We start from the raw sequence: 122,922 nt of genomic DNA, 5'->3' as shown, positions 1-122,922 counted from the left end.
CAGGCATCTGACGAAGAGAACTTGATTCTCGAAAGCTTATGCTAAAATAAAATTGGTTAGTCTTAAAGGTGCTACTGGACTCTTTTTGATGTAGCATAGTATTTAATTAATGCTAACTGGCATCAGCTCTCACACCCAGTTCCTAATGTTTTTGGGCAGAGAGAGATCTTTGCCAGTTGAGGCAATTGAATATGAGCTTCATATCTACAAAATGTGCACTTATTACTTGATTAAAGTCCTTCCTGGAACCATGATAAGTACATTAATTGTTCTGCCACCAAATTAGGGCTTCATTAAAACTTCATTTTCTAAGGGGTATAGACTACATTTTTCAATGTTCCATTTTGTTTCAAGAGGGGGGAAAAACATGTTAACTTGCATCTGAGGGTCACTATACACGTTACTACATTTACGAGTTCAACACAGAGCCAACCTATGCTCCGCACAGTCACACAGCAGCTCTGGGGATTGCCTTCTATAAAAAAAGAGAGTGCAGATGGGCTCAGAAAGCTGCCACTGAGGGAGGGAGAGCTCCTGCCTTTCTTCCAAACTTTTTTCCCCATGCAAAAACAGTGTGGGAGGGAGAGTTTTCCTTTTTTGCTTGATAAATAATTATGTAGGCCCCAGAAACCTAATTAAAGGATTCCATGTTTGGGCCGTTAGCAGAGTCTATCATGTGGCATAGGAAGTGTGATTATAGGTGGTTGTGAGCTTGTTCTGCTGGCTGGTGTGTGTGCAGGAGTGAAAATAACAAAAAGCATACACTTGGTTTATATTTAGAAAAGAAATAAGAATTCGTTATTGCAGGAACTCAATACTCTGATAGGAAAGGAGAGATAGATCCTAACTACCCATCTAGTCTAAGGATGGACATGGATGGCAGGGCAAGGCCTGCATCCATGCTGACAAGATGGAGGGAGGAGAAGGAGAAAGGCGTTGCCTGGAACAAAGCCAGGAAGAGAAAAAGGGAGAGGAAGGAAGTCAGGAGGAGGAAATCCTGAGAATAGCAACCTGCATATTAAAGGACAGTCAGAAGAATAAACAATAGTAAACAGTAAACAGAGTGCCCTGACCTCTCTATCTTTCTAACTCTTTGGTTTGTCCCCCTCTGAAACCTGAGGAGAGCGAGCGAGCGCTGGATCCTCCTCTTCCAACACTGCTGCCATACATGCACACAATACTTCCATGTGGAGCAGCAGAAAATGTCTCCTCTCTGCACTGTTTTTACAGCTTAGGAGAAGAGCAGGAACTCTCCCTCCCCCAGCAACAGTTTTCCAAGCCCATTTGCACTCTCCTTTTTTTATAGAAGCCATTCCCTGGAACTGCCATGTGACTGCATAGAGAACGAGTTGGCTCTGTAGAGAACTTGTAAAAGAAGTAATGTGTAGAGTGACCCTCAGCCAGCTATATGTTAAGTCATAGCTGAATTTGAGATAAGGCTACAAGTCTTTTCAAAGAGGATGAATTGTGTCCTGGACTGAATTTGATCTATTCACTATAAGCTAACATTATGCACACAAGACACAGGGCAAGCAAGTGAGGCAATATTATAAACAATGCATTAAAAGTGTAACATTGAACAAAGCCATACTAAATTATTTTAATAGATCTAACATCATTTACTGCTGAAATGTGTCAACCCTTAAGGGCAGAATATATCTGAGGAGGTCACAGAAATAGTGATGCAGATGGAATGAGGGGACCCTTTCACCCCTGAAAAGGGTTTGCTGGTTATCAGGGAGGCAGGACAGAGCTGCAGCAAGGAGTGGAACCCAGAGAGACTCCCCATTCCCCATCTTCCCTCTTGCACCAGTGAGAAAGCTGGTAAGATCGAACCCAATTGTTTTCAGCAAAGGAGAATGGGAAATGCACACATGACATAATTACACCAGAACTGAAGCAAGAGAGCTCTACTCTTCCTGGTTTCATTTCAGTAGTATAGGAGACCGGGAGTGCATTCTGTTCATTTCTATCAGAGCTATGGAGGGTGGTTGAGCCAAGATTCCCTCAGTTATCAGTCTATCAAGTACACTCTTCTTTAATAGCATTTCAGCACCATATTGTAATACTGGCTTGATGATCTCAGAAGACTGAGTGTCATCAATAATCCCTTAACATACCACCTCCTGAAAAATTTGAGTTCCTTGACTTCTCCGCTGGATGCATACCCGAAGTGAGAGGATTACAAAAAATATCCATAAATAAGCATTATGAAAGCCATTATCTCACGTTGGCAGGATGGTCATAAAAATAGTATGACACAACAATGACTTCTTCATATCATCTCATCCCAGGAGTCAATCAGGCTCTAGACTGACCTATCAAGCCAAACACTTCGTCTCTTCAGAATTGCCTTCTCGATGCCCTGCAGGATCAGGTCTTTGCTACAGAGGGCGTTATAAGTAGCTAAGTTTATCAGCTTGTCAAAATCTTCTGCACAGTAAGTTATGTGCGTTGTTGCATAAGGTGAACCGTCCTTGCTCATCTTTAATTCACCTTCATTCATTTCTGCAGGAGTGCGTTTCTCTCCTGAAAAGGAAGAAAAGAAACAACTGAGGAGCAGGGCTTAACTTGAGCTTCTAGAGAGCCAACAGATACTTGGTTTAGATGGGTGGCCATGTTGGCCTGCAGTAGAATTGCAGGATTTGAGTCCAGTGACGCTTTAGTTACTAACAAGATTTTCAGAGAGTCAGAGCTCTCCTTGTGTCTGAAGAAGACAACTCTGACTCTCAAAAGCGTACACTCTGAAAACCTTGTTGGTATCTAAAGTGTCACTGGATTCAAATTGTGCGGTCCAACAGAAATTGGTTCCACACAGGGGTCATTTCGTAGAAAAAGAGCGGGAGGAACTCATTAGCATCACAAATTAGCATAACTCATTAGCACATGCCACACCTCTTGACATCACCGGAAATGTGTCATTAGCATAACTGATTTGCATGTGCCACACCCCCTGACATCACCTATCCTGGCTGTTTTGGACCCAATCCTGGCCATTCAGGGCCAAAATTGGGCCCAAAATGGCAAAAGGGGGGTGAAAATGGCCGAAAAGGGGCTGAAAATGGTCAGGACTGAGCCGCTGCTGAACAGGAGCGTGATCCACCACCCGTCAGAGGCCCAATCCAGGCCATTTCAGCCCCAATCCAGGACAAAATGGGCCCACAGTGGCCGAGAATCAGGTGGGTGGGGCCACCTGACATGTGACCTCTTTGGGGAACTGCTGGAACTGTGTACCTGCACGTTCCCCCTCGAAATGAGCCCTGGGTCCACAGAAGATTTCCTCCTTCTTATTCTGTGCCCTCTTTCCCTGGGACCAACAAATGCATTGTTAATATACTCGGTGGGCTGGATCCAGCAAGTTTTTTCAATCAATCTTGCCTCTTTCCCCTCTTGCTATAATTTCCATCCCACGTGGCCTTTGTCTATGCAGGTCTCATGATCTCCAACATAGCTTTTTTGGTAGTCAAAGGGATCCCTCTCATCCCTTTTTCAGTAATGGAAAAACTCTGCTTTCATGAACGACAAGTGTCATGGGCCATATTACAGAGTTAAGATTTGTTTTGTATGGGGCACAATGGTGAATTTTTTTCTGTTTAGGAGGGATATTCATTCATTTGCTTAGCACAGATGGGCAGATTGGCACCCAAACAGAAAGTGCTCATCCTTAGAGCTAATCCCTAAAGCAAAACGAAGCAGCTTCTATGCAATCTCCCCCAAGGCTGCTGCTTCTAGACAGCTGCAAAACTCAGATGTGTTTGTATCTCTGCAAACAGTTTACTTTGCCACACATACTTAGTGTACAACTTAGCCATTGAAGAAAGCCGTCTTCCAGTCACTGAGGAACACTGCTGAAGCATCAGCTGATCATTCTTCACTAACTGTAAGCATGCAAGCAACTATGCAAAAGTTGGTCACTTTACAGCCATTGCAATATGCTCTAGAATAAACCTTAAAAACTACATAAATTTCCCTCATTTTACAAAACACTTTATAGTAACAAGGAATGAATTTAGAAAGATTCAGAGCTACCCATAACTTTGTTTGAGGGAGTAATTTTTAAAACAACATCTAAAGGCAATATTCTTCAGACCTCTAGTTTAGAGCATGTCTTTGGAAACATTGTGCATCAGTTGTTTCTTTTGTGTTCTATATCTGAATGGATCTCAAATATCTTGTGAGATCTAGAGGTACCTCATCCTATGACCTTCGGCATCCAGTGGCCCCATTTGCACATCTGGTTCTGGACCCAGTCCAGAAACCCATTTGTGAAGCAACAGAGTAGGTGGCTGTTGCTGTGCCCATGAAATTTCCTCACCTTTCCCTGATATAAGAGTAAATAATTCAGCACAAACATACCTTCTAGTGCCCATCACCTTTTGGAGGGGGAAGGACTCCCCCCCGCCACACACACACTCTGCAACTATGTGAAAACATTTATATTAAAAAAAATTGTGTGTTTTTTCAAAGGATTCTCCAAGGAATTTACCTCAGGAATTATACTTCTGGAATCTCACTAAGCCAAGAACAATTGTTGCTTACTTCTGAAGGAAGGTTTTAAGGTAATGCAAAGTATTTTCAAATATAGTCTAAAATTTGGTGTGGTATGAAAGCTTGTTAGAGTTTCGGGTTGGCTAACCTCCTGCTTGTAGACTTTTACAGCTGCCGTGTGAGTCTGTAGCTCAGAAACCTAAATGTGTTTCTGTCTGAGACTCGTATTTGCTTCTCTCCAATTAACAGTTTGAGGCCTATAGGGGAAATGAGAATCTTGGCCCCTAAATTCTTTCCACATACTCTCATAGGGAGCAAAGTACAATCTTATGGTGCGTCGTTGTGTGCAGATGGCTCTCATTTTTTGCACACATTTATATTATAGGGGCCTGGATTAATTCCAGTCATTACATATAAGTCAGAGTTATGCATGTTTTCAAACAAACTACATTTTTTGCAGCAGATAATATTATTTAACTAGTGAAAAGACATAGGCAATGTTGACTACATGGAGGCTTTAGCTGGTGTAGCATTATAGTAACTTTGCAAAACTGCTTTAAAACCTCTAGGACACTTCCTGCTTCATAGGCGACCATAAATTGATCAGGTGGTTCAGATATAACCATTATGTGTCTTACCTGCCTAACTGGAATCAACCATAATCCACCTGGTAAGCTGTACCCACAGGGCTGTAGCATTCACACACACACACACACACACACACACACACACACACACTGTTCATGGGCTCAGGAAGTGTGTGACAGTTGCTTGGACATGCAGAACCATCACAGAAGTTAGGGATACAAGCATTCCTGAAGATCGTACATAGTCTAAAATTGGGGATTACTTCTACCCCACTGCTTCCCAGCCATTTAAGTATTAAGACAAAATGTTTTGGCTTGACACATACCTTACAGTTCATTACTATGAAAACCTGTATCACCATAAAATGACATCTTTAAAACAGTCTGTTAGTATCTAAACAGAAGCCTTTTAGTACCTTAAAGATAACAGAGCTGCACTAACCTGTAATTGTTGTTCATCAACTTGTCTTTTGTGCAGGAGCATATGGGATTTGCATATGCACAGGCCGGCCATGGATGTCCCCAAACTCCTAGAAGCACAGACACTCACCTAGCCTTTTTGTGGGCTTTCCCCCCAGGTGTGGCTATAAAAGGCAGGGTGAGCAGCTCCCTCTCTCAGTTCTCTAAGTCACCAGTGCAGAAAGAAGGTAAGAAAAAAGAGTTCGCAGCAGAGAAGGAGGGAGGGATGTGTGCCTGCACAGAAGACCATTTAATGAACAGTTACAGGTAAGTGCAACCCTGTTTTCATCATGGTGTCTTCTGTGCAGTCCCACATTAGTAAGCTAACTTACCCAGAAGGTGGCCGTGAAGCTCATTATTAGAAAGACTCTTCTGGACTGTTTTGCCACCAGCTGCATCCCATGTAGAATCCATGTCAATGGCATAATGCTTGGTGAACGCTGATAGCATTTTCTAGGTGGCTGCCTTGCACAAGTCGACGAGAAGGATGTCTAATTTGAAGGCTGATGGTGGCCTGAGTCCTTGTGGAATGAGCTCTTATATGTAATGGATATAGTTCTTTGGACTGCTTATAATAAGTCTTAATGAGCCACACTATCCATTTTGAAATTGCCTGTGCAGAGATTTTCTGGTGCTTTGTGCTCCATTTAAACAACATAAAGAGATTAGGAGCCTTCTGAAAAGAAGTTTGTCCTGTCCAGATAGAAGCACAAGGCATGTTTAACATCCAGAGTGTGCAAAAGTCTCTCTGCATCCTGAAGTGTTGGAAAGAAGACAGATAGGTCAATGTCTTGGTTCATGTGAAAAGCTGAGATGACCTTTGGAAGAAAGGGGAGGCTGGGACAGAGAACGTCCTTATCTGAGATCATCTTAAAGAAAGTTGGGTCAGATCTCAGGGTTTGCAATTCACTCACCCTTCTAGCCAAGGTTATAGCAACCAAAAAGGTTCTTTTAGCTGCCAGCATCTTGAGGGGGCAGGAAGCCAGAGGCTTGAATGGTTTATGCATGATCGAGGTGAGAACTAAGGAAAGACTCCACTGGGGAACAGTCTGGACACTGGAGGATATAGGTTTGCTAGTTCTCTAAGGAAGGACTTGCACTCTGGCTGGCAAAGAGGGATTATGTTCTTATGGCAGGTAGAAATGGCCACCAAATGGAGGAATTAGCTAATCCTCAGTCCTTTAACTGGACCAAACAGTGCATAACAGAAGGTTATGAGGCAGAGACAGGATTCAAATTGTTGTCTTTGGCCCAAAGAGAGAATCTTTTCCATTTAGCTCTCTGTTCATCCACACTTCTTTTAGGAGAGCCCACCCTTCACTCATTCCTTTCCCTTCCAGTATTTTTGTCTATGGAATAGTTCTCATCATATCTTTAACTTTATTAAAGTTTGCCCTATTAAAATCTAACCTGAGCATTTGGCTACAAACTCTGTTTGTGCCCCACAGCAAAAGGAATTCTAGGAGGATGTGATCACTCCTCCCTAAGGTTCCCACCACCTTTACCCCATCAACCAACTCTTTCTCGTTGGTTAATATCAAGTCCAGTATGGCTGAGTCCTTTGTTGCTTCCTTCACTGTTTGATGATGAGCCAGTTCCAATTGATTGTTATTGTCAGACAGAACCAAGGAATCTCTATGCCTTTCAGCAGGCCGTACCAGAGACAGTGGCAGCAGGGAGAGAGCTGTAGATGGTTCAATGACGTCAGGAATCTCATCCTCTGAGATAGACCCAAAGCACAGCAACATCTGGGAGTTGGTGACAGAGTTCTTGGAATGCTGGATGGACTTGATGGAATCGAGGCATTCAGACCTGAAGAAGAGGATTTCTTTCTTTTATGTACCTTCTGTGTTGAGGGTTTATCAATATGCTTTGACTTGAGTTTAGCCTTTTTAGCAGGTGGAACCGATAAGGATACGACTGGAATGGACTGGTCCTTCTGAGCTGTGTCAGGTGCCAAACATCCTGGTGGAAATGAGGAGGCCCACTCTGGGTGCTGCCGTTCTTTATCTGTGGCATTGTGACCGGAGTTGGTGGAGCCCTTCAGGGCTAACTCCCAAAGAACCACTTTAAGCCACAAAATAGTAAAGAGTCCAGTAGCACCTTTAAGACTAACCAACTTAACTGTGGCATAAGCTTTTGAGAACCACAGTTCTCTTCGTCAGATGCAGTTTTGAGAACTGTGGTTCTCAAAAGCTTATGCTATAGTTAAGTTGGTTAGTCTTAAAGGCGCAACTGGACTCTTTACTATTTTGCTACTACAGACTAACATGGCTAACTTCTCTGGAAGTTTAAGCCACAACATCCTTTCATAGCGTGCTTTGGGCATGGATTGATTGCATACTGCACACCTCAAGATGTCATGGCCTTCACCCAGACAGAAGAGGCATTTTTGTGCCCATCCAATTGGGTCATCTTCATCCACAACAGGAACACTTCTTCAAGAGGACATTTGATGCCATGGATCTCATGACATGGATCTTGATGCCATACAACTCGATATATCTGAGGAGGGGAGAAAGGAGAAGTCCTTCTTCGGCTACAGCAAAAGAACTGAGGAAGGGAGCCACTCGCCCTACCTTTTATAGCCATACTTGGGGGGAAAGTGCACAAAACGGCTAGCTGAGTGTCTCACACCTCTAGGAGCTTTGGAACATCCACAGCTGGCTTGCGCATGCACAGATCCCATATGAGACTGCACAGAAGACATAACATGGGTTGTTTTAGCATAATTTTGCACAGACTACAGTCCACTTCATTGTGACAGTTTATGCTAAAATAAAAATGCATCATCCCTTGAAGTGTCACAAAGCTCCTATTTTTGCTCCAACACCTACCCCTCTAGCTACCTACACCTGTGGAACTCTTTGTATACTTGTATTCATTTGAAATATTTCAATTTCCCTGCCCACACCCGTGCTCCTCCCTTAGTAGATGCATCACAGTGTTTGTTCACACTACTCCAAACTAGCACATATTGCAGATATAAAATCCCCTCCGTTTTCTTATGGAGACATGTTATTTAAATACCTCAAATGTGCATGTAAAGATTTAACCATAGTGTGTATAGGTATAGTTGTAACCATAGAGTTTTGGGCAAATGCTAGAGTGTTGCCTAATGTAATGACCATCACCTCCAGGTCATCATGCCATTGGTGCAGCACTGATCACATAGGCTCATTTCCCCCAGCATTTTCCCCCTGGTCCCAGTTGAGTGGTGGCAGGAAAAGCTGGCAGGGTGTGGGAGGTCTCCCGCCAAAGCAAGAGACCTGGTATGCATACATTTCTCAAAGAAACATATTTACAACCAAAATGATTTCACTTACATCATTTATGAAATGAAGGTTTTCATTATTTCTTTGAGGTTACATGTAGGGTGGGGTGAATAGACTCCATACAAGCAAAAAGAGCCACAGGGTTGGGAGTTCAGTGCAGCCAGCCTTCACATCCTGCTCTAAAGATAGCACACACAGCAGGTTTCTCACCACCACCTAACTTTGCTAGACATCTATCTGTCATGACAATGAATAACCTGCTTTCCGGATATCCCAGCAGGTAGTCCTTTGCTCAGGCCAGTCCTTAACTACTAATAAGGCCATCAAGCCTCCTGCAACTCACACCTAGAGACTCAGGGGATGGAGCCTGGTAGCTCAGAGATGCTGCCTTGTCCTTGTGTAGGCATGGGCAGAGACTGCAGACACTTGGTAACTTGATTAATTTACATTCCCACTGGGATACAAAGCAGCTTACAACATCGTTATCTGCTGCTCCATTTTAAAAAAAGAAAACATGTGACTCTCTTTCCACCTGAGATCTAGTCCTGACTTTTAAAATACTTCCTATTTGTCTTTAAACTATTACCACCAACCTGGAAGAGTCCTTATAAACTATCCAATCCAGCCTCCTGCTCAAACCCAAAGCTAGAGCATCCATGGTAGATGGCTCTCCAACCATGGCTTGAAGACCTCCACCCACCCACCCCCGGTCATTGTTTCCATTGTCAAACTACTGTTTCCGTTTCTTCTAATGTTCAATTTAAACCTATCCTGTTGCTTAAGTTCATAATATCGAGTCTTGACCTCTGGAGAAGCACAAAACAAGTCTTTGCTTGCATAGACATATTATACTGTTAACTGTCTCTCCGTCACTCACCCCTAGAAAGAGAGACATGGACAGTGGAACGTGATACAGGAAAATGGGAGCAGTAGTTCAGATTTTAAAATAGAGAAGCAATGCTTATTCTGTGAACCTAGGCAGATCATGAGAGGGAGGGTAGGAAGGGTTACATCAGTGCTTAGTTCTCGTGGACCCTTCTTACTCACCTAGGGTAATGCCAATCACCACTTTGGAGTCAAGAAGCAGTTTTACCCAGGCCAGTTTGGCTGGGGATCCTGGAGGTGTGTTGCCATCTTCTGGGCATGGAGCAGATGTCATGGGGTGGGGGAGGTAGTTATGAATTTCCTGTAGGGGGTTGGACCAAATGACCCTGGAGTTATCTTCCAACCCTATGATTCTAAGGCTAGGGTTAGGCATCTTAGAAAATAGCTTGCCCTCATCTTCTGACTCCTCAGCTTAACACTGAACTTCTGCCCCTAGACACAGCAAGTCAAACTCTTGATGTATTGTCGAAGGCTTTCACGGCCGGAGAACGATGGTTGTTGGGGGTTTTCCGGGCTGTATTGCCGTGGTCTTGGCATTGTAGTTCCTGACGTTTCGCCAGCAGCTGTGGCTAGCATCTTCAGAGGTGTAGCACCAAAAGACAGAGATCTCTCAGTGTCGATACTGAGAGATCTCTGTCTTTTGGTGCTACACCTCTGAAGATGCCAGCCACAGCTGCTGGCGAAACGTCAGGAACTACAATGCCAAGACCACGGCAATACAGCCCGGAAAACCCCCAACAACCATCAAACTCTTGAGTTCTGTCAACTTTATACACAAGTGCAGGTGGTGCAGAGTACTGAGATTAGAAGAACGTTAGTAGATCAGCTCCTTCTCTCCTAGTTATTATGGTCAGGACCTTAAAGCTGAAAATTAGTTCACTGGCATTCCATTTTCTAGCCTGTGAGATGACTGAGTAAGGGCAGTATCACACACATACATACAATCACTGGTTGCCCTCATCCACCACCAGTTGCTGTCACCAGTGGAAGAGCAGGCTGATATTTGGGCCTCGAGGCAAAAAAAAAACACCCTCTTAAGTGTACTCCAGGCCTAGCAGTCTCCATCTCTGCCGGCTAATAATACTGAACTGTCAACATATAGATATGGCCTACAAGTTTTTTCTTTTACTCACTCATAAAGCATTTATGAAATGATCTTAGTTGGAACAGCAAATAAGTTTGGATTAAATAAAAACAGAGAAAACAACTCTGGGAACATTCAACATAGAGAATGCTGTAAAAAGCATACAGGATGAGGAACACTGAACTTACCAGGTGCCTTGTATTCTTTGAAGCTGCAGTTTATCAGTGGGAAATAAATCACAACTGGAGCTTTGGGATTATCTTCATCTGAGAACACGTAGCACTCCTTGGGGTTCTTTCGGTCTTCCTCAGTCAGGTTTATTTTGGGGAAAGGGATTCCTTGCACTTCGCAATATTTTGCCATCATCTCCGTTTGCTGTATTAGATATCCAATATACAAAGTTGAAACTGACACAGATGACACACAGGTCATCTGAGCTCTACTCCGTTGCCAGTAATTTCAGCCAGTCTCTTGCTAGTAAGGTTGCCATATGCCTCCTGGCAATGGGAGAACTTCATGCCCCCCGCTAAACTGAGCAGCAAGAGAAAATAGGGGGAAATGGGGGGACACTAGCAACTCGACCTGCTGACATCACCTCCATCACAACCAGAAGTGAAGTCAGCACACTGACACTCTAGCAATTAGTTAAAACCCTATGGTTTAACCACAGACAGAGGTGAGTCTCCCACTGGTTGCCATCCCCATGCTGCAACCCTACTTGCTAAGATCTTCAGGGGTCCACTGCACATTAGACTTGCGTAGGATGATCTGAGGGCCACAGCCAGGACGGCACTACCCTTAGGGGTATTCCATCATATCCATGCATAGAAAAAATATTTTTCCTCACCTTAAAGATATTGAAAAAATCATAATCCAGTGCGACAATGACATCTACATTCCTTTCAGGTCTGAGAAGTGGTAAGCCGCTGTTGTTAAGAAAATAGCCTACGTCTATTAAACAGAGGGATTTTTCACTTGGCGTCAGCTTGCCTGGAGCACCATCTAAAATGGTATCTGAAAAAGCATTTTCAATCTTATTAGCACATTGTTGGAACAGAGGACTGGTGATCATTTACTTCTAAAAATACATAACAAGACTCTAGGCAATTAATTTTTGCCACCCATATGTTTCTTCATGCTACATACAGCACCTCTGGAAAATCACCCGATTAATTTGTATTGGCTACAATCCACAAAAATTTTTCCTGCACAAGCCCCAGTAGAATAAGTGGGACTTGTACTAGACAAAAATGTTAAATATGCTTTAAATTATATCAGTTGTATGGGAACAGTTTTTGAAAAAAACCACACTTAATAAAAATAAAAACAACAACAACTTCTAAGATGCTTAAAATCTTACATGTATTTACTATTAGAGATAAGGCCGAGAGAATACAATCTTTTAGCTCCAGAGGAGTTAGCCGTGTTAGTCTGTAGTGGCAAAATCAAAAAGAGTCCAGTAGCACCTTTAAGACTAACCAATTTTATTGTAGCATAAGCTTTCGAGAATCACAGTTCTCTTCATCAGATGCACGGAGGGAAAGAAGAAACTGGTCATATATAGAGGAGGGGAGGGAGGAGTAGATGCAAACAGCTCTCAAACAGCTCCTTCTGATATGGAGATCAGTTTGCTTCTGTAAAGGTTCAGAGGAGTTAGAAGTGCTAGTCTGTAGTAGCAAAATCAAAAAGAGTCCAGTAGCACCTCCAAGACCAACCAATTCCACTGCAGCACAAGCCTTTGAGAATCACAGCTCTCCCCGCCAGATGCATCTGACAAAGAGAACTGCAATCCTCGAAAGCCCACGCCAGGTGCCACTGGCCTCCCCCTGACCCTGCTTCTGTAAAGGAAATCAGTTTCCTGTGATAATGAGAATCATTCATAGTCCCTATTCAGTCCCAGCTTGACAGAGTCAAATTTACATATGAATTCCAATTCAGCAGCTTCCCGTTGGATTTTGTTTTTGAAAGGTTTCTGTTGAACTACAGAGACCTTTAAGTCCTTGATGGAATGTCCTGGTAGATTGAAGTGTTCTCCCACTGGTTTCTGGACGCTGCCATTTCTAATGTGAGATTTGTGTTCATTTATTCTTTTGCGTAGAGGTTGGCTGGTTTGTCCAATGTACAGAGCAGAAGGACATTGTTGGCACATGAGGGCATATATCAGATTGGAGGATGAGCAGCTGTAAGAGCCAGAGACAGTGTAGTTGATGCCATTGGGTCCTGTAATTGTATTCCCTGGGTAGATATAAGGGCAGAGCTGGCATCTGGGTCTGTTGCAGGGCCTGGTACCTGTGCTGGTGACTCTGCTAGCCGATTCATGATTGTAAGTGAGAAGTTGTTTAAGGTTGGGGGGCTGTCTGTAGGCAAGGAAAGGTCTTCCACCCAGGGCTTCTGAGAGAGAGGTATTATTTTCCAGGATGGGTTGTAGCTCACTGATGATATGTTGGATGGGTTTGAGCTGGGAACTATAGGTGACAACCAGTGGTGTTCTGTTGTTAGTTCCTTTAGGTTTGTCCTGGAGCAGGCTGTTTCTGGGTACTAGTCTGGCCCTGTTGATTTGTTTCCTCACTTCATTTGATGGGTACTGTAGCCCCAAAAACGCTTGTTGTAAATCTCTTAAGTGGGAGTCATGATCAAGAGCATTGGAGCAGATACGGTTGTAACGTAAGGCTTCCAACGGGAAGCTGCTGAATTGGAATTCATATGTAAATTTGACTCTGTCAAGCTGGGACTGAATAGGGACTATGAATGGTTATCTCATTATCACAGGTAACTGATTTCCTTTACAGAAGCGGGGTCAGGGGGAGGCCAGTGGCACCTGGCGTGGGCTTTCGAGGATTCTCTTTGTCAGATGCATCTGGCGGGGAGAGCTGTGATTCTCAAAGGCTTGTGCTGCAGTGGAATTGGTTGGTCTTGGAGGTGCTACTGGACTCTTTTTGATTTTGCTACTACAGACTAACACTTCTAACTCCTCTGAACCTTTACAGAAGCAAACTGATCATATCAGAAGGAGCTGTTTGCATCTACATATCAATAGGAGCTGTTTGCATCTAACCCGCCCTTCCCTCTCCTCCTCTATATCTGACCAGTTTCTTTTGGCCCTCCATGCATCTGACGAAGAGAACTGTGATTCTCGAAAGCTTATGCTACAATAAAATTGGTTAGTCTTAAAGGTGCTACTGGAATCTTTTAGCTGTTTTCCATCTGACTGATGATTTGTGACTTGCTCTTCCCCATAGAAACACAGGGCAGCATACATGTTCTCCCCTGCTGCATTTGATCCTCCCAACAGCCTGTAAGGTAGATCAAGCTGAGAGAGGAAGCACACAGTCACCCATTGAACTTCTTGGCTGAGTGGGAATTTGAACCTGGGAAACCCCACCCAATATTTGTTAAATATTTGTTTAACTTGTGACCTGGTGCTTACCTTTAAAATAATTGAGGGGGGAGACAAAACAGCTTCCCAGTGTGCATGGAAACAGGAAGACTTATCATTCCCTCAGTTGGTGGTGGGTGAGTAGCGGGAATGGGGGGAACATCATCATAGAGTTTTTCCTAAATGCTAGCATCCCCTGGCAACATGCTGATGTCATTTCCAGGAGTAACATCAGTGTGTCAGGATGCTAACATCCTCCCCTTCTTACATTTTTTTCTCTCTGCCAGCCAGCTGAACCATTCCACAACCTAGTAAGTCTCCCCCACTCTCCACCAGTTGCCAAGGGGACCTCACAGCCCTAAAGGCAGGAGTACCATCAGCAGTCCTTTCCTTCCACCTCACAGGCTCTCACTAGCAGAAAAGGGCATGGGCAGGAGGACTGCTTGTCTTACTGCTGGTTCCACATTTCTTCAGAACAAAGAGGTGTAAAAAGCCCAATGTCTTCCAATAAACACCTTTTTCAGAGGCAATGAAGTCCAATCTCCTTTCCCTACCCAGAGTGTTCTTTCTTGTGGTTCTTCATCCAGAAGACAAAGCTTTTTCCCCCTTTCCAAGGTTAAATCATTTTATTGAGAATAAGCTCGATGATCACTTTTCTTATTTGTGTCCCTCTATCTCCTGGGCTACCACTTCTGAATCTATACAAAACTACAAATCTTTCACAGAAAAATCTATGCTGCTATGCTGGACTCCTCAGACGTCCACAGTCCGAAAATGGGAGTACAGCCTTTCAACTGATTCAATTTTGAAAGTCTAAAATCTTCAGGAAGCAGTAGTTACTAAGTTACCTTTCCATTCCACAAAGTTTTTCTGTTGCAAATAGTCAGCATCAAATTCAAAGCCTTTCAGGAAATTATAAGCTGCCCCTTTTAAAGGGCGATCAGTCAAAATATCATTAAAAATTTCACAAAGTTTCCCAGAACTAGAGCATGGAGGCTTATAGACAGTTGTGTATCCATCTCTGAAGGTATTTTCTTCATCTGAAAAATAAAGAAAATAAATCTGAAATTTTTCCCTTTACTTTTATAACATTTTTAAGATTGTTTAGGTATTCTTCCACTGTCCCGTTTTTCCACTGCAAAACTGAGACGCTCCCTGGAAATACAAAAATATAAGCAAAAGTTTTTTGTTTTTGTTTTTAAACGTCCTTGAATTATGGAGTTGAAAGGCCAAAAAACCACTACATTCAACCCACATCCCCTCTACTGCAAATCAAGACCATGTGCATATTGGACTCTGAAGGCTCAACATTTGCAATCCAGACTGCATTGTTCTTCAAGCATACTGCAGGAAGTTATTTGCAGAGCACGCAGCTTCAGATGATCTGAGATGGCAAAAAGACACAAGAATTTAAGAGCAGCCCTACTACATCAAATCAAGACCCATCTAGTCCACCATTCCATTTCCAAAAATGGCTGGCTTGATTCCTCTAGGCATGAAGGTGACAGTTGTCTCCTGCGGTTTTCTCCAGCACCTGGTATACAGTTCTGAAGATGGAGATGCCTTTTAGCTATCAGAGCCAAACCTGTCTCCTGTGGATTAGTATAATCAAATTAAGCTTACGGACTAAAAAAAACGCAAAGAAATGTCTTGGATCCATCAAAACTTTCCCACTGACAGAATGAATTTATGTCAGCTGAGCATGACTTACACACATAGGCCACTACTGTAGCAGCCCCCACCCCCCAACAGCAGGGGGGTCACAGCACTGCAGGGGGAGAAGGAATCAGCAAAAATCAGCTTTGATACAAAATGTCTAGAATTATTCCATCCTTCTTGAACCAGATTAGGAACTAAGGGGCCTGGGGAACAAGAGTGATTTTCTAATGCAGCCCTTCAATGGAAAATTCTAATGAGCTCTACATAAAACATGGGGCCACAAACATGGAACATTCCAAGTAGATATTCAGCATTTTATAAGTTTCTTATTATGTTAGTTTTGACAATAAATTGAGCTCTGTAGTCAAGATTAGTTGTAATATCTGGGCAATCTCCAGGCTACACCTGGAGGTTGGCAACCCTTGTTTGACTACATGTTAGACAGTCCTTGGATTATTTCTGGGGCTCTCATTAAGACTTTCAGTCATACATGAGTTGTATGTTCTCTCCTGGAACTCAGAGTGTCTCTACACTTAAGTGACTTACTTTCTGTGTGGTCAAGTGTACTCTGTCTTCCTAACAATGCACAATGGGAGAACAAGTGTAAGATCTTTCACTTGAGCTTCCCTGTGTAAGATGTCTTGTGTAGAGAGACTCTCAGTTCTCAGAAGCATGGGGATACAGTTCAGATTGGGACTGGCACACTGGGGGAGGGTGTTTATGCCCTTTCCTGCACCATTTTCCTGACTTGAAATGGCCCCATGGGAGCTATATTCCCTAATGGGGCACTGTGTGTACTGATGGAATAAAGACAGGTTCCCCAGTGGAGCAAACAGCACCCCTTGGGAGTCATTTCAGGTCAGGAAAGTACACGGAGGAAGACAGAAACTCATTATCTCCTTGTGCCATGGTCCTGATCCCATATTAACTGTCTGCACCCCCAATCCCCTTCCAATGGTCTACTTTGTTATTCCAGTGCAAGCTAAGGAAGATAGAGTAGGATTCCACATGTAAATACAATAGCACAATAATTTATTTGGAAGACCACCATTTTACTTTTTTAATTTGCCTTTTTAAAACACAGAACAGTTGTATAACCAATAAAGAATAAAGTGGTTGCTATCGAAGTTCTTACACTTTTCTGCCATGTCTCTGACCCATCGTTCCCAAAATTCTTCTGGCGACGAGGACCAGTACAAACCATCCAGCAAGTTCCGTGAGAAAATATTAGTCCAGATACCTATAAAGTCAATAGCATAGGAAGACAACTGTATTAGGTCATATTAACCAATTAACATCTCACCAGAATCAATAAACATGAGCTCACTGAAACAGCAAACTACTTTTGATCATGGCTGATAGCATGATTTCACTTAAGAAGCATGGTTTAGAGAGCAATATTCCAAACCATTGGTCAAGATATTATGATTTGCCAAAAAGAGATGAGATGACATGGACTGGATTTAGAGGACTGTTATATCTCCTTCACATTACAACTTTTGCAGGCACCATGTGGCAGAATTCACATGGAAGCAGCCTGTCCGAAGAAAGTTTAATATATGATGGTGTAATGCAATACAGCCCTGTTTGATCTAAAGGTTAATTTGGAAACTAGGTGTTCAGTTCTCCTAATGAAATGCACCTGGTCTGAGATGTTCTTGTTCCCTGTTATCTCCTCAAGGGCATCCAGCTAGGGAAAAGGCACTAATTAATTTTAGAGCTGGGTGTGGGAAGGCAGGAGAAGTGATGACAATTCTGGAAGATTCCCTAAAGCAAGGTATTCCATTGGTTAACACCAGTCATATGACAGAGCAGCTACAAGTCTACAACTTGGCAGGAGTCAGTTTGTACTTTTTCGGCCTACGGATCTTTTTTTATGAGGCACCCTGCATCTCTACCAAGGGTTATGTATTATTGGCCAGAATGCTTTGCTACTGCTCAACCAATTGCTGTACACTGTGGAGCAGAGATGGGCACAAAACAGAACATGAACCAAAAAGAACCACGAACCGGCCTGTTTCATGGTTCACGAACCAGCAGTTCATGGAAGCTCCTTTCCACGAACTTCCAAACTGGTATGCCAGTTGATTTGGTTGGTTTGTTTAAAAAAGCAATGCTCCTTTCTTTGCCACTGCAAAGCAGCGGGGAAAGGGGCATTTAAACCCACGGATCAGCTGCTTGTCAGGGAGAGCCCCAACAAGCAGCTGATCATTTAAACAGTGGGACTTGGCTGCCTGGCTGGCTAGCCAAGCCCCACCTGCAGTTTAAATGGCCATTTCCCCGACAAGCACTTGATCTGCAGGTTTAAATGCTGCTGCTAAGCAGCACGGAAAGGGGCTTTTAAACCCCAGGAACTACTAACCGGTTCGCAAACTTGCCCCAGTTCGGGGAAGTTCCTGGTTCCTGGTTTGTGAAAATGCATGAACCACGAACCACACGGTTCGTTTTTTCACGGTTTATGCCCACCCCTACTGTGAAGTAGAGTTGCCAGGTCCCCTGGAGCTCAACCAAGGGAACAGGATGGGGGGGTCATGGAGGGCGTGAGGGGCATATGGGAGGCCTTCTCTTCCTTGTTGCTCTCACACGGTCCAAAGCTCCTGGGCCCATTCCTGGCACTCCCCTCCCCCCAGCCAGGTGAGTGGTGGCAGGGAGCAGGGGAATGATAACCCTACTGTGGAGTAAATTACCAACTGAGCTTCAGGTAACAACTGTATTATTTAGGACAGCTAGCTTAATTTGTTATTGTTGTTGTCGTTGCTTAATGATCTGCTGGAACTGTGCTTTTTAAAATTGCTTTTGCTTAATTGTTAATTAATAAAAATGTTCTATTTACTAAGCAATAGTTTTTATTTATGAGTAAGACCACAGCAAAGGTTTTTTCTGGTAGCTTTGCCAGGTTTAAAGGCTCCTCTGGGTTCCAGACTTTGGATCCAAATAAAAGATGACCATCTTGCCCCTCTGGAGAGTTCAGGCTCAGCAAGAGGGGACAAGGGAACGTCACAGATAATCTAAATTTCAAATATTATTTGACAAAATGAAAAATATTAATGGATGAAAAAGGGCAGTTGAAGTCATTGTGCACACTGCCCTTTCATGCAAGCAAGTTGCATATGGATGCCACCTTCATATGATAACAAATAGGTATGACATTTATGAGAATGTCTTCCTTCTATTAGCACATGAAATTACTAGCAACATGGTTGTCTGGTTCCTCCCATGCACACCCTTTTTAACCCTTCCAGGGTTGAGGACTACTACACATTCCCCTCTGGCATTTGAAAATTTCAGTTTTGAAGTGGTTTTGCCAAGGATCATATCTCTTTTTTCCTATTCTCTAGCTGCAATTCTATGAATAATTGCCTGGGAGTAAGACCAATTGAATTAAATGTGGTTTACTTTTGAGTATATCTGCTTAAGATTGTATCCGGTATTCATCTTTTCCAGATGCTACATTTGTGATACTTTTTTCCCATTCAAAACTTTTATCTTTCAGACAGAAACTTGTAACCAAGAAAAAAAGCAGAAGGAATTTTATACTGGGTGAACTAGAATAAAAATATTTTGAAAGAGCCATAACTAAAAACTGAAGGTGAAAGGATTGCAGAGGCTGTGTATATTGAGTTTGATACACACATTCATACACAGTGTAGTCCTATACAGACTTGAAAGTCAATGGCCTTAGATTAGAGTTACTTTGCATAGAATTGCACTGATGAATACAACATTATAAATTGTTGTTAACTTAATGAATCCATTTGTTCCCCAGTATGATTTCACTGAGGTGGACGGTGCTTGTTTTCTTCAAAGCTAACAGATTTGACAGCACAGGTTTGCCAGAAACAGGAATGAGCTTCCCGATACCACTGATGTTGCCTGCTGCATTTTTCAGTTTATAATGCGTAATAGGTTACCTTCCAGATAACAAATCCGGGACTCTGGAAACTTCTTTACCAGCTTTCCCATGAAGAACTCACTATCAAAATCTTCAGTACGAACGTAGGTACCATATTTCTGAAACCCCACTTCATAAGGATTGAACTCTATCCATTCTGCAAATACAGAAGATTTAATGGCCCTCTTCTAAGTCAATGACACAAACCTTAAAACAAAAAGGCCATTCCTGGTGGATGTTCCTGATGAAAGACGTAACAATCAGAATATGAAAAATTATAGGGCCCAATTAAATAACATTTTTTTATCTGTGCAAAATTAAGGCTAGCCTAGAAGAGGGCCCTCTAGATTGATACAGCTAATCTGGCCACCCAGATTCACATCACAGTAACTCTACTGTAATGCAATTTACATAGGTCTCCCCTCAAAGTCAACTTGAAGACTCCAGCTGGTGCAGAATGCCATTGCTCATTAATTATCGGGATCTAAGCAAAGTATGCATATTACTCCCATTCTGCAGTCACTCCATTGACTACCCATCAAGCTCAGCTCAAGGTTTTGGTCATCACATACAAAGCCCTTCATGGCCTTTGTCTCTCATATATATGCCTCTGTATTCCTGTATTAAAATTTTATGCTTCGTTTCAAATTTCTGCCATGCTTACCCTATTGTATTGATTATTGAATGTCCCAGCTGTTGATCGCATGGACTTTCACTGTGTAATCCGCCTTGAGTATCAGTGAGAAAGGCGGACTATAATTAACATAAATAAATAAATAAAAATAAGAAAATTTCTGACTACATTAAAATTGAATAGCTCTGGGTATAAAGAACAGCATCTACAAAAACAACTGAATAATATTATTTTCCCTTAATACATTTGTACGTAATTTTTTTATTTAAACCATTTTTAACTTGCCTTTCAAGCTAATTAGGACCTCAAGGCAGCAAACAGTTAAAAACATTAAAAATAAATTTTTATGACACATAACAGCATTTAAAACATACAGCGGAAGAAGGGTCAGTAACAGAATGTCAAATGAAACAAACAAACAAACAAACAAAAGTCTTTACCTGCTGACCAAAGAGGATGATAGAGGGGGAGAAATAAATCTCCCTGGGAAGGGAATTCTACAATTTTGATGCCATGACCAAGAAAGCCCTTTCTAGGGTTGCCACTTGCCTCCTATCTCAGCTCATATACCACAGGCACCCAAATCAGAGCCCACAAAGATGATCCTATGATATACTGGCCTCAAATAGTATAGAGCTTTAAAGACACTAGCACCTTTAACTGGGCCCAGAAGAAAACTGGAAGCCAATTTAGAACAACCAAGACTGGAGTGATATGGTCCCTATGATGACCCACTTCAGTTGGCATTCTTGCTACAGCATTCTGCACTAATTTTAGTTTCCAGACCCTATTCAAGAGCAGCCTCAAATACAGCACATTGCTGTAATCTAATCTAGATGTTACCAGGGCATGTACCGTAATTACAAGATTTTTTTAATCCAGGAAATGCCACAGCCAGCTCACCAGCTGAAGCTATTGGACGGCACCCCAAGTCCTGCTCCCACCTGCTTATCCAGTAGTAGCCCTGGATCCAGCAGCACCTCCAAGCTGCAAGCCTGCTCCTTCACAGGTGTGGACCTAGCAAGTCAGTCCTTTCAATCATCAATAGCACTTCTGTCTTGTCAGAATTAAGTTTATTATTTATTATTATTATACATCCCATAACTGCTTTAAGCCATTGGTTCAGGGTTTCCACAGCCTCCCTGCAATCTGCTGGAAGCACAAGATAACACTGACTATCACCTGCATATCTCTGGATGACCTCACCTACCTTTCCTTTTCTTTGAACCTCCTTTGATCCAATGATCTTGAGCAGCGGATATGTAGTCTTTATTTCTTTAAGGAAAATATGGTGGAGAGATACTTGGCCAAAGCCAGCATAGTCCTTGGATCTCTATCCACCAGAAGATAAGGGACTATATTATCCTTCAATACAGTGGGAAGTAGTTGAGTAAAAATAGGGTCAATCAACAAGTTGTGATAAAAGTTATAATAAGGACATTCCAATATTATTTGGGACAGGGAATCAACTTTTTCAGGTCATGATGGCAAAGTATGAATAAGACCTCACCAACATAGAGCCGGGGGACAAGATGGAACCTTGAGGAACCTAGGGTTGCCAACTTAGAGTTGGGAAATTTGTGAAGATTTGGGGGTGGAGCCTGAAGATGGTGGGGTTTGGGGGAAGGATATTAATCAGGATATTAATCAGTTGGGAAGGGGCAATTTTTTTTAATGGTAACCATTTTTACTGGTAGGTAAACAAGGAACGCTAGTTTATTTTGAGGTTATTGAATTCAAGTATAAAACAGAATGAAAACAGAGAAGAGGACTACTCTCTATTTTAAAAAGCGGTAGCGTTCACTCAATATCAAAAAGCAAACTGCTACCCTCTATGATCTAACAAACATTTAATGCCACCAGAGTTCCATATAGTGTGCCTATCAGAAGTCTTCTGTCCATGCATATGCACTTCTTCTATCTGCCCTGAGCCTGCAAAAGCAGGGAGGGCGGAATATAAATATAATAAATTAAATTAAATTAAATTCTGTGATATGTCCACACAGTCTCTATTGGCCTGGAGTACTAAACATTCAGCACAGAATAAGTCATAAGAACAAACAGGCTGTAGTATGCCATCTTGAAAACCATTTGTGTTAGTAATAAGTATTTGTATTAGTGCTGTAAAGAGGTTTGGCAAATCTTGCACAACCAATTCCCATAGACACACCCATTCCAGGAAATGATTTGTGCTACAAAACAGAATGGAACCCAGATCTTTTCAGTCCAATGTCAATGATCTGTCTGTACGCCCACCTTTACTTCAGTCTTTAAATGATCCAAGAATTCAGTAGTTAAAGAAGCTCACTCAACCAGAGATTGGCACCTACCTCTGAAGTCAAAGGTGCTGATATTTTTGTCTTTGACGTTTATGGCTGTGTAGATAGGCAAAGGGTTCTGCCCTTCATTCAAAGCTATGCGTTGTTCTGTAAGTTTGCTGTTCTTTGGCTAATAGCAAAATAAATATGGAGAAATGTAAATACACATTAAAATGCAGTAAGAAAAACAAATCTTGGCTTTAATATCAGAGAAACAAGTATCTCCTGAGTCCTGAATAGAGATGGGCACGAACCGCATTACGAACTTCAAAAACCCACGAAATTGGCGATCGCACAATCGTGAACCTGTGATAGGTGATTGTCCATGGCCAACGAACCAGCGTTCGGGAGAGGCCTGGTTTGGTGCATTCAGACGCGGTTCGGGAAGCCAGACACTCAGGCACCAGCAATCAATTCCCCTGGCAATGGAGCCGGGGGAATGCCTGAACTCTGTCTGCACTCCTTCTGTCGTCCTGGAAACCCAAATGGAAGCCCAGCTTACCTTGATCGGCAGGTCTTCCTTCCAACCACGGAGCTGCAAAGCGGTTACAAGTTTGGAGAAGACACCCAGGGGAGGGAGGGGAAAGGGGGTGTTCTGTAGCCCTGGGCCCTCCAACTTCATCCCTGCAAACCCTGATAGGCAGCTCTGATGGCCAAACACAGACCTCCTGCGTTGCTCAATGGGACCTGTGCTTATAAATAGCCGTGGGCTCCCAGGCTAGGTTTCACTTTCAGCGAGCAGTGGAGTGGGACAGAGCTCTTGCTTGCCACTTGCTAGCCTTTGGGGAGAGAGACAGAGTATAATTCAGCTTGAATTTTTGTGAGAGTTTCCTGGGGGCCTTGGATTGGAGAGGGTATAACTCCAAGATCCCTTTTGCAATCTTGTCCAAACTTGGTTGATGGCTGTAGGAGAGCTTGCAAAACACTACCCGGGAATATGGGCTCTCTAAGTGCCACGGGGGCCATTCCGTGCCCCATGAACCATGAACCGCAAACCAGTTCGGCAACGGAAAATGTTCGTTGCGGTTCGCGATCTTGGGATCGTCATTGGCACCGAACCGTGAACCACTGGTTCGTTAACACACTCCTTACTAGCTTTTCAGCACTGCTGGATATCTTCTTAGCTGCTTGGACATTCTTTGCTCCCAACTACTGAGTTGCAAGCTGGTACTAGAAGCTGTCCCTTACATACCACTGCCCTAGAATGCAGCCTCAAATTTAGCAGTGGTAGGACTGGCCAATTGTGTTAATTCTTTTACAACCACACTTCCAGTTCTCACTGAGTTGATAGGGAAACCTCCAATTCTGTCAAGGAATATGACCTTTCCCCTTTTCCTTCACTGCACATAGCAGTGAATGTAGTTGGTTAGTCCATTGCCTTAGTCAATAGGAAAGTTGCCAAAGATTGGCTGGGAGAATCTCCTAAAATAATAACACCTTGTTTAACTTGGTATTGTGCAGCACTGAGTTAGTTTTGCAACATCTTATTGAGTTGTTGGCACTTTGAGTGTTGTTGTTGAGTGTTGGAACTTTTGGAATTTTGAGAACAGAAAGCGGGCATTGTAAGGATGCCAGGCAACTCTCAAGAGACTTCACTTCATGAGTAAAAGTTCTTTCTTGATAAGATGCCAGTATCATACACTTATGCCATCTTTGCTAGGACTGGTGACTGACTACAGACAAGTATCACACAGATATAGGTTCCCCAAGGCTACTCCTAAATCTACACCCCCCTTTCTCCTAACAGTTCTCTAACTCTGCATTCAGGAAAACAGGATGTGTGATTCATGGACTGCTCAAGGTCAAGCAGGCTCCTGGGCTCCCAAACTCAAGAGAGATTACAGGCTCGAGAGAGATTACAACAGGAACAAACACCTTCCATTCCCAGTTTCCCACCCCAGGTTCAAATAACAGAAACACCCCAGAAACACTCCAACAGCATCAGCTTCAGCTGCAGGGGGTATTGAATATGACAGGTGATCCTGAGCACCTGACATTCTGCCCCCCCCCCCGAAGATCAATTCCCCGCCCCCCAGCTTCCCCAGGTATTTATTATGGAAAGCTCAAATCAGTTTCTTGGCTCTCACATTAGTAGACAACCCATTCAGCCTGGCTTTTTGGAAAATGTTTCCATTGAATTAGATAGTATAGCGCCCCCCTCTTCCACTTGGAGTCCAGAATGAGCTCAACCTCCTGATGGGGCTGTCCACCTATAAGGATTGGAAGTTGGGCCATGGGATCAGAGTGCCACTTGTCCGGTCCAGGGCCCTTTTTGAGGAGGCTGAAATGGAAAATGGGGTGCACATTTCTCAAGTTTTTGGTAATTCTAGTTCCACAGTAACATCGGATTACTTTGAAAGGACCCAGATTACTTTGAAAGGACCTAGATTACTTTGAAAGGACCCAAATACTTCTATTCTAATTTCTTGCTGCGTTGTGCTCCTTTTAGATTCGTTGTGGATATATAAACACAGTCTCTCACCTTCAAGTCCCAAGGGAGTGAACGCTTCTTATCAGCCTGGAATTTATAGGCATGTTTAGCCCTCCTTAATGTCTGTTTCACTACATCCCACTGCGATACAATTTTAGTCCACCAGGCACTCAAACCACTACCACCCCTTTACGTCTGGGTCTGAGCCTAGCATTGGTAGAGGCTTTCCTTCAAAATCTTGAGTCACTTGGAAGAGTGTTTTTCCTGTGAAGCAGGCTATTATTGTAGCAGTATTCTGCATAAGGCAAGAATTCCACCCAGTCATCTTGTTCATAGTTGACATAACATCTCAGGAACTGTTCCAGTATCTGATTAGTACGTTCTGATTGTCCATCCGTCTCTGGATGATAACTGGAGCTTAACCCTGGCTCGATTCCTGTTACCTTCATAAGCTCCTGTCAAAAGTTGGCAACAAATTGACCCCCCCATCAGAAATTATCTTGTTTGGGATAGAGTGTAAACGGACCACGTTTTGCATGAATGAGGTGGCTAGTTTCTTTGTTGTGGGAAGTTTGGAGCAGGGAATGAAATGTGCTTGTTTGAAAAACAGATCAACCACTACCAGGATTACAGTTTTTCCCTTAGAGGCGGGGAAGGTCAGTGATGAAGTCCATGGAGATAGTAGACCGAGGTCGCCAGGGGTGGTCTCTAGCAGTTGTAAGAGTCCTCCCCGTCTTTTCCCCATCAAACAAATGGGGCAACTGGACAGATATTGAAAAATGTCCTTCCTCATTCCTGGCCACTAGAATTGTCTCTGTGTTAAATGCAACATTTTTACCACCCCAAGTGCCCTGCTGTTTTGTCATCATGGAATTTTTTCAGCACCTCCCCCTCAGGGCTGCTGGTATATACAATTTGCCCTGTCAGTACCAGCATTCATCCTCCCCCTTCTCCAGAGGATCTTGCAAACCCTCCCCCCTCCTTTTCCTGCTCTGTTTTGACTGTCTCCAGCCAGGAGTTCAATGGGGGACCAAGGAGATTTTGTGCTTGCCTGCACATTAGCACTGCCCCTCCCAACTGTGTGGGTGTGAAAATACTATCAACAATTTCGTCTCTAACTTTCGTGTTGAGGGAGGCAAGACAGAGCATCTGCTAAGAAATTGGATTTCCCTGGGAGATGCTTGAGTGTGAATTGAAACTTGGAGAAGAACTCTGCCCACCAGAGCTGCTTTGCCCCCAATCTGCAGGGTGATCTAAGTGCTTCTAGATTTTTATGATAAGTCCAAATCTCGAAGGGTATGTCGCCAAGTAGATAGGGCTCACTTGATAGCTGCAGCTTCCTTGTCCCAAACCGACCAGTGTCTTTCTGTCTCTGAAAACTTTTGGGACACATAAGTGCAGGGGTGTAGATCTCCATTAGAGCCCTCTTGTAAAATCATGCCCCTCCCATCGCCACATCACTTGCGTCTACTTGCACAATGAATTACTTGTTTTCATCTGGGTGGCATAACACAGGTTCAGAGGTGAACAGGGTTTTTAACCTCTCAAATGCCTCCTGGCATTCATTTGTCCACTCCGGCTAAGCACATGATTTCAGCCCTTCTGATCCTTTTCCTTTCACTTTTAACAAATCTATTAAAGGTAGTACAGTTTGGGCAAAGTTTTTAATGAATGGTCTGTAGAAATTTGCAAAGCCCAGGAAGGAGTGTAATTGCCGTCTTGTTTTAGGAGCCTCCCATACCAACACATCTCTAGCAGGGTCCATCCCAAGTCCTTCCTTGGACACTCTGTAGCCCAGGAAGACCACCTCAGTTCTATGAAACTCATACCTTGACAAGTTTGCATACATTTTGTTCTTACAAAGGGTACTTAAAACCTCCCTTACCAACTTCACTTGTGGGTCATAATCATCCGAATAGATCAGAACATCATCAAGATAAACAACCGCTCCTTTGTACAGGTATTTATGCAATACTTCATTAAATCAGATTCATGAAGAATCCAGATCCAGAGGGCTGCTCTTGAGGAGGAGCATTTGGCTTTTCCTGTTGCACAGGTGCCTGTGGAGTATGCCATTATTTTTATGGATCCAGAGGAGTTAGCCGTGTTAGTCTGTAGTCGCAAAATAGAAAGAGTCCAGTAGCATCTTTAAGACTAACCAACTTTATGGTAACATTAGCTTTCAAGAACCACAGATGTCCCTTGAAGTCCAATCAAAAAGAGTCCAGTAGCACCTTTTTGATTTTGCTACTACAGACTAACACGGCTAACTCCTCTGCACCTTGAAGTCCAGACAGCATTACTAGGTACTCAAACAGTCCCAAGGGGGTGTTAAAGGGACTCCAGATGTCCCTTGAAGTCCAAACAGCATGACAAGGTACTCAAACTGTCCCAAGCGGGTGTTAAAGGCCGTTTCCCACTCGTCCCCCTTCTAGGGTGTACTATTGTAATGGGGAGGGAAAATACGGTTCCCTTTTCTCTCACCATGCTTGGCACCTGCTCTTCTTTGACCTGCTGATGGGTGCCTGTCACAGCAGGTCTGGGTAGTTTCCCACTAGCTCTTCCTCCTCAATGCTGGAAGGAGATCCCTCTCCCAGTCTCTCAGGTGCTTCTCCCATCCTGGTTCCTGCTGCTGCCTTCTCGCACTCTTGGGATGCTGCTGCTCATCTCAGGCGAGTTGGGGCTGCTGCTCCTCCCTTTCTCAGCCTCCCAGCCAGGCTGCTCTGGGGCCCCTTCTTTCTCTTGCGGAGACTTTTCCTCAACCCCTGGCATTTTGTGGCAAAGTGGCCTGCCCTTGATTCCTCCTCTTCTCCATCTTGCCTGACGGGATTGGTCCTCTCATGCAAGGCTTTCTCCTCTTTCTCTCTTGGTGGCTCTCTGATGTTGGCCAGCTTGGTGTTGCAAGCGAAGTAGCTCTACGACCTCCTCTCTGTTTTCAATCTCACATGCCAGTTGTATCCACCCCAGCAGGGTATGTGGGTCATCTTGCACCATGGCTTTGGTCACTAAGTCTGGATTCAAGCTGGCATGGAAAAACTCCACCTTCACCAATTCAGTCCAATCTTGAACTTTAGCAGTACACACTCTAAACTAGGCTATAAACTCGCGCACCAGGCAGTTCCCCTGCCGCATGCACTTCAGTTTGGTTCTTGCTCTCTCGTCATCGAGGGGATCTTTGTTCTGCGCCCACATTACATGCATAAAGGCTCTCACACTCTGAAGCCCTAGGGCCCAAGCTGTGTAGAGAGTTACATACCATTTAGCTACTTCTCCCCCCCAAACAGGAGCCCAAGAAGCGTACCTGGCTGGCTTCAACAGGGAAGGTGTGGCCTCATTCTCTCAAGAATTCTGCTGCTTGCACTAAGAAGTACCCCAACTCCTCTGGGTCCCCCTCAAAGTGGGCTTCTAGTTTCTGTAGCCCCCACAGCAGCTGCGGTGGAGGTCCAGGGATCGGCCCAGTGGGGGCTCCCACTGGGTGTACTGGTTGGGCCAGTGGGCCAGCTGGCACCGGGGCTCCTTGTGGTGCCAGTGCTTCTTGCCCATCTGGGGGAGGGGCGAACAGCTGGTCTTGTGGCCCTTGGGCAGCTTGACCCAGCTAGTCACCTTGGCCTCCGGGCGGACTGGGTTGGAAGTCTGTCAGCATCATCTCTTGAATATTCTCCATGAAAGCACTGAATTCACACCTCATCTCCCCAACTAGGCTCAGATTTCTTGCACTTCTTCAGCAGAGGGTGCTTCCAGCATTCCCCTCCCTCCTAATTCCTCATCACCTCCCCCCCCTTTCCTCAGGGAAATCATCCCATTGGATCAGGGATAGTCTGTGGAGCTGGGCTCTCTGACAATCTCTCGGGCCCAGCTCCCTCCTGGCCAACACCACTTGCGGGGTCCCCTTCATCCAAGCTCTGTAATCAATAAACTTCCAGGAAACACCTGTGCAGAGTCTTGCACTAGCTCTGGCTCAGCCAATGTTACTGTGCTGGGCCCACGCTCCTTGGTGGGGTCTTTAAGAATTCCCATGGTGAGCTCTGCTGCACTGGTCCCCTTGCTTCCCTCAGCTGCCATGGCTCGGAGTTAGGAGTCTACAGTGAGTTCGATCTGAAGGTTAAAGAATGGCAGTCCTAGCAATCTGTAAGGATGCCAGGCAATTCTCAAGAGACTTCACTTCATGAGTAAAAGTTTTTTGTTGATGACTGTATCATACATTTAAGCCATCTTTGCTAGGACTGATGACTGCAGACAAGTATCACACAGATATAAGTTCCCCAAGGCTACTCCTAATTCTACACCCCCCTTTCTCCTAACAGTTCTCTAACTCTGCATTCAGGAAAACAGGATGTGTGATTCATGGACTGCTCAAGGTCAAGCAGGCTCCCAAGCTCAGGAGAGATTACAGGCTCGGGAGAGATTACAACAGGAACAAACACCTTCCGTTCCCAGTTTCTCACTCCAGGTTCAAATAACAGAAACACCCCAGAAACACTCCAACAACATCAGCTTCAGCTGCAGGGGATATTGAATATGACAGGTGATCCTGAACACCTGACAGGCATGACCATAAAATGGGTGTCATGGCAGGCAATCACTAAATAGCTGTAACATAGCATTGGGGCCAATCACAAAATATTGGGAGATTGCAATTCAAATTTCTTCATATGAAGGAGGCCACTGTTTCTGAACAGGTGTTCCCTGCAGATACAAAGGTGATGCCTCCTCTGTTGATCTAAAGTACCTCCTGCTCCTCTGGAGTTTGGAGAAGAAATGCTTTGTCAAAGATGTTCCACCAGGCCTCTGAAAATGGTTGAGGAGCTGCCTGGTCTGCTCCACTTCCAAAGCCTAACTGAGATCTGTTGTGCCTACCCATGGTGATATGTACTGAAGTTACCACCCTGCCACATCTTAGGGGCCCTTGTTGGACTATGTTTTATTGTTTAATATTGTTTTAAGTTATATTTTATATATATGGTGTATTTTATGGTGTGTGTGTGTGTATATTGTATATTGTATATATTGTTGTAATTGTTATAATATGATGTTGTGACCCACCCTGAGCCTGCCTGGGGGGAGGGAGGGATATAAATCCAATATATAAACAAACAAACAAAAGAAATGGTTGTTGTGGGTTTTCCGGGCTGTATTGCCGTGGTCTTGGCATTGTAGTTCCTGACGTTTCGCCAGCAGCTGTGGCTGGCATCTTCAGAGGTGTAGCACCAAAAGACAGAGATCTCTCAGTGTCACAGTGTGGAAAAGATGTAGGTCATTTGTATCTACTCAGGAGGGGTGGGGTTGAGCTGAGTCATCCTGTAAGAGTTTCCCAGGGTGTGGAATGCTAATGGAGGGAGGCTTCACTGTATCCTGAGGAGGTTCTTTTGCATATGGATTGGTACTTGATGTGCTAATCTTCTCTGCAGGGCTATTGTCGGGGATAGAATGTTTTGTTAGCCTGGTGTTTTTCAGAACTGGAAACCATGCTCTGTTCATTCTTAAGGTTTCTTCTTTCCTGTTGAAGTTTTGCTTATGCTTGTGAATTTCAATGGCTTCCCTGTGCAGTCTGACAAAGTAGTTGGAAGTGTTGTCCAGTATTTTGGTGTCCTGGAATAAGATACTGTGCCCTGTTTGCGTTAGGCTATGTTCAGCCACTGCTGATTTTTCAGGTTGTCCAAGCCTGCAGTGTCTTTCATGTTCTTTTATTCTTGTCTGGATGCTACGCTTTGTGGTCCCGATGTAAACTTGTCCACAGCTGCAGGGTATACGGTATACTCCTGCAGAGGTGAGGGGGTCTCTACTGTCTTTTGCTGATCGTAGCATCTGTTGTATTTTTCGGGTGGGTCTGAATACTGCTTGAAGGTTATGCTTTTTCATAAGCTTTCCCATCTGATCAGTAATTCCTTTGATATATGGCAAAAACACTTTTCCTGTAGGAGACTGTTTTTCCTTGGTTGTCCCACCATTAGCATTCCACACCCTGGGAAACTCTTACAGGATGACTCAGCTCAACCCCACCCCTCCTGAGTAGATACAAATGACCTACATCTTTTCCACACTGTGACACTGAGAGATCTCTGTCTTTTGGTGCTACACCTCTGAAGATGCCAGCCACAGCTGCTGGCGAAACGTCAGGAACTACAATGCCAAAACCACGGCAATACAGCCCGGAAAACCCACAACAACCATCGTTCTCCGGCCGTGAAAGCCTTCGACAATACATCAAACAAAAGAAACAAACAGGCATCAGGAAACCCACCAATGGGCACCATGGCACCCACAGGCACTATGTTGGGGATCACTAGGCTAAAGAAAAGTGCTATGAGAAGCAATTTAATTGCTATATCTATGCTATGCTATGCTATATAGCCAAGTGGCCCTGATATGAGGATATTTAAATCCAGAGATTAGAGCCATGAACAGACAAGACAGATCTTCCTACATATTTAAAAAATGCTCTAGGGTTGCAGAAAAATCTGGAATCTAAAAAAAATATCTAGGGGGAGTGTTAAAAAAAACCCAAAATGATAAAAGGAGGTCCTGTAGCTGTAAGAATCAGATGTTCTCAGTGGCTGCTGCAAGGTAAACTATAACTGTTATTCAGGCTTGGCTTCTGTCAGGAAAAGGCAAACCGAGAGGCAGGGCTCTTTCCAGACAACTTGATACCACATGACTTGCATGATTCACCCAGGCCCAGCTGCTTGCTACAGTTCAACAGCAACCCCCTCCCAAAAGCCAGTATAGTGTACTGGTTAGAGTTTCAGAGCAGGATGTAAGAGACTCGCCACTCTGCTGTGGAAGTTCACTGGGTGACTGGTCCAATCACATACTCCCAGCCTAACCTACCTCTCAGGGTTGTTGTGAGGTTAATACGGAGGCAAGAAGAATGATGTTTGAGGTCCCCATTATAGAGAAAGGCCGTATGTGAATGAAGTAACTAATAAATACAGATGGAGATGGGGGACAGGTAAAAGATAAGTTGTTTGGTGTGAAAAGAAGGGTGTAGGAAATGATGAACATCTGGAGGCTGCCAGGAGAAGGGAAAGGGGGATATAGGGGAAAGTATGGGGACAGAGATAACAGAGAGAAGTGAAGAACCCCCCACAAGTCCTTGCAGATTCTCCACCATGCAACTGGGTCATAGGGGAGAGGCTGCTAGGGGAGGGGGTGAAGATGGGGGGAGACAAAAGTGAAAGGAAGCAGGGAAAAGGGAGAGGCTATGGAGGGCAGAGAAGGGAAAGAAGGCATGGTGGGGGTGATGCCTCCCACAAATCCTTGCTGGTCCCTCACTTATACTATACTATACTATACTATACTATACTATACTATACTATACTATACTATACTATACTATACTATACTATACTATACTATACTAAGTACGGTGTACTGTCTGTTGCTGTAAGTATGCTCCTACTGGATAGTTCTACATCATGTAATATGTCATGTCAACTAGCTTTTGTTTTTGTTTTCATCCTTGTATCAGATTTTTGCTTGTTTTCAAAGTTCTGCTACCCTTACAGTGTAGTATTCTTTATCAAATGTTTATTTAGAGTAAGTCCACCAACCTCACCCAGATGATGTCTATTGTGACAATAGTACAAGAAAGAAAATTGATTATATGACTTATGAGTATATGATGGATAAATATGGGAAAATAAAATCCTGGCAAGCAGAAAGAAAATGACTTTTGAACAATTAATCACTGGACATTTAAGACATCTATTAGGAAAAAATTATAAAATGTTACTGCAATAAAAGTAAAGTTAAAAAGCTGTATAATAATATGGATGCAAAATTGATAGAAGGAAAGAGTTAGGCAATATATGATTACAACAAAAATGTTATTAGATATGAAGATAGGTGGGAAATATTAAAAGTAAAATTTAAGTAAGTTCTATATAAATATATGATTATGGTTTTTGAAAAAAAAATTATAGTTTATACTTTGTATATTTGTATAATAAAATGTTTGTATAATAAAAAAAACTTATTGATTGTCCCTGCTGTTGTTTGTGTTGACCTACATTGTGTAATCCACCTTGAGTCTCAGTGAGAGATTAGAAATAAATAAATAAATAAATAAATACTTTTTAATTTTAGAGCAAAACAAAAACAATTAATCATAATATATTTTCTATTATACTAACCCCACCCCTCTTTTCTTGATAGTGTTTTTGAAAGTTTTGTCATGTTCTTTTCTTCTAGAAAATTTTTAAAAATGCTTTTAGTTTTATGTGATGGTGGAGTGATATTATATGCTACTGCTTCTGAGCAAAGTAGTTTCTCCCTTATATAACATGAATTGTTTACAAAATATATTTTTATGTTTTCAAATTATATGTCAAGCTGTCACAATAAATAGATAAAATTATTCTACCCTGCTCACAGCCAAGAGAGGATGGAGCAGAAATCCAAATTAGAAGACAGCCATTTTGGCACCAATATTTTATGGCTACAATATGAACGCTCTTATTTCTCTGTTATGATTAAATTGCTCAAACCACTTACACAGAAGTAATTGTCATCTAAAGAGTTACTCTGTGGTATGTGACATCAACAGCATTCAGAAAGCACAAATTGCCAGAATAAGGAAGATAGCTGTTATATATAGACAGCATAATTAAGTACCTGCCAAGGCTCACACATTAAGACAGATTCCCTTCCTTATAAGAAAGCCCATCATGTCCCTGCACCACCCACTATTGTAGGCTACTGTAAATAATAAGAATAATGTTTTCATATTACATGTCTTAAACTTACTTTATCATTTAAGCAAGCTGCTTGAACAAGGCCCCAGAGAGCTGTAAAAGATACGAGGTGTCCATTCTTACAATGCTCAGTCAGCATCTTGTGATAATATTTCAGCTGGTTGATGGAAATAACATCCCATTTGCTCCTCAAGACCTTGTTTTTAGCTTCTTTGATGGACAGTTCTAAAGATCTACGTGACCAGTCAGAATGTTTATACAAGTCCGTTAAGGTCCTGAAGGGGGAGAGGGGGGAATAGGAACCACTAGTTACAAAAGAAGCCCTAGTGCAAAAAGCATCAATGTACATAAAGATTAGAGATATTTGTGGGAAAGGTACAGAATCAATGCTAACATTGATTCTATCTTGCAAGTGAAAAGTCGAGGTCATTTGAAGCATATCTTGGAGCCAAGAGCATGCTGAAAATTCTGCCCTCCTCTGCACACACAAGCCTCACAACTAGATGCAAACATAACTGACATGGCCATCCTTAATTCTGTTTGGAGGTCCCCAGTGGAGGAAAACAAATGAAGCCACTACTAGGCAAGGAGCAATGTGCTTGAGATCCATGATATGTATTACCCTGGCGATGCTGCTCAACACTGTAAACTGCATGGATGCTGTTCTGCATGAATATTGTTCTTCTAAGTGCTGCCCATGTACTTGTGACAATCCTGCAAAAATGTTAACCACTCTGGCTAACCCTCTCCCTTCAAAAGAGGGGATGAGCTGAGTGATTAAAACAAACACTGATATACCCAGTCACACATGGGGCTCACATATCAGCAAGGCATGAGATGGGAGGGGACTAGTATTCAGCTGCCTCTTCTGCTGGTTCATGTCTTCCTCTGGTAACACCATAAGGCTCTCTTCCCCTCCTCTTAGCAATCTCAGGGGCTGAATAATGCCTCTTGGCCTATGCCTTATTTTAGGATTAAAGGCAAAACTGCCCTCTGGGTTGCCACTCTGGCAAACTTGAACCAGATGACTACAGTGCTGTGCAAACAGCTAATCCCACAAAGGAGAGCCAAGAAGGCATTCATTCCAGGCTGCAGCCTCACCATCAGAACATTAAGTGAAACAAGCTTCTGGAAGCAAATAAAGCCAAATAGGTTCTTTTCTAGGCCGGCCGGCCTTCTCATTAGCCCCCAACTCTTACTTTTCTTCATGAATGATCTCATCGGAAAATATTTAAAAGAACCTGAACATCCATTCTTTTAAACATATTGACATATGATCTGAAAACTTTATTATTCTAACTAATTCTAGTAATAGACACATAATATACAGTATGGCTCAAGGAAATTATCTTATTTGATAACTCTAAATCTTGCTTTACTAATAGCAGAACTGAGGCTGAAGAACAGGAGCCACATGACTCGAGCCCCTTTTACACTTAAAGAGCCATTTCTGAGCAGTCAGGACGATCACAGTGGCTTCGGCTTGGCACCCACTCCTTTCACACTGTTCCCAGCAGTTTCGATTTGGCCTCTTGTGATTCCTTTCAGACCTTCCTTGGTGCCTCTGTTCAGTTTCGGGCTTTCCGGGCATTGCAGTGCATGTCACCATTGTTGCTGTTGTTTTTTACTTTGAGCATGTGTAGTAACATTTCTACGTTACTACATCTTCTGACTGACAAGGCACCCCCCATGCCCCCCCTTCAACCACCCACCCCACCCCACTCTTCCCAGGGGTAAGGCAGGATTTCCTTCCCCAGGGGTAAGGCACGGGGGGGGGGGGAGCAGATTCATACCTACCCCCTAGCTCAGATGAGACTTGCCGAGCCACAGCTTGGCGGGGACGCCCGCTCTCCTGCTCCACAGCGAGGCTGCAGTAAGAGAGGGCACCACAGTCAAGCTGCGGCTCAATGCATCTCATCTGAGCTAGGGGTGGATATGAGTCTGCTCCCCCTCCACACACCATGCATTACTCCTGGAAAGGGAAGTCTTGCCTTACCCCTGGGAAGAGTGGGGTGGGTGGTTGAAGGGGGTCATGGGGGAACCTTGTTGGTCAGAAGATGTAGTAATATAGAAACATTACTACACATGATCAAAGTTTTTTAAAAGGTGCGGTACAAATTGAAGTCCTGTCTTACCACTGGGAAAAGTGGGGTAGGTGGGTGGTTGACAGGAGGGCTGCAGAGGAGAGCAGCCACTCCAGCTGAGCTGCTGTGGGCCTGCTCTGCTTGCATGGGAGGGCTGCAGAGAGGCCAAAAAAATGGTGGAAAAGGAGTTCAGATAGCTGACTTTGGTGGGTGTGGTTAATTCCACACAAACCAATCAGCTCCCAGGGAAAAGGAGGGGGGAAGCGCTGCAAAGTGTTCACACTGGCATTAATCGGGTCAGCCCCAACTGGGCAGCTGATTAAAAATTAACATCGCCATATGTTCACAGGGAGAAAAATCGGGGTAATGGGGAAAAAGAGCGGCACCACATCCCATGACTAGCTTGCAAGTGTGAAACCCCTGCAAACATGGAACAGAACAGCTTGCAAGTGTGAATCCCCTGCAAACATGGAACAGAACAGGTACAGACACGCCTTAAAACCTGAGTGCGAAAAGTACCTCAGCAGCTGAGGCAGAATTAGACACAGTTTTCTCAACTTCCTATGCAGAACTGGACTAACTTGGCAATTTCTAGTGACTTCCCCTTCCTGCTGCAGACCCCGTCAGGGTCCCCTATCCCTGCAGATCAGTGGGCTGCTGTTGGGGGTGGGTGGGCACAAAAGTTCCATTCCAGTGATGGAAAATTTAGTCTGGATTGGCTCACATACTAAGATATCAGCAAGTGTGGGCTAGAGAGTCTCCTAGATGTGATACGTTATACTGAAGTCAAGTGTTAATATGTTAGCTTAAGTTCCATTACATTGAACTAGTCTTCATAATGTATGACTTCCTCCGGCTTACAACCAGTGTAACAGAGATTCTAATCAAATATAACAAACTTTATGAACTTACCATGTTGATCCAGAAGCAGAGGTGATATAGGTAACACAATCCAAAATCTTTAATTTCTGGAGTGCTAACAGATGACCATAAAATGCTACCATCGCTCTGACTCCACCTCCTGTTGCCATAAGAGCTACCACAGGGACCTGTTAAAAATGTAACAAATCAACTAAATATTTGTGAATTCTAAAAAAGAACTTGAAAATACCACAGATTCACCCTTTGATAAGTCCTGGTTGCCAGTCCCAAGGCTGATCTTATGATACATAAAACTGAGTGTATTATGGTGATTCAATGCCTAATGGGTAAATAAATTCAATCAAGAATTATCTGCAAAGACTTTAATCACCTATTTGCTGTTCAGTTGCCATGGTTATTACGTCCATGATCCACAAGCCTGGATTAAAGCCAATTTGGGACAAATTTGCAGGAATCTAAAACTGAGAAAGGAACTAAGACTCAGAGTAGTCAGGGTCACTCCATGCATATCTTGGAGCCCAGAACTGATTTTTAAAATTCTGCATTTTTCCCTATAAGCCTCAGTTCTAGACACGCTCACACATCCCTTCCTTGTTGATGTACTTGCTGATATAACTTCTCATTCCAGCATCTCCTTAACAAAACCAAACAAGAGTAAATGCTGCTGCTTTCAACTGGTTGAAAAAATATTGCTTACTGAAGTCATTGGATTTAGTTGGTAGGAAATTTTATGCCAATTTAGAACCAGCTTCCTGCAGTGAGCAAATAAATGAATTGCTAAATCAACTGGGCAAAACATCCAACATCAATACCCAGAACCAATTCCTTAATTGGTATAACATCACATGCATGGCAGAGAGAGTCTCAGGAGATAAAAAGGCAAAAATTATCCAAGGCTACATTATACAAATTTACCTAGAAATAAACCCCAAAGAACTCAGTGCATCAGGAGAGCTGGGGAGGGGATTATGAATCATGATCTGCTATAGCAGAGCAACCCACATAATGCACAGAAGCCAAATGGAAAATTCATGATCACAGCTGTTTGGATCCTATTTCTAGACTCGTGCCATTCAAGTTACATTCTTTTATGTCACCAGTGAAAGGTCAGTACTTGATGCTTAAAATGAGAGGCATCTGGATTTAAATCCACCCAGAAATTTTCTCTCCTGCTTTGGACAGCCTTTACCTCTAAATCTATTTGCACTTGAAGGCAGAAAATAAAATAACAGTATCTCCCAATTCTGGACTGGAACTCATTTCTAATGGCACACAGAAATGAAGACTGTAGACAGAAAAACAGCACTCCTTCTGGAATCTACTGTCTCATGGCACCACCAAATCTGCTCCTAATTTTGAGTTTGGGGTGATCTGTCTGGTTATTCAGTGGCGAGGGAGAGGTGGTCTATATGTGCTCAGGGCCACACCCTTGTTTGCTTTACATGATCATGGTAGATTAAAACTTGTAAATTAGCATGGTTGTTTAATGCAGCAGCTGCTTAGACAACATGCTGATTTTCCAGGTTGCTCTCTCACACACATATACAAAAACACCTACTGATCTGAAAATGAATTGCTATTAATTCACAGATAGTTTGTGGACTTGGAGTGAGTATATTAAAACCATCAAATCCACCATGTATGTCTGCAGTTTGAACCCATAATCATGTATTTGCAATCTGTGAATTAAAGCCATTTTACTTTATGTCCACTTTATTTACATTCTAGAATGCAGAACAATCTTTATCACACTCTTTCTGAATGGAAGATCAGCATTATCCAAGCATTACTGATGGGGAAATTAGATCAGCCCAACCAAGGACTAAAGTGGTATTCAGACCCAAATCTCTCTGATCACAAACCAGCACTCCAGTTACTATGCTATACTGATTCTCATCTCACATGTACAAAGCTGCTTTACCAATGAAAAGCGCAGAGGTTCTCTGTTCTAGAATAGAGCACCACTGTTATGTCAACTTAATTAGGCACAATAAAGTTCACAGGACTCTGTGCAGGCTTGAACATGATAAATGTGAATGACAATAAAATTGCCATTCCAGAACCTCACGTGTATGAAACTTCAGCAAGTTCACAGATAGCCAGTGCAGATCTGTGTAAAAAAATTCAAACTATCCAGACATCTGAGTCACCACATTTTTAGGACATCCTTCGGATCATCATAGGATGGTAGCACACACCTCATGCTCGAGTAGATTTCTTCTTAGGTTAAAAAGCTTATTCAAGGCATCTGCAACCACCTTCTTCCTTTTGTGTAGGAAATCCTGTTCCTCAGCACACAGCTCATATCCCAAACGCACATCAAGATTCGGAGTCCTGAAACAGAGATAGAGCCATCATCACCTAGATGTGGCCTAGGTGACAGATGGAGAATCATTGTACTGACATTTAACAACAACATCCCCACATGGGGATGGGCTTGTGTCGTTTCCCTGCTGCTCCTGCAGTTGCTGACAGTGCAGAGCCATAGAGGCTTCCATATGGCATGTTTCCGTACCAAAGTCTTCCTCTCCCCCTCCACAACCAGGGTATTTTTCAATTTTTAAAAAATCAGAGACTGACTTATTGTTATAACATTATAACAGTCTAACAGTTTTTCTGAATTCCAAGCTTTCCTTTTTTAAAAAAGTCAGTCTCTGCCTTTTTTGTTACAGAGATATAAAGGGAAAGGAATATTGACCCAAAGAAAGTGGGTAGAGGCTTACTTCTTTAAAAAAATGAAAGCTGGGGATTCTGAGACCCTCATAGACTGACTGTTATTTCAATATGCTATAATTATATGACAATTGCTGAGTTTTTAAAAAAAGCCCTCCAGTGGTGGGGAGAGGATGGCTACCCTGCCTTCATGAAGAATCAGGACAAGGAAAATAGCACTGATGTGGGCAGAACCAAGATGATCTGGACTTTCCAGTCCAAAAACATTGCAACAAAGTAGGCTGAGGAAAGAATGCAAGGAAGATGATGGATACCTAGGAGGTGCACAAAAGCACCACAATGCTGTGGCAAAGTGGGGACAAGACCAACTTCCCAACAGAAGCCAAGCCAGGGCAAACAAGTGATCAAAGACTCAAGAAAAGACACCTACCTAATTCAAGCCATCTTTTATCTTTGGCATTAAGTCTTCCAAGTAGCAGCATTACTTTAATAATGTTTTCTTTCGGATTTAAAATGCAAGCAATATTCACATGGGAATCGCCCTCTTTGCTCATCAGACAGGAGAAGGATGCTTGCCTTCCCTGTGGGAAGGATGAATGATTCTATCCTGCCCAGTATGGCAGTCAACCAAGGGGAGCAGAGCCCCAGAAGGCATTTAATCCCTAGAAATGCTTCCCATGTGTCCCTTTTTGCCAAGGAACTCAGACTACCCATCAGTCTCTCCCTTTACATTGCTAGTTGCTCCAGAGCACAGTGAGAAAATTTTATATGTATATTTTTGCCTTCTAGACTACAAGGATCAGCTTCCCTGAAGGAAATGGAAGCTTCAGAGAGCAGACTCTATGGTATCATATCCTCGCTGAGCTCCCTCTCTTCCCCAAACTCCATCCTCCACAGGCACCAGCCCCAAATCTCCAGGAATTTCTCTACCCAGAGTTGGCAATGTTAAAAACAGGCACAAGTTAACCTACAACACAGCTGTGTTCTTACTTTAAAGACTGACAAGAATTTTACAACTTCTTCCAATAACCTTTTTTATTATTTATATTTCAATTTATATACCACCCATCCTCAGGGGCTCTGGGCGGTGAACAAGTTAAAATCAATAAAAACAAGAAAACAACAATACTAAAATCAACATACAAAACAATAATGAAATAAATTAACCAAGTGCAATGGTGGGGAGAACCCCCCACCCCACCCCAAAGGCGCACCCTGGAATAGACGGCCGCCCTATCCGGTTGATGTAATATGAGAATCTCCGACCATATGGAATCAGAGGCAGTGCTCCCGTAGAAGAGGACAGGAAATCTGTGGTTTCTAACCCGGCCCCAGATTGGGCCTGAGGAGGATTTCTACATCTCTCCCACCTCTGCATTTGCTCTGTGCATGGAAAGGACACCAGAAAGAAGGAAAGAGACTAATGCAAGGATTTAAATTTATATAAACTCTATTACACCCGGACATGTTGCAATAATCTTGAATGCACTTTCTGTATATTGGATTCATTCTTGTTCCTGAAAGAACTGCACAAATATGTATGAATGTTTAAATTATACAGCACTGGCACTTTAAAAATTGAACACTTTGTGAAGCATTGTTTCATTGTATTCCCCGTGGGCTTGCCCTTTCCTTCATACCAGATTGTTACGGGGTTTGCCATCCCTCCCCTTTTCTGTCTTACAGGACCAGCAGAACGACAGTATCTCCCGCTGGGCCCGGGTCTCCATTTAAGCAGCCAGTAGGCTCCCTTCCCTTCTACATGCCTTGGAGCTAGTATTAAAGAAAAAGAGAAAATCCTTACCAGCCAGTTACCCGGAGGTGCAATTCCAGAGTCCCACCCTGAAAGCAAATGATATCCATATGAAGACAACATAAAAGGGCAAATGAAACAGGTATGTGCAGTGATAAGCTTTCCTATTTAGATATGAGTAAGAAACTCAGATGTAATTCATCAAGCGTGATGATTGCATACACATGTTACATGGCATCAACATCTGTTGGAAAGCCGTGACTGGCTCCTTTTAGCCAATATGAATAACCACTGTTTATGTATGCCACAAAAGACACACAATATATGAAAGATATATCATGAACTATACCTGGATTTTGCATTTTCTTCTACATTAATGCTTATTTTAAAAATGTATAAGTAACCTCTCCAGAGACTTGGTTGACCTACATGTTAGTGCTTTTCTTGTAGCTTTTGTTTGTTTCCTTGAAGCTTTTGCTATTTTGTTAGCCACCTTTTAACACAGATTTAAAATATACTGTTAAAATATACTATACCATTCTCTATGGTAAAGTCACCCTGAAGTGATATAATTTCCTCTGAAACTCCACCCTCCCCAGGCACCAGCTCGAACATTTCCCAGCATTTACCAGTGCAGGGCTGGCAGCCATAATGGAGAGTATTGTGCATTTTCCTTTATGGCGACTCTCAGGTGTGTGGAGAACCTTTGCATTTTCCCACATGGAGGTGCATGAACATCTGCTTCAGATACTCCATTAAACAGGTAAACAAGATGTACTTCTCAAACATCTGAAACCACCTTTTTCTGGGCATATTGTTATCAGAAAGTACTGCGGTTCATTCCTAAATGAAATGCAACTTTTCTGCAACCCTGTTCTGGGCCAGGTTACGGCAGCAGCACGTCTTTCATTAGCAGAATGGAAATACTGGTTTGGCAGCTGCAAGACCTCACAAAAATATTTTTGGAAGGAAGAAGACAGTTGAAGGCAGCCAGACTTCCTCAATAGCTGGCAGAGCAGTATATTTTAAATCTGTGTTAAAAGGTCAGTGAAAGACTATTACTTTTTAATGTACACTCAATGCTTTAGTTTGTTAATAATAATTTCCAACCAGCTAATGTTTTATGGCAATAAACTACCACTGTTCTTTGTTACTAAAATTTGGATCAGGTAACTTTTAGGGGATTATGAGATTAGGCAGTGAGTCATCAGGGAATACAAAGTGATCGTGGTGTCTCCCCTGCCAGGCAAGGACCATGGTCAAACAGCGTATATTGGATGTCGAAAGACAGAGGGATCTTGCTAAGGTCTCCAATTTCCTAGCCCCCTTGCAAACAAGATATGTGGTTTCTCCAGCCTCCTATCTATCAAATCTGGAGATCCCGTCCCATCATAGGGCTTTCTCATTGGCCCGATGTAATACATTTCCATCTGCAGTACTTGAAGGCTGTTATAAGAAGGTCCCAATGGCTGAGAGAGTTTGTCCATGCAAGGCAGGGAAAGTAGAAACAATTGAGCATATTATGCTTGCCTGTAGGTTCTACCACGAAATACGTATAAAGCATATCCAACCTGTATTGAAGAAGCTTTCGAGCCTCCCTGACACAGAGCTAACTAATAAGCTCCTGTTAGGTGCCGATCCCCAGATCACGTTGGCTAGTGCCAGATTTTTAGCCGCAGCTTGTAGAATCCGCAGGGAATGTGCAAAGGAGTAACATCTGCTTTTATTTTTAATCCTGAAAGTCCACACTTTTGTATTTATATTGCCAAGTTTTTATATAATTATTTTTACAAAGTGGTGTATTTTGTGTATGATACTCACTTATGTTTTTATAAGTCTGTACTGGTTATTAACTGTAAATAAATAATCTGATCTGATCTGAATACAAAGTGTATGACATCAATGTCTTACAGTTTTGACTATTATAAAAACATACAAGTTTGAATAGCGCTGTCTTATATCTCCCCACAGTGAAGAACACTGTCTTATATCTCCCCATCCATCTTTTATGCAATTCAACAGAGTAAACAACATGGATTTCATTAGGAAGGAAACTTTCAGGATGCTTTTGAGAATATCACCAGTGTTCAGCAAAGATAAAGATGAAACAAAAGATTCAACACTTACGTTCTTTGTTGGTAGGACTACTTCATGTTGTTGTCCCACATGAAGGCATTTCAAGGGTAGAATTAAAGGGTAATTGGAATCACTGTCCCCTGTATATGTAACACTCTAGGGGAAACAAAAATCACAAGATTTTCAACTGATCACTAAAAAGGTATTAAATATATTGAAAAATAAGCATTTCTGAGTATAGATCAATAGTTTCATTTTAACCTTCTTATAGAAAAAAAAAATGAATCCCCAAGGCATATGCTTAAGCTTTGCACCTCAGCCCAGAGAAAGTTGACTTGTCGGTACTGTGTGTGTGAAGTGTTGTTAAATTGCAGCTGTCTTATGGTGACCCCTGCTTGGGTTTTCAAGGCAAGAGACTAACAGAGGTGGTTTGCCATTGCCTGCCTCTGCATAGCAACCTGGTCTTCCTTGGTGGTCTCCCATCCAAGCACCAAATCTATTTACCTTCAAAGAGCTGACCAGATTGGTATAGCCTGGGCCATGCAGGTCCGGGCTAGCTCTGATCTAGAGCAGAGCCAGATCTAGGGTTTCTTGAGCCCAGAGCAACCCAAGTCCGTCATTTCCATGACATCATCACATAGGGCAGAACGTGCTGTGGAGTTGGCAGATGCAGCGCAGAGGGCTGGGAAGCCGCCTGCACCATTCGCCTGCCCCATAGGACAGGGGGTGGCTGGCTTGCCACACACCCCCTGTCCTGCGGGGCAGGCAAATGGCTCGGGCAGCCTCCCAGCATCCCGCACTGCCTTTTGCCTTCCCTGTAGGATAGAGGACACATGGCAAGCCAGCCATCTCCTGCCCTGCAGGGCAGGCGAATGGCACAGGCGGCCTCCCGGCCTCCCGCGCTGCCTTTTGCCTGCCTCGCAGAACAGAGGGCGCACAGCAAGCCGGCCGCCCCCTTTCCTGCGGGGCAGGCAAAAGGCAGAGCGGGAGGCTGGGAGGCCACCCGCGCTACCGCCCACATGCTCCCAGCAGCTGGCAGCTGCGCCCAGCACCCCCTCTTTGGTGGAGCCAGGGGCAGACTACCTCCCTGCCCCCCCTCGATTCAGCCCTGATCTAGAGATATATAATTTGAGCTCTGATTTTATTGCTTTTTTCACTGCTTTTCAGTCGGGTCTCCTGGATTTGCCTTTCTTCTGGTCCATTATCCTTTACCCTGTCAAATAGTTGCTCTTGCCAGATTGTACCAAAGAACTTTGCAATATAACACAAACTTAATTTGCTTTGACTGCCTCTTGGATTTGTATAAGCTTTCCTCTACAGCATCTGAATTGCCAGATCAAAACAGATTTCTTGGCTGCATCTTAGCTTCTTTGCCAATAAGTAAATAAAAAGGACAACTTAGCTGGTTAGACAAGTAGAAGAAGCAGTGAATTTGGAATTAAGACGCAAGACTTGGTGGTTTTTAGACGTTGACTATATGAGTGCAAGTGAAGGGGAAACTTCTACTGCAACAATAAAAGCTGTTTTAGGCCTGTTAAAGAGAGCCCTCCAATGTCCAGTGAGATGGTGGTGGCACGAGATACAGATGATGGGCAAATACAAGTGACTAGACCTGACTAGACCTGACATGACTAGACCTGATGATGGGGTCAGAGAATGTTTGCAAGTTATACATACATCAGTTGCCCAGCTGAGAAAAAGAGAGAAAGTGGTGTAGTGGTTAAGAGTGCAGGACTCTAATCTGGCGAACCAGGTTTGATTCCCCACTCCTCCGCTTGAAGCCAGCTGAGTAACCTTGGGTCAGTCACAGCTTCTAGGAGCATTCTCAGCTCCACCCAACTCATAGGGTGTTTGTTGTTGTAGGGATAATAATAACATTTTGTAAACTGCTCAGTGTGGGTGTTAAGTCATGCAAAGGGTGGTATATAAATCAAATGTTATTATTGTTATTATTATTAAAAATCTCCAAAAGGGGCACAGTATTTTATCTGTTTTTTAATTGATTTTAAGTTGTATTTTAACCAATGTTGTACCTCACCCTGAGCTCGCTTGCGGGGAAGGTGGGTTAAAAATAAAATAAATAATAAATAATAAATAAATAAATGGCTGGGGAGAATTTCAGCAATCAAAATGAATATATTGCCAAAATTAAATTTATTATTTCAAATGTTACCTATATAGAGAGAAGAAAGAATATGAACAGTTTGGCGAAGACATTCATTTGGAATTGCAAGAAACTATTCTGAAGAAGTGAGCTGTGATTCACAAAAGTTCATACCCTACCACAAATGTTAGTTAGTCTTACAGGTGCTGCTAGAGTCTTACTGTTTTCTAAAGAAACCAAGAATAAGCTTTGAAATACTCCAAGATGAGAAAGAGAAGAGGATTAGCAGTTCCAAATAGATAATTATATTATCAAGCTGCAGGTCTGGTCTGGATTGTGGATTGGATCAAAATCCAAGACAAAGAATAGTAAAACTTGAATCACCAACAGTTGCAGCATTGGAACCTGATGGGAGGCATGGGAGAGGTAGATTCAGTGCTAATCGTTTCATATTCCTAATGCTACAGACATGATAACAAAAAGGGACCTTTACCTGAAGCTTGGCTTTTAATACAGGTTCCCAGCTCCTTATACAGTGAAATTGGAAAAAATGTAAATCTTTTGTTGTCTTCTGTGTTCTTTCATAAGACTCTGGCACTGTAAGCACCAGATTTTTTCCGGCTGAAAAAAAAAGTTATGTTAAATATTTGTGCTCTTAAATACACATGGGCACGAACCAGAAAAAAAACAAACCACTGGGTTTGTGGTTCATGGAGTTTCCATGAACCACAAACCATGAACTGGCACGGAACTGGCCCAGTTACAAACTGGTTCATGGTTCATGGGGTTTAAATGCCCCTTTCCGGCAGGGAAAGGGGCATTTAATCATTTAAAGGGCCCTTTCCTGCCACTTGCAAGGGGCAGGACCTTTTAAATGATCAGCTGGCAGGCAGGGGAATCCCCCCCGCCACCTGCCAGCTGATAGTTTAAAGGGACCTGCCACTTGCAAGCAGCAGGGCCCTTTAAACTCCCCAAACCCCAGCGCCCCCCCAGCCCCAACACCTAGCCCCCACTTACCTTCCCTCTGATGCTGGGGTGGTGGAGGCCTCCTTCGCTGGCCTGCAGGCCCACACAGCAGAGGAGAAGGCCAAAAACGGCTTTTTCAACCTTCTCTGCTGCCCTGCGCCCCTCAAATGGCAGCCACGGCTGCCATTTGAGGGGCGGAAAGGGCATTTTTTGCCTTCTCCTCTGCTGCCCAGTGAAGGAGGCCTCCACCACCCCAGCATCAGAGGGAAGGTAAGTGGGGGGCTGGGGCTTGGGGGGTGAGGGGCTGGGGCTGGGGCTGGGGCTGGGAGGCGGGGGTGGGGGTTGGGCTATTTAAAGGGCCCTGCCCCTTGCAAGCAGCAGGTCTCTTTAAACTATCAGCTGCCCCCCCTGCCCCCTGCCAGCAGATAGTTTAAAGGGACCTGCCTCTTGCAAGTGGCAGGAAAAGTTTAAATGGCCATTTCCCCTGGGGAAAAGGCCATTTAAACTGGCCCTTTAATATGAACCAAACGAACCAGTAGTCCAGTTCATGGAAGTTCATGGAAATGAGCTTCCACGAACCCTGGTTCGCAAACCCCAAACTGGGCTGGTTCATGGGTTTTTTTGGTGTTTAGGTTCGTGCCCATCTCTGCTCTTAAACAACTGGTAGCTGAATACTATTCATTCTAAGAGAATTGTTACTAGGGGTATTTTTCAGATTTAGGTATCAGGAATCCAATAAATATTGGTCTTTCTGATATTTGGGTCCAAAAATGCCAGTTTTGTGTTCAGATCCAGGTTTTAGTTGGAGATTCTGAAAATAACTGGGTTCATTATTCCCTATGGAGGAATCTTTCCAGGGGCTGGAGGGTCTGTTTTTCATGCAAACTACACCAAAACTGCAGCAGAGTAGAGTCTGCCTGCCCTTCAGAAACCTCTCACGTTTCAAGAAGATTGGGTGAAAGGGTTTGATTCTATAGGCCCCCAAGTACTCTCCATTGTATCCCTGGGGAGGGGGGATCCCGTGCTTTCTCCTGGACAAAGAGACCATAGAGAAACACACAAGAGCAACTACTGACTTAAAGCTTCCCCAAAACAACTAATAAAATCCAACAGAACTGAAGAATCCCAGCCTAATGAACTTGCCGGAAGGCAAGTAGTTCTTGCCCTGAAATTGCAGCTTAGGGTTCCCCCCCTTCCTTTTCAAAGGTTTCCTGGGCCAAAAAGAGAGGGGAGAGGAAGAGAGGGGGTTAGGGATGTTACTCTCAAAGGGAATGGCATTGCACATAAAGGAGAGCTGAACTGTCTGTTCAATTGTGCAACGATTCTCTCATGGGGTCTATGAGAAAATTGTCATAATCGGATGGATTCGATGGGGGGGTGGAATTAACCAGGAAGCCATGACCAGTCTCTTGAGAATCCCAGATTTGACTGAGATTCCCAGTAAGGTATTTTTCAGGTATATTTTTAGACCAGATATACCAAACTGCACACTTGTTATTTTTTATTTTAAATTAGTTCCAAAACTTTCTCACCTCTATTTGACACAATTCTGCAGCACCCTAGTGGATGTCAATTTAACTTGCATCTATTTCATACTACCTTTTTGCATACAGATGTTCAGCTAACTGGATATTATATGGTATTTTCCTCTACATGTAATTGGACTACATAAAAAAAACTTGATTAAGTCCAAATATACTAATCATAAGCTATATATAGCAAAAATAATATCAAATTACAAAATATATTCAATTTATTATACCAAGTGTTATTTATTACCATTATTATTACTCATTAAGGAAGTTATGTTGATATAGTCAATAAATGGGGGTGGAAATCCAAAACCTTCAAAAAATTAAAATTTCACTGTTCCTTTAAAATCAAAATGTAAAACACTGAAATGTTTTCCTTCATCTTAAATATTAGAACTTCTGTTAAAACAGTTATACATTTTAGGAGAGTTTTTTGCTACCAAATACAGTCTATTATTAAATACAGTAAAGCTTTGTTATCTGGCACTCATGGGGAATGAGGATTCCTAGTTAATCAAATCTGGTGGGTACTCAACCCTTGCCTAGAGAAATTCTCACCCCACTCGGAATGCCATGGTGACAGTCTCCATGCCTGGTGAGACCGTTCCCCCTGCCAAGTCATAGAGCCATCCTGTGCCATGACAAGTGAGCAAACTGCCCAGGGGCCCAAGACTGGCTGAGGAGGAAGGAAGAAGGTATTTGCAGAGAATTGAGGTGCAGGAAAATGTGCTTCGCTCCACAGCTACCAATTAAATTTGCCCTGCCAATACTTCATCCGTTTTCAGCTATTTTGTTCCAGCCAGTCTCAGAAACTGGATACAAGCTCAACCAGAAAGGGACAGTACTAAAAAGACATTTGTAGGAACAAAGCTGTGATAACAGGACCAATCATTCCTGTTCCTGCCCTTCATTTCTCCTCTGTCCAACTTTGTTTGCACTGCTCATGAGCCACAGACAGGCTAGGAGCATACAAGCTGGCTACATACCTAGGTGAGAGACTAACCTTTTAAAAGCTTCTCATTCTCCACCTTATCCACCTTGACTTCCAAAATGGAAAGTTCACGGGCCTGTGGAAACAAAAAATAAAAACTGATAAAGCATGTCCTGCATATATGGAATCATAGAATCATAAAATCATAGGTTGGAAGGTACCTCTAGGGTCATCTAGTCCACCCCCCTGCACAATGCAGGAAATTCACAACTACTCCCCCTCCGACTGCCCCAGTGACCATGCCCAGAAGATAGCAGCAAAACAGAGGCTTTCTCAAGACTGAATTTACAGACCACCCAAATAATTGCCAAGGGAAAGAAAGTCAATATATACAATAAAGAAAAATAAAGAGAACAATGAAAATATTTCCAAATACTCTTCAGTACAATTGTTAATACAAAAATATTTTATATATTTTTTTGTAATAATCCACAAAACTCCATAAATATAAATGTGTGAGCAACTCAATTTCCAATCGAACGTAATGATTTACATACAGTCCCACAGCGTCTTGTAGACAGAATCTCTAAGTCCAGAAAGGATTGAATAAGATGCTGGAGAAATTGACAAAAGTCCTCTTCTGAAAATGATTCTCTATATTCAAAGAGGAAACCAATCTGTAGGAATACGTCGACCTTCCTCAACTGACCTTGTGGATACGAAGAAGAAGTAGGTGAAGGTACGTGTATCCAGTTGTTGTTCTAGTGATGCTCTTTTTTGTTGTTTTTTCTATAGGTAGGTGGAACAGCAAAGATGATGTGAGTCCCCTGAAGGGGTCCCCCCGCCCTACAAGCGGCCGGCAAAATCAGCTTGTTTTGTGTTACATCCACTTCCTCGGGGGCCGGTTTTTTATTTAGAAAATTTTTATTAGGTGAGAATATTAATATACAACTTTCAAATAGCATCTCATTATCCTTTCCCCCACCCTTTCCCTCCCCCCCCTTTTCCAAGACTTCCAACAGCTTTCCAACCCTATAGCCTAATCTATTCCCAATCTGTCCCCTTTTTCTGTAACTCCTTGGCCGATTCCAGACGGGCACAAATAAAGCGAGTGCTTTCGCTTTTCCAGCGACCTCACTCGTAAAAACCTATAATGTCCCGTCCCTGCTTACCTCCGGTTCATGGCGCTGTGTTGCGCTCCAGAAGCAGACGGTGTGAACGCCGTATTGCGGGTTTGCACACTTCTGGACGCTTCGTCGCCGTGGAGAGGCCCTCCCCTTTCCCTCCTTCCTTTGCCGGCCGGCAACAATATTCCCTTAATTTTTTTTTTAAACCGGGTGCCATTTGCACAGTTGCACGTTTGCGCACATTGAACTGCGCAAATGCGCACAAATGCACAAATGCACAAAAGTTGACGCTGCGTATTTGCATACCTGCATATTTGCGCATTTGCGCATTTGCGCAAAACACATAAAAAAAATTTTTTAAAAAAAACTGAAATGCGAACCAATGAAGGCCCCCGACGTCAACTGTGACGAGGAGGAAACAACCAATCCCGGGTACCTCAGTTGGCCGTGCGAACATCCGGAAGCGGGATGGCACGGCACGCTGCGAGACAAAGCGGATGGAGACGAAAGTGAACGTGTGGCCGGTAAGCGATTATTTCCGCAGAAAAACCGCAATTTCTGGCCATCTGGAATCGGCCCTTATCTCATGTTTACTTACTCTTTTATTCAACTAAGCCCTATCTATTAACTTCAAAAATATTGTTCTAAACTTAAAATCTATTATCTATTACTTTATATTAGCTCCACATATATTTAAATTTAAACTAACTAACAGTCGGATAAAACATCTACTTTAATAATTCTAACAATATCTATTAACTCTAAGTCCACTTACATTTGGGCTAACAATTAGCTAATACTTCATATGGTAAAGACTCTATCTCTTCTAATAACAAATCCATTCTAATAATTTTCAAATTGCCATAATTCCCCCTTTACGTCCCACTTCTTTTCTAAATATGTTTTCAATCTTCCCCAGTCCGTAAAAAATTCCGATGGATTCTGATCTCTCAGCTTCCTTGTCATTTTATCCATTTCCGCCATGTACAGCAATTTATGCATCCAATCTTCAATAGTTGGTATTTCTTGCACCTTCCATTTTTGCGCATATAAAAGTCTTGCTGCCGTCGTCATATAAAATAGTAATGTTCGGTATTGAGTAGGAACATCTTCCATGCTTAAGTTCAATAGCAATAGTTCTGGGTTCTTCTTTATTTGAATCTGCAATATCTCATTTATTACTTCTATAATATCTCCCCAGAACTGTCTGGCTATTTCACATGTCCACCACATATGATACAATGATCCTTCATGCTTTTTACATTTCCAGCATTTATCTGACATGTTAGCATTTCCAAGCGCAATCTTCTTTGGCGTTAAATACCATCTATAGATCATTTTATAAACATTCTCTTTAATACTGGTACAAGTTGAAATCTTCAGTGTAGTTTTTCATAAATATTCCCATGATTCCATTGTTATTTCTTTATGACAATTAATTGCCCACTTCACCATCTGTACTTTGACCGTCTCATCCTCTGTATACCACTTCAAAAGTATTTTATAAATCTTAGATATCTTCTTTTTGCTTTCTTGTAGTATAGTCTCTTCCAACTCTGAGTTTTCCCATTTAATTCCTTCTTTTGAACAATCCAAATTATAAAGGTCTCTGATCTGTCTATATTGGAACCATCCGTAACAAGAAGATAACTCTTCCTCCGATTTAATTCTTATCATTTTCTGTTCCATAATCAATATCTCTTTATATGGTAAACATTGTTCTTCATTGTAGATAGCTCTCGGATCAATCACTTCAAACGGTACCACCCAAGAGGGGATGCCTTCACCCAGATATTTTTTATATTTTTTCCAGATCGTGAAGAGGCTCCTTCTGATATAATGATGCAAAAACATAGAATCAGCTTTTATTTTATCCTGCCACAAGTAGGCATGCCATCCGAACAGCTTCTTATAACCTTCCAATGTTAAGAGCTTACAATCTTTCAGTGACATCCAGTCTTTTAACCAAACTAAACATATTGCTTCGTGGTATAGTCTAATATTTGGCAACTGCAGTCCACCTCTTTCTTTAGCGTCACACAAAACTTTCATTTTTACTCGTGGTTTCTTGCCTGCCCACACAAAGTCAGAGATCTTCCTCTGCCATTTTTCTTTAAAAAAAAAAATTATTGGTGAGTACATACAATGTTATTCAATACTCAAATTCCCCGTCTTATCTAAATTATATCAGCCCCCACCCTTTCCCCCCCTCCTTACTGACTTCCAACAGCTTTCCAACCCCAAACCCCTCTTATTACTCATATTACTCTTAACCATAATTTTTCTAAATCCTATATATGTTATATCACTTATTCTAAGCATGTTCAAATTCTTCTATATCTCCAATTTTCTAATATATCAATCTACATTTCACTGTTTAAACTATCTATTTTTTAATACAATCTCCTTATTACTAATATTAGCTTAGATTAATTAATAGCTAAGTTTCCCCATTAATGGTAAAGTTACTTCTCTCTCCCCTTTATAAAGTCACATATTAATAATTCTCAAACTGCCACAATCCTCCTTTCACATCCCATTTTTTTTCTAGATATTGTTTCAATTTCTCCCAGTCTGCAATATATTCTCTTGGATCAAGATCTTTAAGTTTTCTTGTCATTTTGTCCATCTCAGCCATGTACAGCAATTTGTAAATCCAATCTTCTATAGTTGGTATTTCTTGCACTTTCCATTTCTGCGCATACAAAAGTCTTGCTGCTGTAGTCATGTAAAATAGCAATGTTCTGTACTGCCTTGGAATTTCTTCCATTCCCAAGTTCAGTAGCAACAACTCTGGGTTCTTATTTATTGGGGTTTGCAAAACCTCATTAATTATTTCTATTATATCTCCCCAGTATTGCTTAGCTACCTCACAAGTCCACCACATATGATAAAATGATCCTTCATGCTTTTTACATTTCCAGCATTTATCTGACATATTTGCATTTCCATGCGCAATCTTCTTAGGCGTTAAATACCACCTATACATCATTTTGTATACATTCTCTTTAATATTGGTACAAGTTGAAATCTTCAAAGTATTTTTCCACAAGTATTCCCATAATTCCATTGTTATTTCTTTATGAAGGTTTATTGCCCATTTCACCATCTGGACTTTGACTGTCTCGTCTTCCGTATACCATTTTAAAAGTATTTTGTATATTTTCAAAATATCTTTTTTGCCTTCTTGTAGAATCACTTCTTCTAACTCCGAGTTTTTTAGTCTTATTCCTCCCTTTAGATAGTCCGAGTTGTAAAGATCCCTAATTTGCCTATATTGTAACCATCCATAGTGAGGAGATAACTCTTCTTGTGTCTTTATTTTTGGTGTTCTATGTTCTATCGACATTATCTCTTTATAAGTTAAACATTGTTGTTCATTATAAACAGTTCTCGGATCTATTACTTCATATGGTACCACCCATGAAGGGATACCACTTTCCATGTAATTCTTATATTTCTTCCAGATTGTGAAAAGGCTTCTTCTGAAATAGTGATGCAAAAACATAGAGTCCGCTTTAACTTTATCATACCACAAATAGGCATGCCATCCAAACAACTTTTTGTGTCCCTCCAAAGTCAGCAGTTTACGGTCTTTTAACGTTATCCAATCTTTTAACCATGTCAGACAAATTGCTTCGTAATATAATCTTATGTTTGGCAGTTGCAGCCCCCCTCTTTCTTTCGAGCCTTGTAATACCTTCATTTTCACTCGGGGTTTCCTGCCTGCCCACACAAAGTCTGAAATTTTTCTTTGCCATTTGTCAAATTGTTTGAAGTCTCGGATAACTGGAATAGTTTGCAGCAAAAACATCACACGTGGTAGCACATTCATCTTCACTGCTGCTATTCTTCCCAACCATGACCAATTTGATTTATTCCATTTTATCAAATCTCTTTCTATTTGTTGCCACAGTTTCTCATAATTATTTTTAAATAAATCTATATTTTTTGCAGTCAACTCAATTCCTAAATATTTCACTTTATTAGCTACCTCACAGTCCGTTATATCCATTAGTTCTTGCTGTTTTTGCTTTGTCATGTTCTTACACAATATCTTTGACTTCTTTTTGTTCACATGAAATCCCGCCAAATCACCAAATTCCTTTATTTTATCCATTATTTTTGGCATATTGTCTATTGGATCTTCCACTATCAACATTACATCATCCGCAAATGCCCTGACTTTGTAGGAAAATTCCTTTATTTTTATGCCACGGATTGTATCGTCCTCTCGAATTTGAATCAGCAAAATTTCCAAAATCAAAATGAACAACAATGGAGATAATGGGCAACCTTGTCTTGAACCTTTACCTATTTTCAATTTTTTAGTCAAATCATCATTAACTACAATCGCTGCATACTGGTTTTTGTAAATTCCTTTAACTGCTTGTGTGAACTTTTCTCCCATTTGCAGCTTTTCCATAGTGGCAAACATAAAATCCCAGTTCAAATTGTCAAATGCTTTTTCCGCGTCTACAAAAAAGAAACCAACTTCCCTATCACAGTGCTTATCGTAATATTCAATAGCGTTTATTACTGTCCTTAAATTGTCCTTAATTTGTCTATTGGGTAGGAATCCAGCTTGTTCTTCTGCAATAGATTCCGACATCCATCCCTTTAATCTTTCTGCCATAATTTTCGCAAATATTTTATAGTCATTATTCAGCAACGAAATTGGCCGATAATTCTTAACGTTGGTCAAATCCTGTCCATCTTTCGGGATCAATGATATATTAGCTTCATTCCATGAATCAGGAATCTTTTGGCCTTGTAATATTCCGTTAATTACCTCACTTAGAAACGGTGTCAGCTCATTGGCCATCATTCTATAGAACTTTGCTGTTATTCCATCTGGTCCCGGTCCTTTCCCTAATTTTGTTGATTGTATAGCTTCTTTTATTTCTTCCTCTGTCACTTCCCTATTTAACTTCTCTTTCCATTCCTCTGAAATTACTGGAAGCTTCACTTTCTCCAAATATTCCGCTATTGAATCTCTGTTCACCTCTTTCTTTTGGTACAGCTTTGCATAAAATTTAAAAAAGGCTCTACTAATGGCTGATTGATCTGTCAATGTTTTATCTTCCTCTCGAATCTTAGTTATGATTTTCTTCTCCCTTTTTTTTTAATTGCCACGCTAAATATTTCCCAGGCTTATTTGAACCTTCAAACGACTTCTGTTTCATTTTTTTAAAATTCCACTCCAATTCTCTATTGTTCATTGCCGTCAATTGTTCCTGCAGGATTTTCATATCCTGAAATATTTTCTTTTTTCCTGGTCTTTTTTAAAGTTGTATCTCTTTGGCTTTAATTTTTTCCATAATTTCAAGTCTCTTTTCTTCCCTACTCCTCCTAGCTCTTGCATTAACATCCATTAGCGTTCCTCTAATAACAGCTTTATATGTGTCCCATACCTTGTTAGTTGGTACATCCTTATTCAAATTGCACTGTATAAAAAATTTGGTCTCCGTAACAACGCCATATTTTCTTCCGTTTGCAGCAAGTCTTCATTTATCCTCCATCCTCTTTTCTTTTTATTTTTCCCAAATCTCCACATAACTGGATTGTGATCTGAGCCTACCTTGGGCATTATCTCCACATCTCTATTCCATACCACCAGTTCTTTGGAGGCCCAGATCATGTCAATTCTTGATAGTGTAAAATGTCTTGCAGAGTAAAATGTATATTGTCTATTTTTCGGATTTTGTCTCCTCCACACATCTTCCAGACTTTCTTGTTCCTTAATCGCAAAACACGATTTTGGCAAAAGTCCTCTCTTTTTCTGTGCACTTTTAGATTTCTTGTCTTCTTCCAAATTTGTAACTCCATTGAAGTCACCTGCCAAAATTATTTGACCATAAGTCAATTCATCTAATTGTTCCTGTAAGTCCTTGAAAAAATTTTCTTTTGCCCCATTGGGCACATAAATTCCAATCACCAAAATCTTCTTAGAGTTCCAAATTATTTCCACTGCAATATATCTAGCTTCTGTATCACTTAGAACCAGTTTTGGCTGTAGCTCCTCCTTTATATATAATACAACTCCTCTCTTTTTCTTTTTGGAAGCTGCTACAAATTCATTTCCAAGTTTTGCAAGTTTCAAATATTTCACATCCTGTTTTTTAATGTGTCTCTTGCAAACACACTATATTACATTTTTGTTTTAAAAGCCAGTGGAAAATAGTCTTACGTTTAAAAGGTGAATTTAGTCCATTTACATTCCAAGATATGATTTTACATTCCATGATCAAATTTTAGCTCCTTTTGGTAAGTCTTTTTCATTGTCCCTGATAAACCTTTCCATCTCCTGGCCAGATCTGACGATTTCCCTTACACCACCAAATTCGAAAGCCAGTCCTTCAGGTATTTCCCATCTGTATCTGATTTTCATGTCTTTTAACATCTGGACCAGCTCTCTATACTTCTTCCTCTCCAACAACACTGATCTGGGCAGTTCTTTCATGATTCTCACCACTTTCCCATCAACCTCTAATGGGTCTGAAATTGTTTACTCACAATTGACTCTCTCGTCTTTCTAGTTGTAAATTGCACAATCATATCTCTTGGTAACTTCCTTTGAGCTGCAAATTTTGAGTTAATTCTGTATGCCACGTCCAGAAGCGCTGCAATCTCCTCTTCTTCTTTTCCCAGGTATGCCGCCAAAATTTCTGTAATCTGCTCTTGGGCTGTTTTCTCCAAAACTTCCGGGATTCCACGAAATCTCACTTGTCTTTCCATTTGTTTACATTCAGCTACGGCCATTCTTCCCTTCACACCTCTCAGCTCCATTCTCTGCACATCTGCCAAGGTATCAGCCGCCTTTTCTACTGCGTTAACTCTCTGCTGTGTAACTTGCATTTCTTTTTGAACCTGATCCATATTCTTCGCTAATTCTGCCATCTCCGATTTAAGTGTCTCTTTAAAGTCTTTCAAATTTTTCGCCATCTCTTGCATCATATCTTTAAGCTCTTTATTCCCTTCCGAAACTTTTTTGTCTAGGTTTTCCAGCGCCATTTGCCATTCCTTCTTCGACATCGTGGGGCTAGCTCTACTTCGCTCCCATGAGTCTGCTCTTTTCCTTAGCTCCGTGGCGCGATTTTATTATTTTCCTTTATTTTTAAAAGTCAAAGTTTAGGTTATTTTTGTAAAAACTGATATTTACGCGGTCCAAAATGTCGGGCGTCTTTTCTCTATGGTTTTATTCTGAGGCAACCGCCCTTACCCTTGTCTAAGATGGCCTACTTCCGTTTTTCTTGAAGCCGCAGCTTTGCCCTCTTCAAAAATGGCGATATTCCACTTCCGCTGCTTACAAGCCGCTTCTCGCCAAGCTCTTTATGGTTCTGACGCACTTCCTGTTCTTCTCTGTTTCACAGCAGTTCTCGCAATGTTGAAAGTTTCTCACAGTCCACTATCTCTCTCTAGCCGTAGGTATGTAAGCAATAATTGTTTTTCTGCTCTAACTTTTCTTTACAATGTCACTTTTTAATAATTTATTTGCCAAAGTTTTCTCAGTTATATATCAAGTCTTTTGCAGTTTTCTAGATCTCTTTGTCACTTTATTTCTTATTGTAATCAGTCCCGTAATGAGAGATAGCAATCTTTACCTTCTTAGATGTTTCTCTTGGGTTGTAATCGCTGCTTCGATTATCCAATCGATTCAGGTTCCCTTCTTAGTTTGCTGAAGCTTGGGCATGTAGGTCTTATGCCAAAATTTGACTCCAAAGTCGCTGCAGAGATCTCAGCAACCTCTCTTCGGGTGGGACCTCAAGGGTGGATGGGGGCTCGTTACGTAGAACCCCCCTCACACCCGAGATCAATGCGCCCTCAAGGTCTTGAGCATACTTGCCTGTTCTCCGCATGAGAACAGGGGGCTGCGGGCAGTTTGCACCCCTCCAGCCCTACAAACAGCGACTCGGACAGCCCAGCTCCCTGAGCTGCGTTAGACCTCCATGGATCCCAAGCCGGAAGTCCTTCCTCTGCCATTTTTCAAATTGTTTAGTGTCTCTAATAATTGGAATTGTTTGTAATAGAAACATGATCCGTGGTAACACATTCATTTTAACTGCCGCTATTCTTCCCAGCCATGATAGATTTAGTTTATTCCATTTAATCATATCTCTATCAATCTGTTGCCATAGCTTTTCATAATTATTCTTAAATAAATCAATATTCTTCGCAGTTAACTCAATTCCAAGATATTTAACTTTATGTGTTACTTCACAACTGGTAATTTCCATTAATTCTTGCTGCTTTTGTTTAGTCATATTCTTACATAGTATCTTTGATTTCTTCTTATTAACATAAAATCCAGCCAGATCTCTGAACTCTTATCTTATCAAGCAACTTTGGCATATTTTGTATTGGATCTTCCACTATGACCATCACATCATCTGCAAAAGCTCTAACCTTGTAGGTAAATTCTTTAATCCTTATGCTTCTTATAGCCTCATCTTCTCTTATTTGAATCAATAACAATTCCAAAATCAAGATGAACAACAATGGAGATAATGGGCACCCCTGTCTTGTACCTTTTCTTTTTTCCAATTTTTTTGTTAGCTCATCATTTACTACAATTGCCGCACATTGGTCTCTATATATTGCTTTTACTGCTTGAATAAAATCTTTTCCCATTTGCAACCCTTCCATCGTGGCAAACATAAAATTCCAGTTCAAATTGTCAAACGCTTTTTCTGCATCCACAAAGAAGAAACCAACTTCCCTTTCACAATGTTTGTCATAGTATTCTATAGCATTTACTACAGTTCTCAAATTGTCTCTGATTTGCCTGTTTGGAAGGAACCCTGCTTGCTCTTCTGCAATAATCTCGACTAACCAGTCCTTTAATCTCTCCGCCAAAATTTTTGCAAAAATTTTGTAATCATTATTTAACAACGAAATAGGTTGATAATTCTTGACGTTACTCAAATCTTGATTTTCTTTTGGAATCAATGATATGTTGGCCTCATTCCAAGACTCTGGTATCTTTTGTCCTTTTAAAATTCCATTCATTACCTCTTTCAGAAAAGGTACCAGTTCGTTTTCCAATAATTTGTAGAATCTAGCCGTAATTCCATCCGGACCTGATGCCTTCCCTAACTTAGTCAACCGGATAGCCTCTTTTATTTCCATTTCCGTTATTTCTGCATTTAATTTTTCCTTCCATTTTTCTGATAGTATTGGTAAGTTGATCTTATTCAGATATTGGTCAATAGTATCCAAAATCCACTTCTTTCCTTTGATACAACTTTGCATAATACTTAAAGAAGGCTCTACTTATGGCCAGTTGGTCTATTAACGTCTTACCATCTTCTTGAATCTTAGTTATTACTAGGGGTGTGCAAAGGCACCCTGGTTCGTGTTTCCTGAATCTGGCAAACCCAAATCGAGAAGCCGATTTGGGTATAGCAGAAAACCGAATCGCCCAGCCGATTCGGGTATGCCAATTCGGGTTGATTCGGGTTAGCTTTTTCAATGGGAAAAAGTCTCCCCAGGCTTCTCTGAAGCCTGGGGGAGGCATTTTCCCACTGAATCAACCCAATATTGGTGGGGACCTTCCTCTAACTCCCCTCTAACAACCCCCCCAGTTTCAGACCGATTGGACTTTGGGGAGCCATGTTATGGCCCCCCAAACCAGGTCCCCCCATCCTCACCTAAGAAAAGGGCATAGCTTTAGGTTGCTGCTGCTGATCTTCATTCATTTTTTCCTATGGGGAAAAAATGAAGAGGCAGGCTTCCTTTGCCAGGGGTGGCATTTCGCATGGAAAATGCCCCCCAACCCTCAGGGGCCCTTCTCCCACCTTTCCTCCCATCCCCCACCAAGGCTCATCCTGCTCCCACTTGGGGGGCATTTCATGGCCTCCCCAAGTAGGTGCTCTTTTCTCTACTACTTACAGCTGGGGGAGGCTTGTCTTGCCAGGGGTGGCATTTTGCATGCAAAATGCCCCCCAACCCTCAGGGGCCTTTCTCCCACCTTTCCTCTCACCCCCACAAAGGCTCAGCCAGCTCCCACTTGGGGGGGCATTTCATGGCCTCCCCAAGTAGGTGCTCTCAGCCCCCAAAGTCCACCCCGTACAGTCCCACACAAACCCAGTCCCCCCCAGCTGCCACATACAGACCCAAATCCCCACATTAGCCCCTCACAGACCCAAATCCACCCCCAGCAGCCCTACACCCATAACCCCAGGAACAGGCTGGCCAGCCCTCCCCCTTTGTTCCCTATGCTGGGAGCTTCTAAACTCTCTTTCCCAGGGCAATTCCGCGCAGCCCAGGGGTGCCACAATGGTGGGCAAACTTCTGAGTGCCAAATTGTCCCTGGGAAAGAGTACCTGACCTGACACACAGACAACCACCCCCTGACACCCCCACCACCTACAGAGATGGCTGGCCAGCCTCCTCATTGTTCCCTATGATGGGAACCAAATGCACAACAAAGAATAAAACACGAACAACACAAAATAAAGTTTTTAAAAAATTATTTTCTCCCTTTCAAAGTACAAGTAGGCAAAGCATTATGACACATTACACTAGCAGTCCCCCACACAGAAAAATAACACAACTCACTTAACATCAGAGAATCACAAAAACACAATTCCTGTCAAAAACACTTTATTTCTTGAACAGCTTTAGGATACACAGCAGGGGGGGGCACACCAAAGGGCATTCCAGCATCCCACCTCACAAAAATAACACAACTCACTTAACATCAGAGAATCACAAAAACACAATTCCTGTCAAAAACACTTTATTTCTTGAACAGCTTTAGGTTACACAGCAGGGGGGCACACCAAAGGGCATGGCAGCAGTATCTTACACAAAAATAACACAACTCACTTCACATTAAAGAATCACCCCCCAAAAATTGCTGTCAAAAGCACTTTATTTCTTTAACTGCTTTAGGTTACACAGTAGGAAGGCACAACAGGGCATGAAAGCAGTGTACTACACAAAATAATACAACCCACTTCACCGTTTTTGACAGCAATTGTGTTTGGGTGATTCCCTGATGTTAAGTGAGTTGTGTTATTTTTTTGTGTGGGGGACTGCTGGTGTAATGTGTCATAATGCTTTGCCTGCTTGTACTTTGAAAGGGAGAAAATAATTTTTTAAAAACTTTATTTTGTGTTGTTCGTGTTTTATTCTTTGTTGTGCAGTTGGTTCCCATCATAGGGAACAATGGGGCTGGCTGGCCAGCCATCTCTGTAGGTGGTGGGGGAATTTGAGGAAGGGTGTCTGTGGTTCAGGTGCTCTTTCACAGGGACCAGCTGGCACTCAGAAGTGTGCCCACCATTGTAGCACCCCTGGGCTGTGCAGAATTGCCCAGGGAAAGAGAGTTTAGAAGTTCCCAGCATAGGGAACAAAGGGAGAGGGCTGGCCTTTGCCAGCCTGTTCCTGGGGTTATGGGTGTGGGGCTGCTGGGGGTGGATTTGGGTCTGTGAGGGGCTAATGTGGGGATTTCGGTCTGTGTGTGGCAGCTGGGGGGGAATTGGGTTTGTGTGGGGCTGTAGGGGGTGGACTTTGGGGGCTGAGAGCACCTACTTGGAGAGGCCATGAAATGCCCCCCCCAGTGGGAGCTGGCTGAGCCTTGGTGGGGGGTGGGAGTAGAGGTGGGAGAAGGGTGCCTGAGGGTTGGGGGCATTTTGCATGCAAAATGCCACCCCTGGCAAAGGAAGCCTGCCTCTTCATTTTTTCCCCATAGGAAATAATGAAGAAGATTAGCAGCAGCAAGCGAAAAAGACGCTCACTTTTCCCTTTCTTAGGCGAGGATGGGGGGACCTGGTTTGGGGGGCAATAACATGCCCCCCCCAAAGTCCAATCGGTCTGAAACTTGGGATGTTGTTAGAGAGGAGTTAGAGGAAGGTCCCCACCAATTCTGGCTTGATTCGGTGGGAAAATGCCTCCCCCAGGCGTCCGGGAAGACGGAGGCATTTTCCCATTGAAAAACCCAAATCAACCCGAATCAACCCGAATCGATTTGGGTTATGGTGATTCGGAAAACCTGAATCGATTCAACCCGAATCGGGGTGATTCAGGTTTTTTTCGGGTTTCCAAAACCCAAACTGCACACCCCTAGTTATTACTTTTTTCTCCCTTTTCTTTTTCAATGGCCACGCTAAATATTTCCCAGGTTTATTCGCACCTTCAAATGATTTTTGGTTCAATTTTTTCAATTCCCACTCTAATTCTTTATTATTCATTACTCTCAACTGTTCTTGCAGAATTTTTATTTCTTGATACAACTTCTTCTTCCCAGGTCTTTTCTTTAATTGTAACTCCTTGGCCTTTATCTTTTCCATAATTTCTTGCCTTTTTTCTTCTTTTCTCCTTTTGTCTCCTGTGTTTAAATCCATTAAAGTTCCTCTGATTACTGCTTTGTAGGTATCCCATACTTTGTCAGTGGAAACACCTTTATTTAGATTATATTGTATAAAGAATTTGGTCTCTCTTTGTAGTAGCATTATATTGTCTTCTGATTGCAGCAGGTCTTCATTTATCCTCCATCCTTGTCTTTTGGTGCCTTTCCCAAATTTCCACATTACTGGATTGTGATCTGAGCCTACCTTAGGCATTACTTCCGCCTCTTTAGTCCATACCGCCAGATCTTTAGAGGCCCAGATCATATCAATTCTTGATAGTGTCGAGTGCCTTGCCGAGTAAAACGTATATTGTTTTATTTTAGGGTTACTTCTTCTCCAAACATCTTCCAAATTTTCTTGATCTTTAATTCCAAAAAAGGATTTTGGCAAAAGTCCTCTTTTTTTATGAGCGCCTTTCATTTTTTTATCATCATCCAAATTTGTTACTCCATTAAAATCACCTGCCAGAATTATTTGAGCATATGTCAGTCCATCCAATTGGTTCTGTAAGTCTTTTAAAAAGTTCTCTTTAGTGCCATTCGGTGCATAAATCCCAATCAAAAGTATTTTCTTTGCGTTCCAAATTATTTCCACTGCTATATATCTAGCTTCCGGGTCATTTAAAATCACTTTCGGTTGCAGCTCATCTTTAATATATAAAACAACTCCTCTTTTTTTCTGCTTTGACGCCACTGCAAATTCTTTCCCCAATTTAGCAAACTTTAAATATTTCACATCATGTTTCCTAATATGTGTCTCCTGCAAACAAATTATATTACAATGTTGTTTAGATAGCCAGTGGAAAGTAGCTTTACGTTTCAAAGGTGAATTTAGTCCGTTTACGTTCCAAGATATAATTTTGTACTCCACTATCAAATTTTAGATCTTTTGGGTAAGTCTTTTTCATAGTCCTTTATGAACATTTCCATCTCCTGTCCAGATCTGAGTGTTCTTCTGGTCTCACGAAACTCAAAACTCAATCCTTCTGGTATTTCCCATCTATATCTGATGTTCAATTCTTTCAACATTTGTACTAGTTCTCTGTATTTCTTCCTCTCCAACAAAACCCCCCTAGGAAGTTCCTTCATTATTCTCACTCTTTTTCCACCAATTTCCAGAGGGTTTTGAAATTGCTTACTCACAATCTCCTCTCTTGTTCTTTTCGTTGTAAATTGGACTATTATATCCCTTGGTAGGTTTTTTTCTGCTGCATATTTTGAGTTGATTCTGTATGTCACATCCAGAAAGGCTGCCACTTCCTCCGGTTCCTTATTCAAAAATTCTGCTAGTACTTCTGAAATCTGCTCTTGGGTTGATTTCCCTTCCACTTCCGGGACTCCGCGAAATCTAAGTTGTTTTTCCATATGCTTACATTCCGCCACGGCCATTCTCTCTTTCAAACCCTTGGTTTCTATCCTGTGTGATACAGCCAATTTGTCAGTTTCATCTTCCACTGTTTTAACTTTCTGCTGTGTCAATTGTAATTCTTTCTTGACCTCATCAATATTTTTAACCAGCTCCACCATCTCTGATTTAAAAGTCTCTTTGAGCTCCTTAATGTCTTTCACAATCTCTTGCATCATATCTTTGATCTCCTTATTCCCCTCTGCGACTTTTTTATCAAGACTGTCCAGCGCCATTTGCCATTCTTTCTTCGACATCGTGGGGCTTGCCTTACCTCGCTCCCATGAGTCCGCTCTTTTCTTTAACTCCGTGGCATGGCTGATTTACTTTCCTCATCTTAAGCGTCAAATTTTAACAAAGTCTTTTAAAAATTTGCAATCCTAGCATCCAAAATGTCGGGCGTCTTTTCTCTATGGTTTTTACTTGAAGTTTCTGCCCTTTCCCTTATCCAAAATGTCCTACTTCTGCCCAATTTGAGGTCAAGCTCTTTCCCTTCTTCAAAATGGCGCATGTCCTCTTCTGGTTCCTCAGAGGCCGCTTCCAGCCAGTCTTTCTATTGCACTGACACACTTCCAGTTTCTCTTCTCGACACAGCGTTTCTCGCGATGTTTCAACTTTCTCACACTTTGCTATCTCTTATAAGCCACAGGTATGTAAACAATAATCTATTTTCCGCGTTAGCTCCTCTCTAAAAAATTCTTTTTTCTCAGTTACTTTGCCGGAATATTCACAGTAAGTTATTAAGTCTTTTGCAATTTTTGTCTTCTAATTTGATTCAGTTTCTTTTACCATTTTTCTTCTCACATAAAGAGATAGCAATCTTTACCTTATTAAATCTTCTTTATGGGTTGTAATCGCTGTTTCAGTAGTTACGATAGTCCAGTATTCCCAGTTTAATGCTGAAGCTTGGGTACGGAGGTCTTAAGCCAAAAACTTGACTCCAGAGCTACTGCAGAGATCTTTGCCACCCGTCTACGAGCGGGGTCTCAAGACTGGGTGGGTTATCATTGCGTAGATTTCCCCCCCCCCCACAGCCGAGACCCTCACACTCTCGGGGTCTTGAGCGTACTTGCCTGTTCTCTGCCTGAGAACAGGGGGCTATGGGCAGTTGGCACCCCACTAGCCCTCACAAACAGCAGCACGGACAGCCCAGCTCCCTGAGCTGCTTCAGCCCTCCATGAACTCCAAGCTGGAAGTCCAGGGCCCAGTTTTAAGTACACCAAACAAATGATTTTCCAAGAATCAACCAAGTAAATCTCACGTGCATATGTTTCAGCGCACACCAATACAGTCAAGATTGGTGTGCGCTGAAACATATGCACGTGAGATTTACTGGGGGAAAGTATGTAAATCATTACGGGCGATTGGAAATTGAGTTGCTCACACATTTATATTTATGGAGTTTTGTGGATTATTACTAGAAAAACATATACAATATTTTTGTATTAACAATTGTACTGAAGAGTATTTGGAAACATGCCCAGAAGATGACAAAACACCTCTAGGATCCCTAACTAAATTGCCTGTGGAAAATTGCTACCTGAACCCAAGGTGGCGATTGGCATTACCCTGGGCATGTAAGAAGGCCACAAGAACTAAGCACTGATGTAACCCTTCCCCCTCATGATCTGCCCAGGTTCACAGAATCAGCATTGCTGTCAGGTGGCCATCTAGCCTCTGCTTAAAAACCTCCAAAGGACAGCCCACCACAGTCCAAGGAAGCCTATTTCATTGAGGGACTGCTCTAACTGTCAGGACGTTCTTCCTAAAGTTTATCTGAAAGCTCTTTTGATTTAATTTCAACCTGTTAGATCTGGTCCAACCTTCTGGGGCAGCGGAAAACAATTCTGTGCCATCCTCTATATGACAGCCCTTCAAGTACTTCAAGTACAAGATGGTTATCATATCACTTCTCAGTTGTCTCCTCTCCAGACTAAACATTCCAAATTTCTTCAACCTTTCCTCAAAAGACTTGGTCTCCAGACTCATCACCATCTTCACTGCCCTCCTCTGGACATGTTACAGCTTGTCTATATCTTTCTTAAATTGTGGTGCCCAAAACTGAAGACAATACTCTAGGTGAGGTCTAACCAGAGCAGAGTCCAGTGATACCATCACTTCTCGTGTTCTGGACACTATGCTTCTGTTTATATAGCCCAAAACCACATTTGCCTTTTTAGCTGCCCTATAACACTGCTGACTCATGTTCACTGTATGGTCTACTAAGACCCCTAGATCCTTTTCATACATACTACTGCCAAGACAAGTCTCCCCCATCTTATAATTATGCATTTGATTTTTCCTTCCTAAATGCAGAACTTTGCATTTATCTCTGTTGAAATTCATTTTATTTGTTTTAGCCCAGTTTTCCAGCCTGTCAAGGTCATCCTGTATCCTTACTCTGTCTTTGATTGTATTTACTACCCCTCTCAATTTAGTATCATTTGCAAATTTAATAAGCATTCCCTCTATTCCTTCATCCAAATCATTTATAATAATGTTGAACAGAGCTGGTCCCAGGACTGATTCCTGAGGAACTCCACTTGTCACTCAAGAGGATGAGGAACCATTAACTAGCACTCTTTGGGTGCAATCTGTCAGCTAGTTACAGATCCACCTAATAGTAATAGGATCCAAACCACATTTTACCAACTTGTCGACAAAGATATGATGTGGAACCTTATCAAAAGCCTTACTGAAATTGAGATAAACTAAGAAAACAGTAAGTATTCATACAGTGAAAGTGTTAATTTTATTGCATCAGCTTTTTCTAAAAAATCCCTAAAATATCATCACAGAATACAAAGTATGAATATGGGAAAAAAATTAAATACAAAGCAATCTTACCACAAGGACCCCATTGGTAATCAGGTGCTCAGGAGGCCCAGGACTAAAATGGAGAAAGAAAAGAAAACCCCAAATAAGTCTGAATCTGTTTAAAGTTATTTGTATTTCATAACAGAAGTGGAAGTTATAGGTTCTTGACAATACAGAAGCCAAAACATATGTCTACTGACAAACCTACCCACAAACCAGAGATATTAATATTCCTAAAAGAGGTGGGATAGATAGGAAATAGGCAGGCATATCACAACCAGGGACAAAGTAGCACAATGTATTGGCTAAAGGTGCTGTTGGATATATCAGAGATCTCTAGTCCATCTGAACAGGTGCCCTGAGGTTAGCAAAAAATATTAAGCCACACAGACCATATATGCAAAATGCAATGATAAGAGTGCTCTTTCTAGCTTCAGAAATGATTATATCCATCACTGAATCAGAAAACAATAATATGACATCAGTTTGCTGAGTGCTTTCCTTGCGTCAACTTCCAACAGCCACCATTTTCCCCTGTACCATCAGAGGACTTTTTATTTGAATTAGTCATTGGTGCTGATGTGGGCAGAATGTTCAAAACTGCACACCTTCCCATCCTTGTGGCATGCAAATGTGCTTGGGGTGCAATCTTTACAGAAAGATCAATCATATCAGACCAGATTTGGGAAAGGCTGAAACAAATCAGGGAAAGTCTGGAAAGTGAACAAAAATCCATCAATGAGCAAAGCAAATAAATGTGAAGGGAAAATAATAAAACAAAGAGATTTATAGAGCACAGATGCCAAATTTTTTCAAGAACAATAATGTATTTTTTCCTTATCAGCCTTGCATCTAGCAAATCACTTACATTGCTGCTAACTTGAATTCCACTTCCAGACATTCATGCTTATAAACACTGTCTTCTTTCTAACAAAATAAAGGGTCAGTTACTAAACGATCTGGCTACTCAGTACAGAAATCACAACAAATCAGAGCATAATTCACATATCTGTTCCACTGAGTTACCATCTCTTCTGTCTGGTACAACCTAAGCAACCCTGTAGTCTAGGGCAGTGGCCTTCAACACTTCCAAAGCAAAGATCCACATTTAACACCCAAGTAGCAGCATGGGCAACACTGATTTGCAAGCATGAGTCAGTAAATCACATCTACATGACAGGGTCATGTGACAAGTAGAGGAGACACCAGTGTTGCAATCTCACTAGTGTCTATGCCCAGAAAGAGCATAGCAGATCCAGTGAGCCAGGGACAAGATATATAAGCCAGCAACAGGAGGTATACCATAGCAAAGAAGAAGCTAGTGTTGAAGGGTTGCTGACAACATGATGTCATTTCTGTGCCCCTTTGGAAAGGGGTGCTTTCAAACCTGGCGCCGCTTGCTTCAGCTGACAGGCAGGGCAGCTTCCTCCCTGCCTGTCAGCTGAAGCAAGCAGCGTGGGGTTTGAAAGTTAAAGCACCCCTTTCCAAATATTTTTTGTTGCACAACCCAAGTCATAAGGCTGCTTCTCCCTTCACTTCCTTCCTACTGGATATGCATGAACTCTCTTACTTTTATTCAAAGCCAGGAACTAGTTCTAATGTTGCTGGTTATTCCCTGCTGGCTTTAAAAGACAGGAAAAGGTTAAATGGCTGCTTTTCCCTCCCTCCCTTGGGAGCACACACTCATTTTTTTTCAAAGCTAGAAATGAGTTGTAACATTACTGCTCATTCCTCCTGGCTTTAAAAGCCAGGAAAGCATTAAATGGCTTTCCCCCTCCCTCCTAGCGTCTTCACCTAATGCCAAAGAGGAAAAAAGATAACTGCAAAACAAAGCATAATGAAGAGAAGGATATTTAAAAACATTAAAAATGACAATGCATAAACTCTTCTAAAATATTGATAGCCTAAAAACAGTGCTGACATCAAAATATACCTTGGTCTCAGACTGTATACCAGGGACGTACTCTAAAAAAATAGTATTATTCAGATTTGGGTATTAGGAAGGCCATAAATTTCTGTATTCCTGATATTTGGGTACTCCGATACATGTGTTCTATTTGGATCTGAGTTTTTTTTTTCTTTCAGGATTCCAAACACTGACCAAAAGCCTTCCAATGCAAAAAGAAACAACAAAGCCCAAGAGGACCAAAATCAAGCCAGAGAATCCCAGCAGAGCCAACCTAGCAGAAGGAAGCAGAACAAAAGTAAGGCACAGACAGACCAGACTAGAGTACTCAAAAGCACAAACTCCTAAAATATCACCCTGAAGCTGCAGCCAGACTTGTGGACTATGAGAGAATCACTGTGATTGGACAAACAGTTGAGCTCCCCCTAACATGTGATGTCATTTGCCTGTGAGACCCTTCCCTCTCACCCTCCCTTCTTTTGTTCAGGAAACTGGAAAAAGGAGAAAAATGGGCTGCAGCTACTTTTAAAATTATTATCCCAATTATTCCCAAATATTTCTCAGGGTAAGAATATCAGTATATCTGAGGATCCCAGATATGACTGGGATTCCTGAATATAGCCCCAAATTAGGTATTTTTCAGATATATTTTTAGATCAGATATACAAAATCATCCTACTGTGTACTACTTGTAACTAGCATTGGAATGATATCCAGAAACAGATGAGTAGCAAGGGGAGAGCTTTAAAAACTAACAAGATGTTATCACTGAAACTTATCTCTCTTAGCAGCCTAGCTGCCACATTTTGAACCAGTTGAAGCAGAAAGATAATATCCTCAATTTTCTGTTAATGTTTTAGCCCTCACCTGTGGTCTTAAGCAAAACAATTCGAGGACTGTTCTTCCAGGCTGGACTCTTGTCAAGTCAAAAAAAATAATAAATATTGAATCATCTTCAGTGACTGGATCATCATCGCAGACCTCCAACCTTAAGATGTTCTGGAACAAAGGGAAAAAAATATAAGAATTTTATTCTACTTTCAACTGAGATAGGAATCCAAAGATTTTTTTTGTTATAAGCTAGTCTTTTTATTATCTATGGATTGGATCCAGCAATCTGTCAGTGGAAGGCATTGATGGTTTTGGAACTTCCCACTTTTCTCTTTCCCGCAACAGGCCCTTCCAACCCCAGTAAAGTTTATTCCTGGGGAAATAGGACTCATGTGAAATAATAGCCATACAGGTCAGGAGGCTGCAATAAGAAGGGGAAAGGGGGTGAAATTGCTTCCTTGCACCTCTTCCATGAACATGGCCCCATTCCCTCCTCCCCAGTGCTGCCTCCCAATCCTTATCATCTCTACCACCTCCAATCCATGCAGGTCTCACAGTCCCACTGAAAATGATAGTTGTTTGGTCACACCAAGAAGAACTGGAGGAAGAGATGACCAAATAGTTCTCTTTGGTCTTCTTTCAGATCTGAGGGGTGTCACGGTGGTGCTGTAAGCAGTTGGCCTGGCCTCCGCCATTTTAATAGCAGCTTCATATTTATGACTGCTGGTAATATTAAAAATGTTCAGGCCTCTGGAATAAAATGGCTGTGGTTTGGCCATCAGAGGACCTCTAGCAGTTGCTGAATCCCACCCGGGAGACATGGCATGAATGGAATGCCGCAAAGGAATGAGGGGTGATTAAGCGGCAATTGGACTTGCTATCTTCCTGGCCTCACCCGTGACCAGCGCAACAAAGGACTCGCAGCATCAACCCCACTTAGCACATTCCTCTCCCTCCTTCCGTGATGAGATCTCCTGTCCATGACTGGGGAGCTGATCAAATGACATTCATAAGAATATATAGTCGTTCCTGGAACAGTGCATTCCCCACCTAAATTCATTAACTTAGCTCCAGTGTACTTCATCAGAAAAATTGTCCTTTTGTGCAGCGCTAGAACTAGTTTTACATTTGTATTCATACGCCCTGGCAGCTATCAATCAAAGTACTTAAGCCTTTTGTCTGACCCAGGAACCAGACATTGGAGTCTTTGTCCTAACTGCTAGGAGGACTCTCCTCCACCTCAGGGCACATTTTACCTATAAAGGTAGGGTCCTGGCCCCATTCAAATTGTGCAAGCTTCCTGGCTTCTCCCTTAGGGTCACTTCCCTGAGTCTCTCTCCCTCTGAACACGTTTGAACACATTTCCGGATCCACAAGCACTGTTCCCTTGAAGTTTGCCCTAAGCCTCTTGTCTTGCCGAGGACGCTGGCCATTTGAAGCTCTTCTCTCTCCCTCCTCAATGCGGACTGGACCCCCTGCTCCAGGACAGGTAGATATAATTACTCTCTCTTGCTCTATTCCCAAACCTCTAGCTATATTTCCTAGGACTCTGTGTGTGCATGTGATTATCTTCCCCCAGTAATTGGTCTGTATGCACATGAAGCTCTTGTGTTCAATAAAAGGTATTGCTTTATCTTAAGCACTAGACTCACTTGTTTTATTGTAGGAAGGGACATGGTATACAAAGGTGATAGATTCCAGTTACTGCCTCTCGTATAGCTGTCTTCCTTGCTAGCTAATTCCCCCCATAAATCATATTTATGCAAGGAGACCATTTCTGGTAACAGTGCTAGTGAGGTGGTGTAGGCTTCTACCATTTCCATTTCCTCTTTAATTCCAACTTTAATAGGGGATTTTCTAAAATTATTGTTTTTTCCAAAGAATGCTTTAAAAAATTTATGACCAAACAGTGAATGACACCACAGTTATCTAACATTACCTTGATCTTAGGTTGAATCCTAAAGTAGAAAGTCTCATTCCAGACTGGATTGTCAGAATTTTTGATGGTTTGGGTTCTAAATTGTTCATGGGATGCTGTTGGCAGACTCAAGGTCACATAGCAATCAGATGCAGACACTGTGCAGGAAATGGAAGAGCTTGTTTATTTTATTCATTAAAATATGGCTTTGCTGCCCATCCCATCAACCATGGTGGCTTAAGGTTGCTTCCAAAGGCCTGACCAGCAGGCAAGCAATTAAAACCAATCAATCAATTAAGAACACCATCACTCTCATCCTCACTATAATACAATTTTGATTAATTATTTACTAAACAACCACCCTTAAAGGACAGCCTTGCATCTCTTCCAGAAGGATGCTAACAAAGGAACCTCCACACCTCTTCAGGGAGACCACTCCACAGAGTTGGGGCTATCACAAAGAGTGGACCAAAACACTGAACACAAGTAGCCACCTTACACTGAATCAGAACATTGGTCAGTTTTGTCTACTCAGATTGGTAGCAGCTCTCCAGGATCTCAGGTGGAGGTCTTGCATGTCACTACTACCTGATCCTTTTAAAAAAAAACTGGAGATGCCAGGAACGGATACTGGGACCTTTTGAGTGCCAAGCAGATGCTCCATCATTGAGCCACTGGTCAACCACACGACAGAGAGAAGGCTTAACCAGGAAAGGGCTCTGAGGTGGTCACAGGATCATAACAGGAAAGATGTAAAGGTTTTTTTGTAAGTTGCAATATATACTTTTCTGTTGTATTTTACATCATTTAATAATAAAATTTATTCTGGAAAAAAGGAAATACAAACAGGCTGACCCAACACTATATAGAGATTTAAAAATCAAAAACAGCACCTTGAATTGGACTAGAAGGTGGAACTAGTTGTGAAAAGCCTCAGAGTGCCTAAGGGCAGTAGAAGCGGTGTACTTTTGGATGAAAGAGCCATCATCTTCATCCAGTAAAGTAATTCAAAGGCTAATCTTTATCTTATTATATCTTATTTTGTTATGGCCAACTTTATGTGAAGAACAACCTCTTAAACTGAAACGTTTGCAACACTTCATTTTTTAAAAAAATTATGTCATTTATAGTCCGCCTTTCTCACTGAGACTCAAGGCAGATTACACAGTGTGAGATTAGTAGTCACTATCAAGGACACTTCCATAAACAATGCCATAGGGTAAATAAATACAAGTTTACAAAGACATAGCAATTGCAAGAATCCAATACAGAGTTGAAGAAATGCTGAAACAGAGCATAAGCAATTCTAGGACTGGCATTAGACAACATGTAACTACCCAGTAGGATCATAGCACAACCAAATGGGTTCTGCAGAACATGTTATTTCACCTCTTTTACATTTCTCTTTGCCATTTCATGCAACATATTTGTGGGATCGACTCACCTATATTGCACAGAATAGTCTTTCTGTTCCTTGCAACATTGTGACTCTATGCACTATGAACACTTTGACCTATTCTAAAAGACAATCATGCTGATAATAGTAGCTCATAATTGTCAAAGCATGCAAGAGGTTTGCATAATCAAAAGTACTTGGATACCTGACAGGCATTCCTCTCTGTGATTAATGACCTGAACCTGTGACCTTCCATGCACTGGTGGAGCAATATATTGTTGCACTGTCTGTGAAATCTTAAATGCCCCAGATGCTACTCCTTTTGCTGAGGGATTGTTTGGCAGGTGACATAAAACCATTACTAGTGATTTGGTTTAACCTAAGGATGGAACTAGATGTTACAAGAGGACTGCAACTTTGAGATCCAAAGTGCACCGAATTGGAGGAAATAAAGACCCCTTTACACACACAGTGGTTTGGAACCATGTCCTCAAGGTGCAATCCCACATTGTTACAACACGAGCAGTCCATTCCCCCGAGTGTTCTTCCTATCCTCCCTATTGTTACCTCTTGCTGTCAGGGAGGGTACCATGACTATTTATCACTATTTTTGTACTACCCAGTAAAACAAAATGCTTGGCATTGTCCTGCCCCCTCCAATAAAAGTCAGTGATGTGAGATGGTGACAGAGAAATGCACAGCACAATGACATAACTTCTTACTTGGTGTGAGAATAAACACTGGGAGGAAGAGGAGAGAAACACAAAGAGTGGCACCACTTCAGTGTTTCTTGTAACATGTAGGTCTTCCCTTGGTGGCATCCATACTCTTTGAACTATTGCAACTAAAGGCAGTTTATTTGATCATCTGACCAATAGATTGAGACCCGAGGTTGATAAGGTTGGAGGAAATGAGGCCAATGCATTGTTGGAACCACATCTCTATGGAGCAGAACCACACCAATTATCTTTCCCACTCTTACAACTGGGGATAGATAATAATCAGGTGGGAAAGACCCTCAAAACTGTCCTATGCAAAGTGGTATCTATATAAGTAGATGAGAGTGGCCATGAAGTTTTATTCTTCTTAGTGCCTTCTTGATTACATGGGAAATCCATGCTCTCCAGAGCAACAGAATTACAGCATGGAGAAATGGCTTCCAAAAACCTGGCTGAGCATATGAAGGAGGACTCTGCTCCGTTAAAATCATTGGGGCAAATTTTTGGATAATGCCTATATCTCTGTATTTATTCCTGAGAATGAGAATAAATTCAAAGCATCTTAAAACAGTAGGTGTTCCTCAAACAAAAAGATTATAACAAAACACCAACTCTCGGATGCCAACAAAATTTTTCACATTTGCTAGTGCTTAAGTAAATCCAAGATTTCTAACAATAGTTTCTGTGTTATTACCCAGTTTCCGGGGGGTGAAGAGTCGATGACTGGGGAAGGCAATGGCAAACCACCCCGTAAAAAGTCTGCCAAGAAAACGTCATGATGTGACGTCCCCCCCCCCATGAGTCAGTAATGACTCAGTGCTTGCACAGGGGACTACCTTTACCTACCTACCATTTAGATAAAAAGTATAAGTGGCTATATTGATCCATTAAAAACATTCAAACATAACTGAAATTAAATAGCTGTTGTTTAGAACTGACCAAAATAACACAAAATCGTGAACAACAAGCTTTTATTTAGAGCAGTCTCGCCCCTCAAACATCAGTGGTGCAATAAAGGGTGTTCATAACTTACATGGATCTCTAGAGGCGATATTAATGGCTTTTATTATTCGGACAGACAGCAGGAAAACTGGATACTCTTGGATCTGCAATGAAGCAAAGCCAGTGAATTACATGTGAGCCAGCCTAGGACATTTGTGGATTTTCGCTACTCCGTTTCACTGGATGCACATCACATCATAGGCCTCAAAGTGAGGCCTGTGGATCACATGCATCCTCTTTATCTTGCCTACTGAGCCACTGATTCTTACTCTTCCATCACATCCCCTTGTCCTTAACACAGTGTGGGACTCTAGGGTTCCTTAAAAGGCTAGTAGAGGTTAAAGGATCAGTACAGCAAATGAGCTCTTCAGAGAGATATGTAGGACATTGTCTACAATGTTCCCTTATCATATGCAAACACAAAGTTGGGTATTTTGAGAGGTTCATTTCCAGGGTTGCCAGGTCACCTTACCTTCCTGGCAAGAGGGATAGGGAACCCGGCACTCACCTGTTGAAGGTCTGTTGAAGGTCCCATGCAGGCTGTGGGCAGACACTTAGGCCCAAACTAAGTATGCAGTTTGATGGTGCAGAACGTGGTTTCTTTAAGCTACAAGTTGCTCAAACTGAAGAAAGGCAACCTTTAACTAGACAGTGGCTCTGGACTGACCCTCTGATATTGCTGTACCAAGAGGATTCTAGGCTACTGTTCAAGAGGTCCAGGTGGGACTGCTTAGAGTTCCCTCTGCTTACTTGCAGACCTAGACAAGCAGTGAACTAGTACTGATCCAAAGAGGCTCATTGTTTGAATCCTATGACTTTTTTTTTGGTTCATGGAGGAGCAGGAAAATAGTTCAACTGCTCGAATTGTATGCTCCCTAAAACTGTTAGAATAGACATGACACCATTCCTGGACAGTAGGATAAGGACTTGGTGCTATTTTTCCCTTTACATTAGAAGCAGGTTGTGGTGCCTCTCTTTGTCTGAACTGGAAGCTTCTATCTGACTAGGGTTGCCAGCTTCAAGTTAGGAAATTCCTGGAGATATAGGGGGTGAAACCTGGAGAAAGAGGGGTTTGGGGAGGGAAAGGACCTTGGCATGGCATAATTCCACAAAGTCCATGCCCCAAAGTAGCCATTTTCTCCATGTGAACTGATCTCTGTGGCCTGGAGACCAGTTGTAATTCCAGGAGATCTCCAGCCACTACCTGGAGGCTAGCAACCCTATATCTGACTCCCCCTCTTTCTGCGCTTTTGTTCTCTCTCCTGTTGGTTTTGCAAGAGGTAAGACTGTCCTGCAGAGCTCTCCTGCACAAGCTTGCAAGAGGCACACTCATAAGGGATTGAAGAGTGCTTTACCACACGATTCTCACACTTTCCTGACTGTGCAATTTTGTTACAACTATACCAACTAAAAATACCCCCAATAAAATCATTCCACAGAAATCTTTGAAACATAATTTCTCATCAGATAAGTTAATGTGGAAAGCATTCCCTGAAGATAGACTGTCTTGAAATCACCAGTGCATTTTCCTAATCCTACTTATGGCCATAGGCATAGGATACTAATGGGGTTGTTTTGGGCAGTGCATCAGTGCCCAGGACTTTGGTGTAAGCTGCCTATTTTGTCCTGTATGGGCTGGCTGTCTAGTTTCCAATTTATTTTTAAAGCATTTGCAAAAGTAACCAATTAAAAATAATTTCTTTGGGAAAGGGAGAGGCATCTTTCTGACATAATAGCTGGCCAGTCAGAACCATGAAAGGGTGACTTCTCAAGGGAGAAAAACAGGTTCCTCCTCCCACCCAAACTTCATCCTGTGGAGTTCATAAATGTGTCACAAATACTAAGTAATGACTGTACTTTCATAGCAATCTCAGTTCTGAAAACTTGTAAAAAGTCCAGTAGCACCTTTAAGACTAACCAACTTTATTGAGGCATAAGCTTTCGAGAACCACAGCTCTCTTCATCAGATACTGAAAACTTGTTCATTAAGCTAGAATTACTATTAGTGTTCCTTGAAATATTTTACAACTGTCAGCATAATGGTATGGTCATTGTTTTTATAATTTTACAAGTGCAGGACCCACAAGGATTTGTGGGGGCTTCTCATTTTCCCCTCCCCACTATTTCCTCTGTTCTCTTCCCTGGCAGCCTCCATAACTTCCCTGATTTTTCCTGCTTCCTTCTCTCCTTCCCTCCCACCAGCCAACCTACATTTATCTGCCCCCTTCAGCATTTCTTCCTTCCCTCGCCGCAGCAGCCTGTTCTGCAGAAAAGTCTGTCCCGATTGCATTGTGCTGGCTGGCCCAGGCCCAGTTGCATGGTGAGGAACCCATAAGGACTTGCAGGGGGTACCCTGTATCCTATTCCCCACACGACTTCATCTTTCCCTATTCCTGGTATTCCCTCTATCCTCACCTTTCCCTGCTTCCTTCTACTCACACCTACCAAGCAAGCTACCAATTTTTTAACTGCCCTGACCACCCATTTTCCTCCAGCTATATTTATTACAGCTCGGGCTGAGAGAGCTCCAGAAAGATGTGACTGGCCCAAAGTCACCCAGCTGGCTACAAGTGGAGGAGTGGGAAACCAAACTCAGTTCTCCAGATAAGAGTCTCACTGCTCTGAACCACTACACCAAACTACCTAGTAAGTGTAAACAGCACAAGTGGTAAACACAGAGAGATTGCTTACCACTTGTGCTGTTTATGCTTACTAGGGTTGCTACTTTCTGTTCTGAAAATTTTAAAAATCAGAGCCAAGCTTTTCTGACTAGGTATATGGTGGCCTTTCTCTTCTGAAGAGGCAGGTTTTGTTCTAAAAAATCCATTTCAAGCACAGAATGCCCCCTTATGTGTACAAGGTCTTCAGATTCTAGATTACATTAATGTATTTATATGAATCATGTTGCTCACTCAAAATACAAACAGCGGGCTGGTCTGATTCTCTGTGAGTGAAAGCTGGGAAGCATAGCAGACCACTGGAAGCTGTGAAGGGTGGGAACTTGAAGATAGTGTCATAGATAGAGATGGGCCCGATCTGAATTACGATTTCAAAAAAACTCCGATTTTGGCGTTTACACCATCGTGACTCAGCTAATTGGTTCTGTCCACGGCAACCAATCCAGCAGTCAGGAGTTTGCTTGTTCGGGACTTGATCGGATGGGTCAGTTTCTCTTCGGAATTGCAGACACTCTGGCACCAGTAATTTATTCCCGGGGCAACGGTGTCAGGGGAATGAGCTGTGTTTGCCCTCCTTCTGTCGCCCTCGAAACAGAATGGAAGCCCAGCTTTCCTTGATTAGCAGACTTCCTCCCAACCATGGAGCAGCAACCCAGGGGAGGGAGGGGGAAGGGGTGTTCTGAAGCCATGGGCACAAAGGAAAAGCAAAAGGCAGCGCAGGAGGCTGGGAGGCCACCCACACTGTTCATCTTTCTCCAGGACAAGGGGCGCGTGGGCAAGCCAGCCACCCCTTGTCCTGGGGAAAGGCAAAAGGCAGCGCGGGAGGCTGGGAGGCCGCCTGCACCGTTCACCTTTCCCCAGCTGCCCCTTGTCTTGCGGGGCAGGTGAACAGCGCGGACAGCCTCCAAGCCACTCATGCTGCCGCCAGCTCCGCAGTGCACCGGGACAGCTGGCTTGCTGCGTGGGCAGGGGCAACTCAGGAGAGCATGCACGCGCAAGAGCCTGACTACAGTTGCCCTGGGCGCTGGCCTCCCTGATTCCCGATTCCGGACCGGAAAAGAGACTTGATCGGTTAGAATCGGTGACCTGTGTTCGGCGGCAGACCAGATCCACGAACGGCTTAATCGGAATTTTGGGGGGGATTGTGCCCATGTCTAGTCATAGATATAGCTAGAACTATAAAAGAAAAATTGCTAGATAGGACCAAGAAAGTTATTCAGGACACCTATATGCGCAGAAACATGGCTGGCCCAGCCCCAAAACTAGATAGGCCACAAAGGAGGTCTAGAGACCTAAAATAAAACAACATTGGAGAGGGGCATAAAACAATAGAGTTACACAGTTGTATTGCCATGTGTACATTAGAAGAGCCATCTAACTCATACTAATGCACATAGAGTTATCCAATCCCCTTATCCTCCCAGTAAGAGGGGGGGGGGACCTGGCACTCACCTTTCTTCTCTTCTTCGTGTGCACAAGCTCCTGGACCTGTGCAATGATGTTGCTTCCGGGAAGTGACATCATCATGCAGGCCCAGAAGCACGCACATGCTTTGCATGGGGCTAATTTGGACCCCAAACAGGCCTGGTTTGGTCTATTGGGGCCAAAATTGTCCCTGTCCGAAGCATGAGAGAGCTCCTGGTATAGCGTGATGATGTCTCTAAGAGCATGACCTGACGGCATGTTCCCCACCTTTCCCTCTTCCAGATGAGTGGTGACAGGGGGTGGAGTGTGGGAGCAGGGGATCCCCTGCACCCACTGGGGGAACAGCAACCCTAAATGCATACAATGTACTAAGCATTGGATGCAGGGAGTAACTGAGAATGTTAGGAATGTATAACTTCATAGAAGCTGGCAACATTATTCGAAGATAGTAACATTGGAGGAGAGCCAAAGATATCCAGATGTATGAGAAACTTGTAATCACTAATTCTACATAGACTTTGTTAATACAAAAAATAGCAAGAATGAACCAGCTATTGTTCTATGTATCAAGAAGATGTTTCAAATATGGATACTCTTCCAGAGTCATCCAGAACAATAGGATTACTAAATGCAATCTGGGACCTGGAACTCTTCTGGAATTACATCTGCTTTCCAGGCTACAAAGATCAGTTCCCGTGGAGGAAATGGCAGCTATGGAGGGTAGGCTGTGTGGTATCCCACCTTCATTGAGCTCCTTCCCCTATCGAAACTCCACCCTCCTCAGGCACCACCCCCAAATCCCCAAGAATTTTCCAAGACAGATTTGGCAAGCCTACCCTGCAACTGCCCTGAGGGTTGCCATTTACCTCATTGGGGGTTCACATTTTCTGATGATGTACATATAGGCTTGCTCAGTGGCCTCCTGTGCCTTCTAGTGAAGAAAACAGCAGAAGCCACCTCCTCAAATTCCAGAGAGGTTTTACAAGACAATTTTCTACTTCATAAAAAAATAATAATAAAGTACCACGCAAACAATTTAAAGCATCCATGCATCACTTTAAAAAATATTAAAGGCTGACAGCTTCCCTGAAGCGTGAGTAAAGGGCAAGACAACTCAAGCAGCATTTAAAAGCAAAGAGTTCATCTGTTCAATGCAGTCTGAAGACAGAGGGAAGTAACACCCAGCGCAAGGAACAAAACAAGATGGCAAGGCCTATTTGTGGATAGCTTTAAATAAACACCTTAAGAGTTCACTGAAAGTCTTTTATCAGTATTTGCATAATATTTACTGTCTTGCTGCAGGTGCTATGAATCCAGACATTGTTGCTTAAGCAAGGAAACTGTGATTAAATTATAAAGGGAGTGGAATGTTCCACTTGGATGTCAGGAGGAGTTTCAGGTGTGAAAGAGAAGCTAACAAGTAAGTACTTTTAATTAACCATGGTCTGATGTAGCAAGATCAAGCCAGCAGCTGGAATCAAAGCCTTTTCTAGAAAGTCACCCTGCAGCATTCAAGCTATACATGCAAAAATGTGCTGCAAAGACCTGAAAAAGCAACCAGCCACTTGCAATTGGGGCAATGTGAAAGGTAATCTTTGCTAAATTGTGTCTGTTCCCTAAAAGACAGCTAACACTGTCAGACCTGACATTCCAGTGACATGTTAGGAAAAAGAGAGGGGAATCTGAGATCAGGCATGCACATACTGCCCACCCCAAAATTACATCTGCTGCATTATCTATTCAGAAGATGCATCCATGGAAAGCTTTGTGTGCAAAGGTGGGCAAGCAGTCCATCACTACAGAAGAAGGTCTATGGATTACAAGAGATAACTTTTTAATTTGAGGTTCAAAGACCTGAAGAATTCTCACTATCCCCATTCATAGAATCATAAAGCTAGAATGTGCCCCAAAGTCATCTAGTCCAACCCATGAACAATGCAGGTAATTCATGCCCCAGCCCACAACTGCAGTGATCCCTGTGCCGTGCCCAGAAGAAGGCAGAAAACCCCCAGGATCCCCAGCCAATTTGGCCTGGAGGAAAATTCCTTCCTTACCTCAAAGTAGCAATCAACATTACCCTGAACACATATGAAGGGTCATAGGATGTGAACACTGGCTCTTCCCTTTCTGCCCTCCCTCTCCCAATATGCCTAAGTTCATACACAGTCATAGAATCTGCATTGCTGACAGATGGCCATCTAGCCTCTGCTTTAAAAGCTCAAAAGAAGGAGAGCCCACCACCACCTGGGGAAGCCTTTTCCACTGAAGAAACCACTGATGCCTTCAGGAATTTCTTCCTAAAGTTTAGCAGAAAACTCTTTTGCTTTCATTTTAACCCATTGGTTCTGGTCCAACCAGCTGGAGAAACAGAAAACATCTCCAAACCATCCTCTATGTAACAGCCCTTCAAATACTTGAAGATAGCTATCATATCACCGCTCAGTCATCTCCTCTCCAGGCTAAACATACCGAGCTCCTTCAACCTTTCTTCATAGGACTTTGTCTCCAGATTCCTCACTATCCCTGTTACCTTCCTTTGGACAGATTCCAGCTTGTCAATATGCATTCTCATTGTTCTCCTTGTCAGTACATTACCTGACACTCTGGGAGGGGATGACGTCTCTTCTAAACTCTGTTCTGTGCTACTACAGCTATTTAGCACACTGCTGGTGCTGATTAAGTGCCAAGTCCTTCTAATGGTCATTAGTAAGGAGGAACAGTCTCATTCACTACAAGGATGAGATGTGCTTCTTTAAGTTGTATTCCCAAAAGGAAAAATAGCACAACTATTGCTTGTACAAGGCAAGGAACAGTCTGTTGTTTTCAGATGCACTGTTGTAGGCGATCTATTAAGGTTAAGCCTTCCTCTTAAGCATGGGTTCCAGACCTGGAGGAGTGCTACTCTTGACTAGTCTGAACTCAGCATTCTTGAGCAAATACGTCTTTTCATATTACTCCTTCTGTTGTCTAAGAGTGAGCGCAGAGAAAGTTTCCTCCATTCTGAGGTGAAATAATTGTTATGGGGGTGAGGGTGTCATAGTAGCAATTTTTCAGTACCAGCCCCCTATTTTGTGGTATTTAATATCCATACTCACTTCAGAACTAGTCTGAAAATGTTTAGTAAGCAAATCAGTCAAATCAAAATCACAGTATTAGGCCAGTCTCAGTATGGAAGGCTAGTCTCATCCTGGTCTCGCAGCTTGGCTCTCCGACTGCTGCCCAATGGACTTTTCAACTGTCACTTGTCCAACATTCCGCCAAGCTGCCTACATTTCCCATCAAAACCTGAGGGAAGCAGACAAGTGTCCAATCTGTGCCTTTTGTCACTTGTGGTCCCGCTCTCAGTATGGAAGGCTAGCAGCATCGCAGGAGTAGTTTTGATCAGGCTGCTGCAGTACCAGCAAATAGGGCACTAAGGAATACCTGTTGTTGCTCTCTGCTAACAGAGGTTATCACAATGCTTGGTAAATGGATTCCCAAAGCAGACCAATACAAAGTGGGAATCACTGGCAGCTGATGCTCCCACTGAGCTCCTGAGAGGAGGTTGCTGTCCCTAGGGAGTAGAGAAGGTCACAGCTGCCCCAAAATGCACTAAAAGCAGGAAGAGCAAGAGGGTTTTTTGCAAGTACTGTGGATTTTGTGGCTACACAAAAGCACTTGGAAAACAAACCAACATCGCTTCAAGTTAAGCAACAGCCATCAGATCCAGACCTATAAAACACACTACAATCTGATGCCCCAACAATTTAGGCTGCAAGATGCACACCAACAATTAACAGATGACATCTTGCCACTACTCTCTGCTTTAAAATGTACTACAGTTGCCTGGTCTGTTGAACAGGCAGCTGTATTTGCAATAATGTTCTCCAAACTCACCTCAGAGTCCTGAGAAAATAGAAAAAGTTGCAACTGTTGTTGCTTGTTTTCTAGAGTACCACATGAAATGTAATTAATCTGCCACAGCTGCCAGACATATTGCCTTCTTGATAGACCAAGCCATAAACACATGTTGTGTCTTTTCAGCTTGCTGCTAAATCAAGACTTCTGCAAATTGCCACACAGCCAGAAAGAGCAGAATTTCTCTGTGCTGAACTGCTCAAGACAATAGAGCCACTGCTGGAAAAACTGCATATAGCAATGCTTTTAGGTGAAGACTACATCAAAATGAAGCACATTGAAAAAGCAATAGGAAAAAGAGCTTCAGGGAGCCTTGCCCTTAATTAGAACACAGACTGTTGGATTGATGGGAAATTAGCGCACGGCATTTTCCAAGGCTTGGGAAACTGGCACATGATTAGCTGCGATTCCATGATCATCAGTACCTGTTTTCTAACACTGGCCATACTATTAATTGTCTGTACACAAGACTGACATAGAATCATATTAAAATGTTAATTTTTCTTAACAGTAATCAGTAACAAAGTAGATAATATATGAGAGCAAGCAGGGAACCCACAAGAACTGCGGGAGCATCTCATTTCTCCCTTCCCAGCTATTTCCTCTTTCCCTTCCCTGATAGCCTCTCCCCTTTTCTTGCTTCCTTCTTTCTTTCCCACCAACCAGCCAATCTACCTTTATCTGCTCCCCCCCCCCCCCCCCCCCGCATCTTCAGCTTTCCTTCTTTAACCACTTCTTGGCAGACATGTCCTGGGAAAACTCTCCATGGTACCTGTTGCCAGGCCAGCTGCCAGCCCAGTTGCCTAGAGCTGGCTGCTGGCCCAGTTGTGCAGTGCAAACCACAAGGACTTGTATGGAACAACTCACTTTCTCTTGTATTCCCCCCCCCCCCACACACACATTACATCTTCTGTTCCTCCTCCTGGCAACCACCATATCCTCCCCTTTTCGTGCTTGCTTTTCTCCTTCCCGTCTCCCCATCCACCAACTTTTTATCTGCCCTTTGCATCTTGAGCTATATTTATTATTTATTTCATTTATAACCCACATTTCTCCACAATGGGGACCCAAAGCAACATACAACTTGCAGCATTCTCCTCTCCTCCATTTTATCCTGTGGAGTAGGTTAGGCTGCAAACATGTAACTGGCCTAAAGTTAGGGTTGCCATTCCCCCCCCCACTAGGGCTGGGGAATCCCTCACTCCCACCCTCCACCCACCACCACCACCACCACTCACATGGCCAGCAGGGGAACAGGCCTCCAGGGAACCCTCCCAAGGTGGCATGATGATGTCACTCCTGGGAGCTTCCATGGCAGAAAGAGGGTTCAACAATGACCCAAACCAGAGCTGGAAGTCTGGCAATACTCTGTGGCTGCCTAGCAATAGCCACCAAGGGCATTTGTCTCTTAAAGCTACAGGTGCTCTTTATATTATTGGGAGGGTTCACTCCCGCAGTGGGTTTTTAAAAAAGGATTTCAGATTATCCTGCAAACCTGAGGCTTTTCTCAGGTTTGTAGAATGCTTGTTTTGTCTGTCGATGGCTCCCTTGTCTGGATTCAGGTATCCACAGAAAGGACCATGCTGATAATTAGATATATTGATGCATATGTAGGCTAGACAGATTTTGAACTTATTAATGTTTAGATGTTTAAATGATAAGATTCCAAGAAAAACAGAAATTAGTCAAAACATTCAGGACATTTACTTAAAACAAAGAACCAGTTATGACAAATTAATTGGTATGCAATGAACGCCTGTGCAACAGCGTCCCTGAAGCCGTTTGGAATAGCTTTTACATTGCAGAATAGGGCTGTGCAAATGGGGGAGAAAGCAGAAAATAACATGGAAACTGCTGTTTTGTAAAAGCAATTTCCAGAACGCTGAACCAAATCCAGAAAACTAAATTGTAATGAGTCCCTCCCACCAAAAATAATGGGTGTTTCATTTCAGTTTGTACATTGCAACAGCAGTAGACAGACATGGGCTTGCCTCACAGGGCAGCATCGTGTTTTTCTGAACTGCATTCACCAATCGGATCCCAAGGGGAGAGAGTCCTTACATTATTAATTAACTCTGTTGGGGGAAGGGGGATGAGCGCAATCCACATGAGTGCATCCCCCCAAATTGCTGTTCAGGAAATGGCATTGTCTCCCTGCCAATCAGGTCCTTGCAAGGGGAAACTCCCTCCCCACCTATCAGCTTTGGAAATGTTTGGAAGGGAGACTTCAAACACAGCCTGCAATTCGGAAAATATTTCCCTGGAGGTAAGCACTATTGAAAACATAGGACTTACATCTGAGTAGACCTTCTGGGGTGCATCTTGGTTTTATTTGTAGCACTACCTAAGCACTGATCTGTCTCCCCCGCCCATCAGGGCACTTGGATGATCACTTTGAGGAAAAGTGCTAGGTGGGGAGATGGCCTGTTCAATCAATAAAACTTGAAAAAAGCCCTGGAAGACTTCAATCATAGACTGAAATTCTAAAGACAGTTCTATGGGAGTAAGCACAAGAAAACATGGCACCAAAGGTAATAATTCATTGGCACTACAGAATTATAGAATCATAGGGTTAGGAGGTACCTCCAGGGCCATCTAGTCCAATCTCCTTCACAATGCAGGAAATTCACAACTACCTCCCCTCCCCCGCCCCTTGCTCTATGCCCAGAAGATGGCAAAACACTATCAGGATCTCTAGCCAAACTGGCCTGGGGAGAATTGCTTCCTGACCCCAAAGTGGCAATTGGCATTACCCTGAGCATGTAAGAAGGGGCCACAAGAACTAAGCACTGAGAAAAGTACAGAGAAAGAAAAAATATAAATATAAAGTGAATATAAAGCAGGATTGTTTTTAATGCTGCTACTTCCACCTCACTTTACCATAGTGTGCACCCGCTGACATTTGTCTTCTTCAGGGTTTATTCTTGTGTGTGTTCATAGAGTAACTGAGGAAAAACTCAGCTGGTTGATGGTTTAGAGGAAGGACAGTGCTCTTTGCGATTTTGGTGCCATTAAGTGCAAAAACAGCTGCCCCAAAGAGCCTGGAAGCCCACATTGCAAAGAACAAGGCTGAAACTCATGCTAATGAAAAAAAAATGGATGAGATCCAAGCTGACAATGCCCCAGCCAGAAAAAAACAGACAGTGCACAGTCGATTTTGAACCCCCAGATCCAAAATGGAAATGGAAATTTTTTTCAGTGTTGAGATTTTCTCTATTGCTGAGATTCCATAAAATGTGGGGGGCAAAGTTCTTCAGAAGGGTTTTTTATATTGCCACCTAGTTGTTTTTTATAAGGACAGATCTAGCTAACATGGTCTTCTAATTATATATTGTTTTATTAACATTGTTATCTGCCTTTTAGTCTATTTTCAGAATGAGGGTGAGTTAAAAATGCTCTACATAAAAAATAAATGGGCATATTCTGTATCTCCTAAAGCCTGCTGAATTGTCTTCTTTTTCATATCCTGTTTTTTAATAATACAGGTTTTTACCAAATCCATTTCTATTTATAAAATTTTAATCCGTTTTAAACTGTTCTTTGTACTGAATAGAATAATCAAACCTTAACATCCAATTGTCTTGTGTAAGCAATGCTTTCCTCCTACAAAGAAGTGACTACTTCACTGAAACTCTCTGTGAAACAAAACCATGTTCACTGTAAAGCCTGATATACATCCAATAATGTTCACTGGTATTTTGGGGGTTCCAGTTTGAAGACTTGGAAGTCAATAAATATACTTTCTCTGCAAAGCCTCTTTCAGCAGCACCCAAAAGTACAGAAAATGCTGAGATTATTTTCTTACCGTCTGTGCTGTACTCTCCATTCTAAGCAAGAAATGTTGGCAGTCACAAGCAGTACCTGAGCAACAGGTTGACAGAAGGCTGCAATCAAAGTTGTCACTTCATTGGTACATCCCAAAAGACAGGTTTATATATGTAGATTCTGAGCTCCACCCTCCATGACTCCTAGAAGTGGACAGGATGCATACTGCTAGGATGAGAAATATTTGAAATACACATATTTTAGAATCATAAGACTAGAAGGCTGCTTGTAATTTACCTCGCTTGTAAAATAGAGACATGGCATTTCTTCACAACTATGCTATACTTTAAAAACACAGTAGTGGTTTCTTTTTCATAGTGCATATGAGTTGCTCGTATCTGACATTCTAGACTGAAACTTGTACCATCATTGCTGGCATGATCCTATCTATCTTACATGGTGCTGCTTTACACAAATTTACTAATATATTGGGAGCAATAACAACTTCTCTGATAATGTACATACACAATTTATATGTGAAGGCAAGTGGCAGGGGAAATACGTATCTTGAGGTTAATATTCCATGGTTCAAATATTTGGCTTGGATACTGCTATACCATGGAAAACTTCATGAAACACAGAACAAGTGTTGTGCATGTTTCTTTCTTATGGCATGTTTGGACCACAAACCAGGAGCGTAGTATGGTTAGTTCTTATAAGATAGGGGTCACAAGGAATCAAGGGAAGGGGGTGTAGAATCTGGAAACCCCACTCTGCTTGCCAAAATCTCCCCCATCCAAGATTCTCTAACTGTAATTGTTGTGGACATTCTGGGCTCCTGCAACACAGTTCTCATGGGCTAGTTTTTGTGGTGGGGGTAGTCTTTTCCTTTTGGTTAATATACATCTCATATTGTTTACATCCTGGGGAGTTCCCCAAATAAGTAGAGATCCCTGCCTTGTCTTGCTTTGGTTTTGCTGATTTTGTGCTTGGCATGGCGGGCAGGATTGCAGGGGCAAATCCACATGTCCTCAGGGCGTCCCAGCATTGCGCGAAATGTTTGCTAAACACCCAGAAGTATGGTGTCTTTCTAGTGCGATTTCTGAAATCGCACTAGAAAGATGCTATACTTCCGGGTGTTTAGCGAACATTTCGCACAACACCAGGATGCACCAAGGGCATGTGGATTTGCCCCAGGTCAGACACCTGGTTCTATTACAAGACTTGGAGATCACCCCTTTTTAGCCCATTTCCACAAGCTAACGCATACAGACGATGATAGTAACACTGGTCTAGTTCCCAAGGCCAATTTTCTTTCTGTCAGTGGAGATTTACCACAGTGGGATCCCAGCCAGTAACGGATTACTGCAATGCCCGTGCTGAAGCAGGAAGTGGTGTATGCTTGGGAAATCAGTCACTTTGCCATAGGCAGCACTATCTCTTGCTTCTGGAAGCTAGTAAGCAGGTAAGTCCTTTAGCTGCTGCAGCTTCTAGAATTTTAGTAACTGGCTTAACTTTTGCTTTCTGGAACTTCAACATTCATGGTCACATCATACATTTAAAGCGAAAGAAAAAGGAAAATGATTTCTTAATGCACATCACTACTGAATACTATTGCCAGGAGGCAACATCAGCGGAGGACCTTGGACTCTATGCCCTGTTGTTGGACTTCCCAAATAATGTCTTAGCCACTGTCTGAGACCAATGCTGAACTAGATGGACCACTGGTCTGATTCTTATATTCTTATGATTATGCATTTTTGTGCAATGGGCAATAGAATTGAAAAATCAGTTCAGCTCAGCTAGGGTTGCCAAGTCCCCCAGGCAACTGGTGGGAGTAGCAGGAACTTACTTGGGGCACGTACATGATCGTCATCCTTGGCCGATGATGTCATTTCTGGCAATGGTGTTGTGGTCAGGCCAATTTGTTAACACTTGACTAAAACCATAGCACATTTTGGGCTGAATGTTAAAAAATCAGCCCCTGCGTGATGCTGTCACTTCCAGGAAGTGCCAGAAGTAACATCGTTGGCCAGGGATGACAATTACACCCTCCCCGTTGTTTTGACCCCCTCTGACCAGCTGTCTCACCAAACCAATTATTCTCACCTGGAGGGCTCAAAGGAAGCCCTTGAGGAGCCAGGTAGAGGAACCAGGTCGATCAGTGGGGGGTTCTGATGCTGCAGCAGCACCTGCTGACCATACTCCAGCAACACAGGCCACCCTGCCAGAGCCTGCAGGTGAGTCCTGTCGCGTCTGTACCCCTACATCCATGTCATTGTTCTATGTGGTGAACCATTGCTAATGCTGTACCTTGATTCCATTTTGCAAATGCCCTAACCATCACTTTCATTTCTCAAGCAGCCTGAGAAAACAGCTCTTATCTCTTTTCTTTGAAGCTCACAGAAGTCAGCTTGTACTGTCTGAAATGGTACAGTTTACTCTTATACCTTTTGTCCTGTCTAGGCTGATGTATAAACTCTAGAAGAGATTCCCAAACCCTTTCCTGCGCAAACCTGTGGTCTAGGTGGAGGGGGGGGGGGTGATTAGGTATTTAGAGCTGAACTTTCTTCAAGTTTCTATTTCTATCAAGGACATGTGTACTAGTTAGATTCTTTCTTGCTTCTGAGTCATTCTATGGACATATATATGGAAATGAGAGCTTGGACTTCTTGTTGCAATGGTACAGAGACCTGTCTACCATATCCTGTCATCCATAGCCTGACAAGTCCTTGCCACTGGCCTTAACTAGGCCTCTTCCAGGCAGGACATGAACCCAGGCCCACAGTCCACCAAGACTCTCTTCCACTCCACAGGAACAGCAGCAGTATAGGACCCAGGCTGAGGTGGAACAGTAAGGATCCCATTCCCCCGGTGGGCGGAATGCTCCCCCTCCAGTACCACTCACCTAGCTAGTGGGGGAAAAGGTGCAGGAACAGGCCTCCTGGATGCACAGCATCAGTCCTGGGAGTGACATTATTGCACTGTCCTAAGAATACTTTGTAGCGCCTGCACCTGTGTGATGATGTCCTCGTCATTGTCATCATCACGCAGCTACGGGACCAAGTACAGCATGAGGAGAGGATGAAGGAGGTAGGAGCCAGGTTCCTGCCCCACCAGGAGGGTAAGGGGACCTGGCAACCCTATGGCACAGAGAAGGCAAAGTGCCAGACTGGCTGTGCACCACCTCCCTGTAGAGCCAGAGTAGAAAACTGAGAGTGGTTATTCCTTGCAGGACTCTGGCCAAAGCCCAGCACAGTCTTAACACCTGCCAGCAGATGCAGCTGAGCCAGGTGGCTCTGCGTGGCCTATTTAGGCTGAGGCTTGAGAAGGCTGCATTGCTGGATTAACTGGTCCACTAAATGCAAGTCTTGAGGTCCCAGTATCTGACTCTAGACTCTGAGTATCAAATTCCCAGTATAGGCCTGATGCCGCTCTGTGCTCTTGAATCTAGCTGGCTAAGCCAGTGGGCCTACTCCTAGGGTTGCTGGGTCCCTATACCCTCCCAGCAGAAGGGGAGACCCAGCACTTACCTCATGCTCACACACAATCTTGGGGCTTCCACAATGATGTCACTTCCAGCCTGGGGTGAAGCCAGAGAGCACTCCTGGGGCCCATGCAATGGCATCATTCCCATGAGTGATGTCTGTGCTGCACCCAGAGCATGCCCCGGGAGATCCATTCATGCACCATTTCCCTTGCTGGCCAGGTGAGTAGCAGTGGAGGGAGAGAAGGCTGGGAGCAGGGCATCTCCCACTCCCACTGGGGTAACGGCAACTCTACCAACTCCAGAGCAGTCCAGGCTAGCCTGCAGAATGCAGGACAGTTGATCCAGCCCCACAGATGAAGAACCTGGTAGTTGCTAATGTAGAGCTGCCAGGTCCCTGGGATGTGAAAGCAAGGATAGGAGTTTGTAGGGGAGCACAATGGGATGACTAGGGTTACCAGCCTCCAGGTAGTAGCTGGAGATCCCCTGGAATTACAACTGGCCTCCAGGCCACAGAGATCAGTTCACCTGGAGAAAATGGCTACTTTGGGGGGTGGACTCTATGGAATTATGCCATGCTAAGGTCCTTTCCCTCCCCAAACCCCTCTTTCTCCAGGTTTCACCCCCTAGTTCTCCAGGAATTTCCCAACCTGGAGCTGGCAACCCTAGGGATGACTTACCTTGTACATGCAGTGTGTGTGCGCTCGTGCGCATGCTCTCTTGAGCACTTCCGCGTCTCACTGGGAATGACATCATTCCCAACATAATGAGGCTGAGACAGATCACATGGGGCTGATTTGATAAAAAAATGGCCCCAAACACTAGACTGAGGCCAGTTTTGACCAAATCTTCCTTGAGCACAGCCTCTCACTTCTGCGTCACACTGGGAATGATGTCATTCCTGGAGCGATGTAGAAGTGGTTCTTACCCACATTCCTGCACACACACCCCACCAGTCAGATGAAAAGTGGTGGAGGATGGATGCTGGAACCAGAGGATCCACACACACCCCATGTCAACCTATGCTAGTAACCCTATGCTAATGAGGCATTATGAGCCCAAGTGGGCCTTTTGAGTAGGGTTACCAGCCTTCAGGTAGTGACTGGGGATCTCCTGGAATTCCAACTGATCTCCAGGCCACAGAGATCAGTTCACCTGGAGAAAATGACTGTTTTGGAGGATGAACACTATGGAATTGTACCATGCTGAGGTCCTTTCCCTCCCCAAACCCTGTCTTCTCCAGGTTTCACCCCCCCACACACACACACACCCAAATCCCCAGGAATTTCCCAACTTGGAGCTGGCAAACCTACTTTTGAGCCACCAAGTGGCCGCCCTACAAGGACAGCTCCAACAGTAGGTGGCCCCATGAAGTAAATGCCCGGTGAGTTTACCTGAAAAGTTTGAAGGGGGTGTCAGTTTGTTTCCATCCTTCTTGGAGCAGTGCAAGCTATATATGGAACTAAGATAGAATGATTTTCCTGATAATTGCACCAAGGTCTGCTTTGTAATCAGCCTCCTTAAAGGGGCTGTAGCCAAATGGGCCACACTCTTGTTGCTTGAGAACAGCCTGCTGTTGGAGAATTTCCAGGGGTTTGAGACCCACCTACAGACTGTGTTTGCTGATCCTCCAAAGGCCAAAATCACTAACAGGAAAATCTGTTGGCTCTGGTAGGGAAGGAAACAGTCATTGAATACGCAGTGTAATTTCTGATCCTGGCCCAGAACCTCCCCTGGAATTGTACAGCATTGGCAGACCAGTTTCAGGAGGGGCTTACTGAGGAGATCCTGGATGAATTGGCCCAGGTAAATTAGCCCATGACACTGCAAGATCTGATTCAGTTGTGTCGAATCCTAAGTCTCTGTTCATAATAATAATAATAACAACATTTGATTTATATACTGCCCTTCAGGACAACTTAATGCCCACTCAGGGCAGTTTACAAAGTATGTTATTATTATATTGTCAAAGGCTTTATGTTATTATCATCCCCACTTCCAGATCGCTCCAGGAATGACATCATTCCCAGTGTGACAGCATTTGGCTGTCTACAAGGTACCTCAGGAACAACCACCTCTCCAAGACGCTGGACTATCAGTACCTGGGAGGGACCCTTTCCCATAGTCCAGGTCATCAACCCAGAAGCATACCGGCTGCAGCTACAGGTTACCCCAGTTTTCCACTGCTTATTCTGGATCCCCCAGGCCCTTGAGATCCTATGTTCTCGATCACCCACTAGCCACCCATGTAGATGGGGAAGAAGAGTTCTGAGGTAGCATAAATCCTGGACTCTCAGTGGTGCTGGACTCTCAGTGGCCCAGCACCAGTGAGAAGGGGTATGGGCCTGAGGAACATTCCTAAGAAAAAGCCTCTTTGTACCTATCCCCCTCGGGCACTTCTACCATCAATACTCCACGAAGACCAGACATGGTGGATGTGGGGGGGGTGCAGGGGGTGCCACTATAGGGGCAGGGTAGTGTCATCATGATCCTCTTTGAGCAGATCTCTGACCAGACTAATAACTCTGACCTGGAAAGCTCCAGCCTTTAAGTGTCCAAGGTAGGGTAACTGCTGCTCTGCGCTCCTGAGCCTAGCTGGTAAAGCTGGTGGCCCTAGTCCAGAGGACTCCAGACCAGGCTAGCCTGAAGAGTGCAGAACACCCATTTTGCTGGCCTGCTTCCTCCCACTGAACATCTGGGGATCAGTGGGCAGAGGCAGGGATTGCCTGAAGATTGCCCACCGTAAGCAGGCACCTGGCAAGCCTAGCTCAAGTAAACATGCCTTTAATTATCCCTTCATTCACATTGCCTGGGGCAGCAGAAACAAAGTTGGAGGAGTGGGAATTCCAAGCTAGTCAAAGACAGCTTACAATTAAACTCAAAGAGACAGATATCTGTAATCTGATCTCTGGTCTCTTTAAATTTAATTAATAGCAGCCTGGGGAGGGGGAAGCTGATCAAGGCCGCAGGCTTTTCCTTTCATTGGACAGGTAGAGCCACTTAATCAGATGTGGCAGAGGTGGCAGAGGTTGGAGGTGGGAGTGGGAGGTTGCAGTAGTCAATGCAGAACTATTGGGCAGAAGTGACAGAGTGTGAAGGAAATGATTGGCTGAAATCATTAATAACCTCAATAAGCAACTCCTACTGCTTAAGGAAAAACAAGCATCATCCCAGCACAAACCTATTATACTGTGTTGGTATTGCATCAGACCAAGGATCTCTGACCTTGTCGAGCCTTTGAACAATTCTGGAGTTTTGAGAAAGGATTGTGGATGCCTCCACAAAATGCCTGCCATGAGAAGGAAGGGGGGAGAGTTTCAAGTTAAGCACCCTCCAGTGATGGGTGCTCCTTGCATATCCAAAGGTGTCCTTTTAAGCATATTCTGCTCTAATGATGTGCAGGAAAGCCAGTATTAGCTCTTTGCTTTGTGGAATATAGATGGGCGTGAACAGCAATCCGAACTTTAAAAACCCACGAACAGCCCAATCTGGTGTTCGCGAACAAGCTGTTTGTGAGGCCCCATTCTAAACGAACAGGTGGTCATTGCAAGCCTCCGTTCGTTGCTGTTCATCTAGCCAGACAGTCCAGCACCTGCAATCAATTCCCTTGGCAACCGGAGGCAGAGACTGCCTGAACTCTGTCTGAACTCCTGCTGTTGCCCTGGAAACCCCAATCTAAGCCCAATTTAGCTTTTTTAAAAAAATTTTATTGGTGAGTACATAAAATATTACACAAATTCCCTCTCTTACCTAAATTATATCAACCCCCACCCTTCCCCCCCTCCTTATAGACTTCCAACAGCTTTCCAACCCTTAGCCCATCTTATTATTTAAATTACTCTTAACTATAATTTTTCTAAATCTTACATATATTGTATCACTTATTCTAAGCATATTCAAATTCTTCTATATCTCCAATTTACTAATGTATCCAATCTACGTCTCCCTGTTTAACCTATCTATTATTAATACATTCTTCTTAATACTAATATTAGCTTAGATTGATTAATAACTAAATTTCCCCATTAATGGTAAAGTTACTTCTCTCTCCCCTTTGTAAAATCACGCATTAATAATTCTCAAACTGCCACAGTCCACCTTTCACATCCCATTTTTTTTCTAGATATTGTTTCAATTTCCCCCAGTCTGCAATATATTCTCCTGGGTCAAGATCTTTAAGTTTTCTTGTCATTTTGTCCATTTCTGCCATGTACAACAATTTGTAAATCCAATCTTCTATAGTTGGTATTTCTTGCACTTTCCATTTCTGTGCGTACAAAAGTCTTGCTGCTGTAATCATGTAAAATAACAATGTTCTATACTGCTTTGGAACCTCTTCCATTCCCAAGTTCAGTAGCAGCAATTCTGGGTTCTTATTTATTTGGGTTTGCAAAACCTCATTAATTATTTCTATTATATCTCCCCAGTATTGCTTAGCTACCTCACAAGTCCACCACATATGATACAATGATCCTTCATGCTTTTTACATTTCCAGCATTTATCTGACATATTTGCATTTCCAAGCGCAATCTTCTTAGGCGTCAAATACCACCTAATAAGCCCAATTTAGCTTGATAGGCAGGTCTTCCTTTCAAGTGTGGAGCTCCAAATTTGTTACAATGAAGCAAAGAGCAGGGGGGAGAGGGGCGCCCAGCTCTGGCTTAGTTTGCAGACAGTGGAGAGGGAGAGAGTTGCTGTTGGCATTTTGAAAGAGAGACAGGGAGAGTGCATTGGAGCCTGAATTTTCTTTGTGTATAGTGGGATAGGGATCTACCTCTTCAAGTTCCAAGGCTGCTGCCAGGCTCTGGGCCAAGCTATTATTTATTACTGGTACATTTCCTGCTGCCTGCTCAGGTAAGGTTTCTGGGAGTGGTGTGGTAGGGATCTACCCCTTCAGGTTCCAGGACTGATGCCAGGCTCTGGGGCCAAGCTATTATTTATTATTAGTACATTTCCTGCTGCCTGCTCAGGTAGGGTTTCTGGGAGTGGTGTGGTAGGGATCTTGATGGCTAGAGGAGAGCCTGCTGGTGCCCACGAACAAACAACGAACATGTTCATGAACAGGTCATGTTCGTCAATGTTCATTGTTCGTTGTCCATGGATGGCAACGAACAACGAACACCATGTTCAGGGTTTTTTTTCTGTTCATGCCCATGTCTATTGTGGAACAGTTGTTTTTGCACAGAAGCAAGCAGTCACCAAGAAGCACACTGATGATTGCTATGGTAGATTCTTTCTTTTTTCCCTTCTTTCTTTCCTATTCTGCAAAAGTGCTCAAGGTGGCTTAAAATGTAACATCAAAAAATGCATTTAAAACAAAGTTAAAAACACAGTTAAAATACATTTTAAAACATGTCCTAAATAATACATTCTTCAGCTGCCTTCTGAAGGTAGAGAGTCAGGAGTTTTTAAGGAGTTGGTTCTGGGTTCCCCTGCAGCTACACAGCAGCTTTGGGGAGTAGCTGTTAAAAATAAAGAAGACCCTAAATGGCCTCAGAATGCCTCTACGGGGGAGGAGAGGCTCCTCCTTCCCCCTTCAAGCCATTTCCTCCTACCAAAATTGCAGGGGAAGGAGTTTTCCCCCCTGATTTTTCTGCTCCACGTGCAGTGTTCTGTGCACATGAAGCAGTAAAAAAGGGGGGTGGGGAACACCTCCCATACTATTTTGAAATAGGGAAATGGCTTGAGGGGGGAGGGAGGAGCCCCTCCTTCCCTGCAGAGACATTCTGAGGCCGTTTGGGTTCTCTCTCTTTTTTTTTTAACAGCCATTTACTTTTTAACTGCTGTCTGGCTGCAGAAACCTGACCCAACTCTTTAAAAACCTGCACTTCCAGCTTGGCCCTAGATTTATTTGCTTGGGGAGATTGTTCCACAGCTGTGGGACTGCATCCAAAAAGGTCCTCTCCCAAGTATCCACCAACAGAGCTTCTTTGGTTGATGGAATAGTCAGGAGGGCTTCTCGCTGTAATCTTAACGTCCAGGCAGAAACATATGGGAGAAGACTATCCCTTGGTTACAAGCCACATAGGGCTTTAAAGGCATTCTAAGTTGACCGCTGTGTCAAGCAATCTTTGTAAGCTGCGAACCTGGCTTTTCAGGAGGAGCATAACCCCATTCAAGGCAAAGGAGATCTCACATTGTTGGTCAGCCTTTCTACTACTAATAACAACAAATTAATAGTGCCATCCTAAGTAGGTGTCTGTTAGTAAAAAGCAGGGGGAAGGGAGAGGGCAAGGCCATTTTGCCCTCCCTCCTCACCCCTGCTCAAATCTCTCATGACCTGGGCTAGGCCCAACAGCAATCACCTGGCCACTTGCAGCTATGCAATTTGCATAGCTCACCTAGGTGTGGCAGGGACTGTGACTTGATGCCACACAAATCTCCTTGGCCCAGTGGCAACCACCACAAATCTTGCACAACTTAGTCAGGCCTGGCAGTCAGAATTACTAACCTCCAGGTAGGACCTGGAGTTCTTCTGGAATTACAACTGATCTCCAGACTGCAGAAGAAAGGGTGAAGAGAAGATGATATGGGGGCTGCCAGAAAGAGAAATGGTCTGCAGAAGGGGGAATATAGGTGAAAATGAAGTGACCTCTGCAAGCCCATTGGAGTTCCCTATAAAAGTCAATTTGAGTACCTACCAAAAGCACTGTATACTTAAAAAGTATTGTTTTACCAAGAGAAGGACACATCCCCAGATGAAGTAAAAAGATTTGGAGTATACAAGTGCAGGTGTAAAAAATACTTTTTAAAAAAAGCTGGTTTATTTTGCTACCTTTTAAAAGTTATATTCTATATACACCCATTCAGAAACTGCTTATATTTTTCCAACTTGTAGACAATTGTAATACTTCCAACTTCCCTTAGATTTATAACAACACCATATTGGAGTATTTTTGGAGCCATTTTCCATCTTCTGCTGCAGTTACATGCTCTAGGTATGTTTCCCATAAATACATTTCTGCATATGGGTTTGTTTCTTAGTTTAAAACAGTCAAACTCTATAGCAATTCTTAATTTAGGTTTGAATTTTCTCCTCACTGCATCCTTTAAAGTAGTTGCTTCAGATGCAACTACAATCTACAATTGCCCATAGCTGGGGATATGTTCTTCAGAATTTAGCTTTGTGTTATGATACTGTTATCTGCTCACTATTTCTCTAAGCAGAGAAAAGCTTCAGGGATAGTACTGCTTACGTTGGTTCCCTTTAAAGGTGAAGCACACTGGAGATTTATGGTACTTTTGTACCATTTGCACCCTTATGTACAAATAGAGCATAGGTGAAGGTAAAGGGGCAGCAGCAGATCTACATATTGCATTTTTCATCAGGTACACCCAGTCAAACAAATATTGTGAATTCTGTGCTGCAAACTTAATCCCAGATACATACAGGTCCAATTTGGATTAGTATGGTAGCATGCTGACAGCCAGTGGGAGGGTTTGGGGCAGGCACATGGAGGGCAGTGTGACATTGGTGACACCACCAATGGCATCAGGTCACTTCCATGTACAACCTGGAAGTGACAATGGGTAGCTCTAGGAATCACCATAACTCTGTGGTAAAACAGCTAGGCCAGAGTCCATTCTCCCCCCACCGCTTGGACTGGCAATGGGCAATGGATCAAATCTCAAGGAGATTGCTCACTGTAAGCATAACATGATAAGCCTAGAGGGGGTGCGGGTTCAGCTTCCTCCCATGCTATTTTTTCAAACTGAAATGGTCCAGGGAGGCACTACGAGTTCTGTTGGGAGCTCCATGCACACTGTTGGGGTACACCTACATTTTCCCTCAAATGCCTGAGGATTTTTTTAAGTTTACAGCTCATACAGAATGCATGTATTACAGACACAGTAGCACAATACAAATGAACCACCTAAACAAGTTAGGGTACTCTGTACGGAATGTTTCATTTGCTAATGATGCTTCCAAATATGAACTAAAGTAGTATTTCTGCCTACAGAGTATCATTCACCATTTAAGCTGGTTAGCTCAAAACCACCAAGGGCAAAATGCACAAATGAATTACACAAGGGCCATATGTATTGCACACGTACTATATTGTAAATATACAGTTGTGACTCATTGAGGAAGTTTCTCAAGGTAAATGTGGGGGAGTGTTGTACCGATACAAACTATTAGCAGCTGATTTGTTCCCTTCAGGACAGCACAGGCCTTTACAACATATATTACAGCTAGGAAAACACTTCTCCCTGCAACAGTCTTGAAGTTATCCATATATGATTAGATATATTAAAATAAAAGCAATAGAAGTTCACTGATTGCCATTTTGTTAGCCAAGTACTTAGAATATATTAGTTTTTTATTATATTGTAAACATTTTAAAAATCTTTTCTGAGACCATTCTTCTGACATACCAATTTCCTTCATATTTTTGATGCTAGGTAAAAGATATCGTTTTGTGAGAGAAATAAATGTAGTATTACTTCTACCATCATACTAAGGTCGTAACTAAGATCAGGTGTATATGTTTGTGACTGGATCTTGAAAGCCATTTTTCTTAATTTTTTTGGTTAAAGCCACTTTGGGAAGCAGTGATTTGAAGTAGATACACTTGACAGTATATTGAATCATTTCATTGTTTGCCATTTCTTGTTCTAAAACACACACATCTAGTTCTAAAACACACACATCTAGCCCTGAGCCCGTCTGACGGGGAGGATAGTCTAGAAATGTAATGTAATAAATAAATAAATAATATTAAAGTATATTTAAATACTTTAAATGTAAAGTATTTATTTACTTTTTATTTAAGTATTTATATCCCACCTTCCCCCACAGCTCAAAATGGCTGACAATCCATAATTTAAAATGTCAAATAATAATAAAACCATAATTTCTCTCCACCTAATAACATGCCAGCCACTTACATTTTATTAAAATCTCTGATGAATAAAGTAGCTTACAGACCTAAAGATTTCTAAGGATGTCACCCTCTCACTTCCTCAGAAAAACTGTTCCATAAAGTGGGAGCAACCATCGAGATACCATGGGTCCCCACAGAAGTCGAGCTGATGGACCATTATTAATGAGGGAACACTCAGAAGGTAGCATGCTTAAGCCCATAGCTGGCATATGGGGACGTATAATGGTCCTTCATATACGTGTCATGGGCTATGAAGTGTTTGTCTACAAGAGTAGCCCAATGCAGAACATGATAAAGTAGTCCAACTATGAGGTAACAAAAAACATGGATTAGTATGGCCAGGTTGGCTAAGAAGGGAGAGACCTGGCAAACCACATGCAGTTGGTAGAAAGGACTCTTGGCCACCCCACCAAATAGCAATACTGGATTTATTGAACTTAGCCTACTTTGTAAATGCCAGCTCCACTCCATTCACCACCAGTAGATCCAAATATTCTCAAGAAGCAGCCAGCATGATCTCTGTCTTGTCTAAATTCAGCTTCTATTTGTTCTGCCTTAGCCGCTTAACCATGGCTTCAAAACATAAGCCATTCAGCCAGGCTGAATCTGGCAAACAACAGGACAGAGTTTGGGGTGGGGACATGGAAGGCAATGTTGACTGTGTCTCTATGTCACTTGGGGAACATCTGGAAGTTATGGTGAGTAGCTCTAGGGATCTCTGGAATCTCTTATGGTTTTACCATGGAGTTTCCAGTGGACAGGTTTTTTTCTTCTGCCACCACTTGGAGCACTAGCAGGCAAAGCAACTTTCCACTCCCATCACAGTAACAACCCTAGCTCAGAACCAGGATGGAAGCATCTCCAGGCTCAAATAATAAAATATAGAGCTACACGTCTTCTGCATATTGATGACATCCAGCCCCCAAATTTTTGACAATCTCATTCAGCTGCCTCATATGAATACTAAACAGCATAGTAGGCAAAATAGAAGCCTAAAGCATCCCTCAAAACATAATTCAAACCATTGATTCTGCTTCCCTGGTGAAAACTCTGTGTCCAATCAGACAAAAAAGAATGAAACCACTAAAGCTCCTCTAACACCAGTTCCACATTCAAGCTAATGAACACAGATGGAATGGGCAACTGTTTCAATTCAAGGCCACTGAAAGATCTACCAATATGAGCAAAAACAACTGACCCTTGGCAAATGTATATAGAGATCATCCATCAGTGCAACAGAAGGTTTCTCAGTTCCAAAATTAGGCTTGAAGCCCCACTGAAATGAGTTACGTGTCCTAGATGTGAAAACCCTAGAACTGCTCTGTTACCGCACACTATTTCCTTCCCTAACAAAAGCAAGTTGGACATCATCCCTAGCCAATCCAGGGTTTTTTAAGCAAATGTCTAATAACTGCTTCCTTCAAATAACTATGGAATACTCCCTCAGTCAACAAGGCTTTGAAGATTTTAACCAGAGCCTTTCCACTGCATGACTTTACAGGTTAGGACAGTTATGGACCAAGAGTGCAAGTGGTGATTCTCACACCCCTATGGTGTCAGATCTGTGGCTAAATAATAGTTGTATCCAGACTACCTTCTGCAATCAGACAAGAGTCCGTTGTTTTCAAAAGAATTACTGAAAAAAGCATCCATTATAGTCCACTGGCCCAGATGCAATATCTGGGCTGGTACACGTGTATTGTTACGAATGAGAGGCAAAGAATACAGTACAAAGTATCAAGACCCAGTAGGCCCAGCCTCCCCCCCATAGTTCTCAAAACAATCCCTTTGAAGCTGAGAAAGGGAAAGTTTCCCAGGGCTGGAAAAGCTGTAGTCAAAACATTCTTCTTCTGAGAGATAGCTACTAGGGAACATCTTGGCACCTGTGAAGAAAGCACTCAGAACACTAAAAGAATTAAAATGGAGTCTCTTTGGTTACAACATATAAGGAAGCATTCTGAACCTGATATATGGAACCTGTTGGCATCCAAAGGCAAGATCAAAATGAATCTACCTATAGAAAAAGGACAAGCAGCTGCTTGTGATGGGATGGCAGCTGACTTTTCAACTAGGCTTCCAGAACAGACAAGCAAGATTTTATCAGCAAAGAGCCTTGTAAAAACATTCCAGTTTGGGGCCATATTTACATCATTAGACAGGTCAGCCTTAGGCATTACCAAGTCATGAACCACTTCAAACAATTGAGCTGGATGGGATTCAACTGGCACAATGGTGACTGAGAAGAAACTTTCTTTGCTTCTCTCACTGCTGCCTCTCAGGCTGGCAAATGGATTCTATGACTCTGTCTGATTTGTACCAAGTTTTCCTCCAACAGTATTCTAGTCATCCCCAGTCCACATTATATCCTCCAGTACCCTAATAAGCAAAGGAGTCAAGCACCTGTTAGAAAGTGGAATATTGCACCACAGAGTGAGCCTGGTTATGGTCTTACTAAGGCATCATTCTAGGTGGCTACAAGGGCCTACAAAGAGTCATGGGAGCTCTTGAAATCTCCTGGAAACCTAGACAACTCATTAGTTTTCAAGGGCAGATGACCAGTCCATCCTTGCAAGGAGGAAGCAGCAAACCCCCTGAACATACCAACACACATGTGCACACTACATTCCAAAAAAAGGTGATTTAGCATTTCTGTGTAAACATGAAAAGACACTTTTCAAGGGTCAGTCATTGTCTGGGATAATCCACTATTTGGACCACTCTATAGGCATTCCTTCATCTTTCATGATTATAGGTTCTCACCGTGTGATGCTATTTACCAGGTATTGGATCAATTGCTATTAGAAACTGCAAGTGAGGACCCACAAGGCTAGCAGGGAGGAGTCCCATCCTCTTCCCCCACCGCTCACCAGGCTGCTCCCACAGCATCTCAGGCGTCTGCTCCTCCTTTTCCCACCAGCTTCCAGAGTTGCCGCCTAAACATCTGGGAAGGCTGTGACAACTTCAGCACCCTCTTTCCTGCCCACCCCCAACATTGCCATCTCAGCGGGATTTGAGGGGAGAAGATTGACCTCCTCAGTAGTGAAGACAGCTGGGGGGCGCACCTCTTCCCTCACCTGCCCAAAGTGTCACCACCTTGGTGGGGAGGGAGCATCACCACCTCAGCAACAAGAGGGCTGGCTTCTTCCCCTGTCTGCCACCAGTTTTGACGCCTCAGCAGCTGAAGGGCGCAGAGGGTAGCAGCTGCAGTTCCTTCTCTTCCCTTTGTACACTAGGGTTGCCAGGTTCCCTTATCTTCCCAGTGGAAAAGGGAACCCAGTACTCACCATTTGGGAAATCTTTGTGCACATGCTATGTGTGCATGCATCCCCAGTGCCAATGCAATTACATGACTTCTGGGAGTGATGTCATTGTGCTGGCCACAGGAATGCTCCCTCACTTTGAGCTGGGCCCAATCAGCCCCCAAGTGAAGCACAGGAGTATTCCCGTGGCCAGCTCAATGATGTCACTTCAGGAAGAGACATCATTGTGCCCCGCTGGAAGCTCTCCCACTGCAGGCTTGCCCAGAAGATATTTTGCCTCCCAGGCCTATTCCCCATAGCTTTCCCCCCACCATTGGCCAGTTAAATAGCAGCAGGGGCAGAGGCTGGTAGCAGGGGACTGGCAGTCCTATTGTACCCTCTCTATATCCAGAGAAGGGTTGTGTACACTTGGGCAGACCACTATTCTCTGGGTTTGTAACTTTTTTTTGTCTTAAACCAACTTGGACTTTTATTATAGCTCCTTCTTGTGTTAAACTTTTGCCTTAGGAGAGTAAATCAATGCTCCTTTTTTCCCCCTACGCACATTGAGCTTCACACGTTCTCTTCTTTACCCAGGCTTTTACTTGCTGCTTCCCAAAACAGGATTTTGCTGCCACAAAAGACCTTAGATCGCTTCTGTTTAACTGGTATTATAGTAAGGCTTAGTTGTAGATGGTGGTATGACAGAATAGTCAGTTCGTGGGGGTGGTTGTGGGGGTGGCTGTAAGGTGAAAAGGGGGTCCTTTCTTGCTTAATCAGAAGTAGAATTTATTTATAAAAGCCTAAGTGTGGTAACTGCTGAGGCTTGATAAATGTATTTTTTCAGAATAGGTTCATGAGCTTGGTGGTTTCAAAAATAGTTTTACATTCTTAAAAATATATTCACTGACCTAGTCACAAAGGCTTATTTTCCACACAGATCTTCACTAACAGAATAAACACTCCTCTTATCCACACAGACATAGATTCACTCAAGCTTTTCCACACTTTGCTGACCTAGGTAGAATAACCTTTCTCTGAGAATCACAGACTGATCCAGGTTCACAAAGTTTGGCCAGTCTTATACATAATTTCTTGGCACTCCACAGAGATTCACTGAACTTGACAGAATGAAAGCTTTTTCTCAATACTCTAACAAACTGCAGTCCACACCACTCGCTAGGATACAGCCACCATCTAATCACAGCATCCTTCACTCACCCATCCAGCCCCCTCCTTCTTACATCATAGGTCTGCATTTAAACCCACAGCAAAGATATATTCAAAGCCCCACATTAATACACAGAACTAAAACACACAAACCTATTTACATGCAAAATCTGCCCTTTTTTACTTCATTTAATTTAGGATTTGTCTACAAACCTGGGTCTCCATTCCACCCTGCATCTGTCGAAATATCTCTTTTGTGCCTACATGGCTTCCATCCATAGACTTAAGTATCTACAAATGGGGCCATGTTGGAAATTAAATACCCTGATTATAACACATAAAATGGAGGGTATTTTGGTCAGTTTATTTCCTGAGTCAGACATAACAATGCAAAACTTGCAGTTTAATCCTCAGGCTCTTCTCACAATCCTTTTATGCTTAGCAGTCACGGAGTCAGGCCCTTGCCTTCAGGAAGCCTGTAGGAGGCTGGCCCCATTAAAGGTACATTATCAGGTCCCCTTGTCTGAATTTGTAGCTTTGTGTGTATGTGCTCATGTGCACTTGATTGTGTTTCAAGCAAGTTTCTAGCCCTTACTTACAGAGACGTAAGGTACAAAATACAAGCAGTTTAGTCTATCTAGTTGCCTCACAAGTGATAGAAGAGAGGAAGCAGACAGACAGGCCTAGAGCTCCAGGCCCAGCTTAATTGACCCCTTATTAACTGAGCTCATTCTTACATGTACAGATTAATAGGCAGTTGCCCACACCCTGTATTTCCCGATACAGTTTTGAATGCATCACACACTACCACAAGCGATATCCTCCCAAATCTCTTGACATGGTACAGGCATACATTAAAGCAGGGCTTTTTCTCTGGGAAAAGAAGTGCTGGAAGTTACTGGTACCATATGCGCGTGCGCAAAGCATGGTGCGCACTCCCAGGACTGCATGATGATGTCACTTCTGGGAAGTGACATCATTGCGCAGGGTGGAGCCATCCCCTAGACAATATAAAAACAAAAGATAAGGAGGCCAGGCTTAGCTCTAAAGAATTAGAAGCAAGCTGGCTTGGTTTAAATGCCCCTTTCTGTGCAGCGCAGCACTGCAAGGGGCGTTTAAACCTTAGCTTCAGCTGTCTGGCGGGGACTTCCTTGCCAGGCACCCGAAGCGAGCTGGCTGGGTTTAAATGGTAGCAGAGATGGAGAAAGATTGAAGAGGTGGAGGGAAGAGACAAGGGGAGGGGACATAATGGGGGAAAGAGACTGAATGGGCTGGGAGGAGGGAGGTAAAGAGATGGAGAATGGGTGGGGCAGTTAAGAGGGAAAGAGTGAGAGGAGGTGGCGGAGAGGGGGAATGAGTGAAGAGACAGAGAGAAGAGGGGAAGGGAACAAGGAAGGGTTAATGGGGGAAGGAGACAGAATGGAGTGGGAACAGGAAGGAAAAGAGATGGAGAATAGGTGGGGGGGGGGTTAAGAGAGAAAGAGTGAGAGGAGGTGGCAGAGGGGGGAATGAGTGAAGGGGTGGAGGGAAGAGACAATGGGAGGGGGCGTAATGGGGGAAAGACTGAATGGGCTGGGAGCAGGGAGGTAAAAATGGAAAAGGGTGGGTGGGTTAAGAGGGGAAGTGTGACAGGAGGTGGAGGAAAGGGAGAAAGAGTGAAGGGGTGAAAGGAAAAGACAAGGGGGAAGGAGACAGAATGGATTAAGGAGAAGGGGGAAGAGATGGAGAATGGGTGGGTGGATTAAGAGGGAAAGAGTGAGAGGAGGTGGCAGAGAGGGGGAAGAGTGAAGGGGTGGATAGATGAAATGAAGGGAGCAAGGAAGGGTTAATGGGGAAAGAGACAGAATGGGCTGGGGGCAGGGAGGTAAAGAGATGGTGAATGGGTGGGTGGAATAAGAAAGAGTGAGAGGAGGTGGCAGAGAGGGGAAGAGTGAAGGGGCAAAGAGAAAAAGGGAAGGGGACAAGGGAGGGTTAATGGGGGAAAGAGACTGAATGGGCTGAGAATAGAGAGGTAAAGATATGGTCAATGGATGTTCGGGTTAAGAAGGTAAGAGTGACAGGAGGTCATGGACAGGAAGAAAGAGTAAAGGAGTGAAGATATAAAGGGTTTTAAAGGAATTAAGAGACAGAATGCGTTTGGGGCAGGGAGGTACAGAGATGGAGAGTGAGTGGGTGGGTTAAGAGGGGAAGAGTGACAGGAAGTGAGGGGGAAAGAGTGGTGGAGTGGAGGAAAGAGAGAAGGGATGTTAAAGGAGGAAAGAGACAGAATGGGTTGGGAATTAGACCATTCAAGAAATGTACTGATAAAAATTTGTATCTCCATTTCACTTCCCATCATCTGGAACATTTGCATAAAAACTTACCTTTTGGACAGTATTTGCGCTTACATCACAATTCATCTTTGAGAAAGGATTATTTAATGGAGAGTCACAAATTAGGTAGAGACCTCTTGGACAGGGGTTACCCCCAAAGACTATTCTTGTTATTTGTCATATGAAGATTGCATTTTGAAGTCTGTGTATTCCTTTAAGATTGTATGATGCAAAATTCTTGAAGGGGATGTGTGTCTGATTAAATAGCAAAATGCTGAGTATTCCTTACCCCATTAAACTCTTGCTTATGGGAAGCATAAGCAATAAGAGCAACAGGAGGAAAAAATGGTAGGGGAAAACATCGATGTGAATGTCTTGATGAACTCCCAGAAGTGACCGCAGCATCCACAATGTTCTAGGAATTTCCTCAATCTCTATGGTTATCATAGAGATTTTGGGAGGTTCATATAGCATCATGGACATTATAATATCACTTCCAGCTGCTCAACCAAATTGACAACACAATGTTTATGACTCTTCCCCCACTCAGGCTCTGCCCCCCACCCCAGAACACTCCTGAGAATTGCCAGCAGCAGGCATACTTCCAAAGTTTTCATTTCCTCCAGAGAAACTGGTCTCTAATCTGAAGATCTCTTGTAATTCTACAATAACTCCAAGCCCCTCTTTGAGGGTAGTAACTAGAGATGGGCACGATCCAAAATAAATTAATGATCCAGCCGATCGTGGATCGGCACCGGCGATGATCCCCAATAAACGATCCACACCGATCATCTCCCGTTCCTGATCCGTGGATCATGGATCGTGGAGGCAAAAGTGCGGTGCGCTGCTATTCCCAGCTATGTGGGAAGGTGGGTGCTGGTGGTGGCGGCCAGGCCCAGTGGGCACTGGGAGACGGCAACGAGCCGCCTCCCCTCAGGGGGCGGGGGATCTGGCCTGTGTTTGGCCATCAGAGCTGTCTATCAGGGTTTGCAGGGGTGAGATTGGAGTGCCCATGGCTACAGAACACCCCCTTCCCCCTCCCTCCCCTGGCTGTCTTCTTCCAAATGGTGACTGCTTTGCTGCTCCGTGGTTGGAAGGAAGCCCTGCTGATCAAGGAAAGCTGGGCTTCCATTCGGGTTTCCAGGGCAACAGAAGGAGGGCAAACACAGCTCAGGCATTCCCCTGGCTCTGTTGCCAGGGGAATAGATTGCTGGCGCCTGAATGTCTGGCTTCCCGATCCGAGCACGATTGCCCCAATCAAGCCCCGATCCAGCCCCACCCCACCCCAATTGCTGCATCATTGGCCGTGGCCGAGCACGATCCGCCAGGTCCCAATCGCGCAATCACCATTATCGTGGGGTTTTTTCGATCATAATGCAGATCGTGCCCATTTCTAGTAGTAACCCTAAACAAAGAGCTCACCAGCTTCACTAAACTCTCTTCTAGGACCAGAAGATAGAACAGACACTTGACACATAGTGAAGTATAACTGCTACCTTCATCTGAAGGCTCCATGCTAGCTATATCTAAAATGGAAGGTTTTTCAAAACCTAAGTAGGTAGCTAGTACTTCATTCAGTTTTAATCACATTTCAGATGCACAGAGGAGCAAAATGACTCATCTTCTTGTGACCTTTTTAATCAAATAGGATAATTAGCAAACGTGTAGTAAAAAAATCTTTATTTTGTTTAATAACTGATAAGTAATAGTAAAGTAAGCTGACTTTTTCTTTTTTCCTCAAACCCTTTCTACATTGCGTCCCCCCCCCCAAGTGCCATCTCCTCACCTTTCCAAGCTGTCAGTCCCTCCCAATCAGGACCAGCCGGCACAAGCTTGCTGTATCTTAAAGCTTCAGGATGAAGAAAGGGATGGGAATAGCAGCTTTATCTCTAGCTTTGCCTACCGGTAATCTCAGCCATGTCTGTGGTATTCACTGAACAATGTTTAGTGGAGCCAAACATAATGAAAAGGACATAGGGTGAAATGGAATTGAATTGACTGAAGAGGAGATTAGGAAGAGTCAGGGCTTTTTTTCCAGCTGGAATGTGGTGGAACTGCATTCCAGCACCTCTAGAAAATGGTCACATGACCATTAAACTTCTTTAAAAACCCTTGCTCCAGTTGACTGCCGACAGTCAGCTAGAGCAAGGGAGGGAGTTTAGCTCACCCTCCATGTTGGCACAGAGGGCAATTTAAACTTTAAATCCCACACTCTAATTCCTGGGAGTTTAGATCGCCCTCTGAGCTGGAAAGGGGCATTTAAACCCAGCCGGCTTGCTTCTGCTGCCTGGCCAGGCAGTGGAAGCCAGGGTTTAAATGCCCCTTTCTGTGCTGCTGTGCAGCAGCACGGAAAGGGGCATTTAAACTCAGCCGGCTTGCTTCTAATTCTTTAATGCTAAGCCTGGCCTCCTTATCTTTTGTTTTTTATTCTCTGGGGGTGGCTCCGCCCTGCACAATGACATCACTTCCCAGAAGTGATATCATTGTGCAGTCCCGGGAGCGTGCATATGGTACCACTGAGTTCCACCACCTCTTTTCTCAGAAAAAAAGCCCTGGGAAGGGTGATATTGGCAGAGGAACAAAAGGACCCAGGTCCACAGGCTGAAAGGCAGACTAAAAGGATTGTTTTCTTAGACGTTAACTGAGAGCCAAGCTACAAGTGACGCCTGACACAGGTTGGACACTTGTCAGCTTCCCTCAAGTTTTGATGGGAAATGTAGGCATCCTGGTCTTGCAGCTGTAATGGAGAGCCAAGCTGTAAAACCAGGATGCCTACATTTCCCATCAAAACTTGAGGGAGGCTGACAAGTGTCCAACCTGTGTCAGGTGTCACTTGTAGCTTGGCTCTGAGGGAGATTCTTTAGAGTTGGGGAGTGAATCCTCCCAAAACACACTTTAAAAATTAAAATTGCTTCTTATTGTGCTTCCTTTAAAGAGCAGTGATGTATTTGCTTGGATACTAGTTCAGTCCTATTATTGCAAGCCCAAAATTGCCACAACAGAAAACACAGGTGTTTTTTCACATGAACAAATTTTTATGTGGTTTGTCTGTTGTTGCTGTTGCAGTTGCAGATAGAGCACAGCAGCATCAGGGCTTCCACAGAGCCAGTTTCTCCACCTGATTCTGCCAGCAGCAGCCATTCACCTTCCTGTACCACTAGGGGCTTTTCCGATTGTTGTTGTTTTTAATAGGCCATTTCCCCATATTGAATATTATTACAGCCTTATAACAATTTCTCTACCAGGATCTCTAAATTCCCAGCATTCTTTTTTTTTAAAAGAAAGTCTTGTATTATCAAGATATTAGGGGAAAGGAAATAAAAGAGGCTAGAGACTTACTTTTTAAAAAATGAAAGCTGGGGATTCAGAAAGCCTGCTAGATTGTTATAATATTTTAATGCATTAATGATATTCAACTGCCATTTTTTTTAAAGTCCTCCACTGTGTGGGAGTGGGGCAAGGAAATTTTCACCAGTGTAGGTGGGACTAGGAAGTTCTGGACTTTCCCTTCCACGTGGGTGTCACCATAGCTCTGCTTCAGTCTTCTTCAAAACATCCCAGCAAGGTAGGTTTGAGAGAGACCGCAGGAAAGAGAAGAGAGTGCACAAAAGTACCATGATGCTGTGGGAAGTGGGAAAAAACCAACTTCCCAAAAGCATCCAAACAGTAAGAAAAAGAAAAAACATCATAATGACAATGATATACCAATAGACTGACAGGTGTTTTAACTAGCCATGCCAATATATCAGTTGCACTGAGAAGTGTGCTTGCTTTTGAGCTATTGGCATTTGTATTCTAGCAGCTGCTTCAGAAATCACTATTAAACACAGTGCTATTAAACACAGCCCTTTCCTATCTGGAGATGCCACAATCAAATCTGAGCCCTGTAGAGCTGTCAAGCTTGTATCTTCTGCCACAGAGCAAGATCCTGAGAAGTAATTAATTTCACATGTCCTGCAATTATCCTGGAGGTTCGGCTGTGGCAGTTGGGTGAAAGAATGTTTTTTCCCCTCCAGCCTTTGGGTTGTAGAGTCAAAGAATCCTAGAGACAGAAAAGACTATCTAATCCAATCCCATGCCTCAGTGCAGGAGGAAATTCAAAGCTAGAGCATTCTCGCCAGATAGTTGCCCATAGACTCCCAGCAAGGGAGATCTCTCCTAGCCCTCAGGTAAATAGTTCCATTGTCAAAACCACTCTGTTAGCAACTTCCTCATAACATTCAATCAAAGTCTACTCTCCTGTAAGTGGGTTAGTTTATTAGATTTAAATGTGTTTTGGAGGGACAGAGAACAAGTTTCTGCTCTTCCCCTCATACAGATTGTGAAGAACACAATCATGTCTCCCCCTAAGTCTGCTCAAGATTAAACATATCAAGTCTTTTCAAACTGGACTTTAAAAATATTTTTTTAAACAACTTTTTAAAAAACTTTCATTGTGGATCTCATTTTCCAGGCTCCCAACCATCATAGTTGACCTTATCTGAAACCATTCCAATTTGTCTACATACATTTTACTTAGTCCATTACCCAGAACTGGATACAGTCCTCCAGATGAGGTCTGACTTGTGTAGAGTAGAACCATTACTTTACACGTCTTGGATGCTACGCTGCTATTAATGCAACCTAAAATTGTACTAGCCTTTTTTGTAACCACATTATAATCCTTACTCACATTCAGCTTGTGATTGATCACAGTCCTGAGATCCATTTCACACATACTATTGCCAAGTCAGTCCCAGCCTATACCTGCATAATTGTGAGGACTTTTTTTGCCCAAATGCCTAAATTTCCATTTGTCTCTATTACATTTTGCTTTACTAGGTTTGCCCAGCTTTCCTACCCTACCCATAAAGGTCATTTTGAATTTTACTTCTGACTTTTACCCTATTCAGTTTTGTGTCACCTGCAAACTGATAGAGATTCCCTCTAATTCAGCATCTAAGTCATTGACAGAAATTATGAAGAATACTAAGCCCCGGACAGAGTCCTGGGACACTCCACTCAGGACTTCCCTCCAGATTCATGCCATACCAGTGATATGCATTTTGGGGGTATGGTTCTCCAAGCTGCTGGAAATCTACCTGACAGTACTCTAAGCTAGCTCACATTTAACCAGTTTTCTATCCAAAATATCACAGGGTTGGTGTGGGTAGGAATTAGTAAAGGTCCGGGATAGTCTGAATGGATATATAAATGAAGAAAAGTTTAGGCTACTGGCATTAGAGGGAAGAATCATGGGAGATGCTGGGTGGAGATGCTGGGTTCAGTTCAAGCAGTGGAGAAGGGAGCCAGACCAGAGTTATGAATATGGTAGAAGAAACAAGACTGGACTGAGAACATCCAAGTAGATAATTAGCATAGTGGAAAATCTGTCAGAGAGGAACTCAAACAGCACATATGTGTAGTCACCATTTTGTGTGAACAGAGTAACATGTATTTTCCAACTTTGGCTTGTATAGACATGTAATCTCAACAAATGTAGGTTTCCAATCACATGTACCCAACCTGGAAACTCATGATATTGTCACAGTACATATTAACACTTGATCAATGCATGATCCTTGGCCACTTAAGTATTTTTTCACTATTTGATCCCAGACATAGCAATGCAACCCTCAAGAATGCATAAACTATTTATTTTAAATTGAAAACAAGATTTATGCCAACCAGTCCCTCACTAGCTATTAAGAAAATTTACTATTTGAGTAAATGGGTGTGAAGAATGATGAAAGATGAGTTTATGAAGTCAGGAAAAAGATATGAGGTAGGGTTGTCAACTCTGGGTTGGGAAATTCATAGAGATTTGGGAGTGGAATCTGGGGATGGTAGAGATTGTGGAGAAGAAGGACTTTAACTGGGAATAATTCCATGTAATCCACCCTCTGAAGCGGCCATTTTCTCCTGGGCAAGTGATTTATGTAGTCTGGAAATGTGTTATAATTCGGGAGATCTCCAGATCCCACCTGGAGGTTGGCGACTCTATGAGTCAATCAGGACAACTCATTGCATTTCACTTTGAGTTACCATGCCACCTGACATCCCTCTCCCTCCCAAACCCTGCCCTCTCCAGGCTCTACCCTCCCTCCCCACCCTCCTGCCACAAATACTTCTAGATTCCATCCTTAGATATGCTTCTTTATACCAGAATCTGTGAAATACTCCCAGGATCATGAATAGCTAATCTTAACTGAATCAACACCATGGAATAAGAGGAATGTCTCATGGACCGTATGATAAAATACATTTTGCCTACATACTCAGAAGTAATGTGGATATAATGAAGTATTCTTGGAGTTTGATAAATTGATGAAGTAACCTAACATTATTCCAGTTCTAGCCTTAAACATTTTTATACCAGAAGCAAAACAGTCATCACACTGTCAGAGTGACAGTTTGCTTGTCAGTTCTCTAGCCAGAGTTACGTCATTTTACTTTGCTATAATCTGTAGTTGTTTAGTTTTCCTCCCTCTAGGCCCAGGTGGTGCCCAGGCCGCATATATCCATGGGAGCGAAGAGTTCTTATCAGCCCGTTCCGGCCAAAGACCTTGACATCTTTGTCTTCCCATGACTTTGCAGACAGAACTAAGGGGGGGAGGCTGGGAATGGGTGTTTGAAATGTTGTTACTTTCATTTCATGTGTCATTCTCAACAAAGCTTTCATTCAGCCAAGGGCCTCAAGCCTTTGGATTGTGGACACCTGCATCCTGAGCATAATCTTCCAATAAACCTTTTGAAACCAAGAGACCTTGTGCTTCTTGCAGAAGGGGGAGACGAACTCTAGATAACTTGGATTCCATAGTCTGACATTTTGTTGAGAATCCCTTTACTCCCCCGACCCCTCACCCGGGAAGGATGGATACCGGATCTATTCCGACAGACCCGTCTGATACTGGCACGGAGGGTGCGGGACCAGCTACCTTGCCTGACGGTGGGACCGGACAGGCGAGAGTGAGCAGTGGAGGTGCCCAGCCGAGAGTCAGCGTGGAATGAGGCTTCAGCACATTGATGTCATTGCCAACGCCCCAGCAGTGGGTTTCGAGACCCCAGGACACCAGGGAGATGCGTGCCGGCACCATGTTTTCACGCTCCATGATCGACCCGAACTTAGCCCCAGTTTCAGAGGACCTGGGGCCAACTAGAGGCTAAGCTTGGGAAACTGGCCGACTTTCCACACTCTCAGCGGGGCCAACCAGAGCCAGCACTCAGCCCTAGTACCGCTGGGATGAGGAAGCAGGTTGTCTTGTGGAATGGAATCCGCCGGAGGAGACTGGCAGTCTCCCAGATTGGAATACGTCGCACACAGAGTTAATGAGCTGGGACTATGCCAATGTAGGTTCAGCCAGAACCTGGGAGAGCGAGACTGGAATTCCGGTGGGAGAGGGGCGTTGGACTAATCTGCAGGATCAAGCCCAAGTGTTGCAGTATGGAATACTGGCTGTGACGGGAATGGTCAAGGGCTGGGTCGCCAGTGCCTCAGAGATGTCGGGCCCACCCACCTCAGGGACAGCCACTGCCTCAGGGCCCCAAACGTGTGGGGACGGATTCTCAGAGGAGGCAGTGGAGAGGGCTGATTGCCGCCAGCGAGCCTGGGAGGAGAGCCTGCTCCAACAAACCCAAGAGGAAGAGTCCAAACCAGATCCCAGCGACCAGGCAGAGTATCGCTACCAAGCTCTGGAGGAGCAGATGGAGGCGATGAGAGAGGACTTAGCACAGGCCACCTATCTCATAGGACTGATGGTTCAAGGGGAGTCGGGCGCAATGCTTGGAGGTGGTACGGGACTGCCGACCCAGCCAAGGCCTGGCCCCGCAGTTGGGTCAGTTCAGCCTGGAGGCCCGGCCCAACCAGGACCCCGGCCACTCCTTGCATTACCGGCTCCTAGAGTTCATGTGCAACCGCCTGCCCTGCCGGCCCAGGGGCTGCCAATTCCTTTACCGCAGCTGCCGGGACCCGCCGGACCTGCTGCGCCTGGGGTGGCCACACCGGCCGGACCAGCATCAAAGGGGCCATATTATTTATTCCAGTTATGCTAGTGAACCTGAAAAGAGGGACCCATGTCCGAGTACAAGCTTTAATTGACTCAGGGTGCTCCCGGGACATTATTGCACCAGCGTTAGTGAATGGTCAGGGGTTGGAAACCCATGAGCTGAAAGTCCCAATTATTTTCGAGCAAATGGATGGATCTAACATGAATCCAGCCATTTTAGAGACAGAGTGGGTGCCCACGGGGATGGGCAAGCATTGGGAAAGTCGCTCATATGTTGTAAGCCAAGCAGCCAAGTATCCACTCATCCTGGAAAGTAGATGGCTCTGGGACCACAACCCCTATATCAATTGAGCTAAAGGAATAATTGTCTTCAATCGAGAATATTGCCAGAAACACCATTGGAGATCGGAATGGGGCAGGGAGGCCCCAGCGAATTTGGAGGTTGCCCTTTTATCTACAGAGGAGCTAAATCTTATTCCTCTAGCATACCGAGACATGGCTCAAGCCTTTAGTGAAGAGGAAGCGGATAGCCTGCCGCCTCATCGGAATACAGACTGTGCCATTGAATTGATCCCAGGTGGAAGGCTCCCCAAAGGGAAATTATATACCATGAGCCCGGCAGAGAGACAAGAGCTCAGAAAGTTCATAGATAAGAATCTGGAGAGAGGCTTCATCTGACCTGCCAGCTCCCCGCATGTGACCCCTGTTCTGTTTGTGAAGAAAAAGGACGGGGGGCTCAGGCTTTGTACAGACTTTCGGGGCATCAATGCTGTGTCTATGACCAACGCCTATCCAATTCCTTTGATACAAGGCCTGCTTAGTGTGGTGGCGCAGGATAAGATCTTTTCAAAATTGGACCTCAAGGATGCTTATTTTCATGTCAGAATAAGGGAAGGGGGTGAATGGAAAACCGCGTTCAATACCCCCTTGGGCCAATATGAATATCTTGTAATGCTGTTTGGCTTAAAAGGGGTCCCTTCGGTTTACATGACGATGATCAATGAAGTTCTGCATGAATTTCTATACAGGGGGGTTGTTGTTTACCTAGATGATGTGTTAATTTATTCAGAAAATAAAGAAGCGCATGCAAAATTGGTCCAGAAGGTGTTGGCTGCCCTAATGCGCCACAAGCTCCCAATCAAACTATCCAAGTGTGAATTCCATAAGAAGGAATTGGATTATCTGGGCTATCGTATCTCGGAGCAAGGATTAAAAATGGATCCTGCTAAAGTTAAAGCTGTGGAAGACTGGCAAGCGCCCACCACCCGAAAACAATTACAATCGTTCCTGGGCTTTGCTAATTTTTACAGACAGTTCATTGAACGTTTCACCCAAATTGCCCTCCCTTTAACGGACTTGCTCAAAACAAAAGGGAAGGGGGAGCAAGCCACTAAGCCAATGGCTAAGCTCAGATGGGGGCCAAACTGTCAGTTAGCATTCGAAACACTGAAGGACCGTTTTACCACAGAGCCAATCCTACAGCATCCCGATGAAAACAGGGCTTTCATAGTGCAAGTGGATGCCAGTGACTCTGCCATTGGGGGGGGTCCTTATGCAGAAAGGGGACGGTAACAAGGTGCGGCGATGCACATACTTATCTAGGAAATTTACGGAGGCAGAACGCAATTGGAGTGTGTGGGAGAAAGAAGCGTTTGCTGTGAAAATGGCTCTCACAACCTGGCGTCACTGGCTGGAGGGAGCACATCACCCATTCCAGGTGTGGACAGATCACAAAAATTTAGAAGCACTCCGCACACCCCGGCGTCTCAATGCTAAGCAACTTTGCTGGGCTGAGTTCTTTTCAAAGTTTGATTTCACTTTAAACTTCTTGCCAGGCAAATCCAACTTCCTGGTGGATGCCCTCTCGCGCATGCCCAGAGCAGAAGGGAGGAGACTATTGACACAGTGTTTTTCCCCAGCCAACTGGGAGGTGTGGTTACCACACGTAGCCAAGCAACCAAAAAGCAAAATAATCTCGAGGGGTGGAGAGCTAAAGTGAAAAGCGAAGTGGAAAAGGAGGGGGAGTGAGCGACCACAGAGAAAATGACACAAACAGCTGCTGGAAAGTGGGTTAAGGGAGACAAGCTATACATCCCAGCTAGCTTAAGGAAAGAGGTGCTGCAACAGTGCCACGATGCCCGGACCACCGGCCATTTCAGATACCTAAAAACATTGCATTTAGTACAAAGACAGTTCTGGTGGCCCAGCATCAGGAAGGACGTGTCCCAGTACGTAACTTCCTGCCCTACTTGTATAATGGCGAAGCCTAGGAGGGGGAAGCCCCCGGGACTTTTGCAACCACTGGAAACCCCCTCCAGGCCGTGGGAAGTCATTGCCATGGATTTTATCACTGAGCTACCCCCCTCTAAAGGTTGCACATGCATTCTAGTAGTGGTGGATTTGTTCTCAAAACAAGCACACTTTATTCCTTGCACCACTGTACCGACAGCAAAGAAACTCGCCAGCTTGTTCATGAAACACATTGTAAGGCTGCATTCTTTTCCTTCCAAGGTGATATCGGATCGAGGAGTACAATATGTTGCCAACTTCTGGTGGGAGCTTTTGCAAGTGGCGGGCATTGAACAAGGATTAAGCTCCGCCTACCATCCCGAGAGTGACGGACAATCGGAAAGAACTAATCAGGTGTTAGAGCAATTCCTCAGAAGTTATATTAATTTTCAGCAAGATAATTGGACTCAAATTCTTCATCTGGCCAAGTACTCCTATAACAACTCGGTTCACAGCTCCACAGGTGAAACCCCATTTGAAATTGTACATGGATATGAGGGGTTGGCGTTCCCCTTCAAAGTGCAGCCAGAATCCAAGCGCTTGGGGGACTTTGGGGAATGGTGGACCTCCCTCACAGAGCAATGGACTGTAATTCAAAAGACTTTGACCAAAGCAAAAGCAGATTACAAAAAGTATGCCGATCGCCATCGTGCGGCACAATGGGAATTATACCCCAGAGATAAAGTTTATGTTTCTACTAAGAATTTCAGATCAGAGCAATTCAGTAAAAAACTGGGGTTAAAGTATTTAGGGCCCTTCCCAATTAAACGAGTAATCAACAATGTGACAGCAGAATTGGAATTGCCAAAGAATCTGTGCCATGTCCACCCTACCTTTCACATTAGCCTGCTCAAAAAGGCACCTCCCACAGATGAACGGCATCCAGAAAAGCGACTGCCCCACCCAACGGTGATAGACGACCAAATCCACTACGAGATAGAAGAAATCTTGGATTCCAAATGCAGACAAAACAAGACTATTTACCTGGTCAGGTGGAAGGACGTTGAGGAGGGGTTTCGTGAGTGAGTGGAGGCTTCTCATGTAAATGCCCCTAAGCTACTCGCTAAATTCCATAAGAAATACCCTGAGAAAGCAGGGGCTGAAGGGTGAGGGGAGGGATCTTAAGGGAGGCAGAATGTCAGAGTGTCAGTTTGCTTGTCCATTCTCTACCCAGAGTTACGCCATTTTACTTTGCTATAATCTGTAGTTGTTTAGTTTTCCTCCCTCTAGGCCCAGGTGGTGCCCAGGCCGCATATATCCATGGAAGCGAAGAGTTCTTATCAGCCTGTTCCAGCCAAAGACCTTGACATCCTCATCTTCCCATGCCTTCGCAGACAGGACTAAGGGGGGGGGAAGCTGGGAATGGGTGTTTGAAGTGTTGTTACTTTCATTTCATGTGTCATTCTCAACAAAGCTTTCATTCAGCCAAGGGCCTCAAGCCTTTGGATTGTGGACACCTGTATCTTGTGCATAATCTTCCAATAAACCTTTTGAAACCAAGAAACCTTGTGCTTCTTGCAGAAGGGGGAGACGAACTCTAGATAACTGGGATTCCATAGTCTGACACACACAAAAAGTTGAAGGCGGGAAAATGGCACCTCCTCTAGCATATTCCTTCTAAAGCAACATAACAAGCTCCTCATCCCTCTTCCTTTCCCTCAGCATCTCTGGTATATCAGTGAATTCACCTTAAGTTTAATCATGGAAAAAAGTAGCAGCATGCAGTTTACTTGGTATAATGCTTAGCCCTAAATCGTTCACCTATTTCCACCCATGTAGTAAACCCTGAAAATGGTGAAAGAGTGATGTGTGCTAAAGTATAAACAAAAAGTGACAAACAAAAACCATGATTGTTTGAAATCTCTTAAATTTTAAAATGTTGAGGCGCTTACTGAATAATTTCGAAATAATTTATTTTAAGTGTTTAGAACATGTTCATTTTGACTCACAAAACTTTTCCTAGGATTTACCAATACTATTTTTCATGATGAACAAGGGCCGTTTTCACACTGTCTATAAATCGCGCGAGACTCACGGAAGGCTGCCGGCTTCCTCGCACGATTTTTAACACCATCCAATTACAAAATGCCGTAAATCATTGTTTGTGGCATTTTGTAAACAGATGGCATCAAAAATCACGCGAGAAAGCCGGCAGCCTTCGTCAGTCTTGGGCGATCTATAGACAGTGTGAAAACGGCCAAGGTTTCCCAGGAAGTATGAGACAAAGATTAGGGACCTTTAATCACCACTAAGAGATGTGACATCGGAAGCTGTCACTGCACTATCCAAGTTTCTATGTAGCATTATGAGAGTGGCATAAATATTCACCCCATCTCTTCATTAGTTGCAACACAGTTCTGTTCAGATGAACAATCATAGAAAATTTACAGGCAGCTCTACCTATAAATCTTGTAGATTGGACCTATGTCCTCTCTGTAGCAACCACTGGCAACTCAGGCAGATTGATATAACTCTTCACAAAGATAATACAAACTTTCATTTTTAAAAAATGACATTTTCTGGAATTCATGGTTGCTGAAATAGAGTTGAATATGTGATAGCAAAAAAGAAATCTTACAGTAAAGGTTCTTCTTGCCATAATATAAAATGAACGAATAATAGGTGAAAGAAATTTGCATTAGGAAAACCAGTGGTATTAGAGCTGACTAAACTGAAACTATTGTACTTCTCTTCCCTCAAGCTCCCACCCTGCAGGTTCTATGCTGATAACTTCCTTCAGCAATAGAGCTTTCACCATTTGTGTTGGGAAATTAAGGAACAGCAAGTTTACATAACCAAGTTGGAATGTGGATTAAGAGAGGATCCATGCTAACGCCACACATTCTGAAGGGGTGCATGAGAATTTTTTTTAAAATACATGCTTTTCTCAGAAACTAACCTGCATCCAGCAAAGCTGGTAACAGTGAGCTGATCATACACATCTAAGGCTTCCACATCCGTGAAAATCAATTACTTCCTTGTCTTCACAGAATCACAGAATCACAGAGTTGGAAGGGGCCATACAGACCTTCTAGTCCAACGCCCTGCCCAATGCAGGATGAGCCTAAAGCATCCCTGACAAATATTCATCCAGCCTTTTCTTGAAAACTACCAGTGAAGGGGAGCTCACCACCACCTCTCTAGGCAGCTGATTCCACATTTGAACTACTCTAACCGTGAAAAAGTTTTTCCTAATATCCATCCGATACCTTTCTGCATGTAATTTAAGCCCATTGCTTCAAGTCCTATCATCTGCTGCCAAATGGAATAGCTCCTTGCCCTCCTCCAAATGACAGCTTTTCAAATATTTAAAGAGAGCAATCGTGTCCCCCCTCAATCTCCTCTTCTCCAAACTAAACATTCCCAAGGCCTTCAGCCTTTCCTCGTAGGGCTCAGTATTCAGACCCCTGATTAGAGATGGGCACGATCCGCATTACGATCGAAAAAACCCCACGATAATGGCAATCACGCAATCGTGACCCGGCGGATTGTGATCGTCCACGGCCAACGATCCAGCAATTGGGAGAGGCCTGGATCATTGCATTTGGGCTTGGTTCAGGGATCCAGACACTCAGGCGCCAGCAATCTATTCCCCTGGCAACGGAGCCAGGGGGATGCCTGAGCTCTGTTTGCCCTCCTTCTGTCGCCCTGGAAACCTGAATGGAAGCCCAACTTTCCTTGATCAGCAGGGCTTCCTTCCAACCACGGAGCAGCAAAGCAGTCACCAGTTGGGAGAAGACACCCAGGCGAGGGAGGGGGAAGAGGATGTTCTGTAGCCATGGGCACTCTAATCTCATCCCTGCAAACCCTGATAGGCAGCTCTGACGGCCAAACACAGACCTGTGTTGCTGAATGGGACCTGAGGAGAGGCGGCTCGTTGCCACCTCCCCGTACCCGCCAGGCCTGGCAGCCGCCGCCACCACCCAACTTCCCACATAGCTGAGAATAGCAGCGCGGCCCACTTTGGCCTCCACGATCCACGATCCATGATCCACAATCCACGACTCGAGAACGGGAGATGATCGGTGTGGATCGTTAATTTGGGATCGTCGCCGGTGCCAATCCACGATCAGCTGGATCGTTAAATTTTTTTGGATCATGCCCATCTCTACCCCTGATCATTCTCATCGTTCTCTTCTGCACCCTCTCAATTTTGACCACATCCTTTTTGAAGTGAGGCCTCCAGAGCTGCACACAGTACTCCAGGTGAAGCCTAACCAAAGCAGTATAGAGAGGGACTATGACCTCCTGCGATTTCAATGCAATGGCCCTTTTGATACAACCCAAGTCTGAGTTTGTCTTGTTTGCCACCACATCACACTGACTGCTCATATTTAGTTTACAGACCACTCTTACTCCATGATCTCTTTCACATACACTACTACCCAGAAGTGCATCCCCATCCTTCACATTTTTGTGGCCCAGATGTAATACTGTGCACTTACCTATGTTGAATTGCATCCTGTTCACAACCGCCCACTTCTCCAGAGTATTCAGGTCTTGTTAAATTTTAACTCTATCTTTTTGGGTGTTTGCCACTCCTCCCAATTTGATATCATCAGCAAATTTAATGAGTAGCCCATTTACCCCTTCATCCAGATCATTGATAAAAATATTGAAAAGTACCAGCCCCAAACCGAGCCCTGTGGCACCCCACTGGACACCTCCCTCCAATCTGATGAAATGCTATTGACCACCACTCTTTGAGTGCAGTCCTCTAACCAGTTCCCTATCCACTGAACTGTCCTATAGTCCAGACTGCAGTCTTCTAGTTTACCCATTAGAATGTCATGGGGGACCTTATCAAAAGCTTTACTGAAATCCAGGTAAATCACGTCAACAGAGTTCCCACGATCCAGTAAGCTTGTCACTCAATCAAAGAAGGAAACTAGGTTGGTCTGACAAGATCTGTTGGGGACAAAACCATGTTGACTTCCCCGGATCACTAAGCGGTCCTTCAGATGCTTACAGATCGATCCCTTTAAAATCTGCTCTAATATCTTCCCAGCAACAGAAGTCAGACTAACCGGCCTGTAGTTTCCCGGGTCATCCTTCTTCACTTTCTTAAAGATTGGGATAACATTTGCTCTTCTCATATCTTGTGGCACATCCCCAGGCCTCCAGGAGACCCTAAAGATGATGGACAGAGGCTCTGCAAGTTCTCTAGAAAATTCTTTGAGCACTCTTGGGTGCGCACCATCCGGCTCAGGGGATTTGTATTCGTCCAGTGCAGCCAGGTCCCTCTCCACAACCTCTCTGTCAATGTCAACTAGCCACCCAGGTGTCCTGTCTTAAAAGTAGAAATACAATACTTTCCCATCCTTTTTAGGTAGAAAGGTGGGGTATTAATATTGTAAATAAATAAATAAAATATATTCATTTTAAGCCATATCTAGATAGTGTGGGACATAATTGCAATGGGTCTCTGTCTCCAGTCAGCTGCGATGATAAAAAAAAGTGTCCATTCATGAGGCAGACTTGTAAAAATAAGGAATAGGGTGGAAAGGCTCTTTTTAAAATGTCATTCTCTTCCAGGAACATGTATCTATTTTAAACCACTTGTGCGTTTATTAAGAAATAGAATCTCATAGTATTTAATGTACTAGGCTTGCAATTCTGCCAGCCGGTAGGTCAGATTCATAGTCCTGTTTCAAAAAATTCTTCCTAGCCTCTGCATTCGGCCCAATACTTCTGAGAACTGTTGAGGCAGAGGTCTCTTCTCTTCTTTGCCATGATCGAAATGAAAATCCCCAGCTAATAGCAGCTAGAGTGGGGTGGATTTGATGTGACAGTGAAGAGTTAGACCCCCTAAAACTATACTTCTCATATTTTTATTTATTCAAGGATAATATTAAAACTCTCAACTTGCTGCTCTGCTAAAATTTCTGTAAGAAGATGTCTGCAAAAGAAAGTGCTGTTTCAAAGAAATGGGAAAAAATGTAGATGAACACCATGTCTTTAGTAACAAGTGGACTAGTGAGTATTTCTTTGTTTTGGACAAGGATAAAGCAGTTTGCCTGATATGTCTTAAAACCACCTCACTATTAAAGGTTAAAAGTCTCTTTTAATCTTATCACAAGAGCTACTCTATATATCAAGGAGAGGTGCAAGTGAACAAGTTAAATTATCTTTAAAAATCAATGTTTTGGGGGCAAAATAGTTATGGAAAGCATGTCAAGGAGAACCTGTCTACTGTGAGGGCCAGCTATCAAGTTGCTAAATGTATTGCTGAAAGTGGTAGGCTATTCACTGATGGTTAATTTGTTAAAAAGTACACGGTTAGAGTAATGGAACAAATGTGCCCTGATAAGGTATCTTGTGTTAGTTGTATCAGTTTATCTGCATCTACAATCACCAGACGTATAGAACTAGGAAAAGAGCTGCGTATGTCACTGATTGTAAAGGCAAAAAAGTTTTGATTTATTGTCTTTGGTGTTAGATGAGAGCAATGATATTATAGACACTGCTCAGCTACTAATATTTGTCAGGGGAATAGATTCTAACTTCAGAATTACAGAAGAGTTGTGTGTACTGCAGAGTTGGAAAGGCACTGCAACTGCAGAAAACATATTCTTGAAGGTGTGTGAATCAGTAGAAAATCTTGGTCTGAGTTGGCATAAATTGAAAAGCATCACAACTGATGGTAAAAAAATATGGTGCGAAGTAAAACTTGTGTAGTTGCAAGAATCAATGAAAAGATATTGAAATTAAATGGTACATATCCCATGCAATTCCACTGCATCATCCAACAGCAAGCCTTGTGTAGTAAGATTCTTCAGTGGAAAAGTGTGATGCATATTGTTGTGTCCAGCATTAATTACATCAGGCATCATGGCCTTACTCATCATCAGTTTCAAACTTTTCTCTTAGAGATAGATGCAAAATATGGAGATGTATTGTACCATGCAGAAGTAAGGTGGCTTAGCAGCGGCAAAGTCCTCAAATGTTTTTTCAGTCTTCATCATGAAGTTGATATATTTCTCAAGGAGAAAGGAAAAGGTCAAGAAGTACATTCTGACCCTGGATGGATTTTTGATTTGGCTTTCTTAACTGATATCACAGAGCATCTGAACACATTGATACTGCAGGGGGAAAGAAAGCTTGTATGTGACATGTACTCTGTACTGAAAGCTTTTGAAACAAAACTAAACATTTTTATGAAGCATGTTAGTGAAATTAACTTTTCAAACTTCTCATACTGCAATGAACTAAAATTTGAGAAGGACAGGAATTTACAATTCAATATTGAAAGACATGTCAAAGCACTGAACCTATTGCAAGTGGAATTCCAGAACAGATTCACTGATTGCTATAAGCACGGAAAGGAAATAAGAATGTTTCACAAGTAGATCCAGAAGATGCAAGTAGGTTTTTTCAGATGGAACTAATTGATTTGCAAGCCAGTGATCATCTCAGAAACATTTACAAAGAAAAGAGTCTGTTAGATTTTTTTTTATTGTGGTCTACCTGATATATGTATCAACCTAAAGAAATTTGCTTCAGGCATGTTCACAGTCTTTGGCACCACATACAT

At 43.2% G+C, this 122,922-nt stretch overlaps 2 protein-coding genes across 2 annotated transcripts; one reads left to right on the top strand and one right to left on the bottom strand.

Annotated features, from left to right (window-relative positions):
* Positions 1–1,471: 1,471 nt before the first annotated feature.
* Positions 1,472–86,136, bottom strand: LOC129323395 (cytosolic phospholipase A2 beta-like). Its single transcript, XM_054969929.1, has 20 exons — positions 86,061–86,136; positions 74,287–74,359; positions 71,160–71,296; positions 69,257–69,388; positions 67,352–67,410; positions 66,514–66,556; positions 48,855–48,918; positions 45,847–45,974; positions 43,301–43,405; positions 41,225–41,262; positions 38,946–39,081; positions 36,778–36,914; positions 33,834–34,056; positions 22,670–22,787; positions 19,725–19,862; positions 16,949–17,053; positions 15,003–15,194; positions 11,626–11,792; positions 10,967–11,153; positions 1,472–2,529 (listed from the first exon to the last, which is right to left on the bottom strand). Exons 1-20 carry the CDS (start codon positions 86,079–86,081, stop codon positions 2,309–2,311), a joined length of 2,424 nt encoding a protein of 807 aa, XP_054825904.1. The 5' UTR covers positions 86,082–86,136; the 3' UTR covers positions 1,472–2,308.
* A 28,082-nt stretch (positions 86,137–114,218) lies between these two features.
* Positions 114,219–114,671, top strand: LOC129323394 (uncharacterized). The gene has a single exon (XM_054969928.1). The coding sequence runs from the start codon at positions 114,219–114,221 to the stop codon at positions 114,669–114,671; it is 453 nt and encodes a 150-aa protein (XP_054825903.1).
* Positions 114,672–122,922: the final 8,251 nt, after the last annotated feature.

Source organism: Eublepharis macularius, chromosome 2 (genome assembly GCF_028583425.1).
Source record: "Eublepharis macularius isolate TG4126 chromosome 2, MPM_Emac_v1.0, whole genome shotgun sequence".
NCBI classification, from domain to species: domain Eukaryota; kingdom Metazoa; phylum Chordata; class Lepidosauria; order Squamata; family Eublepharidae; genus Eublepharis; species Eublepharis macularius.
This window is presented reverse-complemented; position numbering and strand designations above follow the sequence as displayed.

What these genes read in the sequence shown, in the direction of transcription:
- LOC129323394 (XM_054969928.1), top strand. Translation starts at nt 114,219, where the DNA reads ATGCGCCACAAGCTCCCAATCAAACTATCCAAGTGTGAATTCCATAAG.
- LOC129323395 (XM_054969929.1), bottom strand. Translation starts at nt 86,081, where the DNA reads ATGGAGAGTACAGCACAGACG. An exon ending in GAAATCTACTCGAGCATGAG is followed by an intron (nt 36,915 to 38,945) that starts GTGTGTGCTACC and finishes CATTTTTAACAG; the next exon opens with GTCCCTGTGGTAGCTCTTAT. An exon ending in CCGGATTTGTTATCTGGAAG is followed by an intron (nt 17,054 to 19,724) that starts GTAACCTATTAC and finishes TTGACTTTATAG; the next exon opens with GTATCTGGACTAATATTTTC.